This window comes from Trypanosoma brucei, chromosome 2, assembly GCF_000002445.2.
Source record: "Trypanosoma brucei brucei TREU927 chromosome 2, complete sequence".
Classification (NCBI taxonomy): Eukaryota; Euglenozoa; class Kinetoplastea; order Trypanosomatida; family Trypanosomatidae; genus Trypanosoma; species Trypanosoma brucei.
This window is the reverse complement of record NC_005063.2, coordinates 1-134,459: the sequence shown is the minus strand read 5'-3', so window position 1 is coordinate 134,459 and position 134,459 is coordinate 1. Positions and strand designations below refer to the sequence as shown.

Here is a 134,459-nt window from a genome sequence, read left to right as displayed (position 1 = left end):
AGATACCGAAAGAATCATGTTTATACACGTGGAGGATCACACCGATGCTTCCCACCATCCCGAAAACCGACGGTTTCGCCGCTTTTCCTTCTCCCCCGGGCAGTCCGTTACTGTCCGACTGCCGCAATTCTTAAGACGGGATGCGCGCGAACATTTAATCTCCCCGCCTCTCGCAGATACACCGGATTCCGACATCGCAATGAGGTGTGTTCAACACTCAGCCATGGGAGTTTGCTCATTAAACGAACTGGTCAGAGCGCTTCCCCAATTCACAGACAACTCAGATAAATGCACACTTTCATTAAACGCGTAGCAGAAAAAATGACTAATGCTTGGCATGCTTCCGTCCAGCATGAAAGCTGCGTATCCTCTATCTCTCTTGATCATGCCGAAGGGTCCATCAGTTGGTTTCAAATATTAGCACTGCCATGCCACAGAAGTACGCAACAATAGGCAACTCTTCCGCATCACAATGCAATAACTTGTAGAGGATAAAAGAACCCAAATTCTGAGATTTTCCAATCCCAGGGTTAACAATGGCAGCGTATGATCGTGGAAAATCAGGACATCCCGGTAAAGCACGTTGTGTACGCCATAATTCAATTCCACTCCTTACAACATTCCATACGCGGAACTCTTCTCTACGGATGAATATGTTTTTGTTACTTCCGTTGGTGAACTTGGCCTATTATCACCCCATTTGAGATGTTAGAACCATTGCTTCAACTTCTTCCCTGCACTCTGGTTTCTTAACGGCTTCCTCAATTTCAGGGACAACATTAAGTTCTTCATCCTTCCACATTATATTTCCACTACGCGTTCCATCAACAAACTCCATCCCGAGCAGTTGAGTTTCGTTGTCCATTATAATGTGACTTCACTTTGCATTGCATAGGGAGCCATATAAACTGAAAACATTATCAACTCTTGCTTCACGTCCCCTCAGACGCTTTTTTCCCAGAATAAGTGTTTTTTTGTCCTGAAGCAAAACATTGAATATTGTTCTTGATTAAAATATTTGCTTTGCTTTTATAACTAATTCGGCTTCTTAGTGTTTCTTTGTAAAGGAAATAGAAGCTTTATCGCAAAGGGATTCCTGTACTAAAGCACGCACACAGTTACTCAGGTAGAACAGTTATAAATCTCAAACAAATTTAATAAACTTTCCTCACACATTTTTCTATCCAATGAAAATATTTCCACAGTGCTCCACTGCAGCATTTTGTGGCCATTAAAAAAAAATAGTTTGGCGCTACCTCAGATATTCACTGACATTTCCCCCACTTTCAACGCATGTTGATTAACAGATGCCTCAACACTGTCACACCTTAGCGTTATTGAATCTATTTTCATGCCTCTAAGGACCATACAGCATGAGATTCTATTTTCAAATACATTAATTGATCCACGAGATTTGGTATTTTATTCATTTTATCTGACTGTAGCACACGTGCCATTCTCTGAGTTCGAAAATACCACTGAGCTAATTCCGTGCAAACGTACACATGTAGCTTCAAGGTAATATATGTTTATCACTGTTGTGTTCTTTCGTATTTCTTTTGTTGACTGCTGGTTCCCAGTAAGTTCCTATCATAAAATATGTATCATCTTACAAGACACAGCAATCATGGTCATGATAAAGGTTCTGAATTCCCTGTATTTAATTTTGGACGCTGATGTGAGGAATGGATTCAAAAACAAACAAACAAATAAACAAACTGAAGCCTCCTGTTCGTAAATGAAGGGTTTTGTGTTCACATCGTTGGAGAGTGTCGGCACCAGGAGATATACTTTTCTCGCTTTGCAGTGTATGTTTCACTACAGCTTCCGTTCGTTCTGCCATATGGGAAAATAAATTGTTTTGGATATTTGAGTCTGCACCGCCTTCCCCACTCAAAGCACCTTGCATAATGAGTATTATTGTAGTAAATTTTGAGTTCTCATGAGGATTTCACACTTCACACGCGCAAAAAAAAAATTGTTACAATGACTCGATTACTGTTGCACACATGGAAATGGTGGCTGCGATAGAAGCTTCCCTTAATTTGTGTCATTTTCGTGAGAGTTGAGTTTTAAGCAACATTGTGCCTCCTAAACCTCGATACGCATTTTAAAAAAATGAGATTAGAAAACAGACTCACTATTTGATACAGAAAGTAAGGGAACTTGGCATTTAATTATTATTATTATTATTGAACACACATTCATATGTTAATTTTTTTCCATCACCGTTAGGAACGTAATCATCACAATTTAAAGAACCACCCAATACGCAAATATTTCCATACGCCACTTCACTGCCTTCAAAGCGCTGCCCAATTGGTTTTGAATGTAAGTGCAATACAAAAGAAAAAAAGCATTTGAGAGAAATAATTCAGTAATAAAAAAATATGGTTAAACTTCCCCCATCACCTTTCTGAAACCTTTTGAACTTTGCGCATCTGCACGGTCAAGGCAAATCAAAGTTTCTCTAACCATTGATGTCTACATTATTTCCAATCGACCATGTTGCTTGAAACAGATGTTGGAAAAAAATATCAAAAATAAAATAGTGATGGATGAAAACCTGAATATTAATACTGACAATCATAATGGTAATAAAAATGGTAGTAATAATAAATAAATAAATAAAATTACATTCCTTCAGTGCATTGCATTTATGCAGGGAGTGTTACTCGTGAAAACCTGTCTCATGGTTAATTATGAGTTCATAACAAACAACTCGGTAATGATGCGTCATGAAATGTTTAATCAACGAAACTTACATTCCCCTTATAATACGACGCAAACAGAACAAACATCAGTCACAACCGCGATTTGTTTCAAAATGATATATATATATATATATTTTTTTTTTGTGAGTGTGTAGAAGCAAATAAATACAACAGCGTGCGCAGAGGATTAAGTGTGCAAACAAATGAAACAACGATAAAAACATTATTTACAAGATTAAAAGAAAGTGCCGTTTGAATAAAGAGAAATGAAGCAAGAGGTAGCAATAAATCGTATGTTTTTAATATACTTACTGCAGATATTTAGTTTGTAACGATTGGTATTATATAAACAGAAACACATGTGATGAAACTCAGGAATATATCAACTAAACCTCAGATTGTTCGACAAACAAGCAAAAAAAAGAAAAGAAAAGAAGAATAATATGAAGAAAAAAAATCTGCTGTTAATATCGCGCAACATATTTCAACAGTTGATTCACAATACAAATTTCTCATAAACATGCAATTTAAATCACCACTTGCACATTCCCTTCCGTGTATCGTTGTTTTGACTTCAAACAGCTTACAAGTGTAATCTGCTGATGCCATCTTTACATAATTAAATGAAACTATTAAAGTTTATTACAGTCCGAAAATTACGGGTTTTAGGTTGCAGTCGTCGGTTGTTCTTCCCTCTGCATAATGGTCTCTTATTAACATACGAATATCTCTAAACAAAAATATTCACATTACAGATATTAGGTGATGAATGATTTGAGTCAACTCCTTCCACTTGTAACTTCATCACGGTATGGTTGCGGCTCACAACAGAAGGAAAGGTGCTTTTTCTCTTAGGTTGAATGATACCTGCAGTTCCAACATAATTCGATATATATATATATATATTCTTTATTTTATTTCTACTTTCTGCATTTCTCCACTTTCGTGTTGACCATACAAAAAATATCTCTTTACCCGATGGTGAATGAGATGTGGTGTGCTGTTTGGAAACTGAACTACATTTTTAGCTGAGAGTGGAAAAGCTGAGAAAGTGTTTTGGTTTGAAGAGTGAGTCAGTTGAAGCATTCAGCATTTGATTAACTCATAAAACATCTAATTTATATTTAACCTTCCAATACCATAGCTCGAGCAGAGCAGTTTCTTGTCATAAAGACATTAACCACATGCTAAAATTTTCCACGTCACCAAACCACACTTATATAAACTCGAAAAAATAAATAAATAAGAAATAAGCGGTTGCAAATATCATACCACTTCTTGCAATGTAAACCGAAAATGGTGCGTCGTGGAAGTGCGCTTGAAATTAGTAAACGAAAAAATTCCTGTATCATAACAGTCTTTCACTATTTCCTGAATTATTTCAATCTCCAACTAAACATCATGTAAAACACCTTAAAGCCACTCCACTTTCCAATATATAAAAATCCCACCAATGTTTCTCTCATGTGCCATCGCAGTGCGTCCTCATGCTTTTAATTTCAGTAGTCATTCACTTCCCAAGTTCCGTAAGAATTTACTGCTAATAATGTAAGCGAAACAATTTGGGGATGTGATATTCAAATGACAGTTGTTCTTCGATTTCACATGCATCTTGCTTCAGATGCAGCGCTGCTTTTCGTCTCTTTTTTTTCCTCAAATAAATACATAATATTTGATATTTTACTATTTCGAATCGGTGTGGATTTGTGTAACTTAAATGTGCGGCTTTCTGTAACTTATCAGCTAACAGCAGTGTCTAATTAATTTAAGTGTGTGAGGAGGAAATCCTTTTCTTGTTATTGTCAAATAAAAAGTAAATATGAAGGAATACATAATTCACCTCGGCAGTGTTTGCTGGAAAGTCATAAACATATACGGATACGGTAAGAAAAGGAAAATAAAAAAAATGAAAGGATTTGGTCTCGCCTTCAGTCCTTCTGAGGCATCATGTTGTAAGAAAGAAAATAATATTTCCCAAAACCAGTGAAATGTTTAATACACTTTACCATGCACATGTAGCACAAATGTTAATGAATTAAGGCGGTACACAACCCTTTGCTGCGCAAGGGTATTCGGAATGTATGACATCTTTACAAATATTTGGCACAAATAATTCTGAAAGGAAATGTAGTAAAATAAATTATGTTATTAAAAAACCAAACAAATACAACAAGTTATAATATAATATTTTAATGAAACGAGAATATTCAATCGCACTATTTGAGAATATAGATATACCAGTGGCAAGTGTAAAAAAGAATCACGAGACACGTAATGTGTTGTTTTATCCTCTCCCATGTAAGAACTTGGTGGTCAAGATGGTGCTCTGATATAATTTATTGTAAAGTCACTCTGTCATTTCTTTCAGTAAAACAAATAATAATAAGAATAATGAAATATATTCACTATACTTTAATGGTATATAAACTTCACTTCCTCATATCATTGACAGGTATACAGTACTGTAGAATGTTGAGTGCTTTTACTTTTCGGGTGTGGCTATGAGTAAAAATTAAATGTGAATGTTGTGTTTCATGTAATAACAATAAGAACGATAGAAATAATAGTAATAATAATAACGATAATATTTCATTCGACATTTGGGTGAGAGTATGTGGCTGTAAAGACAGAAAAACATACAGGAAATGAGATATTCATTTGATATGGCTGTAGTATAAATGAGCGTAATATAATAATTACTACGCTTGCAACTAAAATACAAATTACCACTGAGAAAAAAGCCTTGTGCATACACACACACACACACTTTCCTAACTGTTCTTTATTCTTCACAATATATGATTGGTATGACTTAGTGAAATACGAAGCACTTAAATAACTGTAATGAAATCCTCGTATTTCTCGTATTTAAGATAGTGTAACATACAATATCATCCATGTGAATTGTTACTGGTATCTGTTTGAGTAATAGTGCCTACAGTGAGCGAACCACTCGAACTGGCTGTTAAATTTAATAACGTATTCTCAGTAATAAGTGGTTCCAATTATACAAAGTGAAACAATGGATCACATATTAACGGATATATACCCTCCTCTTTCTCAGTTCAACATAAACATCGGACCAGCCACACACGTTGTTTAGGTCAACCCAAGAAAGACATGGCAATTCCAAAAGACTTCTGAATCCTTCTGTAGGCCTTCTGGCATCATGGCTCTGACGGAGATGCAATTTTTTAATTGATTTTATTCTCCCAAGTGGTGTGATATCATTAAGATTTTCACAATAAGAGAGATTGAGCTCCTCAATGGTATGGGGTGGTTGAATTTCCCTGAGATCTTCATCTTTAATGAGAGAACAAATCAAGTTAAGAATGCGCAACCGCGGAAGAGTGAAAAGTGGACTAAACCCCCGCCTTAGCTCTTTGCATCTCCCTATATGCAACTCCTCCAGTGTCTTGATATTAGCAAGACATGAAGCATCGGTCATATCACACGATTCAAGGTTGAGTGTGACGAGGGATTTGCATCTGCTGATATAATATCCATCGTAACGGGTCGTGACACTGGCGGATTCCAAGTTGAGCACACGAAGTCGTGGTAATTCGCTTAGTGCTTCCCAGCCTGAAGTTATGGGGTAACATCTTCTCAGATTCAATTCCTCCAGTGCCGTAAGGTTTGATATATGAGATATGTCTGTTAGTTTCCAACTGGAGGCTAGGTTGAGTGACGTAATGGATCGAGAGAGAAAAATATCATTAAGTGCGCTATTGCTAATGTCAGATAAACCGAGATCCAGCGATTTAAGCCGTGGCAGTTTCCCAAGTGTCCCGACTCCTTCCAGGTTATCACCGCATTCCCGCAATGACAATTCCTCAAGGGACGTGATGTTGGAGAGGGGTGTTATGTCTGTTAACTCCTTGCGCATTTCAATATGAAGCCTCACGAGAGATTTGCTCGTCCCAATAGATTCAACAGATATATCACTACCTCTCACATTTCGCAGAAGCAAAAAACGCAACCGTGGCAGTGTACCAAGGTCATTTAGTCCCTTGAGGCCGTCTGAACAGCTCCTAACTATCAGTTCCTCCAGTGATTGAATTTTATACACCACCGTAACATCTGACAACTTCTCACACCGGAAAAACTTTAGTTTCACCAGCGTTTTGCAACTGCTAAGGCAAGCTATATCTTTAGCGGCGATGTTAGTATCAGATAGAATTGCTACACGTAGTAGAGGCAGCTTTCCGAGCGACTCCCAGCCTTTTCGTATTCCGTTGCAGCAGTTAACATTCAGTTCTTCCAGTGTCGATAAGGAAGATAATACTGATATATCGGTTACCCATTTGCAATGTGATAAGTTGAGTGATCGCAGCGATTTCGATTCGGAAATATTTTTAGTTACATCACCATTAATGTCCGTATATTTCAGATTCAGTACTCGAAGGCGCGGTAGACAGGAAAATGACGGTATGCAACATACTTCCTCTGCATGATCAAGTACCAATTCCTCCAACGTCGCAATGTTAGAGAGAGCTTTCACAGATATGAATCCCATTGACCTCTCAAGATTCAGTTTCACAAGTGACTTACTATTCCCAAGGATGGAACATTGTTGCGCATATCCGTCTCCCATGTAACATTCCTTCATGCTTAGGATACGTGCCTTGGGAAGCTTTCCAAGAGTTTCAATACCTTTTCTGATGTTAGGGCAGCAATCAAGGTTCAACTCCTCAAGCATAGTAATTTTAGAAAGTGCTGTGACGTCTGTTATATCTTTGCAAAACGCAAGGTTGAGTGTATTCAAAGACTTGCACTCGCTAACGTGCCGTATGTTTTCATCATTAATGCGTGTATTCGACAGTGTGGCTACACGCAGTTGGTGAAGTGTACCAAATACATTCCAGCCGGATGTTACATTACAGGAGTTGTCAATGTTGAGTTCCTCCAATGCTGTAAGGGAAGCTATTGCAGAAATAGATGTTATTTTCTTGCAATGCGAAAGATTTAATGACACAAGTGGGATTGAGCTTGTGCAGATATTCTCAAGGGAATTATTATCAACTTGTGTCCGTCCCAAATCCAGTACACGAAGCTGCGGTAGCCTGCCCAGTGTTCCCATTCCAGAGGTTACTTTGTCACAGTAGTGGAGATTCAGTTCCTCAAGTGTAACAAGGTTCGAGAGGGGCTTGACATCACCAAACCCTTTGCAATTCTCAAGACTGAGCCTTACAAGTGATCCACCAGTTCCAACTGAATCGAGAGATGGCTCGCTCAGGTGCACATCCTTCATGTGCAATACACGGAGCTTTGGTAATGCCCACACAACGCCTATCCCTCGTGTTATTCGGCGACAACCGTTAAGGTTCAATTCCTCAATAGCAGTGGCATTGGAGAGTGGATTGATATCTGTCAGCTGAATACAATAAGAAATGTTCAGCCTTTCAAGCGATCCACAGTCACACAAATCCTTCAGACAATTATCTTCCACAGGAACACCACTCAAGTCAAGCATACGCAGTCGCAACAACATGCCAAGTGTTTCTATTCCCTTCGTTATGTGGTAACAGCTGTTTAGATTCAACTCTTCCAGTGCTGCAAGTTGTGAAATTGGGGTTGCATCCGTGATATTGTTGCATTCGGATACACTCAATTTGGACAGTTTAGCACATGCGCTTATTTCCCCTATACAGCTATCATCAATATCTGTGGAATTTAACTCAAGACACTTCAGGTTAGTCAAGCGAGAGATTCCTCTGATATTTGTCAGTTGCATGGTGTCAGTAATAGCCAACTCTTCCAATGTTACAATATTGAATAAGTGACGGGCGTCATTGTTGTCAATATTGTTGCTCCTGAAACAAAGCCTTTTCAACATGTGCAGTCTCTTCAAAGATATCATATTCACAAGTTTGCCCCGCGGATATTCAATGCGTAACTCTTCTAACTGTTTTAGCTTACTGACTCGTTCTAAGTTAAATTTCCAACCCTTTGATAACGTGATGGTTAATTTCTTGGTATGAATGCGGCCACGGAGTGAGGAAAGAGCACCTTCATATAGTCCTTCGTCACTGAAGGCATTATCAGCAGCATTATATAATGTTACTCTATGTATGCATTCGGTGTCATCACACACACCACCTTGCCTTTCGCCACTCATAGCTGTGAGATTACTCATGAGACACCTAAGTGCCTTCACACTGCTTTCCAGCCGTGTCGTTTGTTTAATCAATTTCTCATGCTCATTCAGTAATGATACCACAGTTTCATCATTACTGGCGTCACGCGTCTCTTCGGTGATTGTAACGGTGGTGAGTTTATTTTGTCCAGTAGTTGATGATTCCTTTAAAGCTTCTGACTGCTCAGGTGATGAGATGCACTGTCGCTTTCTTCCTTGGTTTCCTGACATTATAGTTCCCGTTTCCGATTCCTTGAGGTGCTGAGTGTTGAGGAAATGCTTTTTCTTTTTTTAATAATAGAGCTAAGCGATGAATCAAATGGGGGGAGTGTTATAAGGAAGTAATTGAGGTGCATGCCAAAATGTGTTATGGTCAGTAATCCTAACCTTCATTCAGCAGTCTTTGGGGACAAAAGAAATGATAATTGTAATGAGGTTGTTTTGTATATATATAGAAATCAATAAAGTGTGGCAAAAATATACTGTTTATTATTCTCAGTTGCTTGCACGCTTAGCAGCCACAAGGGATTAATTTTATTCTCGTTGTTGTATTTATGAATTACTGACCCAGTGCCTGGAGCACGCAGCAACAGTAGTTTCTGACAGTAGTATCAGGAAGTCTCTGCACTTCCTTAAACCGGAAGCTAACCTTCGCCTTCACGACCTTCCCTTGCAGAGCAACTAGCATATAATTCTTATGCATTGATGTCGCAGCATGGAAAGCAAGGTGACACTTGCCTTCCCTTTCATTGGCTGCAATATTTTCCAAAAGCACAGCACACACAACCACAAAGCTGTTAGAATAATCCCAATCCTCACTCTCTCCACGAGCCACCCATCTATGGTAGTGGCCTAAATTTTCAATTAATGTCACTGCGTGAGCCCAAACGCAGTGACAAAACGGAAAGAGAAGACACATGAAAACACCTCCCGGATATGACACATACGCTTTATTTACCTCGGCCACAGAAACCAATTGAAACATCTACTGTGAAAACTGAAGGGACAACAGTAATTAGGGAGACATATGGGCACTACGGTTTCCGATTAACTGTGGACAGGCGGAAATGTGTTGATTGAATGTCTTAGATGATCACCGTTACGGGCGGGGAAATTCCATTCCCAAACTTTGCGTCCCGGTCCCTTTTTTCAGGTATTGAAATATCTCTATAAGAAGCTTGGCACTCGTGTTTGTGCATGCCGTGATTTGTGTTGTGTTTGCATGTTAAAGAAATACCAGTGGTACATTCGATTCGAAAACACATTTCAAAAGCCTTTTGGTCTTTGCTTAACCTGGTGGCAGTAACCATGGTTCCTTTCATGAGTTCTGCAATGTTGAGGGAATGTTTTAGAATGTATTGCCATTTTTTTCGTTGTTGGTTTTGCCTAATGTAATATTTCCTCCACAAGTGGTGTACACGCGACTTCTGTAAGTGAAACCAGTTGGAGAAATAACAAGCGGAAGTGTGGCAAACAAAACACAGTTACCTTCATAATTGGAAAAGGACGAAGTGAAGCGGGTTCCCACAAGTGTTGTGTAACCCCAACGGAAGGAAAAAGGAAAAGGGAACACGAAAGGGAACATTATGGCGCCATTGAGTATTAATATGCAGCGCCTTTTGCTTGACTTTGTTGGTGTTGGTGAGCGTGCGTGCCTCAGTGGTGAATGCTCATAAGTTTATGTGACGAATTTCTCAGCCTTTTGTTTGTCCGACAGATTTACTGTTTGATATCTCGCACGGTTAGAAATACGCATTCCTCAACAGGGGAAGTGAAACGGATAACTGTAAGAGGGGATGAGGGAACGCAAGTGCAGTGCAGTGCAGGTTTCACGGTGGAAAAAAGAAAAAGCATCAGGGCAAATATCAGGGCCACCGCTTCACTCACATGGACGGAGCCGACGGGTCATTTTCCAATGAAGGGATGGGAATATTGGAGCAACTATGGAGCATGCAATTTTTTTGAGGAAATAAACAAAACAGCTCTTGTCATCCTACAAACAGGAGTCCCCTCTTTTCATACAACCCAAGAGGGAAAGAAAAACAAAGGGAGTATTATTTTCTTCGTTTTGCACACAAATGCACTACTCTAACATTCTGGCCATACTTCGTAGAAGTGACAGCAACAATGTACAGAAAAATTTAAAAAATGACGTTTAAAGAAAAACATATGCCCACGCTTCGTTACCGTATGTAAAATCCCGTACTGATGGCCACGGTGTCGACGATACCGTTGCTTGGCCGTCTTTTACCAACTCCTCGGTTCGAAAAGGTTAAGTGCGGGGAATGACGGGTCCAAGAAGCGGTAAAAACTTATTGACATTAAAATGACCCAATTTCTGGTGGCCCACTCCCCTCTACAAATCACAACGCATGTGACATTATATAAGCTGTGTGCATAAGCAACGCTCCGTAATATTATGCATTTGTCCATTCGGCGCTGTTAGAAATTGTGCAACCCCTTCGGAAGGAATGATGCAAGAAACACAGCTGTAGTTTCTGTGCGAGGTGTACGGCAGCGAAGGGACTCTTGCTCACTATTGTGAACAAATCACCAACAGTTTTCACCTCGTAGCAGTCATACCTCCCAATCAGTGAACGAATCAGACGGTGATGTGTTGCAACGGCATCAGCCATCAGATCAGGGTGTGCAGCCCACAACGCAGTCCTGCTATCAATGTCAGTAAATATTAGTGTCACAGGGTCCGTTGATTCCTTCGGCGCGCTGTCGTCATCACGGGTGCCCCGGAGAGGGAATCACGCAAGTAAGCTTAGACATATTGCGAGAGCCACAACGAATAAAGAGTCATCAACCACACCAGCAACTTGTGCGGGGGTGAGGGCATTACCGTTGGGGACAGCGCACATCAACGACGGCGACATCGGATTCTGTAGTATTGGTGCATCTGACCGTAGCGGACGTCCCACTGATCACACACACACACACACACACACACACACACACACACACACACACACACACACACACACACACACACACACACACAGACTTATATCCGTAGCACCGAAGTTTGACATGCAATCATCAGCGGTAACGACAACGTTGATTATGCAATCATAATGTTTGTACGGCCCATATAACGCATGCCATCAATGATGATTACTGTTTGGTTGAAGAAAAGGTCGACCAGCAGGCCGGACGTTACCCTTTCCATGTTTTGCAGATTCTCTTGTATTAGTCTACCCGTGGCGAAACCCAGCACCGACAGCGGCGTCCACTTTTCCACCTCACGTACCGCCTCGTGGAACCGTTGCACAGTCTACGATGTCGTGTTGATGTCTGGGTAGCAAAGCAAACTTGTTGCGAACAAAAGGTGCTTGGTGCCATCGCTATTGTCGAAGGCTTGCACAAACTCATTTTACAGCAGCGCAATGCCAGAGAACTGGACAAATACGCGCACCTTGTTGCGGATACGTAGATGCTCTTCAATTACCACAATGCCATCAACAGCAAGTCCAATGATAAAAGTGCTACCACTTTTCGAAAGATACTCTCCAACAGAGTCCCCTGCAGTCAACACAACGGTAGAGCTGAGGTTCAAGCCAAATGTGAGCAGTGCCTTTCTTAGCGCATCAATGAAAGCGGACGCCTCACCGCCCCTTACAACGCAATTGGTGGAAGTCAGCACGAATGCTGGAGAGGGAGCTCGCTAACATGTATAGCTGCTGTTCCATTGTTGGGGACAAGTGGATCACATTCCTGCTGAAACTGTTCAGATGGGGGATTGGTGTCATAGGGTCAATGAATGTCAGACCGAGCACCGCTTTTGTTACGATGCCAAACACGGCAGTGACTATCCTTTCCTGCCGCAATGTGTTGAGCTCGTTGGAAACCTTGTGCGTATCTGTGGCAATCCTCTGAAGGAAGGAACTGTTCATCTCGCCAACTTTCCCAGATGCGGTCGTGGTGGACACACCAGTTTCAAACTGTGTGGAACCTCTCTCAGAAGCTCTTCGTGATCTTCCATATCAACGATGAGGCCGATGAGTGGTGTCTATAGGAACGAGGGGTCGATATAACACTGTAAGGAAGTTGTCATAATATGCCTGCCAACAAGCGGTTGCAGGCGGTAATTTTCAGCAATCTCCCTCATGTAGACGTTCTTCCTGCCACGGTTGCAGCGGCAAGTGGCATCATTTGCAGTGGTAAAGCTATCGCACTCACCTCCAAAATCACCGATCACGATGCCATCAATCACATAACGGCGACTCAATGACGGCTGTGCGATTTTTCATCCAGCCATGACTACGCAGTGCCCGCGCCAACACCTCTCCAGTAATCCAGCCATTGATCGTCAGCTCCCCATCCGCGTCACTCTTTAGAAAGTGATCCGCATCATTGAAGTCACTCCACTCCCTGTATTCAGTCAAATAGTTCCTCATTTCAGTCTGAAAGCGTTTTACCGCGTCGATATAATCTTCCTCAGCGAGAGGATTTGACCCCGTCTGAATCACACGATGGGGAACAAACGGAACATTCGCTTCCTCCAATGTCTCTTTCCAGATGCGCACGATTGATTTCTGCAATAAGATCGGAGTTGGCATGAACGTATCTTCCGTACGCGGATCAGACACCAACCTCACGAGAATTTTTTTGGCATCAGGCTTCATGGCGGCAAACATAGTCACAGCCTGTGGATTTCCCCCAGCAAACTCATCCCATACGGCGTCGAATTCCTCAGGTGATCCACCTTGGCCACCCGCTTTGTCCTCCACCGTGAAAACACAACAGAAACTGTACCCCATGCGCCATATGAAATCCACTGCCTGATTATATGCCTCACTACCTCCCGGGAGCCCATCAAGATACATGAAACCCTGCTTTAGCACACGTAAGTGACTCATCGCATAACGTACTGGGGTAATAAGTTCGCCAGTGGCCCCAAGGAGCAGGAAGCAAAAATGCGGCAGGTATCCCTCATGCCCTGTCGATACTCAGTCATGGGACCGAATCCAACAAGTTGGTTCCCTTCTGATGTATTGTACAGCTCGTTCGCGTCATCGCCATTTAGTGCCTTCGGGTAATCATTCAGAAACTGGACCAAATTGATGCCGTATGAGGGGGAGCGGGCAACTTCAACATTCACCCCGAGTGCCACCGTCCAGTTCCGAGCAGCCAGGGAGGCATTGAAACCGGCATTCACGGCATTGATAACTTGTAGGTCCCATTTTCGACTGTATAACAGAGATATTGCCTTCACCGTAACTTTCCCACTGTCATCTGCGTTAAAAATAACACATATTTGATAAAGTTGAAGTAACACTAACAGCAACAGGAAAAGTGTTGGCGTCGTAAAGGTAATTGGGAGAGGTGGTGGAGCTTGCTGTGCTTCGTCAGCCGGCATACGCGTGCGATCATGAATGAAATTCATCAAGAAAGTTATCTTGTTTAGCAATGATGGATGGAAGAGAGTTGCTAGTGATGGCGTAGAAAGGTTGGTTATACTGAAAGACAATGATAGTTCTCATTGATGCACAGATAGTTTGAACAAATGCATGGATAAAAACAAACGACAACACCTTTTGCTGCTTTAATCCAGGTTTCTGGCGGTCGAGCAACCCAGCATATGCATAGACACCACCTGCCATTCAACTTAATTAAGACATATTTGCCGATCACTGCGATGGATGAGAGGTTTCTGCATTTCATTACTGAGATGTGCCACAACCAGACCCAGTCAATGCAGTGCGCAACAGCTAACTACAACAGTACACTCAATGGCTTCCTCGCATCTTACCAAACATACGCATGCATTACAAGCTTTTCGCTGCATTAGAAGACCGGCACCTATTAGATGCCCTTCTATCCAAACATCTTTAAGATAATTCCATGGTCACCTGGTAACGTCTCGAGAGTCACATGACAGGAGCAATCAGTTAACATTTATCACCGTACACGGTTGTAAATGCATCAGCTGGTACAAACCTCTATCGACCGTCATGTCTGCGTAAAATGAGAGTGAAAAAAGAAGGCGTTCTTCCTACTGAATCAACAAAATATTTCTCAATGAAATGCAATGCACAGTTGGCCGGTTTGGACTGCACACGCGCATCTGCTCATTTGTCCTTTAAAGGAAATGATTCATCCTGCCGTTACATCCAATCAACGCTACACCTTGCTCTTCCTTGTTGTGTGACCAGAGAATGGCTAGTGTCATATGTATATATTTGAGACTGATATCTTTGCAACATTGTCTGACCCGTTTCCGCCATTATTTCTTGGCGATACGCTGAGGTGTGTTTATGTGCGGTATTCTCCATATTAAAAGATGCTTCCATTTACTCTCACCACAGTGTTACAAACCAACATATTGCCACACATGTATGCATACAAATACACAATTTCCTCCTTCCATGTGGTTCTGCTCATTGAGTTTGATGACGCTCACTAAGTGGAACACCAAGGCGTGCACAAAGTTCGTGATATTTTATGTACATCACGCTCATGGATTCCTAGAGCCGGTAACATGTTGGTAACGGTAAGACTCATATCAGAAGAGACCAAATACATACACAAACAAGTTTGATACAGTGCATAATGCGCTTCAACATTTTCTCCTTCTCTCCATTGTTGTGATGCAAAAGTGTGTGGAGGAAATGGGACCTCATAAGGAGGAAATTGATAAGCTCGAAGTAACTTATAATTGAGAGGAGTTGATGTCCGCCGGATTTCCATGAGTTGGAGACTATCGTTAACGCTTCTATATCCCGTTGTCGGATGCTCGGGGTTTCTGCATGCACACTGTTTCCGCCAAAGCATATCCGAATAAAAAGAGTCTAAACTAGTTTTCTATCGTTGACATGCATGCGCCCTTTGCTTTCGCATCGGTACAATGCTTTATGTCTTTTACATCCATTCCAAGTTCAGACGTCAGTCGCCACCCTCTCCAGCTTGTACGTGTAACGTATCATTTGCACTCTCCAACGCAGCATTCATACACGGAGAGAATTCATCCCCATTTTGTAAAAATTGGCCAATACAGTCTCACACACGATTACTCTCAACCTTGTATCCACACTTTCACTTCATACATTATCACATCCATAAGACGTGTTTATGACCATTGTGAGCCCTTCCTCCAGTTTCTTTGTGTGCAGTTTCATCAGGGTCTCTTACCGCTACACGAGGAGGTTCATCATTAATCAAATCCAAATTCACCCAGAACACCACAACCGTCACAACTTCTATTGTCTCTGACTGCCTTCTAACACACTCCAGATCCATTCTCTGATCCAATGTTGCGATTCTCTCTGCACGACGGCACTGCTTCCCGCACACAAAGAGAGAAAAGAGAGGCGTCAGTGGATATTAATGAGTATAAGTGAGGGAATATATTACGCAGCGGTCAATGAAATGGTGCGGCTACATATGACCTCCATTTTGACCACAAATACACACGAAACGCGTGTTGGCAAGGGCGGTGGACCTTCAATTTCCTCTCCCAGGTAGCTGTTTCGGAATGCTAACTTCATATGAAAATGACTGCTTTACACCAAAAGTTTGATGCCCTTAATTGATATCTGTGGGTATGCAGCTTCACAATTTGTGGGCATGCATGAGTTTGTGTTCAAATAAAGCAAGTATAAAGCACTCATACATACTAAACCATTAAGCCATCACAAAGGCGATATCGACCTAATAATAAGAATCGTAAATATTGTCATCTTCCGAACAGTTTCTGCTCCTCATCCTTTTTCATGCTCCCTCAAAAAGTAATAAATCCCCATACGCATCATACACAATATTATCTAGGAGCATTGGAAATAATTCCAGGCTAAGTGCAGTTTGGATCAACTTTTTCCTGCTTCTTAAATCATTCTTTAGTGTGTTGGTTCATATCAAAATATCAGCCGGGTTGTGCTCTTACATTCTGCATGAAATGGATTCAGAGCAGCTCAATATATATTTTCCCTGTTTCGCATGCTTACTGTAGACTACCATCCTCACTTGCAAGATCACGCGCATAACTGTATTTTGTTGCATACACCTGGAAGAGTGTCGTACAGCTTAACAAAAGGCTAAGCGAAGCTGTCAGGTTGAACATACACGGATGCAGACGTTTTGGTTTCACATAAGCCAACTGTACTGAATACTGGCTGTTGGTTGCTCAAACCATGTCTCCATGTCCATACACCTTACAATAGGTTAACTCCTCAGTCACTTAATGGAGTTGACAGGTCTGATGTACGGCTGTTCATTGAAGGCATGAAGTATCTGCATTCCTAATCTCTCCTTAGATTAAATCTCGTAAATACAGTTTCCTTGAAAGAAATGTTTCACCTGTATACAGTTTATGCGGACACGGGAATTTAAGAGGGAGATTTGGACTCTCATTATTTGTTCCGCATTTGAAACGATTCCGCCATTCCCCTATGCTGAAGTTGTGAAGCAGCACTGTAATCATCGTGATGTGACATTATTTGATACGCAGTATTGCCGCTAACTCACAATACCTTTTTGCAGACCCGTCTCCGTTATCATTTTTTGGATTCGTGACAACCGCAACATGGATTCAAAACAGCTTTACAGACAATTTTCGAAACTGTGCGTGATGATACCGTAACATTGCCAAACAGAACTGGCATACCATGTTAACGTCAGAAAAGAAACCAGTTACCCCACATCTACTCAGAGTGAGGGGGAAGAGAAACTCTCAAAAGAAATCACTGTAATGTGCCGAATTCACTAGAATGATTGTACATTAACAGATGCTACTATCAAATACCAATCCCAACATAAACGACAAAAAATACACAGCGGTCCTATCAGTCTAACGTAATCAAGGCCCTCTGTCCCATGGCTATGATCCATGAGCTTTCATGCTTCAAACAATAAAGGAGACATTGCGTTGTGCTCAGTTTGCATGCACGCGAAGGGATGCAGTAAGGCAGTCCGGCATTTTTTACACAAAAAAAGACCATGTGGGTCACCAGGTCTGTTCAACGTTTTAACTCTTTGGGTTAACCTTCAGACTCCATTGCTACTCAGAAGAATCCACGAAATGATGAGCTTTCCGCACCATCCATAATCCCCGATATTCCAGTTGAGAGCAGCTGTCAAGTGGAGGGTGGGATGCCGGCCAGCTCTCCATTTTCGTACGTTTGCCGGCTGCACATGGTCGTGAGGTTCCTTCGGTCCAATAGCTTTAAGAGTCTTAGTACGAATTGTCTGGACATTGCAAAGGAACAGAGTCACTTTGCTGGCGCGTTTGTTGGCTCCATTTCTCATTTATATTTTGTATACGGAGCACGCGAGTATATGAGAAATAAAGTACAGGCACCCTACTTTCAACTATTCGCAGGATCCACCACCCTTCTAACCATGTGCCCATCTCAGGCTTTTAGTCACCACAGACCTCGCTGATATAATGCCTTCAGACTTCTGCACACGTCAGCATCACTCTGTCGCAATGCGCTCTTTCCTTTCGTTTGGAAAAGTCTCTGAAGGCAGTGACGGGCCCATAACAGTCATGTCCGATTCGTTGCAACAGTTCCTCCTGCGCTGCAATGGCCGTATCAAACATGTCATATGCCGTAGGTTTTAGCGGATGTCTGCTCGGGAGTCTTGGCACCGCCCCCCTGCCTTTTTTACTTTGCCACTCCTCCCGCTGTGCCTTTCCTCCCTTTTCCGACACTCACCGTGTTCATATGCAAGCCGCCACTCCACACTTGAAGCTGTCCAGTTTCTGAGGAGTCGTTGCGGTGGTGACATGCTTCCAAGCGCCGGATAATATTCCTTCCGCCGTGTCACCTGCTGCGTATCCAACATTTGAGCGTTTGAGCTGCGAGTATTTGGTTACTTTTACATGGACTTTCTGATTTGGGGTGGCTGTGGCCTATTGTTGGTTTTTTTTGGTTGGCATCCCGCAGCCCTCTGTCCTTAATTCGTCGGCGATGCCAGTTGTTGTTTTACGGACAGAAATTCCGGACAGGGTTTCTAAACGGAATTGGACGCTGCTCATATTCGTTGCTCTAACACCGTTATCATATTTAGTGGTCTCTTTTCTTACATTTCCCCACATTCCACAAACATATCGCGATGCCTCCCTTGCTCGCTCACATGTCGCGGTCCATCCACCTTGCCAGTTGGTAATTGCGGTTTCAGCGCCACAACCTACGCATTGTTTCGCTTTTTCTCTCCAACGTTTTTGCTCTGGGGGTGACGGTAGTGCTTGGCGTTTCAACGCATTTCGGGAGGTTTCTAAAAAAAAGGTTCTTGACACCTTCTGCCGCCACTGCTCTGTGAGAGGCATCACTTACTCTAAACTCAACTGGTGGTTTCTCCGCATTCCACAAACTCAATGCGGCCGATGCGCAGCTATTCGGTTTAACAGCGCCGCGCCGCTCCTCCTTTGCCGCTTCGTTTCCACCATTCTGTGGAATTGGCGGGGAGGGTGCGTGACGAGTGCCTTTCACATTTGGAGTCGGGCATCATGTTTGTTAAATACGTATTAAATGATGCCTAAAATTAGTGTGACAATGATTGCTGTTGTGTATTTGTATGCACTTAAAGGACACTAGCAGCTGGGCTGTAAGTGGTTACGTGTTGTTTCCTCTTTGTGAGTTTGGAGTCAGCTGGGCAGCAAATATTCGACGCGTAGTTATCACCTGTGTGTGTTGATACTCTTAGTTCTAGGCTAGCAGTTTGTTCAAACTGCACGTGAAGGAATACGTTTTTTTCTTTTTCTTTAAATAACCAATACATTGCTTTGCAAAGGTTTCGTATGCTGAGTGTTTCGTCAAGTGGCTTTAACTGTGGGATTGAAGCCGCTGATATCGTTTCTAGTGTTGTGTGCAGTTGAAGAGCCTTTGTTTTTCTTGCACATTGACAGACGCTCATTTGTAAGAAGGGTTGTGTGGTTAACTTCTTTGTTCGTTCTTTTTTGAGGAACGTCTGGCCCCTGTTGGTGAAGTCTTGAGTATTTTCATCCTGCTTTCTTCTACGAGAGTAACTCTTCAATAAAATAGGAAACGATAATGATATTTTGCCGTGGCATCATTACGAAAATTCAGAACTGTGAAACTAATGACTAAAACTACGAGTTAGTTTCTTGTTATAACTTTCACAAAAAGTATCATTTATAAACATGGACGAAAGTTAATGAAATCAGAGGAAGTCAAAAAAATAAAAAAAATACTGAGTAGACTGTGGTACATGCTTCATAATATATTGCTACTATCCAAAGAGGCAGTTATCCGCTACAACCCCTGAATTCTTCTTTTTATTTTTTATTTCCTGCAAAAAGGAAGAAAAGGCAAATGACTTCCCTTGTAGAACAAGAACGCTTAACATCTGAGACATGTTAATACCGCATTCCGAGTCAAGGGACTGTCGATTACATATCATCATCACTACACACACACACACTGAGTAAATATTAGAATGATTATGTTAAGAAGGTGGCACATATGTATATTCGAGTTGTATTAGTTTTACCACATATGTGTGTTATGTACTCTTTGTAATTCAAGTGTGAGGGTGGCGAATTATAATATGTGGTAAATATTTGTGTCATATATATTTGTGTTTTTATAAGTTTCAATTTTATTTATGTTTCTATTTTTGATTAATTTGTGCTTACATCACCAGTAACGTCCTTTACTGTTTTACTGTTTGAACATTTTGTGTTTGCATCTGAAATTCACAAACAAGTTATATTCTGTATTAAAAAACTATTTTCTTTACATTACCTTTTGTTTGATTCTTTTTTTTTCCTTTTCCAAAGCTTCATGTAATGATGCAAAATAGAAATAATTTGATTCTTATTCTTAGGAGGAGTGTAAAGTCATAGGTTTGTGATAATTTATATGTTAAGCAATATTATGTGCAACTTATGTAAGAGGATATATATATATATATATATATAATTTGTATTGTGACATATGGAATCCTGAAAGCATATGAAAGAAATTGCAGTAATTCTCTGTGAATTATATAAGGATGTAAAGGCATGAAAAGAGACCGTATGAGGAAAATTGGGAACTTATGGATTATAAGTACCATCACATTTCTTTGCAATTCCACCATGTGTTGAATTATACAGAAAAGTGTATTTTAATTACTACTGAACTGCAAATATAGTGAAGGAAATTCCTCAAAGATATTGTCCCAATGATTTGTTTGTTTGTGTATGTGTGTGTATGAAAATAGTTTCTTAATGATGTATTTGGCAAATTAAAAACTTTATGGATGATTAGTGTACACACTGCTACACGAGAAACTGAATGCAGAAGGAAATGAAATTATTTTTATTTTGTGAACGATATTGAGGAATCTCATATGTGGAATACTTCCAGTATGAGGGAATAAGGAAATATGTAAAAATGCAAAATGACTTACAGTTGTATTGTAAAGAATAATGAATGATACTCATGAGTTACAGTAACACAAGAAATAAAATAAGGCAGACACTTTTGATAGTAAATTGCAACATGCGTAGTGACACTTTACCAATATGGCTTCATATACCTCATGTAGTTTATGTATATATTTCAATAATGGAAACCCGTTGCTATCATTTTCAGATACTCAATATTTATGCGGGATTATTTCCTATTGGCAGCAGCGAGTTTATATTTGCAGCTATGAAGTTTGAATGAATGGATTGCACTCATCTGTCAGTAAATAAATTCGGATGTTATTTATATTTATATTTTTTATTGCATGCAGCTGCTGCTTTGTGTTATGGATTCTCGAGCATGTCAAAGTTATCATCAGTAACTTCCTTCATGCATATAAAAGTGTAATCAGGCGTTGGAAATGTAATTGATGGTAGCAAACAACTATTCAATACCTATTTTTGAAAATGTTATATGAGTTGCACTTCCTTTAAATTGTACTGCATGCAATACCCATCATAACATATGTATGGAATTATGTGAATTATTATTTGAAACCATTTGAAAACTTAATGGAGAAGGAAGGGAATTTTGATAGAATAATATTTTTGATATTTTGAATTATGTTATCTTCCATAACTATCGTGTTTAGGCAATTCATCTCTACTATGACTCACTGTTACATATCCACATGCAGGTGTATAATGTAATTATATTCCTTCCTTTCTATAATGTGTAATTGTTTTGTAATCCGCCAACTATTGAATATTTAGAAGGAAAATGCGAGACGTGTTTCATTTTATTATCTGTCAGTTCACGCTTATTCTCTTTATTACCTTTATTTGTTATACATTTTCAAGTTCTTTAGATGTGTTGTTTTGTGTTTTTGTTATTCCAATAACTTTGTGTATGTGAGCAATAGGAAACTTACAATGATGATACAATAAGTGTGGACACGTACTGAAAGGGAATTGTCTCATTACATATTTAATCTGTGTAAATGAAAGGAGGGAAAATAAAAGATATGTTATGATAATCTTTTACGGTTTCCTCAATTAATTGTATTAATTTTATTCCAATTATTTTCCATATGTTGTATAATCACCATCATAAAAGGTGTGTGAATGGATTCAACAACGATGGCACATCAGATACATGTGAATTTGTGTCGCTGAATTAGTTGTTGATAGTTGTGAACAATGAGGAGGCAAGTAATTAAATTTTATTTTAACTGAAGGTGAAAGAATGTTTTTATTTATTATGAAAGTAAACAGAAATACTCTCTGGTTATCTGATGCAAAAAGACTATCAGTTTTTTTTTACCTGTCCTACAGACATTATTTAATATTCTCCTTTGGAAGTAAGTGAATACACGGGGGAGGGGATAAGTGATTTATATTTTCAATGAGTTTATTCAATGCAAGTGAATGTTACGTATTGACAGAAGTGAGGAAACTCCAGTGGAACAGTTGTGTAGTGTAGTGCGTATTCGTGTGTGTGTATATCTATGTGTTGTGCCGATACTCTATTTCTTCGTTTCATTAATATCCATATATTTTTATTGTTTATTGTTTTACTTGATTTTAATTAATAGAATTTGACTCTCTTTAAATATTGATTATATATACGAAGTGTTTACGCAGGTATATGAGGCAGTAATATTTTTTGTTTCCATATTATATATGGTTTAGAAAGAAATGATACAGGAAATTAATTATATTTAGCACATGATAATGAAGCAAGGGAAATATTTATTTACAGCTGCTATATTTTGAAATTGTTCCCCTCAATACCAAATACATTATGATATCATATTATACAAACTATAGTGAATAAACATTAACGCGCTTTATTACATTTGATATTATGTTACACTGTTCACCCGCTATTGTTTTCTTATCTATTATTTTACTTCAGTTTTTTATAATTTCAGAGAAAAAAGAAAAGGAAAGGAAGTTAAGTTAATAATATTAAGAGAGTTATGTCAAGAGCAAATAGTCCCGCAGCTCCACAAGGAAATAATGAAAATCAACAAGTGGCAGATAATATTGAAGCAGCCATGAGGAGGCCACGGGATGAAAATGTACCGCCTCCTGCTGCTGCTGCTGCTCAGCCTCCACAAATACGGCAGAGAACTGAAGAGGGGCCCAATTGGACAATGAACAGTTCTATTGAAGATGTATTGCTGCAACGCTATGAGGGTTTGAGGGATATGACACTGCATGACTTTTTGCTGAAAAAGTTTTTTAACACGTATGACACAGAGAATGTGGCCATGGATGTGTTTGTCCAGAGCCCGGAGGATTATATTTTGGATGCCGGGATTCTAGGAAGGATACGGCGGCTTTATCAGTTTGAGGAATATAAAGAATTATATAACCAATTCTCTGAAATGAAGCGGAAAGCAAGGTACCTTGACGAAAAAGAAATTTACTACCTCAGTCAGTGGGAGGAGAAGGGAAGAGGGGAAATAAGAGAATTTGTTGGTCCCATGGCGAGGGGAAGGTTGGATGGAGCACTGGAGGTCGCCAAGAGAGCGGAAAAGCGAGCTGCCCAAACAGCTGGTGGTGCTGTCGAACTTGAAGGAGTGTATGAATCCATATATAATGCGAAATGGAGTTATGTAATGTCGGGTTATAATGAAGAGCCACTTGGCATGAAAGTGTTTGATGGAAAACCACAGTGCATATGGACCGAAGCGGAGGTGGATATAACTCCTGACCCTGCGAATGTTGATGCAGAGATTGAGGAGAGGCCTGATGGTTTGGAGATTTTTGTTCTCACTTCGGAGAAGGGTTGGCCATACAACGGGTTTGCATTGGATGACGCTGAGATATGCTTGGAAAATTTTAAGCATGTATATATCCGTCGTGAAATTATGCGCGTGTGGTATATAATCCAACGAGGGCTGCAAGGAAGGTGGGTGGAAAAAGCTGAGATAACACCGAGACATATTGTTATTGGTACACCTGGTATTGGTAAATCATATGGTGTTGGATCATTTTTGCTTCATTCATTGCTTCACTTCAATGATGGAATGCTTGATGTTGTTGCATATTTCGTGGGTAAAATAGCCTATTTAATATATAACAAGAAACCCGGAGAAGGGGGGAAGGTTGAGCAATATGAAGACGTGAAAGCTGCTGTTAGGGTCATAGCTGCGTTAGTATTCAAGAAAAAAAAAGGGCACATCATTGTTGACATATGCAAGAATGCGCAGACGCCACCCGATGGTCTGCCGGTTCACGCTTGGGGTGTAACTCTCCTCACTTCTCCGGATGAGGCCCATTTTCATCACTGGTCAAAAGACAAGAGAGACGTAGGAATTATTATAAACTGTGATGATGTGCGTGACATGAAGGCATTTGTGGCATGGACTAAGCTGTCTGTAGCATCAGGCTATGCGGCACTTGATGAAGAAGCTCAGGCGAGGATTGTAGAAGAACTTAAAAATGAGTGGGAAACAATAAAGAGCCGTATTAATGTGGTTGGGCCAGTGCCTCGTTGCGTTTACAACAGCGCGGGGTACACAAAACGTGTGTCTCAGGCAAAAAAGATGATAACGTCCATCAATGGTGACAACAAAAGTCACTACGAGGACATAATGGGGAAAATTGCCGATTGGCGAAATGATAAGGTAACGCACAGGTTAGTGAAAATCGTCCGTGTGCGAGATGCCGGAGAGAGCGTCGATGAATACCGCTGCCGGCCACTTTCGGTTTGCATTGGGAATGCTATATTTTTCAAACTGCTTGCCATTGATGTGGAGAAAATGGCTATCCGTCAAGTTACGATGTCAGACGAGAGTGCCGCAGCCAACGTGTTTGAATCAAGGGCGTTGCTTTCGCTTCTTTTTCCTCGAGTTTTTAAAGTTATCGCAGACAACTTGAAATACCTGCGACGAGGCGGAGAAATAGCTGACCGTCGAAGCATACTGAACGACATGGCTCCTCAGCAGTTGAAACTCACTGGGCAGAAGGCCTTACCTGCGGCCCACCAGCGACCAATTGATAATTGTGAATACATGGTTCTCTACCGCCCTGCCACAGGCAATGAACCCGTGGTGGATGGCTTTTTTTTCGTTGAGGGGCGGCTCAGGAGAGCCCCTGACGGAGCAGCGCCACCGACCACTCCAAATATAGCTGTGCTTTTACAAGTAACCAAGTCGGACAGGCACCCCACCACTACGGATAAGGTGCAGAAGTTCCGAGAAAACATGGCAAGATATTTTTCTGATTGGGGTGCGTTTTCCCGCGACATGGTTTGGGAGATGATATACATTAATTCGGTTAACGGTGGCACGATAACCATCAGGCAACTTTGTGATGGCGACGACCCCGCCGAAGCGGCAGATATGTGGAGAAACATGGCTCAATACCAAGTAACGTTAAGGGAAGAAATGCAGGGGCAGCTAATGCGAGCATATAGAGATGAATGTTGGTATCGGGATGCTCCACTTCTGGCCATGGAGCCTGCGCCGCAGCCACGCAACGAGCAAGCGGGAGCGCAAGGAGGGTGAGACGATTTCATAGCATTAGGTGTGGTGGAAGCTGGGTAAAAATATCCGGCCTGGTATGTTATGGTGAACGCAAGCAGTCAACAGTGTACGGTGCTAATGTGGGGCTAGTCGGCGTTTTTTCATTTAATGTAAAATTGAGTTATCGTATCATAGGGAGGCCAGCAGTCCTAACTGCCAAAACAGGGTAAGTGGCTTTGTCTTAATGCTTAGGATGACAAGATGCGCTGCAAGGGAGTAATATTCAGCAAATAGCGGCTGTAGTAATCATCTTATTCTTTTCAACAAGCAGTCGAATGCGGCGGTTAGTGCAGGAAAGGGACGTGGTAATTCACTTGAGTGCCGGAGGTGAGGGAAGGGAAGTGGAAATGAAGACGACTAAGGAATAGTAAAAGTAGTATTTTATCGGCTACCGCGTAACTGGAGTTAAGCCACATCGTAATCTTAAGGGGCACAGAGAAAGACAGAAATAATGTTATCGACGGACGTAAGAAAACATTGTGACGTTTTGTTTTCATTTGTGCTATTACAAACTATAGGATTGGATTATACTACACTAACTCTTCACATCTTCTTTTCATTTATACAGTCTAAATTTTCCATCCGTGTAGAGATAGGGATCTATAGGCCAATGATAAAAGGAACAAAAATGTAATAGTACTTTTTGCTTCTTTGCCATCCGTGGTGGAGAGAGCGTATTGGAAACATGCCTCAAATATAGCCCCTCTGAGTTGTATTTCCAGTAGGTGTCATGGGAGAGAGATTGTGACGGAGTGAAATATGCAAACATTAGAAGCAGTTACTGGATGTGCTGTTTTATATACGAGCTGTTATAATTATATTATACATGTTAGTTATGATTAGAGTTATGGAGTAGCTCTTGATGGTGTTCTTCGCAGACACGCAGCTGGTGACGTGATTGTGTCCATTTTCCTCTCTCTCTCTCTCTCCCTCTCTTTCTTTCTTCAATTATTTGTCGGTGTGCAAACATGCTATGATATGTTGTCTTCTCTTTCCTTATAATCACTTCTGTTATCCTGGTTGAGGGTTGGCAGTTGGGCCTCTCTCCACACGTGGGAACCTTAAACTTGTGTTGTTGGTTGCCTCCAGCAGCAAATCCCACATCATCATCAACATTGATACGAAAATCATGCAGTGATCATATGTAACGGCAGCAGTGGAGTGACCATGGCCTCGTCTATTGACCCACATGTGCGGATCATTATGTCTCTATTCAAGTCAATGGGGAATGGTGTATATCCCTCTTTGCGATACCCCAGAGGGTGAAAGTTGTTGCTGTTTGGTTAATAATTTTGCTATTCTTAGTCAGGTAACACTCGACATGGATAATTTGTTTACATGCGGATGCGTACAATATTGGAGTGGAGGAAATAGATTATATCAGCCTTAACGAATTTCTTAAATACTACACAGTTTTCCTCAATGAAGTGCTGATGTGCGTTTATCGATACATGAGCCGTTTGTGTCGGGATGTATTACGAACCCTGAGGAACACAGGCCGCTTGCATCCTTACGTTTCAATTGCGATAAATGACCGTCAGAAGAGTGTTCAAATTGTTTGTGTTGGCAGAAGGATCGTGAGGTTGTATGTTTTTGTTCGCGATGGGAAACACGCTGTAATTTCTCAACACCTGGATAACTTGAGTTCAGGCAAGTGCTCGATTAACGATATTTTAGCTGAAGGTTTGTTGTGGAATTCATTGACTTATATGACGAAGCGAATGTCTGTCTTTTAGCAGTTCACCATAGAGACATTGAGCAGTACACGAGACTCACTTGGAGTTGCCGCTAGCATTATTCTCCTTTACACATCACAATCAATTTGCACGAAACACATTACAGTCAGCCATGGGCAAGCAAGCTGTTGGAACCATTGCGTATATTCAGTACATTAGAAATGGGCACAGTACTTATGTTGAGTGCTTACTCTCAACGATCCCTTTGCTGGACGAAGGCTATGAACCTAAGCAACTACAAAATATTAGGCGCAGGAATTAATACGATGGTATGCATTATGAGCTATAGAGGTTACAATATTGAAGACTCAAAGGTGTACACAACCGCAGTTCGCTCAATTGTGGCTATGGGTGGCGTGTTGTTTTTTGTAAGCATGAGATGGAACTGGAAAGACTTCCCAACGGTGAGTATGTATGATATAATTCTTCCAACAGATTGAAATGTTGCGAGACACAATGCCTTTAGTAGTGATGGTATTGCCAGTAGTAAAGGTGCGGCTGTTTGTCAGTTTGATATTTTTGTAAACAAATACACTCCCGTGCCTTCCATGAAACCAAGACCTAATTTTCTTGAATATAATAAATACCCTCAGCCTGCTGTTGTGAACCAAATGTGGTCATCTCTCACCTTCCAGTGACTCGGATATATCGATGAATGTATAACAATAAAGTTAAAGTTGCTACGAGAGAAGTTCGCGGTCCCGAGGTCTGAAATAAGTTTTCCTCACGGCACGGGCTGGAGGGAGTAGTGGATCTCATCACTGATGGTGTGTTAACATGCCCTTCAATGAGTAAAGGCATTTGCACAGATATGATCATAAATTCTCATGGATTCCCGAGCCGTATGACAGATGGAAAGTTGCTGGAACTCGTTAGCTTAAAGGCGTGAGTGCATTCACGGAAAAGTTAGGCGATGGCAATGCCTTTGGGTACCGATAAGGATGAAGAGCTGAATGAGGAATTGATACAACATGGATACAATTATATTCAAGGAGATGATGTATATTTTCCACTCGGGCATAACGGGGGAGATGATACGCACTTATGTTTTATTTGACCCCATTTATTACCAACACCTCAAACACATGTTTACTGATAAGATTAATGTTCATGCCACTTGGCGGGCCCCGTTTCATGCTGACGAGGTCAACTCATTCAAAGTCGATTCCGCAGTTGAGGTTTGCGTATTGTTGAAATGGAAAGGGATTACATGATTATATATATATGACGCATCCAACCTTCTCAATGAGAGCGAGCTCCTTGTGATCTCATACCTCTTCACAATTTATATTTGATGCTGCTCGTGTGGGTTATAAATGGTGAGAAGAGGACATGTAAGGGAGTGTGTTGAATAACGAACTAAATAGTGTTGACCAATCAGTGCAAATGAGTGAAAGTGATCTCACCAAGGTGCACATGTGCTAATAGAAAAAATGAAGAAAAGGGGAAAATTAATTATTATATTACTTTGATTGACAGGACGAATCAACAACCACATATATAATTTTTGTGCGGATCATAACAAAATGAAAGGGTTGTAGAAAACACATGCATTATTATAGAACCAAATTATTCCTGTTAGTACTCGGAATGGTTGGGGAAATGTGTAATAAAACTGAAAACGTAATATGAAGAAATTTAGAATTGCATTTGGATTGTTTTTGGTCACTGCCTCGTCATAACGTTGAGTCAACTATTTGAATGGAGACGGGAGTTAACACAGCATGGGATCTCATTTATCAATTAACGGAAAGCAGAGATGAATGTTTTATTTTCTTCTTGAGGCAATACTGCGTGACAAGCTGTCAAGATATTGTATTGGCTGATGCAGCTTTTGGACCACACGTGTGAAACTGTTTTATTTTTCTTTTTTTTTTTTTTTAAAGGAGAAACTGAAACATTTACTGCTGAGGATGTGCGGTTATATTCCTTGTTTGTCATGTGTTATTTAACTGTGTCATCTGTTGTTCCGTCTTCTGGAGGACATTATACAAAAAAAAATTACAATTTGTTGAGATGATGTCGTGTATTTTGAAAGCCTGCATTACGAATGGTTGTTTTGGACTTAGGAGTGCAGAGTATTATTTTGTACGGTTATCTTTTTATAAACACACCTGTACTCCCCGTTTATTTACGCAGCTGTCTGCAAGGGAGTGAAATTTTTAGAAAGTCCACACAACACAACCCTCTTCGCCCCGCACAGGAGATGAGTTAAAGACGCTTTCAGACACTTCCGCTTCGTTACTAAATTATCGTTTCAATTCATATTTTGTGTAGGATAATGAGGAACGCCTACTGTTTATTCAGTATGATAATTATTTCGTATATCTTTCTTGTCGGTAGTAAAAAAGGGAAGGTAAGAACTAAACTATTCATTATTTGTTATTATTGCTGTTGAGAGCTAATGACTATGAGAGATGGCTTAGGGAGGATGTGTGAAATGTGTCACTATATACTTTATTGAAGGTGTGACGGTACAGAGCGATTCAAAATAAGAATTGAAGGAAATAACGATTAAGTGATATAAGTTTTCTCAGTTATTTTACTATTGTTTGTGAAGTACGCCTATTTGAATTGAATCCTCCGCTTGAAGGAAGATATTAACATTATGATACCTTCACTTCATCCTAAACTTACCTTATTGTATAGTCTTACTTTAAATGGATGGAAAGATGTTCATGCCTGATGTTTAAACGCTTTTGCGTGTCACATCTGATTATATATGTATAAATATATTTATATATGTGTATGTATTCATGAACTGGAAGAAATAAATAGTAGCGCCGTCACTTTTGCTCTCTCAAATTATAAACATCGAGAGACATTCATAGTGCAGAGTTTATAATCTGAATTGAACACCAACATTTGAATATTTTACTCCCGCACTAATTTATTACACACTTCATAGCATCAGAAATTGAATAATACTCGAAGTATTTATTATTGCTTGCTGGAGGCACATAACCGGTAAAGCAGTAAATATTATGCCTTGCAGTATTTTTATGAAACTGGAGTTAAATGAGTGTAGTGCCTAACAAATCCTTTAGTTATATCACACGCAATTCTTTTACCATTTAATTCTTCTTTTTTTATTTTTCTTTGTTCCTCCTACTTGGCACTCAAACTTTGTACAAATGGTTTATCCATGAGGAAGTTTATTTAAGCTTTCAAAACATGCTTTGATGTTGTTATTTCTGTTGTTTTTTGATAGAGGCATCCGCTGCTAATTATCACTTCAGGTGTCAGATATTATGGAATTGAGAGTTTAATGTTGTCAGCTGTCGTGTTATGTATATATATATATACAGAAACAAAATTACTTGTGAGAAAAGTTGCGTAATATTTCTTGATTTTTATTCTTCTACTTTTTAGAGAATAATATAATTCATATTTTTTGTTTGTGTTGTGCCTGATTTGTTACAATTACATTTCATCATTTCTACACACACAGATACACAGACATACACACATACTGAGTAAATATTAGAATGATTATGTTAAGAAGATGTCACATATGTATATTCGAGTTGTATTAGTTTTACCACATATGTGTGTTATGTCCTCTTTGTATTTCAAGTGTGAGGGTGGCGAATTATAATATGTGGTAAATATTTGTATCATATATATTTGTGTTTTTATAAGTTTTAAATTTTATTTATGTTTCTATTTTTGGTTAATTTGTGCTTACATTATCAGTACCGTCCTTTACTGTTTTCCTGTTTGAACATTTTGTGTTCGCATCTGACACTCACAAACAAGTTTTAACCTGTATTAAAAAACTGTGTTCTTTACATTACCTTTTGTTTGATTCTTTTTTTTCCTTTTCCAAAGCTTCATGTAATGATGCAAAATAGAAATAATTTGATTCTTATTCTTAGGAGGAGTGTAATATCATAGGTTTGTGATAATTTATATGTTAAGCAATATTATGTCCAAATTTGTAAATATATATAATTTGTATTGTGACATATGGAATCCTGAAAGCATATGAAAGAAATTGCAGTAATTCTCTGTGAATTATATATGGATGTAAAGGCATGAAAGGAGACCATGTGAGGAAAATTGGGAACTTATTGATTATAAGTACCATCACATTTCTTTGCAATTCCACCATGTGTTGAATTATACAAAAAGTGTATTTTAATTACTACTGAACTGTAAATATAGTGAAGGAAATATCTCAAAGATATTGTCCCAATGATTTGTTTGTTTATTTGTGGAAAATAGTTTCGTAATGATGTATTTGGCAAATTAAAAACTTTATGGATGATTAGTGTACACACTGCTACACAAGAAACTGAATGCAGAAGGAAATGAAATTATTTTTATTGTGTGAACGATATTGAGGAATCTCATATGTGGAACACTTCCAGCATGAGGGAATAAGAAAATATAAAAAAATGCAAAATGACTTACAGTTGTATTGTAAAGAATAATGAATAATACTCATGAGTTACATTAACACAAGAAATAAAATAAGGCAGACACTTTTGATAGTAAATTGCAACATGCGTAGTGACACTTTACCAATATGGCTTCATATACCTCATGTATTTTATGCATATATTTCAAAAATGGAAACCCGTTGCTATCATTTTCAGATACTCAATATTTATGCGGGATTTTTTCCTATTGGCAGCATCGAGTTTATGTTTACAGCTATGAAGTTTGGGTGAATGAATTGCACTCATCTGTCAGTAAATGAATTCGGATGTTATTTATATTTTTATTTTTTATTGCATGCAGCTGCTGCTTTGTGTTATGAATTCTCGAGTATGTCAAAGTTATGATCAGTAACTTCCTTCATGCATATAAAAGTGTAATTAGGCATTGGAAATGTAATTGATGGTAGCAAACAACCATTCAATACCTTTTTTTGAAAATGTTATATGAGTTACACTTCCTTTAAATTGTACTGCATGCAATGCCCGTCATAACATATGTATGGAATTATGTGAATTATTATTTGAAACCATTTGGAAACTTAATGGAGAAGGAAGGGAATGTTGATAGAATAATATTATTGATGTTTTGAATTATGTTATCTTCCATAACTATTGTGTTTAGGCAATTTATTTCTACTATGACTCACTGTTACATATCCACATGCAGGTGTATAATGTAATTATATCCCTTCCTTTCTATAATGTGTAATTGTTTTGTAATCCGCCAACTATTGAATATTTATAAGGAAAATGCGAGACGTGTTTCATTTTATTATCTGTCTGTTCACGCTCATTCTCTCTATTACCTTTATTTATTTATTATATATTGTTTCAAGTTGTTTAGATGTGTTGTTTCATTTTTTGTTATTCCAATAACTTTGTGTATGTGAGCAATAGGAAACTTACAATGATGATACAATAAGTGTGGACACGTACTGAAAGGGAATTGTATCATTACATATTTAATCTGTGTAAATGAAAGGAGGGAAAATAAAAGATATGTTATGATAATCTTTTACGGTTTCCTCAAATAATTGTGTTAATTTTATTCCAATTTTTTACAATAAGTTGTATAATCACCATCATAAAAGGTGTGTGAATGAATCAAACAACGAAGGCACATAAAATACATGTGAATTTGTGTCGCTGAATTAGTTGTTGATAGTTGTGAACAGTGAGGAGGCAAGTAATTCAATTTTATTTTAACTGAAGGCAAAATGATGTTTTTGTTTATTATGAAAGTAAACGGAAATACTCTCTGGTTATCTGATGCAAAAAGACTATCAGTTTCTTTTTTACCTGTCCTACAGACATTATTTAATATTCTCCTTTGGAAGTAAGTGAATACACGGGGGAGGGGATAAGTGATTTATATTTTCAATGAGTTTATTCAATGCAAGTAAATGTTACGTATTGTAAAAATGGGGAGGATATATAATTGTGTAGTGCGTATTCATGTGTGTGTATATGTATGTGTTGTGCCGATACTCTTTTTCTTCGCTTCATTAATATCCGTATATATATTTTTATTGTTTATTGTTTTACTTGATTTTAATTGATAGAATTTGACTCTCTTTAAATATTGATTATATATACGAAGTGTTTATGCAGGTATATGAGGCAGTAATATTTTTTGTCTGCATGTTATTCATAGTTAAAGAAATGATGTATGAAGTTCATTATATTTAGCACATGATAATGAAGCAAGGGAAATATTTATTTACAGCTGCTATATTTTGAAATTGTTCCTCTCAATACCAAATGCATTATGATATCATATTATACAAACAATAGTGAGTAAACATTATCTTGCTCTATCACATTTGATATTGTGTTACACTGTTCACACACTATTATTTCCTTATCTATTATTTTACTTCAGTTATTTATAATTTCAGAGAAAAAAGAAAAGGAAAGGAAGTTAAGTTAATAATATTAAGAGAGTTATGTCAAGAGCAAATAGTCCCGCAGCTCCACAAGGAAATAATGAAAACCAACAAGTGGCAGGTAATATTGAAGGGCCCATGAGGAGACCGCGAGATGAAAATGTACCGCCTCCTGCTGCTGCTGCTGCTGCTGCTGCTCAGCCTCCACAAATACGGCAGAGAACTGAAGAGAGGCCCAACTGGACGATGGATAGTAAGGTGAGGAATGTGCTGCTGGAAGATGCGCTGCTGCAACGGTATGAGGTTCTGCGTAATATGAAATTGCATGACCTTTTGAATCAATACTTCTCAAACACGTATAACACAGAGAATGTGGCCATGTTTTTGTTTGTTAAGAATCCCAGAAGATATATTGTTGATGCTGAGATTCTTGAGGATATACAAGGCACTGATGAGTTTAAAACAGTGAAGACAGCTATTGATCTGTCTGAGAAGGTAGAGTACCTTGATGAAAAGGAAATTTACTACCTCAGTCAGTGGGAGGAGAAGGGGACAGTGGAAATAAGAGAATTTGTTGGTCCCATGGCGAGGGGAAGGTTGGATGGAGCGTTGGCGGCCGCCAAGAGAGCGGAAAAGCGAGCTGTCCTAGCAGCTGGTGGTGCTGTCGAACTGAAAGGATTATATGATTCCATTTATAATGCGAAATGGAGTTATGTAATGTCGGGTTATCGTAGAGAGCCACTTGGAATGAAAGTGTTCGATGGAAGACCACAGAGCATTTGGACCGAAGCGGAGGTGGATATAACTCCTGATCCTACCAATGTTGATGCAGAGATTGAGGAGAGACCCGATGGTTTGGAGATTTTCGTTCTCACTTCGGAGGAAGGTTGGCCATACAACAGGTTTAAAACAAGTGACACTGAGAGGTGCGAGGAAATTTATAAACATGTGTATATCCGTCGTGAAATTATGCGCGTGTGGTATATAATTCAACGAGGGCTGCAAACATGGTGGGTGGAAAGGACAGCTCGGATAACACCGAGACATATTGTTATTGGTACACCTGGTATTGGTAAATCATACGGTGTTGGATCATTTTTGCTTTATTCACTGCTTCACTTCCATGATGGAATGTTTAATGTCATTGCGTATTTCGTGGGTAAAATCGCTTACCTAATATATAACAAGAAACCCGGAGAAGAGGGAAGGGTTGAGAGGTATAAAGTCCCGGAAGATGCCGTTGACGCCATAGCTGCGTTAGTATTCGAGAAAAAAAGAGGTCACATCATTGTTGACATCGGTAACGAACTACTTATACCGCCTGGTGAGCTGCGCCATTTGGATTGGGGTATAACTGTCCTCACTTCCCCCGATACGGCACATTATGAGGAGTGGGAAAAGGACACGGGAAGCCGCCATATTATTATAAACTGCGATGATGTGCGTGACATGAAGGCGTTTGTGGCATGGAAGAATTTATCAGTAGCATTAGGTGAAAAGGTATCCAACACGGCGAAACAAGAGTTAAGAGGAAGACTAAAGGACGAATGGGAAACTGTAAAGCAGCGTATTGCAGTGGCCGGCCCGGTGCCTCGTGCCGTTTACGACGCTGTGGGGCACGGCGTGCGAATGGAGGCTATGGCAAAAAAAATAAGAGGCCTCGATGCTAATGATAAAAGTGGTTACGAGGATCTTTTTAGGTCATCAGTGAACTGGCAAACTGAAAAGGTGTCGCACAAGTTGGTACAGATAGTCCGTGCACGTGGAAATGGAGTTTCCGGAGATTCATATCGCTGCAAAGAGCTGTCCGGACACATAAGGATCTTGCTACTTTGGGCGCTGCTTGGCATTACTGCGCGAAAAACAGCAGAGTCCCAGCTCATGATGGGAAACAGAAGTGCCGCTTCCATTTCATTTGAAAGCCATGCGTTGTTTGCGATAGTCAATCCTCAAGTTCTCGAGGTGATGGCAAAGAACTTGAGACACCTCCGTCCACCTGAGAAGCTGAGGGGAAAGCAAAGTATACTGAGTAGCATGACTCCTCAGCAGTTGTGCCTCACTGGATCGGAGTTCTTACCAACGGCCGGCCAGCAACCAATTGAGAAGTGTGAATACATGGTGCTCTACACTCCCTCTACTGCCAACGAGCCCGTGGTGGATGGCTTTTTTTTCGTTGAGGGGCGCTTCACGATGTCGCCTGGAAGGCAAGCGAAAAAAGCGCCAAAACCGAAGACAATTGTCCTTTTACAAATAACCAAGTTAGACAGGCACCCCACCACCACGGCGAAGGTGAAGAAATTCCGAGAAAACATAGCAAGTTATTTTTCCGACTGGAACACGTTTTCGGGTAACATGGCTTGGGAAATGATATACATAAACTCAGTGGATGGCGCCGTAATTACCAATTGGCAAAAATGTGAGGCGAACGACGACGAAGTTATCCCTGCCAGGCAGGCGGAACAACTGCAAACATTTTGGGAAACGATTGAACAATTCCAGGTAACGTTGAGGGACGAAATGAATGCACAGCTGATGATTGCCTTTCAGAAGGCAGAAAAGGCACAGGGGAGGTGAGCGATGAAAGCAAAGCGAAGGTGAACCCAATAGCTGGAGTAAGGCCAGTCGCTGTTGTTTGACACGCAACGGACGCTGTGGAAGGAGGTGAATATATGCGGTTCAATCTCCTCAGCAGTGGGCAGCGCTTGGGGTGTGGCAGTTTGAAAGGAAACCAAGTTCAGCGGACTGCAGTCAAAACAAGAGTAACACAGAGGTGCACATAATCAGTGACGTCCGAAGTATATTCAGTAACCTCACAGCGGGCAAGGAGGTGTGGCTGCTTTTTCTTTTGGGTGCAGCAAGGACGCCATGGTATGAATGTAATGAAGGTTCCAAGGAAACGTGGCGAGACGACAAAGTAGTGGAGGAAGTAGAAGGAGTGCAGTATTTTATAGGCTAACGTGTAACTGGAGTTAAGCCACATCGTAATCTTAAGGGTCACAAAGAAAGACAGATATAATGTTATCGACGGACGTAAGAAAACATTATAACGTTTTGTTTTCATTTGTGCTATTACCAACTAAAGGATTGAATTATACTACGCTAACTCTTCACATCTTCTTTTCATTTATACAATCTAAATTTTCCATCAGTGTAGAGATAGGGATCTATAGGCCAATGATAAAAGGAACAAAAATGTAATAGTACTTTTTGCTTCTTTGCCATCCGTGGTAGAGAGAGCGTATTGGAAACATGCCTCAACTAAAACTCCTCTGAGTTGTATTTCCAGTAGGTGTCATGGGAGAGAGATTGTGACGGAGCGAAATATGCAAACATTAGAAGCAATTACTGGATTTGCTGTTTCATATACGAGCTGTTATAATTATATTATACATGTTAGTTATGGTTGCAGTTATGGAGCAGCTCTTGATGGTGTTCTTCGCAGACACGCAGCTGGTGACGTGATTGTGTCCATTTTCCTCTCTCTCTCTCTCTCTTTTACTCTCTTTCTTCAATTATTTGTCGGTGTGCAAACATGCTATGATATGTTGTCTTCTCTTTCCTTATAATCACTTCTGTTATCCTGGTTGAGGGTTGGCAGTTAGGCCTCTCTCCACACGTGGGAACCTTAAACTTATGTTGTTGGTTGCCTCCAGCAGCAAATCCCATATCATCATCAACATTGATACGAAAACCATGCAGTGATCATATGTAACGGCAGCAGTGGAGTGGTCATGACCTCGTCTATTGACCCACATGTGCGGATCATTATTTCTCTATTCAAGTCAATGGGGAATGGTGTATATCCCTCCTTGCGATACCCCAGAGGGTAAAAGTTGTTGCTGTTTGGTTAATAATTTTGCTATTCTTAGTCAGGTAACACTCAACATGGATAATTTGTTTGTTTACATGCGGATGCGTGCAATATTGGAGTGGAGGAAATAGATTATATCAGCCTTAACGAATTTCTTAAATACTACACAGTTTTCCTCAATGAAGTGCTGATGTGCGTTTATCGATACATGAGCCGTTTGTGTTGGGATGTATTACGAACCCTGAGGAACACAGGCCGCTTGCATCAGCATGTTTCTATTGCGATAAATGACCGCCAGAATATTGTTCAAATTGTTTGTGTTGGCGGAAGGATCGTGAGGTTGTATGTTTTCGTTAGCGATGGGAAACACGCCGTAATTTCTTAACACCTGGATAACTTGAGTCCAGGCAAGTGCTCGATTAACGATATTTTAGCTGAAGGTTTGTTGTGGAATTCATTGACTTATATGATGAAGCGAATGACTATCTTATAGCAGTTCACCACAAAGACATTGAGCAGTACACGAGACTCACTTGGAGTTGTCGCTAGCATTATTCTCCTTTCCACATCACAATCAATTTGCACGAAACACATTACAGTCAGCCATGGGCAAGCAAACTGTTGGAACCATTGCGTATATTCAGTACATTAGAAATGGACACAGTACTTATGTTGAGTGCTTACTCTCAACTATCCCTTTGCTGGACGAAGGCTATGAACCTAAGCAACTACAAAATATTAGATGCGGGAATTAATACAATGGTATGCATTATGAGCTATAGAGGTTACAATATTGAAGACGCAAAGGTGTACACAACCGCAGTTCGCTCAATTGTGGCTATGGGTGGCGTGTTGTTTTTTGTAAGCATGAGATGGAACTGGAAAGACTTCCCAACGGTGAGTATGTATGATATAATTCTTCCAACAGATTGAAATGTTGCGAGACACAATGCCTTTAATATTGATGGTATTGCCAGTAGTAAAGGTGCGGTTATTCGTCAGTTTGATATTTTGGTAAACAAATAAACTCCCGTGCCTTTCAAGGAACCAAGACCTAATTTTCTTGAATATAATAAATACCCTCAGCCTGCTGTTGTGAACCAAATGTGGTCATCTCTCACCTTCCAGTGACTCGGATATATCGATGAATGTATAACAATAAAGTTAAAGTTGCTACGAGAGAAGTTCGCGGTCCCGAGGTCTGAAATAAGTTTTCCTCACGGCACGGGCTGGAGGGAGTAGTGGATCTCATCACTGATGGTGTGTTAACATGCCCTTCAATGAGTAAAGGCATTTGCACAGATATGATCATAAATTCTCATGGATTCCCGAGCCGTATGACAGATGGAAAGTTGCTGGAACTCGTTAGCTTAAAGGCGTGAGTGCATTCACGGAAAAGTTAGGCGATGGCAATGCCTTTGGGTACCGATAAGGATGAAGAGCTGAATGAGGAATTGATACAACATGGATACAATTATATTCAAGGAGATGATGTATATTTTCCACTCGGGCATAACGGGGGAGATGATACGCACTTATGTTTTATTTGACCCCATTTATTACCAACACCTCAAACACATGTTTACTGATAAGATTAATGTTCATGCCACTTGGCGGGCCCCGTTTCATGCTGACGAGGTCAACTCATTCAAAGTCGATTCCGCAGTTGAGGTTTGCGTATTGTTGAAATGGAAAGGGATTACATGATTATATATATATGACGCATCCAACCTTCTCAATGAGAGCGAGCTCCTTGTGATCTCATACCTCTTCACAATTTATATTTGATGCTGCTCGTGTGGGTTATAAATGGTGAGAAGAGGACATGTAAGGGAGTGTGTTGAATAACGAACTAAATAGTGTTGACCAATCAGTGCAAATGAGTGAAAGTGATCTCACCAAGGTGCACATGTGCTAATAGAAAAAATGAAGAAAAGGGGAAAATTAATTATTATATTACTTTGATTGACAGGACGAATCAACAACCACATATATAATTTTTGTGCGGATCATAACAAAATGAAAGAGCTGTAGAAAACACATGCATTATTATAGAACCAAATTATTCCTGTTAGTACTTGGAATGGTTGGGGAAATGTGTAATAAAACTGAAAACGTAATATGAAGAAATTTGGAATTGCATTTGGATTGTTTTTTGTCACTGCCTCGTCACAACGTTGAGTCAACTTTTTGAATGGAGACGTGAGTTAACACAGCATGGGATCTCATTTATCAATTAAGTAAACAAGTGATGAATGTTTTATTTTCTTCTTGAGGCAAGACTGCGTGACAAGTTGTCAAGATATTGTATTGGCTGATGCAGCTTTTGGACCACACGTGTGAAACTGTTTTTTTTTTCATGGCAATGCCACATTTATTTATTTGTTTTGCTTTTCAATACATAAATATATGTGTAAGTATATTATTGTTTTTGAAATCATGGTGTGAAGTAACCGGGAATTGTTGTTTGAGTTTTCCTCTCAACAGAAATGTTTATTAATACTGTCATACCTTATTTGTGCTTAAGTTGCCGTGACGCCCCAACACATGATAAGATTTGTATTGAATCCTAATTTAAATAAATAGTTTCCATCTGCCATATTAATTCCTAATATTCATTAATTGTATATTTGATTTGGTTTATAAGTGTATCCATTTTAAATTCCCTCATCTTAATTCTTTTCTTAATTTATATTACAAAGAAAGGAAATAACACAACACACTCAGTTAGGATTATTATTCGGAGAGTGAAATGAATCAACAGGTTCCTATTGAAGGAAGGGGTGACATTGAGGGAAGGAGACGAGAGCGTGAGGAGGCTGCGCGTAACGATGCGGAACCTCCAGCAGTGCAGCAACGAGTGGAGAATAATAACCAACCACAATGGAGACTTTTCAGCTGCATTGAAGCAGTTTTGCTGAATGGTCTGCCACATCCTCAAAATGTGATGTTGAATGATTTTTTGAAGCTTAATTTTGGCACAAGATACAATGTGAACGAAGAAAATAATGTATCAATATCTGGGGTTTACAACGATGTGAAGAGTATATTAATGACGTTAATGCGCTCAATCGAATATTCGCGACAATACCGTATAAAGTGTACAAACGTTTTGTCAGCGTCTATGGTTTTTATGAGAATGAGGGAATATTGAATCTCGTGCGCTGGAAACAAGCAAATGAGGAAGTAAAGGCCAGGTTACAGGTGAATATTCGTGGACTGAGAAATGGAGAGCAGACTTGGATTATTGTCACTAACATGTTGAATAATGCACTCAAGGAAGCGGAAAAGCGAGCTGCTCAAAGAGCTGATGGTGTCGAACTGAAAGGAGTATATGAATCCATATACAATGCGACGTGGGGTTATGTGGAGTCGGGTCACAATGACTTACCTCTTGGCATGAAGGTGGTGGGTAATAGTGACGGCGAGCCCGAGTTGTGGACAGAAGAGGAGGTGAATGTCAGTCACACGCCTTACGATTTGTGCGACCCACTGCCTCGACGTGGTAATTTAGAGATTGCTGTGCTCACCTCGCAGAAGGGTTGGCCGTATAATCGTTTCCGCATTCCGCGAAGAGCAATTCAAGAGGGTGAGGAAAAGCCAAAGGTCCATGTGTTTGACGGGGATGTGTACATTCGTCGAGAGGTAATGAGAGTGTGGTATCTTGTGAAGCAGAGGCTGGATTTGTGGTTAGGGCCAGGCGTGAATAAAAAACAAATACCTTGCGTCCTCGTTGGCACTCCAGGTATTGGGAAATCATTTGGTGTTGGCTCGTTTCTGCTCCAAAGGTTGCTGCATTACGATTCGGAGCTGTTGCGGAATATCGCTTATTTTGTGAAGGGTAGGGCATATATTTTCTTCAGGGCGACAAATGATCATCCGAGAAAGGTTGTATTTTATGAAAAAGAAGTAGATGGATTGGATGCTGTCAATGACTTGGCTGATGAAGAAGGTCTTGGTTACATTATATACGACTTTGCGAAAGAGAGAGATGAACCCATACCGACAAAATTGCCGGAAACGTGGCCCGTAATTGTGTTGACATCTCCAGATCCAAATAACTACAGACGCTGGAAGCGGCCACGGGCTTGCGAGCGCTTTTGCATCAATTGCTATGAAGAGGTGGAACTGAAGGCTGCGGTTGCGTGAAGGCGGCTGTCGAAGTTGGACGAAAGTAAAATCACCGAAGCTCACATCATAAACCTTGAGAATGAATGGCAGAAAACATTGGGATGGATTAAGAAGGTGGGCCCACTGGCCCGCCAAGTACTGGAAGGTGAAAAACGCTACAAGGGCCGCGTTAGAGAAATAAATGGGGCACTGGAGGAGATCAGTAGAGGCGATGCTGAACACTACATGAAGGTGCTGAATAGTCGAGTTCAATGGCGCGAGGACGGGACTACATACAGGTTGGCTAAGTTGGTCCGGGTTGTAACTGAGAATGGAGAAGAATGCAGAAACAGAGCTGTTTCCATTGATATTGAGCAGAAATTGAGAGTGTGGGCGGACACAGCATGTATGCGAGACAATTACCTTCGAAAGGGTTTTCGTGGGAAAAAAGAGCAGGCCGCTGATGAATTTGAAAATGTGGGCATATATGCCTTCACGATGGGAAATGTTGTGCAGACGATTGTGACGCACCTGCGGTATCTCCCTCGCGTTGGAGAAGAAATGGATTCAAATGTATCCGCTCTGGCAAGTGGTAATGCCGTGGGACGTGTTCCAACTTCACTTCGTCATATTTACCCCGAAACGACAGGCCAAGACATCAAGGTTGGGTGCCTTTACCGACCTGTACAGGGAAATTTCCCCGTTGTGGACGCCTTTTTCTTTGTAACTGAGCCAGCTGTTGATAGAGAAGGAAGAGCGATCACCGCAACAACAATTGTTCTGCTCCAGCCGACAGTGGCACCAACGCATCACACGACACGAGAGAAGGTAGATAAGTTTATCAAGGCAATGAAACAATTGTTTGGTGAATGGGATAAGCTCGCAAGAAACTTGAAATGGGAGCTGATTTACATACAGTACAGTGACAGCAAGCCAATCGATGTGAGGCAGAAGTGCGAACCAGTTGGGGGCAGAGGCGATTATACTACAAAGTTGTGGAATAAAATCAGCCAGTTTCAAGTGAAGATGGAAGGGAATATTGTTAAGGAGATCACCCAGGATGAACCAAACGCTATTGCTGGTGGCCCCGCTGCCTGATGCAACACCTTTGCATGTTATGTTGCAACGAATTGAAAAACAAGAAATAATTATAAAGGGAATACTTTTAATATCACCTCTCCTATCACTGACTAGAGAGTGGTATTCTCTAAAAGGGGGCAAGTGGGTTTGTAGGCTTTATAAGTGTGCTTTTGTGCGTGTAGTACATGTTACTTCTTATTTGATTGACTGCACGAATGATCGATACATTTGAAGGCTTTTTGATTAGCATTACGAAGTTGACGAACACTCCCTATACCTCTGTGTAGGGAATATTTATATTTTGTTATTTATTAAGTTTCCTTAATGTAAAAGTATGTGTTTTTTTTTCTATGATCCTCACGGTTCGTCATTGTTTCCGTTAGCATTCTCATCGTTATCATTGTTTATTCATGCATCCTCACGTATAAAGTGAAGGTTTATGAAAAACGTCTTTTCAACCGTCATAGCGTTTTTTTTTCTTTTAATCGGGCCTCTCGGAGGGTGTGTTTTTAGAAGGTGGGTAAATCATGCGATCCACCTTAAGTAACTGAGAGGTGAAAATCATATGTGCCATACGCTTTTCGTGGCTTCCTGTTCTTGATTTCCTGCTGAGGAGTTGGGTTTATTAATGCATTTGTACCTTTATTTCTTTTTTGTTTTCTTTTTAAATTTCTTTTTTCTTTTTTTCTTTTTTGTTTTTTTTTACACAAAAAGTAAGTTGATGATGCTGGTGAAAAGCCATTGAGGAATATCCAAAGAGGCATTCATGGTGCCCATTACGTGTGCGCCCCACAATTTTCCGTGATTCAATTTTCGTTTCACAACAACATTTAAAAGTGTTTGGTTGTTTATTTGTTTGTTTATTTGTGGAAAATAGTTTCGTAATGATGTATTTGGCAAATTAAAAACTTTATGGATGATTAGTGTACACACTGCTACACGAGAAACTGAATGCAGAAGTAAATAAAATTATTTTTATTTTTTGAACGATATTGAGGAATCTCATATGTGGAATACTTCCAGTATGAGAGAATAAGGAAATATGTAAAAATGCAAAATGACTTACAGTTGTATTGTAAAGAATAATGAATGATACTCATGAGTTACAGTAACACAAGAAATAAAATAAGGCATACACTTCTGATAGTAAATTGCAACATGCGTAATGACACTTCACCAATATGGCTTCATATACCTCATGTAGTTTATGCATATATTTCAAAAATGGAAACCCGTTGCTATCATTTTCAGATACTCAATATTTATGCGGGATTTTTTCCTTTTGGCAGAAGCAAGTTTATGTTTACAGCTATGAAGTTTGGGTGAATGAATTGCACTCATCTGTCAGTAAATGAATTCGGATGTTATTTATATTTATATTTTTTTATTTGCATGCAGCTGTCGCTTTGTGTTATGGATTCTCGAGCATGTCAAAGTTATCATCTGTAACTTCCTTCATGCATATAAAAGTGTAATTAGGCATTGGAAATGTAATTGATGGTAGCAAACAACCATTCATTACTTTTTTTTTTGAAAATGTTATATGAGTTACACTTCCTTTAAATTGTACTGCATGCAATGCCCATCATAACATATGTATGAGATTATGTGAATTATTTTCTCTTGCTTAATACGTGTCTGGTTTGATTTGTGAAGATAATGTTTTATATTTATTTTTACTTTTGGTATATTTTTAATTTTGTAAGGTAAGTAAGGCACTTTTCTGTATGCAACCGAGTTTTCTACGTTTTGCATGATTTATCATTAAAACTATTGTTTCCCATTTTTCGTGGTAATGCCACATTTATTTATTTTTTTTGCTTTTCCATACATAAATATATCTAAGTATATATATTTTTTCTGAAATGATGGTGTGCAGTAACTGGGAATTGTTGTTTGAGTTTTTCATCCCAAGAGAAATGTTTATTCATACTGTCATACCTTATTTGTGCTTAAGTTGCCGTGACGCCCCAACACATGATAAGATTTGTATTGAATCCTAATTTAAATAAATAGTTTCCATCTGCCATATTAATTCCTAATATTCATTAATTGTATATTTGATTTGGTTTATAAGTGTATCCATTTTAAATTCCCTCATCTTAATTCTTTTCTTAATTTATATTACAAAGAAAGGAAATAACACAACACACTCAGTTAGGATTATTATTCGGAGAGTGAAATGAATCAACAGGTTCCTATTGAAGGAAGGGGTGACATTGAGGGAAGGAGACGAGAGCGTGAGGAGGCTGCGCGTAACGATGCGGAACCTCCAGCAGTCCAGCAACGAGTGGAGAATAATAACCAACCACAATGGAGACTTTTCAGCTGCATTGAAGCAGTTTTGCTGAATGGTCGGGCTCATCCTGAAAATGTGAGTGTAAATGATTATTTGAGGCGTAATTTACTCGATGATATCGACTTGGATCAACGTCTCCTGAGAGCATCAATGTTTGCCTTTGTACAACGATGCGAAGAGTATATTAATGACGTTAATGCGCTCAATCGAATATTCGCGACAACAGAGTATCAAGTGTACAAAGTTTTTGCTACTGCTTACCCCCTGTTGTTCAGAGAGGGAATATTGAATCTTCAGCGCTGGCAACAAGCAGATGAGGTAGTAAAGGCCGGGTTACAGGTGAATATTCGTGGACAGAGAGATGGAGGGCGGCTTTGGATTATTGTCACTAACATGTTGAATGATGCACTCGATGTAGCATTGGAACGAGCTGCCCAAACAGCTGCTAGTGCTGTCGAAATTAAAGGAGTGTATGATTCCATTTATGATGCGAAATGGAGTTATGTAATGTCGGGTTATCGTAGAGAGCCACTTGGAATGAAAGTGTTTAATGGAAAACCACAGCGCATATGGACCGAAGCGGAGGTGGATATAACTCCTGATCCTGCGAATCTTGATGCACGAGTGCCGGAGAGACCCAATGGTTTGGAGATTTTTGTTCTCACTTCGGAGAAGGGTTGGCCATACGACAGGTTTGCATCGAGGGACGTTAATATACGCAAGAACAATTTTAAACATGTATACATCCGTCGTGAAATTATGCGCGTGTGGTATATAATCCAACGAGGGCTGCAAACATGGTGGGTGGAAAAGACAGCTCGGAGAACACCGATACATATTGTTATTGGTACACCTGGTATTGGAAAGTCGTATGGAGTTGGATCATTTTTGCTTCATTCATTGCTTCACTTCAATGATGGAATGCTTGATGTTGTTGCATATTTCGTGGGTAAAATCGCTTACTTAATATATAACAAGAAACCCGGAGAAGAGGGGAGGGTTGAGAGGTATAAAGTCCCGGAAGATGCCGTTGACGCAATAGCTGCGTTAGTATCCAAGAAAAAAAAAGGGCACATCATTGTTGACATCGGTAAGCGCTTACTTACACCGCCTGATGAGCTGTGCCATTTGAGTTGGGGTATAACTGTTCTCACTTCCCCGGATACGGCACATTACGAGGAGTGGGCAAAGGACACGGGAGGCCGCCGAATTATTATAAACTGCGATGATGTGCGTGACATGAAGGCATTTGTGGCATGGAAAAAGCTGTGTGTGCTTTCGGAGGAGGTGCCGCGCGACAAAACGAGGCAGCAGTTAAAGGAGGAGCTTGAAAGCGAGTGGAAAATTGTGGAAGAGCGCATTGACATGGTTGGTCCACTGCCTCGTTTTGTTTTCTCAGCCCCTGACTATGACGAACGACTGGAAAGTGTGCGTAAAGAAGCTAGGCAGCTCGATAGCGATAACGGAAAGAAATATGATAAGATTATTAGTAAATCTAAGGGCTGGCAAAATGATAAGGTAACGCACAAATTGGTGAAGATAGTGCGGGTAAGCTCTGGGACTGTCAATGTCGAATCATATCGTTGCAGATCGCTTTCTGTCAACATTTGGAATATGTTGATTTGCACATTATTTGGCATTCTTATTGTGGAGATGACGTCAAAGGAGATTATAATGTCAGACGAGAGTGTCGGGGCCAACGCTTTTGAAAGGCTTGCGTTGCTTTCGCTTCTTTTCCCTCGAGTTTTTAAAGTTATCGCAAACAACTTGAAATACCTGCGACGAGGCAGAGAAATAGCTGACCGTCGAAGCATACTGAACGACATGGCTCCTCAGCAGTTGAGACTCATTGGGCAGAAGGCCTTACCTGCGGCCCAACAGCGACCAATTGAACGCTGTGAACACATGGTTCTCTACCTCCCTGCCACAGGCAATGAACCCGTGGTGGATGGCTTTTTTTTCGTTGAGGGGCGGCTCAGGAGAAACCGTGACGGAACAGCGCCACCGACCACTCCAAATATAGCTGTGCTTTTACAAGTAACCAAGTCGGAGAGGCACCCCACCACTACGGATAAGGTGCAGAAGTTCCGAGAAAACATAGCAAGTTATTTTTCCGACTGGAACACGTTTTCGGGTAACATGGCTTGGGAAATGATATACATTAATTCGGTTAACGGTGGCACGATAACCCACAGGCAACTTTGCGGAGGACCCCCCGATAGAGATAGAGGTGAGGACGGAGGTCCTCTGGGACCGCAAACATTTTGGGAATCCATCGACCAATTCCAAGTGACACTCAAGGAAACGATGCAAGCGGAATTAATTCAGGCATATCGCCGAGAATCTGGCATGCGAGATGCACCAGCATTGATGGGACTGGCGGGAAGGCGGCGCGCTCGTGAAGAGGTTGTGGAGGGGCGAGGTGACGTAGCAATGGACGACGTGGAAGGAGGTGAAGACGCGTAATTGTTTTTTTTTAGCAGTGCACGGCGTTGCTGTTAAGAGTGACAAATGCTTAAAGAGGAGGGAACCAACCATTAGGGGGAGCGGGTTCGTTTTTGTACCTGGTTTGGTTTATGATCACAACTTGAAGTGCCCCGTTGCGCCTTTCCAAGTGTGTTGTTTGTCCACCAGTAATGAGCTTCCGCAGCTGCTGCAAGGAAAGGGACGTGATAATTCACTTGAGTGCCGGAGGTGAGGGAAGGGAAGTGGAAATGAAGACGACTAAGGAATAGCGAAAGTAGTATTTTATCGGCTAACGCGTAACTGGAGTTAAGCCACATCGTAATCTTAAGGGGCACAGATGAAGACAGAAATAATGTTATCGACGGACGTAAGAAAACATTGTAACGTTTTGTTTTCATTTGTGCTGTTACTAACTATAGGATTGGATTATATTACACTAACTCTTCACATCTTCTTTTCATTTATACAATCTAAATTTTCCATCTGTGTAGAGATAGGAATCTATAGGCCAATGATAAAAGGAACAAAAATGCTATAGTACTTTTTGCTTCTTCGCCATCCGTGGTGGAGAGGGCGTATTGGAAACATGCCTGAACTAAAACTCCTCTGAGTTGTATTTCCAGTAGGTGTCATGGGAGAGAGATTGTGACGGAGCGAAATATGCAAACATTAGAAGCAGTTACTGGATGTGCTGTTTCATATACGAGCTGCTATAATTATATTATACATGTTAGTTATGGTTGCAGTTATGGAGCAGCTCTTGATGGTGTTCTTCGCAGACACGCAGCTGGTGACCTGATTGTTTCTATTTTCCTCTCTCTCTCTTTCTTTCTTCAATTATGTGTCGGTGTGTAAACATGCTATGATATGTTGTCTTTTTCCTTATAATCACTTCTGTTATCCTGGTTGAGGGTTGGCAGTTGGGCCTCTCTCCACACGTGGGAACCTTAAACTTATGTTTCTGGTTGCCTCCAGCAGCAAATCCCACATCATCATCAACATTGATATAAAAACCATGCAGTGATCATATGTAACGGCAGCAGTGGAGTGACCATGGCCTCGTCTATTGACCCACATGTGCGGACTTATTTCTCTATTCAAGTCAATGGGGAATGGTGTATGTCCCTCCTTGCAATACCCCAGAGGGTAAAAGTTGTTGCTGTTTGGTTAATAATTTTGCTATTCTTAGTCAGGTAACACTAGACATGGATAATTTGTTTTTTTTTTACATGCGGATGCGTACAATATTGGAGTGTACGAAATGGATTGTATCAGCCTTAACGAATTTCTTAAATACTACACAGTTTTTCTCAATGAAGCGCTGATGTGCGTTTATCGATACATGAGCCGTTTGTGTCGGGATGTATTACGAACCCTGAGGAACACAGGCCGCTTGCATCCTTGCGTTTCAATTGCGATAAATGACCGTCAGAAGAGTGTTCAAATTGTTTGTGTTGGCAGAAGGATCATGCGGTTGTGTGTTGTCGTTCGCGATGGGAAACACGCTGTAATTTCTCAACACCTGGATAACTTGAGTTCAGGCAAGTGCTCGATTAACGATATTTTAGCTGAAGGTTTGTTGTGGAATTCATTGACGTATATGACAAGGCAAATGTCTGTCTTATAGCAGTTCACCACAAAGACATTGAGCAGTACACGAGACTCACTTGGAGTTGCCGCTAGCATTATTCTCCTTTACACATCACAATCAATTTGCACGAAACACATTACAGTCAGCCATGGGCAAGCAAGCTGTTGGAACCATTGCGTATATTCAGTACATTATAAATGGACACAGTACTTATGTTGAGTGCTTACTCTCAACTATCCCTTTGCCGGACGAAGGCTATGAACCTAAGCAACTACGAAATATTAGGTGCAGGAATTAATACGATGGTATGCATTATGAGCTATAGAGGTTACAATATTGAAGACGCAAAGGTGTACACAACCGCAGTTCGCTCAATTGTGGCTATGGGTGGCGTGTTGTTTTCTGCAAGCATGAGATGGAACTGGAAAGACTTCCCAACGGTGAGTATGTATGATATAATTCTTCCAACAGATTGAAATGTTGCGAGACACAATGCCTTTAGTAGTGATGGTATTGCCAGTAGTAAAGGTGCGGCTGTTTGTCAGTTTGATATTTTTGTAAACAAATACACTCCCGTGCCTTCCATGAAAACAAGACCTAATTTTCTTGAATATAATAAATACCCTCAGCCTGCTGTTGTGGACCAAATGTGGTCATCTCTCACCTTCCAGTGACTCGGATATATCAATGGATGTAGAACAATAAAGTTAAAGTTGCCACGAGAGAAGTTTGCGGTCCCGAGGTCTGAAATAAGTTTTCCTCACGGCGCTGGCTGGAGGGAGTAGTGGATCTCATCACTGATGGTGTGTTAAAATGCCCTTCAATGAGTAAAGGCATTTGCACAGATATGATCATAAATTCTCATGGATTCCCCAGCCGTATGACAGATGCAAAGTTGCTGAAACTCGTTAGCTCAAAGGCGTGAGTGCATTCATGGAAAAGTTAGGCGATGGCACTTCGTTTGGGTACCGATAGGGATGAAGAGCTGAATGAGGAATTGATACAACATCGATACAATTATCTTCAAGGAGATGATGTATATTTTCCACTCGGGCATAACGGGGAAGATGATACGCACTTATGTTTTCTTTGACCCCATTTATTACCAACACCTCAAACACATGTTTACTGATAAGATTAATGTTCATGCCACTGGGCGGGCCCCGTTTCATGCTGACGAGGTCAACTCATTCAAAGTCGATTCCGCAGTTGAGGTTTGCGTATTGTTGAAATGGAAAAAGATTACATGATTATATATATATGACGCATCCAACCTTCTCAATGAGAGCGAGCTCCTTGTGATCTCATACCTCTTCACAATTTATATTTGATGCTGCTCCTGTGGGTTATAAATGGTGAGAAGAGGACATGTAAGGGAGTGTGTTGAATAACGAACTAAATGGTGTTGACCAATTAGTGCAAATGAGTGAAAGTGATCTCACCAAGGTGCGCATGTGCTAATAGAAAAAATGAAGAAAAGGGGAAAATTAATTATTATGATTATTATTTTGATTGACAGGACGAATCAACAACCACATATATAATTTTTGTGCGGATCATAACAAAATGAAAGAGCTGTAGAAAACACATGCATTATTATAGAACCAAATTATTCCTGTTAGTACTCGGAATGGTTGGGGAAATGTGTAATAAAACTGAAAGCATATGATGAAGAAATTTAGAATTGCATTTGGATTGTTTTTGGTCACTGCCTCGTCACAACGTTGAGTCAACTTTTTGAATGGAGACGTGAGTTAACACAGCATGGGATCTCATTTATCAACTAAGGAAAGCAGAGATGAATGATTTATTTTCTTCTTGAGGCAAGACTGCGTGACAAGGTGTCAAGATATTGTATTGGCTGATGCAGCTTTTGGACCACACGTGTGAAACTGTTTTATTTTTCTTTTTTTTTTTTTAAAGGAGAAACTGAAACATTTACTGCTGAGGATGTGCGGTTATATTCCTTGTTTGTCATGTGTTATTTCACTGTGTCATCTGTTGTTCTGTCTTCTGGAGGACATTATGCAAAAAAAATAATTACAATTTGTTGAGATGATGTCGTGTATTTTGAAAACCTGCATTACGAATGGTTGTTTTGGACTTAGGAGTGCAGAGTATTATTTTGTACGGTTATATTTCTCTAAACCCACCTGTACTCCCCGTTTATTTACGCAGCTGTCTGCAAGAGAGTGAAATTTTTAGAAAGCCCACACAACACAACCCTCTTCGCCCCGCACAGGAGACGGGTTAAAGACGCTTTCAGACACTTCCGCTTCGTTAGTAAATTATCGTTTCAATTCATATTTTGTGTTGGATAATGAGGAAACCTTACTGTTTATTCAGCATGATAATTATTTCGTATATCTTTCTTGTCGATAGTAAAAAAGGGAAGGTAAGAACTAAACTATTCATTATTTTTTATTATTGCTGTTGAGAACTATGACTATGAGAGATGGCTTAGGGAGGATGTATGAAATGCGTCACTATATACTTTATTGAAGGTGTGACGGTACAGAGCGATTCAAAATAAGAATTGAAGGAAATAACGATTAAGTGATATAAGTTTTCTCAGTTATTTTACTATTGTTTGTGAAGTACGCCTATTTGAATTGAATCCTCCGCTTGAAGGAAGATATTAACATTATGATACCTTCACTTCATCCTAAACTTACCTTATTGTATCGTCTTACTTTAAATGGATGGAAAGATGTTCATGCCTGATGTTTAAACGCTTTTGCATGTCATATCTGATTATATATGTATAAATATATTTATATATTCATGAACTGGAAGAAATAAATAGTAGCGCCGTCACTTTTGCTCTCTCAAATTATAAACATCGCGAGACATTCATAGTGCAGAGTTTATAATCTGAAGTGAACACCAACATTTGAATATTTTACTCATGCACTAATTTATTACACACTTCATAGCATCAGAAATCGAATAATACTCGAAGTATTTATTATTGCTTGCTGGAGGCACATAACCGGTAAAGCAGTAAATATTATGCCTTACAGTATTTTTATGAAACTGGAGTTTAATGAGTGTAGTGCCTAACAAATCCTTTAGTTATATCACACGCAATTGTTTTACCATTTAATTCTTCTTTTTTTTATTTTTTCTTTGTTCCTCCTACTTGGCACTCAAACTTCGTACAAATGGTTTATCCATGAGGAAGTTTATTTAAGCTCTCAAAACATGCTTTGATGTTGTTATTTCTGTTGTTTTTTGTTAAAGGCATCCGCTGCTAATTATCACTTCAGGTGTCAGATATTATGGAATTGAGAGTTTAATGTTGTTAGCTGTCGTGTTATATATATATATATATACAGAAACAAAATTACTTGTGAGAAAAGTTGCGTAATATTTCTTGATTTTTATTCTTCTTTTTAGAGAATAATATAATGCATATATTTTGTTTGTGTTGTGCCTGATTTGTTACAATTACATTTCATCATTTCTACACACAGACATACATACTGAGTAAATATTAGAATGATTATGTTAATAAGATGGCACATACGTATATTCGAGTTGTATTAGTTTTACCACATATGTGTGTTATGTCCTCTTTATAATTCAAGTGTGAGGGTGGCGAATTATAATATGTGGTAAATATTTGTGTCATATATATTTGTGTTTTTATAAGTTTCAAATTTATTTATGTTTCTATTTTTGATTAATTTGTGCTTACATCACCAGTACCGTCCTTTACTGTTTCCCTGTTTGAACATTTTGTGTTTGCATCTGAAATTCACAAACAAGTTATATTCTGTATTAAAAAACTGTGTTCTTTACATTACCTTTTGTTTGATTCTTTTTCTTTCCTTTTCCAAAGCTTCATGTAATGATGCAAAATAGAAATGATTTGATTCTATTATTCTTAGGAAGAGTGTAATATCATAGGTTTGTGATAATTTATATGTTAAGCAATATTATGTGCAAATTATGTAGGAGGATATATATATATATATATTATTTGTATTGTGACATATGGAATCTTGAAAGCATATGAAAGAAATTGCAGTAATTCTCTGTGAATTATATAAGGATGTAAAGGCATGAAAGGAGACCGTGTGAGGAAAATTGAGAACTTATTGATTATAAGTACCATCACATTTCTGTGCAATTCCACCATGTGTTGAATTATACAGAAAAGTTTCTTTTATTCACTACTGAACTGCAAATATAGTAAAGGAAATATCTCAAAGATATTGTCCCAATGATTTGTTTGTTTGTTTATTTGTGGAAAATAGTTTCGTAATGATGTATTTGGCAAATTAAAAACTTTATGGATGATTAGTGTGCACACTGCTACACGAGCAACTGAATGCAGAAGAAAATGAAATTATTTTTATTTTGTGAACGATATTGAGGAATATTATATGTGGAATACTTCCAGTATGAGGGAATAAGGAAATATGTAAAAATGCAAAATGACTTACAGTTGTATTGTAAAGAATAATGAACGATGCTCATGAGTTACAGTAACAAAAGAAATAAAATAAGGAAGACACTTCTGATAGTAAATTGCAACATGCGTAGTGACACTTTACCAATACGGCTTCATATACCTCATGTAGTTTATGCATATATTTCAAAAATGGAAACCCGTTGCTATCATTTTCAGATACTCAATATTTATGCGGGATTATTTCCTTTTGGCAACGGCGAGTTTATGTTTGCAGCTATGAAGTTTGGGTGAATAACTCGCACTCATCTGTCAGTAAATGAATTCGGATGTTGTTTTTATGTTTTATTTTTAATTGCATGCAGCTGTCGCTTTGTGTTATGGATTCTCGAGCATGTCAAAGTTATGATCAGTAACTTCCTTCATGCATATAAAAGTGTAATCAGGCATTGGAAATGTAATTGATGGTAGCAAACAACCATTCAATATCTTTTTTTGAAAATGTTATATGAGTTACACTTCCTTTATATGGTACTGCATGCAATACCCGTCATAACATATGTATGAGATTATATGAATTATTTTCTCTTGCTTAATACGTGTCTGGTTTGAAGTGTGAAGATAATGTTTTATATTTATCGTTACATTCAGTATTTTGTTTTTTTAAATTTCGTAAGGTACGTAAGGCACTTTTCTGTATGCAACCGAGTATTCTACGTTTTGCATGATTTATCGCTAAAACTATTGTTTCCTATTTCTCATGGCAATGCCACATTTATTTTTTTTGCTTTTCAATACATACATATATGTATATTATTTTTTTTTGGAATGATTGTGTGTTCTGAATGGAAATTGTTGTTTGAGTTTTTCCTCCCAAGAGAAAAATTTTTTCATACTGTCATACCTTATTTGTGCTTAAGTTGCTGTGAGTTCTAAACACATGATAAGATTTGTATTGAATCCTAATTTCAATAAATAGTTTCCGCCTGCCATATTAATTCCTAATATTTATTGGTTGTATATTTGCTTTGGTTTATAAGCGTATCCATTTTAAATTTCCTCATCTTTTATCCCTTTTTTAAAATTTATGTTACAAAGAAAGGAAATAACACAACACACTCAATTAAGATTATTATTAGGAGAGCGAAATGAATCAACAGGTTCCTATTGAAGGAAGGGGTGATATTGAGGGAAGGAGACGAGAAAATGAGGAGGCTGCGCGTAACGATGCGGAACCTCCAGCAGTGCAGCAGCGAGTGGAGAATAACAACCAACCACAATGGAGTCTTTTCAGCCGCGTTGACGCAGTTTTGCTGGAAGGTCGGGTCCATCCTGAAAATGTGAGTGTAAATGATTTTTTGAGGCGTAATTTTGGCAGAAGATATAATGTGAATGAAGAAAATAATGTATCAATGTTTGTGTTCGTACTGGAACCTGAAGAGTATATTAATGACGTTAATGCGCTCAATCTAATATTCGCGACGGCAGAGTATAAAGTGTACAAACGTTTTGTCAGCGTCTATGGTTTCTTTGAGGATGAGGGAATATTGGATCTTCAGCAGTGGCAACAAGCAGATGAGGTAGTAAAGGCCGGGTTACAGGTGAATATTCGTGGACTGAGAGATGGAGAGCGGCTTTGGATTGTTGTCAATGCGCTACTGAATAATGCACTCAATGTAGCATTGGAACGGGCTGCCCAAACAGCTGCTAGTGCTGTCGAAATTAAAGGAGTGTATGATTCCATTTATAATGCAAAATGGAGTTATGTAATGTCGGGTTATGATGAAGAGCCACTTGGCATGAAAGTGTTCGATGGCAGACCGCCGCACATGTGGACGAAGGAGGAGGTGGATATAACTCCTCTTCCTGCGAATGTTGATGCACGAGTGCCGGAGAGACCTTATGGTTTGGAGATTTTTGTTCTCACTTCGGAGAAGGGTTGGCCATACAACAGGTTTGCATCGAGGGACGTTAATATACGCAAGAACAATTTTAAACATGTATACATCCGTCGTGAAATTATGCGCGTGTGGTATATAATCCAACGAGGGTTACAAGCATGGTGGGTGGAAAAGACAGCTCAGAGAACACCGATACATATTGTTATTGGTACACCTGGTATTGGAAAGTCGTATGGAGTTGGATCATTTTTGCTTCATTCATTGCTTCACTTCAATGATGGAATGCTTGATGTTGTTGCATATTTCGTGGGAGAAATCGCTTTCTTAATATATAACAAGAAACCCGGAGAAGAGGGGAGGGTTGAAAAGTATGTGGTCTCAAAGAATGCTATTACGGCTATGGATGCGTTAGAAAATAAAAGAGGTCACATCATTGTTGACATCGGTAACGACCTACTTAAACCGCCTGGTGAGCTGCGCCATTTGAGTTGGGGTGTAACTGTCCTTACTTCCCCGGATACGGCACATTACGAGGAGTGGGCAAAGGACACGGGAGACCGCCAAATTATTATAAACTGTGATGATGTGCGTGACATGAAGGCATTTGTGGCATGGAAAAAGCTGTGTGTGCTTTCGGAGGAGGTGCCGCGCGACAAGACGAAGCAGCAGTTAATGGAGGACCTTGAAAGCGAGTGGAAAATTGTGGAAGAGCGCATTGACATGGTTGGTCCACTGCCTCGTTTTGTTTTCTCAGTCTCTGACTATGACGCACGACTGGAAAGTGTGCGTAAAGAAGCTAGGCAGCTCGATAGCGATAACGGAAAGAAATATGATAAGATTATTAGTAAATCTAAGGGCTGGCAAAATGATAAGGTAACGCACAAATTGGTGAAGATAGTGCGGGTAAGCTCTGGGACTGTCAATGTCGATTCATATCGTTGCAGATCGCTTTCTGTCAACATTTGGAATATGTTGATTTGCACATTATTTGGCATTCTTATTGTGGAGATGACGTCAAAGGAGATTACATTATCAGACGAGTGTGTTGGGGCCAACGCTTTTGAAAGGCTTGCGTTGCTTTCGCTTCTTTTCCCTCGAGTTTTTAAAGTTATCGCAGACAACTTGAAATACCTGCGACGAGGCAGAGAAATAGCTGACCGTCGAAACATACTGAACGACATGGCTCCTCAGCAGTTGAGACTCATTGGGCAGAAGGCCTTACCTGCGGCCAGACAGCAACCAATTGATAATTGTGAATACATGGTTCTCTACCTCCCTGCCACAGGCAATGAACCCGTGGTGGATGGCTTTTTTTTCGTTGAGGGGCGGTTCAGGAGAAACCGTGACGGAGCAGCGCCACCGACCACTCCAAATATAGCTGTGCTTTTACAAGTAACCAAGTCGGAGAGGCACCCCACCACTACGGATAAGGTGCAGAAGTTCCGAAAAAACATGGAAAGATATTTTTCTGATTGGGGTGCGTTTTCCCGCAACATGGTTTGGGAGATGATATACATTAATTCGGTTAACGGTGGCACGATAACCATCAGGCAACTTTGCGAAGGACCTCCCGATAGAGATCAAGGTGAGGACGGAGGTCCTCTGGGACCACAAACATTTTGGGAATCCATCGACCAATTCCAAGTGACACTCAAGGAAACGATGCAAGCGGAATTAATTCGGGCATATCGCCGAGAATCTGGCATGCGAGATGCACCGGCATTGATCGGACTGGCGGGAAGGCGGCGCGCTCGTGAAGAGGTTGTGGAGGGGCGAGGTGACGTAGCAATGGACGACGTGGAAGGAGGTGAAGACGCGTAATTGTTTTTTTGTAGCAGTGCACGGCGTTGCTGTTAAGAGTGACAAATGCTTAAAGAGGAGGGAACCAACCATTAGGGGGAGCGGGTTCGTTTTTGTGCCTGGTTTGGTTTATGATCACAACTTGAAGTGCCCCGTTGCGCCTTTCCAAGTGTGTTGTTTGTCCACCAGTAATGAGCTTCCTCAGCTGCTGCAAGGAAAGGGACGTGATAATTCACTTGAGTGCCGGAGGTGAGGGAAGGGAAGTGGAAATGAAGACGACTAAGGAATAGCAAAAGTAGTATTTTATCGGCTAACGCGTAACTGGAGTTAAGCCACATCGTAATCTTAAGGGGCACAGAGAAAGACAGAAATAATGTTATCGACGGACGTAGGAAAACATTGTAACGTTTTGTTTTCATTTGTGCTGTTACTAACTAAAGAATTGGATTATACTACACTAACTTTTCACATCTTCTTTTCATTTATACAATCTAAATTTTACATCCGTGTAGAGATAAGGATCTATAGGCCAATGATAAAAGGAACAAAAATGTAATAGTACTTTTTGCTTCTTTGCCATCCGTGGTGGAGAGGGCGTATTGGAAACATGCCTCAACTATAACTCCTCTGAGTTGTGTTTCCAGTAGGTGTCATGGGAGAGAGATTGTGACGGAGTGAAATATGCAAACATTAGAAGCAGTTACTGGATGTGCTGTTTCATATACGAGCTGTTATAATTATATTATACATGTTAGTTATGGTTGCAGTTATGGAGCAGCTCTTGATGGTGTTCTTCGCAGACACGCAGCTGGTGACGTGATTGTTTCTATTTTCCTCTCTTTCTCTCTCTCTCTCTTTCTTCAGTTATTTGTCGGTGGGTAAACATACTATGATATGTTGTCTTCTCTTTCCTTATAATCACTTCTGTTATCCTGGTTGAGGGTTGGCAGTTGGGCCTCTCTTCACACGTGGCAACCTTAAACTTATGTTGTTGGTTGCCTCCAGCAGCAAATCCCACATCATCATCAACATTGATATAAAAACCATGCAGTGATCATATGTAACGGCAGCAGTGGAGTGACCATGGCCTCGTCTATTGACCCACATGTGCGGATCATTATTTCTCTATTCAAGTCAATGGGGAATGGTGTATATCCCTCCTTGCGATACCCCAGAGGGTGAAAGTTGTTGCTGTTTGGTTAATAATTTTGCCATTCTTAGTCAGGTAACACTAGACATGGATAATTTGTTTGTTTACACGCGGATGCGTACAATATTGGAGTGGAGGAAATAGATTATATCAGTCTTAACGAATTTCTTAAATACTACACAGTTTTCCTCAATGAAGTGCTGATGTGCGTTTATCGATACATGAGCCGTTTGTGTCGGGATGTATTACGAACCCTGAGGAACACAGGCCGCTTGCATCCTTACGTTTCAATTGCGATAAATGACCGTCAGAAGAGTGTTCAAATTGTTTGTGTTGGCGGAAGGATCGTGAGGTTGTATGTTTTCGTTTGCGATGGGAAACACGCTGTAATTTCTTAACATCTGGATAACTTGAGTTCAAGCAAGTGATCGATTAACGATATTTTAGTTGAGGGCTTGTTGTGGAATTCATTGACTTATATGACGAAGCGAATGACTCTCTTATAGCAGTTCACCACAAAGACATTGAGCAGTACACGAGGCTCACTTGGAGTTGTCGCTAGCATTATTTTCCTTTCCACATCACAATCAATTTGCACGAAACACATTACAGTCAGCCATGGGCAAGCAAGCTGTTGGAACCATTGCGTATATTCAGTACATTAGAAATGGACACAGTACTTATGTTGAGTGCTTACTCTCAACTGTCCCTTTGCCGGACGAAGGCTATGAACCTAAGCAACTACGAAATATTAGGTGCAGGAATTAATACGATGGTATGCATTATGAGCTATAGAGGTTACAATATTGAAGACGCAAAGGTGTACACAACCGCAGTTCGCTCAATTGTGGCTATGGGTGCTATGTTGTTTTTTGTAAGCATGAGATGGAACTGGAAAGACTTCCCAACGGTGAGTATGTATGATATAATTCTTCCAACAGATTGGAATGTTGCGAGACACAATGCCTTTAGTAGTGATGGTATTGCCAGTAGTAAAGGTGCGGCTGTTTGTCAGTTTGATATTTTTGTAAACAAATACACTCCCGTGCCTTTCAAGGAACCAAGACCTAATTTTCTTGAATATAATAAATACCCTCAGCCTGCTGTTGTGGACCAAATGTGTTCATCTCTCACCTTCCAGTGACTCGGATATATCAATGGATGTAGAACAATAAAGTTAAAGTTACTACGAGAGAAGTTCGCGGTCCCGAGGTCTGAAATAAGTTTTCCTCACGGCGCTGGCTGGAGGGAGTAGTGGATCTCATGACTGATGGTGTGTTAACATGCCCTTCAATGAGTAAAGGCATTTGCACAGATATGATCATAAATTCTCATGGATTCCCGAGCCGTATGACAGTTGCAAAGTTGCTGGAACTCGTTAGCTCAAAGGTGTGAGTGCATTCACGGAAAAAGTTAGGCGATGGCACTTCGTTTGGGTACTGATAAGGATGAAGAGCTGGATGAGGAATTGATACAACATGGATACAATTATCTTCACGGAGATGATGTATATTTTCCACTCGGGCATAACGGGGAAGATGATACGCACTTATGTTTTCTTTGACCCCATTTATTACCAACACCTCAAACACATGTTTACTGATAAGATTAATGTTCATGCCACTTGGCGGGCCCCGTTTCATGCTGACGAGGTCAACTCATTCAAAGTCGATTCCGCAGTTGAGGTTTGCGTATTGTTGAAATGGAAAGGGATTACATGATTATATATATATGACGCATCCAACCTTCTCAATGAGAGCGAGCTCCTTGTGATCTCATACCTCTTCACAATTTATATTTGATGCTGCTCGTGTGGGTTATAAATGGTGAGAGGAGGACATGTAAGGGAGTGTGTTGAATAACGAACTAAATAGTGTTGACCAATCAGTGCAAATGAGTGAAAGTGATCTCACCAAGGTGCACATGTGCTAATAGAAAAAATGAAGAAAAGGGGAAAATTAATTATTATGATTGTTACTTTGATTGACAGGACGAATCAACAACCACATATATAATTTTTGTGCGGATCATAACAAAATGAAAGAGCTGTAGAAAACACATGCATTATTATAGAACCAAATTATTCCTGTTAGTACTTGGAATGGTTGGGGAAATGTGTAATAAAACTGAAAACGTAATATGAAGAAATTTAGAATTGCATTTGGATTGTTTTTGGTCACTGCCTCGTCATAACGTTGAGTCAACTTTTTGAATGGAGACGGGAGTTAACACAGCATGGGATCTCATTTATCAACTAAGGAAAGCAGAGATGAATGATTTATTTTCTTCTTGAGGCAAGACTGCGTGACAAGCTGTCAAGATATTGTATTGGCTGATGCAGCTTTTGGACCACACGTGTGAAACTGTTTTATTTTTCTTTTTTTTTTTTAAAGGAGAAACTGAAACATTTACTGCTGAGGATGTGCGGTTATATTCCTTGTTTGTCATGTGTTATTTAACTGTGTCATCTGTTGTTCTGTCTTCTGGAGGACATTATGCAAAAAAAAATTACAATTTGTTGAGATGATATCGTGTATTTTGAAAACCTGCATTACGAATGGTTGTTTTGGTCATAGGAGTGCAGAGTATTATTTTGTACGGTTATCTTTCTCTAAACACACCTGTACTCCCCGTTTATTTACACAGCTGTCTGCAAGAGAGTGAAATTTTTAGAAAGCCCACACAACACAACCCTCTTCGCCCCGCACAGGAGACGAGTTAAAGACGCTTTCAGACACTTCCGCTCCGTTAGTAAATTATCGTTTCAATTCATATTTTGTGTAGGATAATGAGGAACGCCTACTGTTTATTCAGTATGATAATTATTTCGTATATCTTTCTTGTTGGTAGTAAAAAAGGGAAGGTAAGAACTAAACTATTCATTATTTGTTATTATTGCTGTTGAGAGCTAATGACTATGAGAGATGGCTTAGGGAGGATGTATGAAATGCGTCACTATATACTTTATTGAAGGTGTGACGGTACAGAGCGATTCAAAATAAGAATTGAAGGAAATAACGATTAAGTGATATAAGTTTTCTCAGTTATTTTACTATTGTTTGTGAAGTACGCCTATTTGAATTGAATCCTCCGCTTGAAGGAAGATATTAACATTATGATACCTTCACTTCATCCTAAACTTACCTTATTGTATCGTCTTACTTTGAATGGAAAGATGTTCATGCCTGATGTTTAAACGCTTTTGCGTGTCACCTCTGATTATATATGTATAAATATGTGTATGTATTCATGAACTGGAAGAAATAAGTAATAGCGCCGTCACTTTTGCTCTCTCAAATTATAAACATCGAGAGACATTCATAGTGCAGAGGTTATAATTTGAAGTGAACACCAACATTTGAATATTTTGCTCCCGCACTAATTTATTACACACTTCATAGCATCAGAAATTGAATAATACTCGAAGTATTTATTATTGCTTGCTGGAGGCACATAACCGGTAAAGCAGTAAATATTATGCCTTGCAGTATTTTTATGAAACTGGAGTTTAATGAGTGTAGTGCCTAACAAATCCTTTAGTTATATCACACGCAATTGTTTTACCATTTAATTCTTCTTTTTTTATTTTTTCTTTGTTCCTCCAACTTGGCACTCAAACTTCGTACAAATGGTTTATCCATGAGGAAGTTTATTTAAGCTTTCAAAACATGCTTTGATGTTGTTATTTCTGTTGTTTTTTGTTAAAGGCATCCGCTGCTAATTATCACTTCAGGTGTCAGATATTATGGAATTGAGAGTTTAATGTTGTCAGCTGTCGTGTTATATATGTATATATATATATACAGAAACAAAATTACTTGTGAGAAAAGCTGCGTAATATTTCTTGATTTTTATTCTTCTACTTTTTAGAGAATAATATAATTCATATATTTTGTTTGTGTTGTGCCTGATTTGTTACAATTACATTTCATCATTTCTACACACACAGACACACACACAGACACACATACTGAGTAAATATTAGAATGATTATGTTATGAAGATGGCACATACGTATACTCGAGTTGTATTAGTTTTACCACATATGTGTGTTATGTACTCTTTCTAATTCAAGTGTGAGGGTGGCGAATTATAATATGTGGTAAATATTTGTATCATATATATTTGTGTTTTTATAAGTTTCAATTTTATTTATGTTTCTATTTTTGATTAATTTGTGCTTACATCACCAGTACTATCCTTTACTGTTTTACTGTTTGAACATTTTGTGTTTGCATCTGAAATTCACAAACAAGTTATAATCTGTATTATGAAACTGTGTTCTTTACATTACCTTTTGTTTGATTCTTTTTTTTTCTTTTCCAAAGCTTCATGTAATGATGCAAAATAGAAATGATTTGATTCTATTATTCTTAGGAGGAGTGTAATATCATAGGTTTGTGATAATTTATATGTTAAGCAATATGCTGTCCAAATTATATATATGTGTAAATGTATATTATTTGTATTGTGACATATGGAATCCTGAAAGCATATGAAGGATATTGCAGTAATTCTCTGTGAATTATATATGTGTGGAAAGGCATGAAAAGAGACCATGTGAGGAAAATTGGGAACTTATTGATTATAAGTACCATCACATTTCTTTGCAATTCCACCATGTGTTGAATTATACAAAAAGTGTATTTTAATTACTACTGAACTGCAAATATAGTGAAGGAAATTCCTCAAAGATATTGTCCCAACGGTTTGTTTGTGCATGTGTATGAAAATAGTTTCGTAATGATGTATTTGGCAAATTAAAAACTTTATGGATGATTAGTACACACACTGCTGCACAAGAAACTGAATGCAGAAGTAAATAAAATTATTTTTATTTGTGAACGATATTGAGGAATCTCATATGTGGAATACTTCCAGCATGAGAGAATAAGGAAATATGTAAAAATGCAAAATGACTTACAGTTGTATTGTAAAGAATAATGAATAATACTCATGAGTTACAGTAACACAAGAAATAAAATAAGGCATACACTTTTGATAGTAAATTGCAACATGCGTAGTGACACTTTACCAATATGACTTCATATACCTCATGTATTTTATGTATATATTTCAAAAATGGAAACCCGTTGCTATCATTTTCAGATACTCAATATTTATGCGGGATTATTTCCTATTGGCAGCAACGAGTTTATGTTTACAGCTATGAAGTTTGGATGAATGAATTGCACTCATCTGTCAGTAAATGAATTCGGATGTTATTTATATTTTTATTTTTTATTGCATGCAGCAGTCGCTTTGTGTTATGGATTCTCGAGCATGTCAAAGTTATCATCAGTAACTTCCTTCATGCATACAAAAGTGTAATTAGGCATTGGAAATGTAATTGATGGTAGCAAACAACCATTCAATGCCTTTTTTTTTTGAAAATGTTATATGAGTTTCACTTCCTTTAAATTGTACTGCATGCAATACCCGTCATAACATATGTATGGGATTATGTGAATTATTATTTAAATCCATTGAAAACTTAATGGAGAAGGAAGGGAATGTTGATAGAATAATATTATTGATATTTTGAATTATTTTATCTTCCATAACTATTGTGTTTAGACAATTTATTTCTACTATGACTCACTGTTACATATCCACATGCAGGTGTATAATGTAATTATATCCTTTCCTTTCTATAATGTGTAATTGTTTTTATTTGTAATCCGCCAACTATTGAATATTTATAAGGAAAGTACGAGACGTGTTTCATTTTATTATCTGTCTGTTCACGCTCATTCTCTTTATTACCTTTATTTATTTATTATATATTTTATCAAGTTGTTTAGATGTGTTGTTTTATGTTTTTGTTGTTCCAATAGCTCTGTGTATGTGAGCAATAGGAAACTTACAATGATGATACAATAAGTGTGGACACGTACTGAAAGGGAATTGTCTCATTACATATTTAATTTTTGTAAATGAAAGGAGGGAAAATAAAAGATATGTTATGATAGTCTTTCATGGGTTCCTCAAATAATTGTATTAATTGTATTTCAATAATTTTTCATATGTTGTATCATCACCATCATGGAAGATGTGTGAATGAATCAAACAACGATGGCACATAAAATACATGTGAATATGTGGGGCTGAATTAGTTGTTGATGGTTGTGAACAGTAAGGAGGCAAGTAAATCAATTTTATTTTAACTGAAGGTGAAAGAATGTTTTTGTTTATTATGAAAGTAAACAGAAATACTCTCTGGTTATCTGATGCAAAAAGACTATCAGTTTTTTTTTTTTACCTGTCCTACAGACATTATTTAATATTCTCCTTTGGAAGTAAGTGAATACACGGGGGAGGGGATAGGTGATTTATATTTTCAATGAGTTTATTCAATGCAAGTGAATATTATGAATTGTAAAAATGGGGAGGATGTATAAAGAAGCAATTGTGTGGTGTGTATTCATGTGTGTATATATCTATGTGTTGTGCCGATACTCTTTTTCTTCGCTTCATTAATATCCATAAATTTTTTTGTTTTTTGTTTTACTTGATTTTAATTGATAGAATTTGACTCTCTTTAAATATTGATTATATATACGTAGTGTTGATGCATGTATATGAGGCAGTAATATTTTTTGTTTCCATATTATATATGGTTTAGAAAGAATGATGCAGGAAATTAATTATTTTTAGAACATGATGATGAAGCAAGGGAAATATTTATTTACAGCTGCTATATTTTGAAATTGTTCCTCTCAATACCAAATACATTATGATATCATATTATACAAACTATAGTGAATAAACATTATCTTGCTCTATTACATTTGATATTATGTTACACTGTTCACACACTATTATTTTCCTCATACGTTACTTTAATTTTGCAGTTGCTAGACAACGAGACAATAGGGCATTAGCAATGTGGAATTCAATGCGGCGTTTCTATACTGATGGCTTACATGCGGCAAGGCGTTTTCTCAAGAGACTGCGCGGGGATGAAGAGGGACCAACATGGACGATGAATAGTTCTATTGAAGATGTATTGCTTCAACGCTTTGCGGGTTTGAGGGATATGAAATTGCATGACCTTTTGAATCATCACTTCGGTGAAACCCTCGGCACTTCTAATGTGTCAGTGGGTGTCTTTGTTCAGAGCCCGGAGGATTATATTGTGAATGCCAAGTTTCTAGGAAGGATACAGCGGCTTGATGAGTTTCAATTACTGAGGGCAGTTATTTATCTGCCTCGTAATAGGATTGAAGACATTCACCAATGGGAAGAAAATGCAACAGCGCAAATAAGGGAATTTGTTGGTCCCGTGGCAGCGACAAAGTTGGACAGTGCACTGCGCATTGCCAAAGAAGCAAGGAAAAGAGCTCACCAAACAGCTGATGGTGTCGAACTGAAAGGAGTATATGAATCCATATACAATGCGACATGGGGTTATGTGGAGTCGGGTCACAATGATTTACCTCTTGGCATGAAGGTGGTGGGTAATAGTGACGGCGAGCCCGAGTTGTGGACAGAAGAGGAGGTGAATGTCAGTCACACGCCTTATGACTTGTGCGACCCACTGCCTCGTCACGGTAATTTAGAGATTGCTGTGCTCACCTCGCAGGAGGGTTGGCCGTATAACTCTTTCAGCACTCCGGAACATGCAATTCAAGAGGAAGCGGAAGAACCAGGAGACTACGTGTTTGACGGGGATGTGTACATTCGTCGAGAGGTAATGAGAGTGTGGTATCTCGTGAAGCACAGGCTGGATTTGTGGTTAGGGCCAGGCGTGAATAAAAAACAGATTCCTTGCGTCCTCGTTGGCACTCCAGGTATTGGGAAATCATTTGGTGTTGGCTCGTTTCTGCTTCAAAGGTTGCTGCATTACGATTCGGAGCTGTTGCGGAATATCGCTTATTTTGTGAAGGGTAGGGCATATATTTTCTTCAGGGCGACAAACGATCATCCGGGAAAGGTTGTATTCTATGAAAAAGAAAAAGATGGATTGGATGCTGTTGAGGCCTTCGTTGTTGAAAAAGTTCTTGGTTACATTATATACGACTTTTGGAAAGACAGGCACCAACCCATACCCGCAGACTTGCCGGGAGCGTGGCCCGTAATTGTGTTGACATCTCCAGATCCAAATAACTACAAAGACTGGAAGGAACCACGGGGTTGCGAGTTCCTTTGCATCAATTGCTATGAAGAGGTGGAACTGAAGGCTGCGGTTGCGTGGAGGCGGCTGTCGAAGTTGGAGGAAAGTAAAATCACCGAAGCTCACATCATAAACCTTGAGAATGAATGGCAGAAAACATTGGGATGGATTAAGAAGGTGGGCCCACTGGCCCGCCAAGTACTGGAAGGTGAAAAACGCTACAAGGGCCGCGTTAGAGAAATAAATGAGGCACTGGCAGAAATCAGTAGAGGCGATGATAGTCACTACATGAAGGTGCTGAATAGTCGAGTTCAATGGCGCCAGGACGGGACTACTTACATGTTAGCTAAGTTGGTCCGGGTTGTAACTGAGAATGGAGAAGAATGCAGAAACAGAGCTGTTTCCATTGATATTGAGCAGAAATTGAGAGTGTGGGCGAACACAGCATGTATGCGAGACAATTACCTTCGAAAGGTTTTTCGTGGGAAAGAAGAGCGGGCCGCTGATGAATTTGAAAATGTGGGCGTATATGCCTTCACGATGGGAAATGTTGTGCAGACGATTGTGACGCACCTGCGGTATCTCCCTCGCGTTGGAGAAGAAATGGATTCAAATGTATCCGTTCTGGCAAGTGGTAATGCCGTGGGACGTGTTCCAACTTCACTTCGTCAGTTTAACCCCGAAACGACAGGCCAAGACATTGAGGTTGGGTGCTTCTACCGACCTGTACAGGGAAATTTCCCCGTTGTGGACGCCTTTTTCTTTGTAACTGAGCCAGCTGTTGATAGAGAAGGAAGAGCGATCATTACAACAACAATTGTTCTGCTCCAGGCGACAGTGGCACCAACGCATCACACGACACGAGAGAAGGTAGATAAGTTTATCAAGGCAATGAAACAATTGTTTGGTGAATGGGATAAGCTCGCAAGAAACTTGAAATGGGAGCTGATTTACATACAGTACAGTGACAGCAAGCCAATCGAGGAGAGGCAGAAGTGCGAACCAGTTGGGGGCAGAGGCGATCATACTACAGAGTTGTGGAATAAAATCAACCAGTTTCAAGTGAAGATGGAAGGGAATATTGTTAAGGAGATCACCCAGGATGAACCAAACGCTATTGCTGGTGGCCCCGCTGCCTGATGCAACATCTTTGCATGTTATGTTATGTTGCAACGAATTGAGGAGTCAGAAATAATTATAAAGGGAATACTTTTAATATCACCTCTCCTATCACTGACTAGAGAGTGGTATTCTCTAAAAGGGGGCAAGTGGGTTTGTAGGCTTTATAAGTGTGCTTTTGTGCGTGTAGTACATGTTACTTCTTATTTGATTGACTACACGAATGATCGATACATTTGAAGGCTTTTTGATTAGCATTACGAAGTTGACGAACACTCCCTATACCTCTGTGTAGGGAATATTTATATTTTGTTATTTATTAAGTTTCCCTACTGCGAAGGTACGTGATGATTTTATTTTATTTTTTTTTCTAGGATCCTCACGGTTCGTCATTGTTTCCGTTAGCATTCTCATCGTTATCATTGTTTATTCATGCATCCTCACGTATAAAGTGAAGGTTTATGAAAAACGTCTTTTCAACCGTCATAGCGTTTTTTTTTCTTTTAATCGGGCCTCTCGGAGGGTGTGTTCTTAGAAGGTGGGTAAATCATGCGATCCACCTTAAGTAACTGAGAGGTGAAAATCATATGTGCCATACGCTTTTCGTGGCTTCCTGTTCTTGATTTCCTGCTGAGGAGTTGGGTTTATTAATGCATTTGTACCTTTATTTCTTTTTTCTGTTCTGTCTTGTTTCTATTATTTTTTTACACAAAAAGTAAGTTGATGATGCTGGTGAAAAGCCATTGAGGAATATTCAAAGAGGCATTCATGGTGCCCATTACGTGTGCGCCACACAATTTTCCGTGATTCAATTTCCGTTTCACAGCAACATTTAAAAATGTTTGGTTGTTTGTGTTTGTGTATGTGTGTGTATGAAAATAGTTTCGTAATGATGTATTTGGCAAATTAAAAACTTTATGAATGATTAGTGCACACTGCTGCACAAGAAACTGAATGCAGAAGTAAATGAAATTATTTTTATTTTGTGAACGATATTGAGGAATCTTATATGTGGAATACTTCCAGCATGAGAGAATAAGGAAATATGTAAAAATGCAAAATGACTTACAGTTGTATTGTAAAGAATAATGAATGATACTCATGAGTTACAGTAACACAAGAAATAAAATAAGGCATACACTTTTGATAGTAAATTGCAACATGCGTAGTGACACTTTACCAATATGACTTCATATACCTCATGTATTTTATGTATATATTTCAAAAATGGAAACCCGTTGCTATCATTTTCAGATACTCAATATTTATGCGGGATTATTTCCTATTGGCAGCAGCGAGTTTATGTTTGCAGCTATGAAGTTTGGGTGAATGAATTGCACTCATCTGTCAGTAAATTAATTCGGATGTTATTTATATTTTTATTTTTTATCGCATGCAGCAGTCGCTTTGTGTTATGAATTCTCGAGCATGTCAAAGTTATCATCTGTAACTTCCTTCATGCATATAAAAGTGTAATTAGGCATTGGAAATGTAATTGATGGTAGCAAACAACCATTCAATGCCTTTTTTTTTGAAAATGTTATATGAGTTACACTTTCTTTCAATTGTACTGCATGCAATACCCATCGTAACATATGTATGAGATTATGTGAATTATTATTTGAAACCATTGGAAACTTAATGGAGAAGGAAGGGAATGTTGATAGAATAATATTATTGATATTTTGAATTATTTTATCTTTCATAACTATTGTGTTTAGGCAATTTATTTCTACTATGACTCACTGTTACATATCCACATGCAGGTGTATAATGTAATTATATTCCTTCCTTTCTATATTATATAATTGTTTTTATTTGTAACATACCAACTATTGAATATTTATAAGGAAAGTGCGAAACGTGTTTCATTTTATTATCTGTCTGTTCACACATTCTCTTTATTACCTTTATTTGTTATATATTTTTTCAAGTTATTTAAATGTGTCGTTTCATTATTTTTGTTATTCCAATAGCTTCGCGTATATGAGCAGTAGGAAACTTACAATGATGATACAATAAGTGAGGACACGTACTGAAAGGGAATTGTATCATTACATATTTAATCTGTGTAAATGAAGGGAGGGAAATTTTAAAATGTGTTATGATAATCTTTTACGGTTTCCTCAATTAATTGTGTTAATTTCATTCCAATTATTTTCCATATGTTGTGCAATCACCATCATGGAAGACATCTGAATGAATCAAACAACGATGGCACATCAGATACATGTGAATTTCTGGGGCTGAATTAGTTGTTGACAGTTGTGAACAACTAATGAGGCAGGTAATTAAATTTTATTTTAACTGAAGGTAAAAGAATGTTTTTGTTTATTATGAAAGTAAACAGAAATACTCTCTGGTTATCTGATGCAAAAAGACTATCAGTTTTTTTTTACCTGTCCTACAGACATTATTTAATATTCTCCTTTGGAAGTAAGCGAATACACGGGGGAGGGGATAAGTGATTTATATTTTCAATGAGTTTATTCAATGCAAGTGAATGTTACGTATTGACAGAAAGGGAAGAAACTCCAGTGGAACAGTTGTTTAGTTGTGTGTGTGTGTATCTATGTGTTGTACCGATACTCTTTTTCTTCGCTTCATTAATATCCTTAAATTTTTTTCTGCTTATTGTTTTACTTGATTTTAATTGATAGAATTTGACTCTCTTTAAATATTGATTATATATACGTAGTGTTGATGCATGTATATGAGGCAGTAATATTTTTTGTTTCCATATTATATATGGTTTAGAAAGAATGATGCAGGAAATTAATTATTTTTAGAACATGATGATGAAGCAAGGGAAATATTTATTTACAGCTGCTATATTTTGAAATTGTTCCTCTCAATACCAAATACATTATGATATCATATTATACAAACAATAGTGAGTAAACATTAAGGCGCTCTATTACTTTTGATATTATTTTACATTATTTACACACTATTATTTTCCTCATACGTTACTTTAATTTTGCAGTTGCTAGACAACGAGACAATAGGGCATTAGCAATGTGGAATTCAATAAGGCGTTTCTATACTGATGGCTTACATGCGGCAAGGCGTTTTCTCAAGAGACTGCGCGGGGATGAAGAGGGACCAACATGGACGATGAATAGTTCTATTGAAGATGTATTGCTTCAACGCTTTGCGGGTTTGAGGGATATGAAATTGCATGACCTTTTGAATCATCACTTCGGTGAAACCCTCGGCACTTCTAATGTGTCAGTGGGTGTCTTTGTTCAGAGCCCGGAGGATTATATTGTGAATGCCAAGTTTCTAGGAAGGATACAGCGGCTTGATGAGTTTCAATTACTGAGGGCAGTTATTTATCTGCCTCGTAATAGGATTGAAGACATTCACCAATGGGAAGAAAATGCAACAGCGCAAATAAGGGAATTTGTTGGTCCCGTGGCAGCGACAAAGTTGGACAGTGCACTGCGCATTGCCAAAGAAGCAAGGAAAAGAGCTCACCAAACAGCTGATGGTGTCGAACTGAAAGGAGTATATGAATCCATATACAATGCGACGTGGGGTTATGTGGAGTCGGGTCACAATGATTTACCTCTTGGCATGAAGGTGGTGGGTAATAGTGACGGCGAGCCCGAGTTGTGGACAGAAGAGGAGGTGAATGTCAGTCACACGCCTTATGACTTGTGCGACCCACTGCCTCGTCACGGTAATTTAGAGATTGCTGTGCTCACATCTCAAATGGGTTGGCCATATAATCGTTTCCGCACTCCGCGAAGAGCGATTCAAGAGGGTGAGGAAAAGCCAAAGGTCCATGTGTTTGACCGGGATGTGTACATTCGTCGAGAGGTAATGAGAGTGTGGTATCTTGTGAAGCAGAGGCTGGATTTGTGGTTAGGGCCAGAGCTGGTCGAAGAACCGTTTCCTTGCGTCCTCGTTGGCACTCCAGGTATTGGGAAATCATTTGGTGTTGGCTCGTTCCTGCTCCAAAGGTTGCTGCATTACGATTCGGAGCGGTTGCGGAATATCGCTTATTTTGTGAAGGGCGAGGCATATATTTTCTTCAGGGCGACAAATGATCATCCGAGAAAGGTTGTATTCTATGAAAAAGAAGTAGATGGATTGGATGCTGTTAAGGCCTTGGTTGAAGAAGAAGGTCTTGGTTACATTATATACGACTTTTGGAAAGACAGGCACCAACCCATACCCGCAGACTTGCCGGGAGCGTGGCCCGTAATTGTGTTGACATCTCCAGATCCAAATAACTACAAAGACTGGAAGGAACCACGGGGTTGCGAGTTCCTTTGCATCAATTGCTATGAAGAGGTGGAACTGAAGGCTGCGGTTGCGTGGAGGCGGCTGTCGAAGTTGGAGGAAAGTAAAATCACCGAAGCTCACATCATAAACCTTGAGAATGAATGGCAGAAAACATTGGGATGGATTAAGAAGGTGGGCCCACTGGCCCGCCAAGTACTGGAAGGTGAAAAACGCTACAAGGGCCGCGTTAGAGAAATAAATGAGGCACTGGCAGAAATCAGTAGAGGCGATGATAGTCACTACATGAAGGTGCTGAATAGTCGAGTTCAATGGCGCCAGGACGGGACTACTTACATGTTAGCTAAGTTGGTCCGGGTTGTAACTGAGAATGGAGAAGAATGCAGAAACAGAGCTGTTTCCATTGATATTGAGCAGAAATTGAGAGTGTGGGCGAACACAGCATGTATGCGAGACAATTACCTTCGAAAGGTTTTTCGTGGGAAAGAAGAGCGGGCCGCTGATGAATTTGAAAATGTGGGCGTATATGCCTTCACGATGGGAAATGTTGTGCAGACGATTGTGACGCACCTGCGGTATCTCCCTCGCGTTGGAGAAGAAATGGATTCAAATGTATCCGTTCTGGCAAGTGGTAATGCCGTGGGACGTGTTCCAACTTCACTTCGTCAGTTTAACCCCGAAACGACAGGCCAAGACATTGAGGTCGGGTGCTTCTACCGACCTGTACAGGGAAATTTCCCCGTTGTGGACGCCTTTTTCTTTGTAACTGAGCCAGCTGTTGATAGAGAAGGAAGAGCGATCATTACAACAACAATTGTTCTGCTCCAGGCGACAGTGGCACCAACGCATCACACGACACGAGAGAAGGTAGATAAGTTTATCAAGGCAATGAAACAATTGTTTGGTGAATGGGATGAGCTCGCAAGAAACTTGAAATGGGAACTGATTTACATACAGTACAGTGACAGCAAGCCAATCGAGGAGAGGCAGAAGTGCGAACCAGTTGGGGGCAGAGGCGATCATACTACAGAGTTGTGGAATAAAATCAACCAGTTTCAAGTGAAGATGGAAGGGAATATTGTTAAGGAGATCACCCAGGATGAACCAAACGCTATTGCTGGTGGCCCCGCTGCCTGATGCAACATCTTTGCATGTTATGTTATGTTGCAACGAATTGAGGAGTCAGAAATAATTATAAAGGGAATACTTTTAATATCACCTCTCCTATCACTGACTAGAGAGTGGTATTCTCTAAAAGGGGGCAAGTGGGTTTGTAGGCTTTATAAGTGTGCTTTTGTGCGTGTAGTACATGTTACTTCTTATTTGATTGACTACACGAATGATCGATACATTTGAAGGCTTTTTGATTAGCATTACGAAGTTGACGAACACTCCCTATACCTCTGTGTAGGGAATATTTATATTTTGTTATTTATTAAGTTTCCCTACTGCGAAGGTACGTGATGATTTTATTTTATTTTTTTTTCTAGGATCCTCACGGTTCGTCATTGTTTCCGTTAGCATTCTCATCGTTATCATTGTTTATTCATGCATCCTCACGTATAAAGTGAAGGTTTATGAAAAACGTCTTTTCAACCGTCATAGCGTTTTTTTTTCTTTTAATCGGGCCTCTCGGAGGGTGTGTTCTTAGAAGGTGGGTAAATCATGCGATCCACCTTAAGTAACTGAGAGGTGAAAATCATATGTGCCATACGCTTTTCGTGGCTTCCTGTTCTTGATTTCCTGCTGAGGAGTTGGGTTTATTAATGCATTTGTACCTTTATTTCTTTTTTGTTTTCTTTTTAAATTTCTTTTTTCTTTTTTTCTTTTTTGTTTTTTTTTACACAAAAAGTAAGTTGATGATGCTGGTGAAAATCCATAGAGGAATATCCAAAGAGGCATTCATGGTGCCCATTACGTGTGCGCCCCACAATTTTCCGTGATTCAATTTCCGTTTCACAACAACATTTAAAAATGTTTGGTTGTTTATTTGTATGTGTTTGTGTTTGTGTATGAAAATAGTTTCGTAATGATGTATTTGGCAAATTAAAAACTTTATGGATGATTAGTGTACACACTGCTACACGAGAAACTGAATGCAGAAGTAAATAAAATTATTTTTATTTTGTGAACGATATTGAGGAATCTCATATGTGGAACACTTCCAGTATGAGGGAATAAGAAAATATAAAAAAATGCAAAATGACTTACAGTTGTATTGTAAAGAATAATGAATAATACTCATGAGTTAAAGTAACACAAGAAATAAAATAAGGCAGACACTTTTGATAGTAAATTGCAACATGTGTAGTGACACTTTACAAATATGGCTTCATATACCTCATGTAGTTTATGTATATATTTAAATAATGGAAACCCGTTGCTATCATTTTCAGATACTCAATATTTATGCGGGATTATTTCCTATTGGCAGCAGCGAGTTTATATTTGCAGCTATGAAGTTTGGGTGAATGAATTGCACTCATCTGTCAGTAAATGAATTCGGATGTTATTTTTATTTTTATTTTTTATTGCATGCAGCAGTCGCTTTGTGTTATGAATTCTCGAGCATGTCAAAGTTATCATCAGTAACTTCCTTCATGCATATAAAAGTGTAATCAGGCATTGGAAATGTAATTGATGGTAGCAAACAGTCATTCAATACCTATTTTTGAAAATGTTATATGAGTTTTACTTCCTTTAAATTGTACTGCATGCAATACCCATCATAACATATGTATAAGATTATGTGAATTATTATTTGAAACCATTTGAAAACTTAATGGAGAAGGAAGGGAATGTTGATAGAATAATATTTTTAATATTTTGAATTATTTTATCTTCCATAACTATTGTGTTTAGACAATTTATTTCTACTATGACTCACTGTTACATATCCACATACAGGTGTATAATGTAATTATATCTCTTCTTTTCTATAATGTGTAATTGTTTTTATTTGTAATCCGCCAACTATTGAATATTTATAAGGAAAGTGCGAGACGTGTTTCATTTTATTATCTGTCTGTTCACGCTTATTTTCTTTATTACCTTTATTTGTTATATATTTTTTCAAGTTATTTAGATGTGTTGTTTTATTTTTTTGTTATTCCAATAACTTTATGTATGTGAGCAATAGGAAACTTACAATGATGATACAATAAGTGTGGACACGTACTGAAAAGGAATTGTCTCATTACATAATTAATCAGTGTAAATGAAAGGAGGGAAAATAAAAGATATGTTATGATAATCTTTTACGGTTTCCTCAATTAATTGTATTAATTTTATTCCAATTATTTTCCATATGTTGTATTATCGCTATCATAAAAGGTGTGTGAATGAATCAAACAACGATGGCACATAAAATACATGTGAATGTGTGGGGCTGAATTAGTTGTTGATAGTTGTGAACAATGAGGAGGCAAGTAATTAAATTTTATTTTAACTGAAGGTGAAAGAATGTTTTTATTTATTATGAAAGTAAACAGAAATACTCTCTGGTTATCTGATGCAAAAAGACTATCAGTTTTTTTTTACCTGTCCTACAGACATTATTTAATATTCTCCTTTGGAAGTAAGTGAATACACGGGGGAGGGGATAAGTGATTTATATTTCAATGAGTTTATTCAATGCAAGTGAATGTTACGTATTGACAGAAGTGAGGAAACTCCAGTGGAACAGTTGTGTAGTTGTGTGGTGTGTATTCATGTGTGTGTATATCTATGTGTTGTGCCGATACTCTTTTTCTTCGCTTCATTAATATCCATAAATTTTTTGTTTATTGTTTTACTTGATTTTAATCAATAGAATTTGACTCTCTTTAAATATTGATTATATATACGAAGTGTTTATGCAGGTATATGAGGCAGTAATATTTTTTGTCTGCATGTTATTCATAGTTAAAGAAATGATGTATGAAGTTCATTATATTTAGCACATGATAATGAAGCAAGGGAAATATTTATTTACAGCTGCTATATTTTGAAATTGTTCCTCTCAATACCAAATACATTATGATATCATATTCTGCAAACTATAGTGAATAAACATTAACGCGCTCTATTACATTTGATATTATGTTACACTGTTCACCCGCTATTGTTTTCTTATCTATTATTTTACTTCAGTTATTTATAATTTCAGAGAAAAAAGAAAAGGAAAGGAAGTTAAGTTAATAATATTAAGAGAGTTATGTCAAGAGCAAATAGTCCCGCAGCTCCACAAGGAAATAATGAAAATCAACAAGTGGCAGATAATTTTGAAGGGCCCATGAGGAGGCCACGGGATGAAAATGTACCGCCGCCTCCTCCTCCTGCTGCTGCTGCTGCTGCTCAGCCTCCACAAATACGGCAGAGAACTGAAGGGGGGCCCAACTGGACTATGGATAGTAAGGTGAGGGATGTGCTGCTGGATGATTATGCGGGTTTGCGTAATTTGACACTGCATGACTTTTTGCTGAAAAAGTTTTTAAACACGTATAACACAGAGAATGTGGCCATGGATGTGTTTGTTCAAAGCCCAGGGGATTATATTTTGGATGCCGGGATTCTAGAAAGGATACAGCGGCTTTATCAGTTTGAGGAATATAAAGAATTATATGACCAATTCTCTGAAATGAAGCGGAAAGCAAGGTACCTTGATGAAAAAGAAATTTACTACCTCAGTCAGTGGGAGGAGAAGGGGACAGTGGAAATAAGAGAATTTGTTGGTCCCGTGGCGAGGGGAAGGTTGGATGGAGCGGTGACGGCCGCCAAGAGAGCGGAAAAGCGAGCTGCCCAAACAGCTGATGGTAGCGAACTTAAAGGAGTATATGATTCTATATACAATGCGACGTGGAGTTATGTGGAGTCGGGTCATGATACAGAGCCACTTGGAATGAAAGTGTTCAATGGAAGACCGCCACACATGTGGACGAAGGAGGAGGTTGATGTCAGTCACACTCCGGAAACTATGAACGAACCACTTCCCCGTCACGGTAACTTGGAGATTGCTGTGCTTACATCTCAAATGGGTTGGCCATACACGTCTTTCGAAAAGAACCCAAATGATTATGATATTAATCATGAGAAGGGAGTGGAGTATGTTTTTAAAAGTGATGTTTATATCCGCAGGGAAGCACTGAGGGTGTGGTACAAGGTGGAGAATGTGCTTAACCGGTGGCTTATGGATGAAGTGATTGTTGACGATGCGTCTAATGTTCTTATTGGTACACCTGGTATTGGTAAATCGTTTTCCGTGGGATCCCTACTGTTATACAAACTACTGCATTATGAAGCGAGTCAGCTTCAGATTATCATATACGTTGTGAGGGGTAAGGCGTATGTGTTTCACAAACCCATAGGTGGTCGAGCAGGATATGTTACGTTTTACAATGATTATGGGAATGCATTTACAGTTGTTGAGCAAATAATCGGAGGATCACGTAGCGGTGAGGATATCAAGGGATACGTTATATTCGATGTGGACAAGGACCATCCTGCTCCGACGAAACCACCTGCTGGTTGTGCCGGTATTGCTTTGAGCTCTCCAAACGTCAAGCAATTCCATGAATGGTCCAAGCAAAACACCGCCTCAGATATTTACATGAACTGTGATACATTGAAGGATTTGGAAGCCATACACATATCGAGATGGGGGAAAATTGCTCCTGCTTACAAGTGGAGTCCTCCAGTTGCAAAGGAGAAAATTGAAAGTGAATGGCAAGAAATTCAAGCTCGCATTCGTATCGTTGGTCCACTGCTTCGTCATATTGGTCGTCTTAGTTCGTATAATAGGCAGGAGGGAAAGGTTCAGGAAGCCATTGGCAAAATGAAAGATGATGATATGAATGATTACGCTAAATATTTCCAAAACGCAGCTATGTGGCAAACAGATGAAGTATCACACAAGTTAGTAGGGGTTGTTCGAGTGAAGGAGGAGAAGCTCCTGTGTGAAATGTATCGCTGCAGACCGCTTTCATCTTACACGGGACAAGCTATTTTAGACTTTCTGATACCTTGGCTAACGGATAAATATGCTGCAATGTCTGCTCTGCTGTCTAACCGCGCTATCGCCGCCTACATGTTTGAGAAGAGTGGCATTGAAGCATTGTCGCATGAGAATACACTAACTGAGTTGGCAAGGGAGTTACAGGGCCTTTCATTTGCTAGGAATCAAATTCCACAAAGTGTGCTGCAGGTGCTGCAAGAACCAAGACTCATTGGTCCTTCGATTGTGGTTCCTGAGGATGTTCCAATTGTAGCTGGAGCTGAAATTCAATACATGAAATTGTACAAGCCGCAATCAAGGAGCTTCCCAGTTGTTGATGCGTTCTTTTTCGTTGAGAGCCCGAAGACTTTTGTGGGACTGCAGTACACAGTTTCCGGTAGACATCCCTGCAGCACCGGTGGGTTATTTAAGATGAAGAGGTATTTGCGAAGTTACTTCCAAGGTTGGGACAATTTTTCCAATGATATGGTATGGGAAATAATTTATGTCCAAAGGGTTGACAGCGAAAAAATTACGAAGCCGCAGTGCTGTGAAAGGACTGACAGAGATGAAGGGCAAAATAATGAGGTTGAGGAAAGATTTTGGAAAAGGGAAGTGCGTCAGTTCGCGGTCTCACTTTATAAACACATTATTGCACTATACGTTGAATTGAAAACAAGAGGTGAAAATAACAACGGAGTTAACAATAGAGGTGGTAACAATGCATAGGGTGCGGAAGGAAAGTTGCCAGGTAACTTGAGCGCACAGAGAAGTATTTCCTAGGATTAAGTAACATACGGGTAAGTTCATTAGGATGGTGATCATTTCAAACACAAATTTGCGATACGTATCATTCCACGTAGCTGAGTGTCGATAATCCTCAAGCTATTTGATGCTTTTTTACTCTATTCTTACATTTCCCTTTCCTATTAGTATTTTTTTTTTTATGCAGAGCGATACGACAGAACATTGTAAAACGAGTGTGAAGGGTCTGGCTTTATTTGTATGACTTTAGTCAAGGCATGTAACTTCCTCTCCCTCTTGTTGGGTCATTTCATTATGTCTCACCAATTACATCATATACTTCTTGCTTTTTCTCTGTTTTTTTCTTTACTCCATTCAAGAGAACCTTCATTGAAAGATACAAATAGGGACACGTGTACTGAGCATTTGTTCTCTCCTTTCCTTACGAGAGAATTATTTGATGCATCATAAGCATTAAAGGAGTCGTTTCCTCACATCTGCAGGTATCTTCATTTTACAATGGGAAACAACAATATCAGAACATGCACGCATTTACAGTTCTACAAGGCCACAGCTCACTCTTGACTTTTAGCTGAATATATATATATCAATATAAAAAAAATATTTTTCCGGTGATAATGCAAAATAATATTGTGTTATACATTCATGGAAGATCAAATACATTTATGTTTTTGTGCTCATAATATTTTACACATGATGAGTCACAGCAGTCTTTATTTGTTTGTGCAGGTGCAACTTATATGTGTCTGCGATATGTATGCTGGTGTTATTTGTTTGAGTTGTTTATTGGGTGTGAATAATACCTTTGCTAGGGATTATCCTGCATGTGTTCACTGAACCATCTTAATGTGTTTGTTTTTATTGAAAGCTTGCGTTGAGAATATTTGGGCTTATGTTTTCTCATGATACTCAACTATTCTTTTACTCTCGAAATGAAGCTCTATGCAAGAAGGAAGGTGTAAGTTTAAAAAACTTAGTTTTTGAAGTGCCAAACATTCCCACTTCAGTACGCCCATCACTAACGGAAATTACAAATCTTCACAGAGTGGTGAGTTTGTGTGGGAGTTTCCGAACTGACGGGAAGAGATGTGAATGTACGAAGTAAGAACAGAAGAATATCACCTGATGTGTTCTTTTTGAGTTTTTACAAAGCAACGAGACACGATGTTACACATATGGTCAAGTGAAGTATTGCACTACAACTTGTCAAATGAATAAATTTGCAGCAACTAAAGGGGAATAAATGCAACAGCAGGTCCCGGAAGCATGGAGTTGAGTGGTCTTTAATTATAGCATAACCAAAGCTTCACAAAGGAAACACCTTGAGGAACATTCTACAATGGGAAAGTATCAACCGTGCAGGAGAAATTCACCTGAAAGGGGTGGGGAATAAAACGGTGCATCACTCTTTTTAAAAAATACAACAGGTCTTCAGCAGCTGGGGACTCAAGAAAAGAAAAATGGAGTGGCACCAAGAGCACTTTTACAACCAATAGTAAACTCATTGGTGAAAGGAGTTATTATTATTATTATTCTTATTTTTATTGCAGTTCCCACACAAAGCCATCCGTACATCATGACATTGGTTTCAGGAGCCAATAGAATAGCAAAGTGAATGTGGCTGAGGACTAAAACATTTGAGCGATAGGGAATTCATCATGCGGTGTTTTTATGCATTGGCGGAAAATCATTACCGCATTCCAGCATAGGATGCAACTGCACTTCTATTTGTTGTTGTAAGTTTACGACTCGCAAAAAGCATTGCTATTTCAGTACAGGAGAACTCTTCCATCATCTCTATTGGACACACCGACGCGGATTTTGTTTTTGGGTCCATCTTTACAATACGGTAACAGGTAAACCCATCAAACAAACACAACACATGTTGTAATGGGGATTCGATAATATCTTGCAGGAAGTTCCGTCCAGAGTGGTATCCAGTCGCAATATGAGTAGTGACCTGAATTACACCCAGCCATGCGATGGCAAAAAGAAATTACACAGCTCCAAAAAAAAAGAGAAAAATGTTATACCACACTCACACGGCAGGCAAGCCTCAATAGTGGATTTTTTTTCGAGGGAACCTTCCAAAGAAATTCAAAAGCGATACCCACAGAGTCACACGATGCGTAAATATCAACTGGGAAAAGGATATTGCCAGTGTGAGAAAAGTCATAGGGAGGAACCTCTGGAGGAAAGAGGAAGAAGTTCATAGCCATTACCACAAAGGGGAAAAGTGACACCATACTGAAAAGACCATACGTAATGATAGAACATCCCATAAAGAGAAGAGCACTGCTGACACGCGCAGCGGAAGTAGTTGCAATGGAACACGACATTGACAACATATTATTAATACAATTGGGAAAGCATATCTACACAATAGAACTTCCACGAGGCACAGTGTGGTATCTCAGATGTGTGACAGCTTCCGTAAGCAAGCCGGTTCTTTTAATGTTTTTGATGTAAGATACAATTGAAAGAAATGTGCGGCCTCAGTGTGAGGGAAGCCGGGACTTATAACGGTGAATATCTTCCCAAATTATCGATTGCACAGCATTCCTTGACACTCACAAGGGGAAATGAAGGTGACCTCACGGGAAGAGAAAAAAAAAAGACTTCACCTCTCCAATAGGAAATGAATGTGGGAATGATTTCCCTTCCGTGGATTTGACAGAGGATGATGTAAGCAGCGAGTAAACGATTTGATGAGGTTTGGAGCATCATGAATAGCACAGATGATGCAGAAAGAAAGAAAGAGAGAAAGTATCAAAGAAGGAGTCAGAATTGCGCATTGTAGAAAAGTATGCCCAAATAATGAAGCAGCCGCGTATCATTGGCCCAGTTTCAGAGAGACATACGACAGGATGGGTTGTGTGCCATTATTTGTGATGGAGGAAACACAGATTTGGAAGAAGGTGTTGGTTTATTGCATGACCAAAGGCTAAAAAGAGCAGGGATGATTATGAGGCATATGCCCCATTGGGTCACTTTTCCCAGTATTTAAATACTCTCCATGACCAGTCGGTGGCATTGTTTGATCTAAAGTCATTCCTCTCTCAAGTGAAGTTGCCTGAAGATATTCGGCTGGGGTTCCGATACGTTAGCAAAAATGAGGAATTAGTGAATTTGAATCGACTCCCCATCAGTTAATAAAATGGACTCCTGGAATTTTACACACCATCACAAGAGTTTTTTCAGGACATGCACTTCTCGTGAGGCTGCAGCAGGCGACCCCTGAAAGATTGAGGACTCAAACATGGATATGCAACATATTTATCAGTGTGAGGCACATGACGTGGTTAAATGTCGTGGAAACAAAATAGTTACGAACATGGAGGAATGTGGGGCACAACCATTATTGGTGACTCGCAAAAGATGACACAACAATGTGATTTCATTGGAGTTTTAGTTTAACCATGAAAAGCAGACAGTATGGCTGGGACAACGAAAGTGATACAGCAATTCCGAGTATCCCTTGCTATGTGAAAAAATCTACCATAGAATAAATGGAAACTGTTGTATTACGCATGATGTACGTGGCAGCAGGAGTGAGAAAAAACAATAGCTTTCTCCTTACTACTACTACTGCTACTTATTTTTTTAATGAAAACCTGCATTATGAATGGTTTTGGACTTAGGAGTGCAGAGTATTATTTTGTACGGTTATATTTCTCTAAACACACCTGTACTCCCCGTTTATTTACGCAGCTGTCTGCAAGAGAGTGAAATTTTTAGAAAGCCCACACAACACAACCCTCTTCGCCCCGCACAGGAGACGAGTTAAAGACGCTTTCAGACACTTCCGCTTCGTTAGTAAATTATCGTTTCAATTCATATTTTGTGTAGGATGATGAGGAAACCTTACTGTTTATTCAGTATGATAATTATTTCGTATATCTTTCTTGTCGGTAGTAAAAAAGGGAAGGTAAGAACTAAACTATTCATTATTTTTTATTATTGCTGTGGAGAGCTATGACTATGAGAGATGGCTTAGGGAGGATGTGTGAAATGCGTCACTATATACTTTATTGAAGGTGTGACGGTACAGAGCGATTCAAAATAAGAATTGAAGGAAATAACGATTAAGTGACATAAGTTTTCTCAGTTATTTTACTATTGTTTGTGAAGTACGCCTATTTAAATTGAATCCTCCGCTTGAAGGAAGATGTTAACATTATGATACCTTCACTTCATCCTAAACTTACCTTATTGTATCGTCTTACTTTAAATGGATGGAAAGATGTTCATGCCTGATGTTTAAACGCTTTTGCATGTCACCTCTGATTATATATATGTATAAATATATTTATATATTCATGAACTGGAAGAAATAAATAGTAGCGCCGTCACTTTTGCTCTCTCAAATTATAAACATCGAGAGACATTCATAGTGCAGAGTCTATAATTTGAAGTGAACACCAACATTTGAATATTTTACTCATGCACTACTTTATTACACACTTCATAGCATCAGAAATTGAATAATACTCGAAGTATTTATTATTGCTTGCTGGAGGCACATAACCGGTAAAGCAGTAAATATTATGCCTTACAGTATTTTTATGAAATTGGAGTTTAATGAGTGTAGTGCCTAACAAATCCTTTAGTTATATCACACGCAATTCTTTTACCATTTAATTCTTCTTTTTTATTTTTTCTTTGTTCCTCCAAGTTGGCACTCAAACTTCGTACAAATGGTTTATCCATGAGGAAGTTTATTTAAGCTCTCAAAACATGCTTTGATGTTGTTATTCCTATTGTTTTTTGTTAAAGGCATCCGCTGCTAATTATCACTTCAGGCGTCAGATATTATGGAATTGAGAGTTTAATGTTGTCAGCTGTCGTGTTATATATGTATATATATATGTATAGAAACAAAATTACTTGTGAGAAAAGCTGCGTAATATTTCTTGATTTTTATTCTTCTACTTTTTAGAGAATAATATAATGCATATATTTTGTTTGTGTTGTGCCTGGTTTGTTACAATTACATTTCATCATTTCTACACACACATACATACATACATATGTATATTCGAGTTGTATTAGTTTTACCACATATTTGTGTTATGTACTCTTTATAATTCAAGTGTGAGGGTGGCGAATTATAATATGTGGTAAATATTTGTATCATATATATTTGTGTTTTTATAAGTTTCAATTTTATTTATGTTTCTATTTTTGGTTAATTTGTGCTTACATCACCAGTAACGTCCTTTACTGTTTCCCTGTTTGAACATTTTGTGTTTGCATCTGAAATTCACAAACAAGTTATAATCTGTATTAAAAAACTGTGTTCTTTACCTTTTGTTTTATTCTTTTTTTCCTTTTCCAAAGCTTCATGTAATGATGCAAAATAGAAATAATTTGATTCTATTATTCTTAGGAGGAGTGTAAAGTCATAGGTTTGTGATAATTTATATGTTAAGCAATATTATGTCCAAATTATATATATGTGTAAATGTATATATTATTTGTGTTGTGACATATGGAATCCTGAAAGCATATGAAAGAAATTGCAGTAATTCTCTGTGAATTATATAAGGATGTAAAGGCATAAAAAGGAGACCATGTGAGGAAAATTGGGAACTTATGGATTATAAGTACCATCACATTTCTGTGCAATTCCACCATGTGTTGAATTATACAGAAAAGTTTCTTTTAATCACTACTGAACTGCGAATATGGTGAAGGAAATATCTCAAAGATATTGTCCCAATGGAATGTTTGTTTGTTTATTTGTGGAAAATAGTTTCGTAATGATGTATTTGGCAAATTAAAAACTTTATGGATGATTAGTGTACACACTGCTACACGAGAAACTGAATGCAGAAGTAAATAAAATTATTTTTATTTTGTGAACGATATTGAGGAATCTCATATGTGGAATACTTCCAGTATGAGGGAATAAGAAAATATAAAAAAATGCAAAATGACTTACAGTTGTATTGTAAAGAATAATGAATGATACTCATGAGTTACAGTAACACAAGAAATAAAATAAGGCAGACACTTCTGATAGTAAATTGCAACATGCGTAGTGACACTTTACCAATATGACTTCATATACCTCATGTAGTTTATGCATATATTTCAAAAATGGAAACCCGTTGCTATCATTTTCAGATACTCAATATTTATGCGGGATTATTTCTTATTGGCAGCAGCGAGTTTATATTTGCAGCTATGAAGTTTGGGTGAATGAATTGCACTCATCTGTCAGTAAATGAATTCGGATGTTATTTATATTTATATTTTTTTATTTGCATGCAGCAGTCGCTTTGTGTTATGAATTCTCGAGCATGTCAAAGTTATCATCTGTAACTTCCTTCATGCATATAAAAGTGTAATTAGGCATTGGAAATGTAATTGATGGTAGCAAACAACCATTCAATACCTTTTTTTGAAAATGTTATATGAGTTACACTTCCTTTAAATTGTACTGCATGCAATGCCCATCATAACATATGTATGAGATTATATGAATTATTTTCTCTTGCTTAATACGTGTCTGGTTTGATTTGTGAAGATAATGTTTTATATTTATTTTTACTTTTGGTATATTTTTAATTTTGTAAGGTAAGTAAGGCACTTTTCTGTATGCACCCGAGGATTCTACGTTTTGCATGATTTATCACTAAACCTATTATATGCTGTTTTTTATGGCAATGCCACATTTATTTTTTTTGCTTTTTCATAAATAAATATATCTAAGTATATTTTTTTTTTCTGGAATGATTGTGTGCTCTGAATGGGAATTGTTGTTTGAGCTTTCCTCCAAACAGAAATGTCTATTCGTACTGTCATACCTTATTTGTGCTTAAGTTGCTGTGAGTTCTTAACACATGATAAGATTTGTATTGAATTCTAATTTCAATAAATAGTTTCCACCTGCCATATTAATTCCTGATATTCATTGATTGTATATTTGCTTTGGTTTAGAAATGTATCTATTTTAAATTCTCTCATCTTTTATCCCTTTTTTAAAATTTATGTTACAAAGAAAGGAAATAACACAACGCACTCAATTAAGATTATTATTCAGAGAGTGAAATGAATCAACAGGTTCCTATTGAAGGAAGGGGTGACATTGAGGGAAGGAGACGAGAAAATGAGGAGGCTGCGCGTAACGATGCGGAACCTCCAGCAGTCCAGCAACGAGTGGAGAATAATAACCAACCACGATGGGGTCTTTTCAGCAGCGTTGAAGCAGTTTTGCTGAATGGTCGGGCTCATCCTGAAAATGTGACGTTGAATGATTTTTTGAGGCGTAATTTTGGCAGAAGATATAATGTGAATGAAGAAAATAATGTATCAATGTTTGTGTTCGTACTGGAACCTGAAGAGTATATTAATGACGTTAATGCGCTCAATCGAATATTCGCGACAACAGAGTATCAAGTGTACCAAGTTTTTGCTACTGCTTACCCCCTGTTGTTCAGAGAGGGAATATTGAATCTTCAGCGCTGGCAACAAGCAGATGAGGTAGTAAAGGCCGGGTTACAGGTGAATATTCGTGGACTGAGAGATGGAGAGCGGCTTTGGATTATTGTCACTAACATGTTGAATGATGCACTCAATGTAGCATTGGAACGAGCTGCTCAAACAGCTGCTAGTGCTGTCGAACTGAAAGGAGTGTATGATTCCATTTATAATGCAAAATGGAGTTATGTAATGTCGGGTTATGATGAAGAGCCACTTGGCATGAAAGTGTTTGATGGAAAACCACAGCACATATGGACCGAAGCGGAGGTGGATATAACTCCTGACCCTGCGAATGTTGATGCAGAGATTGAGGAGAGACCCAATGGTTTGGAGATTTTCGTTCTCACTTCGGAGAAGGGTTGGCCATACAACGGGTTTTCACTGTGCTTAAGGAAGAAATGCAGAGCAATTTGCAACCACGTATACATCCGTCGTGAAATCATGCGCGTGTGGTATATAATCCAACGAGGGCTGCAAACATGGTGGCTGAATGACACAGCCCACAGACCACCGATACATATTGTTATTGGTACACCTGGTATTGGAAAGTCGTATGGAGTTGGATCATTTTTGCTTCATTCATTGCTTCACTTCAATGATGGAATGCTTGATGTTGTTGCATATTTCACAGACGGGAACGCCTTCCTCATATATAACAAGAAACCCGGAGAAGAGGAAAGGGTTGTGCAGTATGAACACGTGAAAGCTGCTGTTAAGGCCATAGATGCAGTAAAGTACGAAAAGAAGGGGCACGTAATTGTTGATATCAGTGAAAAGAATGAAACTCCACCGCAGAATCTTCCTTCACCTTTTTGGGGTGTAACTATCCTCACTTCTCCGGATACGGCACATTACGAGCACTGGGCAAAGAATAGGGGAGACCGCCATATTATTATAAACTGTGATGATGTGCGCGACATGAAGGCATTTGTGGCATGGAAAAAGCTGTGTGTGCTTTCGGAGGAGGCGCCGCGCGACAAAACGAGGCAGCAGTTAATGGAGGAGCTTGAAAGCGAGTGGAAAATTGTGGAAGAGCGCATTGACATGGTTGGTCCATTGCCTCGTTTTGTTTTCTCAGCCCCTGACTATGACGCACGACTGGAATGTGTGCGTAAAGAAGCTAGGCAGCTCGATAGCGAAAACGGAAAGAAATATGATAAGATTATTGGAAAATCTTCGGACTGGCAAAATGATGTGGTAACGCACAAATTGGTGAAGATAGTGCGGGTAAGCTCTGGGACTGTCAATGTCGAATCATATCGTTGCAGATCGCTTTCTGTCAACATTTGGAATATGTTGATTTGCACATTATTTGGCATTCTTATTGTGGAGATGACGTCAAAGGAGATTATAATGTCAGACGAGAGTGTCGGGGCCAACGCTTTTGAAAGGCTTGCGTTGCTTTCGCTTCTTTTCCCTCGAGTTTTTAAAGTTATCGCAAACAACTTGAAATACCTGCGACGAGGCAGAGAAATAGCTGACCGTCGAAGCATACTGAACGACATGGCTCCTCAGCAGTTGAGACTCATTGGGCAGAAGGCCTTACCTGCGGCCCAACAGCGACCAATTGAACGCTGTGAACACATGGTTCTCTACCTCCCTGCCACAGGCAATGAACCCGTGGTGGATGGCTTTTTTTTCGTTGAGGGGCGGCTCAGGAGAAACCGTGACGGAACAGCGCCACCGACCACTCCAAATATAGCTGTGCTTTTACAAGTAACCAAGTCGGAGAGGCACCCCACCACTACGGATAAGGTGCAGAAGTTCCGAGAAAACATAGCAAGTTATTTTTCCGACTGGAACACGTTTTCGGGTAACATGGCTTGGGAAATGATATACATTAATTCGGTTAACGGTGGCACGATAACCCGCAGGCAACTTTGCGAAGGACCTCCCGATAGAGCTGGAGGTGAGGACGGAGGTCCTCTGGGACCGCAAACATTTTGGGAATCCATCGACCAATTCCAAGTGACACTCAAGGAAACGATGCAAGCGGAATTAATTCAGGCATATCGCCGAGAATCTGGCATGCGAGATGCACCAGCATTGATGGGACTGGCGGGAAGGCGGCGCGCTCGTGAAGAGGTTGTGGAGGGGCGAGGTGACGTAGCAATGGACGACGTGGAAGGAGGTGAAGACGCGTAATTGTTTTTTTTTAGCAGTGCACGGCGTTGCTGTTAAGAGTGACAAATGCTTAAAGAGGAGGGAACCAACCATTAGGAGGAGCGGGTTCGTTTTTGTACCTGGTTTGGTTTATGATCACAACTTGAAGTGCCCCGTTGCGCCATTCCAAGTGTGTTGTTTGTCCACCAGTAATGAGCTTCCGCAGCTGCTGCAAGGAAAGGGACGTGATAATTCACTTGAGTGCCGGAGGTGAGGGAAGGGAAGTGGAAATGAAGACGACTAAGGAATAGCAAAAGTAGTATTTTATCGGCTAACGCGTAACTGGAGTTAAGCCACATCGTAATCTTAAGGGGCACAGAGAAAGACAGAAATAATGTTATCGACGGACGTAAGAAAACATTGTAACGTTTTGTTTTCATTTGTGCTGTTACTAACTAAAGAATTGGATTATACTACACTAACTCTTCACATCTTCTTTTCATTTATACAATCTAAATTTTCCATCCGTGTAGAGATAGGGATCTATAGACCAATGATAAAAGGAACAAAAATGTAATGGTACTTTTTGCTTCTTTGCCATCCGTGGTGGAGAGGGCGTATTGGAAACATGCCTCAACTATAACTCCTCTGAGTTGTGTTTCCAGTAGGTGTCATGGGAGAGAGATTGTGACGGAGTGAAATATGCAAACATTAGAAGCAGTTACTGGATGTGCTGTTTCATATACGAGCTGTTATAATTATATTATACATGTTAGTTATGGTTGCAGTTATGGAGCAGCTCTTGATGGTGTTCTTCGCAGACGCGCAGCAGGTGACGTGATTGTTTCTATTTTCCTCTCTTTCTCTCTCTCTCTCTTTCTTCAGTTATTTGTCGGTGGGTAAACATACTATGATATGTTGTCTTCTCTTTCCTTATAATCACTTCTGTTATCCTGGTTGAGGGTTGGCAGTTGGGCCTCTCTTCACACGTGGCAACCTTAAACTTATGTTGTTGGTTGCCTCCAGCAGCAAATCCCACATCATCATCAACATTGATATAAAAACCATGCAGTGATCATATGTAACGGCAGCAGTGGAGTGACCATGGCCTCGTCTATTGACCCACATGTGCGGATCATTATTTCTCTATTCAAGTCAATGGGGAATGGTGTATATCCCTCCTTGCGATACCCCAGAGGGTGAAAGTTGTTGCTGTTTGGTTAATAATTTTGCCATTCTTAGTCAGGTAACACTAGACATGGATAATTTGTTTGTTTACACGCGGATGCGTACAATATTGGAGTGGAGGAAATAGATTATATCAGTCTTAACGAATTTCTTAAATACTACACAGTTTTCCTCAATGAAGTGCTGATGTGCGTTTATCGATACATGAGCCGTTTGTGTCGGGATGTATTACGAACCCTGAGGAACACAGGCCGCTTGCATCCTTACGTTTCAATTGCGATAAATGACCGTCAGAAGAGTGTTCAAATTGTTTGTGTTGGCGGAAGGATCGTGAGGTTGTATGTTTTCGTTTGCGATGGGAAACACGCTGTAATTTCTTAACATCTGGATAACTTGAGTTCAAGCAAGTGATCGATTAACGATATTTTAGTTGAGGGCTTGTTGTGGAATTCATTGACTTATATGACGAAGCGAATGACTCTCTTATAGCAGTTCACCACAAAGACATTGAGCAGTACACGAGGCTCACTTGGAGTTGTCGCTAGCATTATTTTCCTTTCCACATCACAATCAATTTGCACGAAACACATTACAGTCAGCCATGGGCAAGCAAGCTGTTGGAACCATTGCGTATAATCAGTACATTAGAAATGGACACAGTACTTATGTTGAGTGCTTACTCTCAACTGTCCCTTTGCCGGACGAAGGCTATGAACCTAAGCAACTACGAAATATTAGGTGCAGGAATTAATACGATGGTATGCATTATGAGCTATAGAGGTTACAATATTGAAGACGCAAAGGTGTACACAACCGCAGTTCGCTCAATTGTGGCTATGGGTGCTATGTTGTTTTTTGTAAGCATGAGATGGAACTGGAAAGACTTCCCAACGGTGAGTATGTATGATATAATTCTTCCAACAGATTGGAATGTTGCGAGACACAATGCCTTTAGTAGTGATGGTATTGCCAGTAGTAAAGGTGCGGCTGTTTGTCAGTTTGATATTTTTGTAAACAAATACACTCCCGTGCCTTTCAAGGAACCAAGACCTAATTTTCTTGAATATAATAAATACCCTCAGCCTGCTGTTGTGGACCAAATGTGTTCATCTCTCACCTTCCAGTGACTCGGATATATCAATGGATGTAGAACAATAAAGTTAAAGTTACTACGAGAGAAGTTCGCGGTCCCGAGGTCTGAAATAAGTTTTCCTCACGGCGCTGGCTGGAGGGAGTAGTGGATCTCATGACTGATGGTGTGTTAACATGCCCTTCAATGAGTAAAGGCATTTGCACAGATATGATCATAAATTCTCATGGATTCCCGAGCCGTATGACAGTTGCAAAGTTGCTGGAACTCGTTAGCTCAAAGGTGTGAGTGCATTCACGGAAAAAGTTAGGCGATGGCACTTCGTTTGGGTACTGATAAGGATGAAGAGCTGGATGAGGAATTGATACAACATGGATACAATTATCTTCACGGAGATGATGTATATTTTCCACTCGGGCATAACGGGGAAGATGATACGCACTTATGTTTTCTTTGACCCCATTTATTACCAACACCTCAAACACATGTTTACTGATAAGATTAATGTTCATGCCACTTGGCGGGCCCCGTTTCATGCTGACGAGGTCAACTCATTCAAAGTCGATTCCGCAGTTGAGGTTTGCGTATTGTTGAAATGGAAAGGGATTACATGATTATATATATATGACGCATCCAACCTTCTCAATGAGAGCGAGCTCCTTGTGATCTCATACCTCTTCACAATTTATATTTGATGCTGCTCGTGTGGGTTATAAATGGTGAGAGGAGGACATGTAAGGGAGTGTGTTGAATAACGAACTAAATAGTGTTGACCAATCAGTGCAAATGAGTGAAAGTGATCTCACCAAGGTGCACATGTGCTAATAGAAAAAATGAAGAAAAGGGGAAAATTAATTATTATGATTGTTACTTTGATTGACAGGACGAATCAACAACCACATATATAATTTTTGTGCGGATCATAACAAAATGAAAGAGCTGTAGAAAACACATGCATTATTATAGAACCAAATTATTCCTGTTAGTACTTGGAATGGTTGGGGAAATGTGTAATAAAACTGAAAACGTAATATGAAGAAATTTAGAATTGCATTTGGATTGTTTTTGGTCACTGCCTCGTCATAACGTTGAGTCAACTTTTTGAATGGAGACGGGAGTTAACACAGCATGGGATCTCATTTATCAACTAAGGAAAGCAGAGATGAATGATTTATTTTCTTCTTGAGGCAAGACTGCGTGACAAGCTGTCAAGATATTGTATTGGCTGATGCAGCTTTTGGACCACACGTGTGAAACTGTTTTATTTTTCTTTTTTTTTTTTAAAGGAGAAACTGAAACATTTACTGCTGAGGATGTGCGGTTATATTCCTTGTTTGTCATGTGTTATTTAACTGTGTCATCTGTTGTTCTGTCTTCTGGAGGACATTATGCAAAAAAAAATTACAATTTGTTGAGATGATATCGTGTATTTTGAAAGCCTGCATTATGAATGGTTGTTTTGGTCATAGGAGTGCAGAGTATTATTTTGTACGGTTATCTTTCTCTAAACACACCTGTACTCCCCGTTTATTTACACAGCTGTCTGCAAGAGAGTGAAATTTTTAGAAAGCCCACACAACACAACCCTCTTCGCCCCGCACAGGAGACGAGTTAAAGACGCTTTCAGACACTTCCGCTCCGTTAGTAAATTATCGTTTCAATTCATATTTTGTGTAGGATAATGAGGAACGCCTACTGTTTATTCAGTATGATAATTATTTCGTATATCTTTCTTGTGGGTAGTAAAAAAGGGAAGGTAAGAACTAAACTATTCATTATTTGTTATTATTGCTGTTGAGAGCTAATGACTATGAGAGATGGCTTAGGGAGGATGTATGAAATGCGTCACTATATACTTTATTGAAGGTGTGACGGTACAGAGCGATTCAAAATAAGAATTGAAGGAAATAACGATTAAGTGATATAAGTTTTCTCAGTTATTTTACTATTGTTTGTGAAGTACGCCTATTTGAATTGAATCCTCCGCTTGAAGGAAGATATTAACATTATGATACCTTCACTTCATCCTAAACTTACCTTATTGTATCGTCTTACTTTGAATGGAAAGATGTTCATGCCTGATGTTTAAACGCTTTTGCGTGTCACCTCTGATTATATATGTATAAATATGTGTATGTATTCATGAACTGGAAGAAATAAGTAATAGCGCCGTCACTTTTGCTCTCTCAAATTATAAACATCGAGAGACATTCATAGTGCAGAGGTTATAATTTGAAGTGAACACCAACATTTGAATATTTTGCTCCCGCACTAATTTATTACACACTTCATAGCATCAGAAATTGAATAATACTCGAAGTATTTATTATTGCTTGCTGGAGGCACATAACCGGTAAAGCAGTAAATATTATGCCTTGCAGTATTTTTATGAAACTGGAGTTTAATGAGTGTAGTGCCTAACAAATCCTTTAGTTATATCACACGCAATTGTTTTACCATTTAATTCTTCTTTTTTTATTTTTTCTTTGTTCCTCCAACTTGGCACTCAAACTTCGTACAAATGGTTTATCCATGAGGAAGTTTATTTAAGCTTTCAAAACATGCTTTGATGTTGTTATTTCTGTTGTTTTTTGTTAAAGGCATCCGCTGCTAATTATCACTTCAGGTGTCAGATATTATGGAATTGAGAGTTTAATGTTGTCAGCTGTCGTGTTATATACAGAAACAAAATTACTTGTGAGAAAAGCTGCGTAATATTTCTTGATTTTTATTCTTCTACTTTTTAGAGAATAATATAATTCATATATTTTGTTTGTGTTGTGCCTGATTTGTTACAATTACATTTCATCATTTCTACACACACAGACACACACACAGACACACATACTGAGTAAATATTAGAATGATTATGTTATGAAGATGGCACATACGTATACTCGAGTTGTATTAGTTTTACCACATATGTGTGTTATGTACTCTTTCTAATTCAAGTGTGAGGGTGGCGAATTATAATATGTGGTAAATATTTGTATCATATATATTTGTGTTTTTATAAGTTTCAATTTTATTTATGTTTCTATTTTTGATTAATTTGTGCTTACATCACCAGTACTATCCTTTACTGTTTTACTGTTTGAACATTTTGTGTTTGCATCTGAAATTCACAAACAAGTTATAATCTGTATTATGAAACTGTGTTCTTTACATTACCTTTTGTTTGATTCTTTTTTTTTCTTTTCCAAAGCTTCATGTAATGATGCAAAATAGAAATGATTTGATTCTATTATTCTTAGGAGGAGTGTAATATCATAGGTTTGTGATAATTTATATGTTAAGCAATATGCTGTCCAAATTATATATATGTGTAAATGTATATTATTTGTATTGTGACATATGGAATCCTGAAAGCATATGAAGGATATTGCAGTAATTCTCTGTGAATTATATATGTGTGGAAAGGCATGAAAAGAGACCATGTGAGGAAAATTGGGAACTTATTGATTATAAGTACCATCACATTTCTTTGCAATTCCACCATGTGTTGAATTATACAAAAAGTGTATTTTAATTACTACTGAACTGCAAATATAGTGAAGGAAATTCCTCAAAGATATTGTCCCAACGGTTTGTTTGTGCATGTGTATGAAAATAGTTTCGTAATGATGTATTTGGCAAATTAAAAACTTTATGGATGATTAGTACACACACTGCTGCACAAGAAACTGAATGCAGAAGTAAATAAAATTATTTTTATTTGTGAACGATATTGAGGAATCTCATATGTGGAATACTTCCAGTATGAGAGAATAAGGAAATATAAAAAAATGCAAAATGACTTACAGTTGTATTGTAAAGAATAATGAATAATACTCATGAGTTACAGTAACACAAGAAATAAAATAAGGCAGACACTTCTGATAGTAAATTGCAACATGTGTAGTGACACTTTACCAATATGGCTTCATATACCTCATGTAGTTTATGCATATATTTCAAAAATGGAAACCCGTTGCTATCATTTTCAGATACTCAATATTTATGCGGGATTATTTCCTATTGGCAGCAACGAGTTTATGTTTACAGCTATGAAGTTTGGATGAATGAATTGCACTCATCTGTCAGTAAATGAATTCGGATGTTATTTATATTTTTATTTTTTATTGCATGCAGCAGTCGCTTTGTGTTATGGATTCTCGAGCATGTCAAAGTTATCATCAGTAACTTCCTTCATGCATACAAAAGTGTAATTAGGCATTGGAAATGTAATTGATGGTAGCAAACAACCATTCAATGCCTTTTTTTTTTGAAAATGTTATATGAGTTTCACTTCCTTTAAATTGTACTGCATGCAATACCCGTCATAACATATGTATGGGATTATGTGAATTATTATTTAAATCCATTGAAAACTTAATGGAGAAGGAAGGGAATGTTGATAGAATAATATTATTGATATTTTGAATTATTTTATCTTCCATAACTATTGTGTTTAGACAATTTATTTCTACTATGACTCACTGTTACATATCCACATGCAGGTGTATAATGTAATTATATCCTTTCCTTTCTATAATGTGTAATTGTTTTTATTTGTAATCCGCCAACTATTGAATATTTATAAGGAAAGTACGAGACGTGTTTCATTTTATTATCTGTCTGTTCACGCTCATTCTCTTTATTACCTTTATTTATTTATTATATATTTTATCAAGTTGTTTAGATGTGTTGTTTTATGTTTTTGTTGTTCCAATAGCTCTGTGTATGTGAGCAATAGGAAACTTACAATGATGATACAATAAGTGTGGACACGTACTGAAAGGGAATTGTCTCATTACATATTTAATTTTTGTAAATGAAAGGAGGGAAAATAAAAGATATGTTATGATAGTCTTTCATGGGTTCCTCAAATAATTGTATTAATTGTATTTCAATAATTTTTCATATGTTGTATCATCACCATCATGGAAGATGTGTGAATAAATCAAACAACGATGGCACATAAAATACATGTGAATATGTGGGGCTGAATTAGTTGTTGATGGTTGTGAACAGTAAGGAGGCAAGTAAATCAATTTTATTTTAACTGAAGGTGAAAGAATGTTTTTGTTTATTATGAAAGTAAACAGAAATACTCTCTGGTTATCTGATGCAAAAAGACTATCAGTTTTTTTTTTTTACCTGTCCTACAGACATTATTTAATATTCTCCTTTGGAAGTAAGTGAATACACGGGGGAGGGGATAGGTGATTTATATTTTCAATGAGTTTATTCAATGCAAGTGAATATTATGAATTGTAAAAATGGGGAGGATAAATAAAGAAGCAATTGTGTGGTGTGTATTCATGTGTGTATATATCTATGTGTTGTGCCGATACTCTTTTTCTTCGCTTCATTAATATCCATAAATTTTTTTGTTTTTTGTTTTACTTGATTTTAATTGATAGAATTTGACTCTCTTTAAATATTGATTATATATACGTAGTGTTGATGCATGTATATGAGGCAGTAATATTTTTTGTTTCCATATTATATATGGTTTAGAAAGAATGATGCAGGAAATTAATTATTTTTAGAACATGATGATGAAGCAAGGGAAATATTTATTTACAGCTGCTATATTTTGAAATTGTTCCTCTCAATACCAAATACATTATGATATCATATTATACAAACTATAGTGAATAAACATTATCTTGCTCTATTACATTTGATATTGTGTTACATTATTTACACACTATTATTTTCCTCATACGTTACTTTAATTTTGCAGTTGCTAGACAACGAGACAATAGGGCATTAGCAATGTGGAATTCAATGCGGCGTTTCTATACTGATGGCTTACATGCGGCAAGGCGTTTTCTCAAGAGACTGCGCGGGGATGAAGAGGGACCAACATGGACGATGAATAGTTCTATTGAAGATGTATTGCTTCAACGCTTTGCGGGTTTGAGGGATATGAAATTGCATGACCTTTTGAATCATCACTTCGGTGAAACCCTCGGCACTTCTAATGTGTCAGTGGGTGTCTTTGTTCAGAGCCCGGAGGATTATATTGTGAATGCCGGGTTTCTAGGAAGGATACAGCGGCTTGATGAGTTTCAATTACTGAGGGCAGTTATTTATCTGCCTCGTAATAGGATTGAAGACATTCACCAATGGGAAGAAAATGCAACAGCGCAAATAAGGGAATTTGTTGGTCCCGTGGCAGCGACAAAGTTGGACAGTGCACTGCGCATTGCCAAAGAAGCAAGGGAACGAGCTCACCAAACAGCTGATGGTGTCGAACTGAAAGGAGTATATGAATCCATATACAATGCGACATGGGGTTATGTGGAGTCGGGTCACAATGATTTACCTCTTGGCATGAAGGTGGTGGGTAATAGTGACGGCGAGCCCGAGTTGTGGACAGAAGAGGAGGTGAATGTCAGTCACACGCCTTATGACTTGTGCGACCCACTGCCTCGTCACGGTAATTTAGAGATTGCTGTGCTCACCTCGCAGGAGGGTTGGCCGTATAACTCTTTCAGCATTCCGGAACATGCAATTCAAGAGGAAGCGGAAGAACCAGGAGACTACGTGTTTGACGGGGATGTGTACATTCGTCGAGAGGTAATGAGAGTGTGGTATCTCGTGAAGCACAGGCTGGATTTGTGGTTAGGGCCAGGCGTGAATAAAAAACAGATTCCTTGCGTCCTCGTTGGCACTCCAGGTATTGGGAAATCATTTGGTGTTGGCTCGTTTCTGCTTCAAAGGTTGCTGCATTACGATTCGGAGCTGTTGCGGAATATCGCTTATTTTGTGAAGGGTAGGGCATATATTTTCTTCAGGGCGACAAACGATCATCCGGGAAAGGTTGTATTCTATGAAAAAGAAAAAGATGGATTGGATGCTGTTGAGGCCTTCGTTGTTGAAAAAGTTCTTGGTTACATTATATACGACTTTTGGAAAGACAGGCACCAACCCATACCCGCAGACTTGCCGGGAGCGTGGCCCGTAATTGTGTTGACATCTCCAGATCCAAATAACTACAAAGACTGGAAGGAACCACGGGGTTGCGAGTTCCTTTGCATCAATTGCTATGAAGAGGTGGAACTGAAGGCTGCGGTTGCGTGGAGGCGGCTGTCGAAGTTGGAGGAAAGTAAAATCACCGAAGCTCACATCATAAACCTTGAGAATGAATGGCAGAAAACATTGGGATGGATTAAGAAGGTGGGCCCACTGGCCCGCCAAGTACTGGAAGGTGAAAAACGCTACAAGGGCCGCGTTAGAGAAATAAATGAGGCACTGGCAGAAATCAGTAGAGGCGATGATAGTCACTACATGAAGGTGCTGAATAGTCGAGTTCAATGGCGCCAGGACGGGACTACTTACATGTTAGCTAAGTTGGTCCGGGTTGTAACTGAGAATGGAGAAGAATGCAGAAACAGAGCTGTTTCCATTGATATTGAGCAGAAATTGAGAGTGTGGGCGAACACAGCATGTATGCGAGACAATTACCTTCGAAAGGTTTTTCGTGGGAAAGAAGAGCGGGCCGCTGATGAATTTGAAAATGTGGGCGTATATGCCTTCACGATGGGAAATGTTGTGCAGACGATTGTGACGCACCTGCGGTATCTCCCTCGCGTTGGAGAAGAAATGGATTCAAATGTATCCGTTCTGGCAAGTGGTAATGCCGTGGGACGTGTTCCAACTTCACTTCGTCAGTTTAACCCCGAAACGACAGGCCAAGACATTGAGGTCGGGTGCTTCTACCGACCTGTACAGGGAAATTTCCCCGTTGTGGACGCCTTTTTCTTTGTAACTGAGCCAGCTGTTGATAGAGAAGGAAGGGCGATCACCGCAACAACAATTGTTCTGCTCCAGGCGACAGTGGCACCAACGCATCACACGACACGAGCGAAGGTAGATAAGTTTATCAAGGCAATGAAAAAATTGTTTGGTGAATGGGATGAGCTCGCAAGAAACTTGAAATGGGAACTGATTTACATACAGTACAGTGACAGCAAGCCAATCGAGGAGAGGCAGAAGTGCGAACCAGTTGGGGGCAGAGGCGATTATACTACAGAGTTGTGGAATAGAATCAACCAGTTTCAAGTGAAGATGGAAGGGAATATTGTTAAGGAGATCACCCAGGATGAACCAAACGCTATTGCTGGTGGCCCCGCTGCCTGATGCAACATCTTTGCATGTTATGTTATGTTGCAACGAATTGATGAGTCAGAAATAATTATAAAGGGAATACTTTTAATATCACCTCTCCTATCACTGACTAGAGAGTGGTATTCTCTAAAAGGGGGCAAGTGGGTTTGTAGGCTTTATAAGTGTGCTTTTGTGCGTGTAGTACATGTTACTTCTTATTTGATTGACTACACGAATGATCGATACATTTGAAGGCTTTTTGATTAGCATTACGAAGTTGACGAACACTCCCTATACCTCTGTGTAGGGAATATTTATATTTTGTTATTTATTAAGTTTCCCTACTGCGAAGGTACGTGATGATTTTATTTTATTTTTTTTTCTAGGATCCTCACGGTTCGTCATTGTTTCCGTTAGCATTCTCATCGTTATCATTGTTTATTCATGCATCCTCACGTATAAAGTGAAGGTTTATGAAAAACGTCTTTTCAACCGTCATAGCGTTTTTTTTTCTTTTAATCGGGCCTCTCGGAGGGTGTGTTCTTAGAAGGTGGGTAAATCATGCGATCCACCTTAAGTAACTGAGAGGTGAAAATCATATGTGCCATACGCTTTTCGTGGCTTCCTGTTCTTGATTTCCTGCTGAGGAGTTGGGTTTATTAATGCATTTGTACCTTTATTTCTTTTTTCTGTTCTGTCTTGTTTCTATTATTTTTTTACACAAAAAGTAAGTTGATGATGCTGGTGAAAATCCATAGAGGAATATCCAAAGAGGCATTCATGGTGCCCATTACGTGTGCGCCCCACAATTTTCCGTGATTCAATTTTCGTTTCACAACAACATTTAAAAATGTTTGGTTGTTTATTTGTATGTGTTTGTGTTTGTGTATGAAAATAGTTTCGTAATGATGTATTTGGCAAATTAAAAACTTTATGGATGATTAGTGTACACACTGCTACACGAGAAACTGAATGCAGAAGTAAATAAAATTATTTTTATTTTGTGAACGATATTGAGGAATCTCATATGTGGAATACTTCCAGTATGAGAGAATAAGAAAATATAAAAAAATGCAAAATGACTTACAGTTGTATTGTAAAGAATAATGAATAATACTCATGAGTTAAAGTAACACAAGAAATAAAATAAGGCAGACACTTTTGATAGTAAATTGCAACATGCGTAGTGACACTTTACCAATATGGCTTCATATACCTCATGTAGTTTATGTATATATTTCAATAATGGAAACCCGTTGCTATCATTTTCAGATACTCAATATTTATGCGGGATTATTTCCTATTGGCAGCAGCGAGTTTATATTTGCAGCTATGAAGTTTGGGTGAATGACTTGCACTCATCTGTCAGTAAATGAATTCGGATGTTATTTATATTTTTATTTTTAATTGCATGCAGCTGTCGCTTTGTGTTATGGATTCTCGAGCATGTCAAAGTTATGATCAGTAACTTCCTTCATGCATATAAAAGTGTAATTAGGCATTGGAAATGTAATTGATGGTAGCAAACAGTCATTCAATACCTATTTTTGAAAATGTTATATGAGCTACACTTCCTTTAAATTGTACTGCATGCAAAACCCATCATAACATATGTATGAGATTATGTGAATTATTATTTGAAACCATTTGAAAACTTAATGGAGAAGGAAGGGAATGTTGATAGAATAATATTTTTAATATTTTGAATTATGTTATCTTCCATAACTATTGTGTTTAGCCAATTTATTTCTACTATGACTCGCTGTTACATATCCACATGCAGGTGTATAATGTAATTATATCTCTTCTTTTCTATATTATGTAATTGTTTTTATTTGTAATCCGCCAACTATTGAATATTTATAAGGGAAGTGCGAGACGTGTTTCATTTTATTATCTGTCAGTTCACGCTCATTCTCTTTTTTACCTTTATTTGTTATATATTATTTCAAGTTGTTTAGATGTGTTGTTTTATTTTTTGTTATTCCAATAGCTTTGTGTATATGAGCAATAGGAAACTTACAATGATGATACAATAAGTGAGGACACACACTGAAAGGGAATTGTATCATTACATATTTAATTTGTGTAAATGAAAGGAGGGAAAATAAAAGATATGTTATGATAATCTTTTACGGTTTCCTCAATTAATTGTATTAATTTTATTTCAATTATTTACAATATGTTGTATAATCACCATCATAAAAGGTGTGTGAATGAATCCAACAACGATGGCACATCAGATTCATGTGAATTTGTGGGGCTGAATTAGTTGTTGATGGTTGTGAACAGTGAGTAGGCAAGTAATTAAATTTTATTTCTACTGAGAGCAAAATGATGTTTTTGTTTATAATCAAAGTAAACAGAAATACCTTTTGGTTATCTGATGCAAAATAGAGTATCAGTTTCTTTTTTACCTGTCCTACAGACATTATTTAATATTCTTCTTTGGAAGTAAGTGAATACACGGGGGAGGGGATAAGTGATTTATATTTCAATGAGTTTATTCAATGCAAGTGAATATTACGTATTGACAGAAGTGAGGAAACTCCAGTGGAACAGTTGTGTAGTGCGTATTCATGTGTGTATATATCCCTATGTGTTGTGCCGATACTCTATTTCTTCGCTTCATTAATATCCATAAATTTTTTGTTTTTTGTTTTACTTGATTTTAATTGATAGAATTTGACTCTCTTTAAATATTGATTATATATACGAAGTGCTTATGCAGGTATATGAGGCAGTAATATTTTTTTTTCCGTATTATATATGGTTTAGAAAGAATGATACAGGAAATTAATTATATTTAGCACATAATGATGAAGCAAGGGAAATAATTTATTTACAGCTGCTATATTTTGAAATTGTTCCTCTCAATACCAAATGCGCTATGATATCATATTATACAAATGATAGTGAATAAACATTATCTTGCTCTATTACATTTGATATTATGTTACACTGTGCACACGCTATTTTTTTTTCCTCATATGTTACTTTACTTCAGTTATTTATAATTTCAGAGAAAAAAGGAAAGGAAAGGAAGTTAAGTTAATAATATTAAAAGAGTTATGTCAAGACGTCGAAGAGGTGGGGGTCGACGAAGAAATAATGCAAACCAACAAGTGGCAGGTAATTTTGGAGCAGCAGTGAGGAGGCCACGGGATGAAAATGTACCGCCGCCTCCTGCTGCTGCTGCTGCTCAGCCTCCACAAATACGGCAGAGAACTGAAGGGGGACTAACATGGACGATGAATAGTAAGGTGAGGGATGTGTTGCTGCAACGCTATGCGGGTTTGCGTAAAATGACAGTGAACGACTTTATTCAGGAGTTCGTTGGCGGGACTTTTGCGGTGGCTGAAGCAGAAAATGTTAGGATGCCCATTTTTGTTCAGAGCCCGGAGGATTATATTGTGAATGCCAGGCTTCTAGGAAGGGTACGGGGGCTTGATGAGTTTCAATTACTGAGGGCAGTTATTTATCTGCCTCGTAATAGGATTGAAGACATTCACCAATGGGAAGAAAATGCAACAGCGCAAATAAGGGAATTTGTTGGTCCCGTGGCAGCGACAAAGTTGGACAGGGCACTGCGCATTGCCAAAGAAGCAAGGAAACGAGCTGCCCAAACAGCTGATGGTGCTGTTGAAGTTGAAGGCGCTTATGATTCCATTTATAATGCAAAATGGAGTTATGTGATGTCGGGTTATGATGAAGAGCCATTTGGAATGAAGATATTCGATGGAAAACCACAGCGGATTTGGACCGAAGCGGAGGTGGATGTAAGTCCTGAACCTGCGGATGTAGATGCAGAGATTGAGGAGAGACCCAATGGTTTAGAGATTTTTGTTCTCACTTCGGAGAAGGGTTGGCCATACAACAGGTTTGCATTGGATTACACTACGGGGCACAAAGCAGTATTTAAACATGTATATATCCGTCGTGAAATTATGCGCGTGTGGTATATAATCCAACGAGGTCTGAAAGCATGGTGGGTGGAAGCAACAGCTGAGGGCCCACCGATACATATTATTATTGGTACACCTGGTATTGGTAAATCATGTGGCCTTGGATCATTTTTACTTCATTCATTGCTTCACTTCCATGAAGGAATGCTTGATGTTGTTGCATATTTCACAGACACGATCGCCTACTTAATATATAACAGAAAGGGTGATGAAAGAGGGAGGGTTGTGCGGTACGAATATTTGAGAGCTGCGGTCAACGCCATAAATAAAATGAAATTTGAAAACAGAGGACACATTATTATGGACATAAGGTACGCAATGCAGCACCTTTACACTCAACTTCCCTCTGATGTTTGGAGTGTAACTATTTTCACTTCCCCGAATAGTTCCCACTTTGATGACTGGACTACAAATACGGGAGGCCGCCAAATTATTATAAACTGCGATGATGTGCGTGACATGAAGGCATTTGTGGCATGGAAAAAACTGTCAATACATACAAGGGAAAAGGTATCCAACAGAAGAAGATACGAATTGAGGAAGGAAATGGAAGATGAGTGGAGAATAGTGGAGGGACGTATTAATCCAATTGGGCTTTTGCCTCGTTATATATATTTTGTTTAAGCTGTTATGAATGGCGTCTGAAAAGAGTGCATGATGCGCTGGAAACTATGAAGAAGTCGGATGAATATTCCTATAATGATATTATTGAGCATACGGCTGCCTGGAAGAACAATGAAGTTACGGACAAGTTAGTGAAGGTTGTAAGAGTGAAGGCAAATGTTGGAGTTATCGAATCATACAGTTGCCAAGCTCTTTCACTGATGATTCGAAATATGATGATGAGTTAAATTGTGCTCTTGTGTGTTAATGAAATGCAACTTTGTAACATATGATGGATTCGATACCAAAAACTGTATTTATACTTTACTAATGGCTTATGCATTGTATACGTTTCCTTTTTCGTCGAGTATTTCATGTGGTCACAGAATTGTTTGAATTACTTACCACACGATGGGAACATGTGTTTAACAATTTAATTATTATTTTAGTGGCATGAGTCAGTGAATGTTTCAGTTTATTCATTGCAGATGATTGTCTTTGATATCACAGGGTTCCATTATTCAAAATAAATACATTGCGATCTACAGCATCTTGGACTTCAGTTACTTTATTTTGATGGATTTCTTTTGTATCTTTTATGATGGGAACTGCAAGAATATTGAAGGGATTACGGAAGTGCGGAGCGGTATGTTAAAAAAAATAAAATAAAAAAAAAAGAGCACAACACTGTCAACAGCTACATCGCAACAAAACGAATAAGTTTTTTTTTTTGAGTGAGCATCAGACAATGCCAAATGACATTGTAGAATATTATACAAACATATCTGGTTCCTTTACATTAATTTGAAGGAACACATTGAGATGTGACAGTTTTTGTTTGTGAAGGAAAACATTGATAACATTAAATTGTGAGTAACATTTTGTTATTTTTACATTCCTCACATTACAGTTAGTTAAGCATAATTATGTTATATTTCCTTAATTTTTATTTTTATTTTTTTAACTTGAAATTTTACTTTTACTTTTATTATTTAATTCTTTCTTTCTTGAGGGTTGTGAAGTTAACTATGTTTGACAGTAGCGAATAACTCACAGGGGTACCCTTATGGTTTCATGCGAAGTTTTTCTTTTTTTCATGTTTATTTAAAATAAATTTTTGTTTTTTTTTGAGTCCCACATGTAGCCGACAAACACTGGGCAGAATCATTGGAAGTTTGAATTTAATTATTTTCTTCCAATGCGTAAAGGTATTCATCTGTTGGCAAATGTTTATATATAGCAATAGAATATATTCTGCACTGCTTGCTGTATTTTAATTTATTTTTATTATTTATTTTATTGCATATCATTATTTTACAGATGCTATAATGAAATCATTGTTATTGTGTCGTTTCAGGATATTGGGTCACTTATCATTTAAAGTAATTTCAAATTATGATTGTATTGAAACAAGTGCATGTTAGTGAATAATATGCCTCTTTTGATAATTCATATCTTTCTCTCTTCTAATTTTTCATTTTCAATTTAGTGCTATAGTTTTAATTCGATGTATATATTTAACAATGTGGTATTGTTCCATATGGAATGTATCACCATGGGTTACCATTCACATATTAGTTACTGTATTTATGGTTAAAATGTTTATAGCTGAATGCTGCATTACATTGCTATCAAAATATTATGATTTGGAATAAAGTTGGAAAAGAAAGCTTATATGTAAGTGAAATTATATCAAGTGTTGTATTTCTGCTACTCGTCAACTTGATACATTTTGCATTTACTCTCACCCTCCAAAGAAAACACAAGGAGGCGAATAAATATGTTTGATGTATCCAAATGCAACCAATTGTGAAGGTGCGAGTCTCTGTTAATTTTTTTTTACTGTTTTATATTATTTGAACTGTGACTCTTTATTTCAAGACTCCGGTGTTACGCTGCTGAGTGATCCAAGAAAATGGAAGCAATATATCTGGAGGAAGTTATTAGTAATTAATTAATTAATTAGTTTGACTCTGAGATAAAATAAAAGGAAACACAACCACTGCTTCTTGAGGAACATAATTATGTTGTATAGCTTCTGGTGTTGTGATGATATATAACACATTTATGGTTATTATATATTTGTATATTCCACAAGATATATTATTATGTTGAAGAAAAAAACAAGGAAGGACTTTTGAGGGGGTTTTGTATGTTCTGCTGAATAAAATGAATGGGAATAAAAATATTAGTAGCATAACATAACACAGAAGGAGTTTAGAAATATTATGATATGTAATACTAAAGTTTCTTACTTACACTTTTCTTTTTGGAAATAGTTACATTGACAAAAAGAAATTTACAGTATTTAGAAGGAATGGAAATAGGCGGGTGAAACATTAGCGGGAAGGGAAGAGAAGGGAAGAGAAAAAAGTAAATTATTATTTCTCCAATGGATATTTACACTAATTTATTCAGGGAGAAACAAGCGATTAGCATACGCAAAGTAAAATGAAATGTGTAAAATATTTAGTGATATATAAAGCAGAGAACACATACAAAGACACGCACAAGCACATCCGGCACTTCAGAATATATCATATATTTCCTTATACTTCATATATTCCCTATGTTTCTTGTTCCTTATATATTCCATATATTCCATATTTTCAGATAGAGAGAAAACATTGTAAAGCATCTGTCCATGTGGCATAAATTTTCAATACTTCTTTTTCACCATTATTCCACTCAGCCCTCTGCTCAAAAGAGGCCTAATGTTGAATTATTATTCCCACAAATATATTTGTTCCCTTCCGTGAGCCTTTGGTTTCTTTGAGTTTCACCAAGGCACAAAAGCAGACGCATGGCAAGATGCTCCAATACCAAAGCAAAACAAATATCATTCGTGCCTTCATATATATATTTCTTAGATTCATGGTTCCATGGTTGCAAGAAAAAGAAAAAAAAACAGGATCACTTAAATAAAGAATAAAGAAAGTGAGCAGCATTTGTGCGTCAGGTGAGAGAGGTTCCTCTTTGATGTATAAGATTTTATTTTTATTGGTTTTACTTTTTACGACGACTATTATTGTATATGTTTTTAAATCTCGTACTCTTATTTGCACACTGTGTACTGATTCGGAGCGTGAGAGTTGGCATTAGAAATAGTTTTTCCACATTAGGAAGTTATGACAAAATGTCATTCCGAGTGACGGGTCATGTGAGATTATGCGCAAATTCTGATAGTTGTTTGTATTATTTCTTAATGTGAAGCGCCTTCATTATGCACATGAGTACTTTTAACCGAGTATTCTACGTTTTGCATAGCTTATCAGTAAAACTATTATTTCCTGTTTTTCATAGCAATGCCACATTTATTTTTTTTGCTTTTCAATACATACATATATATATCTAAGTATATTATTTTTTCTGAAATGATTGTGTTTTATGAATGGGAATTGTTGTTTGAGCTTTCCTCCAAACAGAAATGTTTATTCATACTGTCATACCTCATTTGTGCTTAAGTTGCTGTGAGTTCTTAACACATGATAAGATTTGTATTGAATCTCAATTTTAGTAAATAGTTTCCATCTGCCATATTAATTCCTAATATTCATTGATTGTATATTTGCTTTAGTTTATAAGCGTATCCATTTTAAATTTCCTCATCTTAATTTTTTTCATTATTTATGTTACAAAGAAAGGAAATAACACAACACACTCAGTTAAGATTATTATTCGGAGAGTGAAATGAATCAGAACGGCGGTAGTGTGGGAGATACTCGGAATATTTTAAATGGATGGTTGAATGGTGCGTACCGCCCGATGAAGAGACAAGCCGGCCGAGAAAACGAGAACCCATTAGAAACCGGAGAGGGCAAGTCTCTCGAAGAGAAATTATACGATACCATTTATGATGCGAAATTGAGTCATATTATTATCGACGATGGAACTCAAACATTGGGAATGAGGTTGGTTGATGGAATGCCCAATGAGGGTTTGATGTGGAAGGATGAGGAAGTTGATGTCGTGCCTGAAATTGAGGAAGCTCTTGAACAGAAGCCGGAACGCACTAAAGGAGTGGAGCTGTTGGTTCTTACGTCTGAAATGGGTTGGCCATATACAGGCTTTGCCCGGGGAAGTAACAGTGACATATTCATTCGCAGAGAAGAGCTCCGTGTATGGAATGTTGTAAGGAATGGAATTGAATTATGGCGTACACAACGTGTTATGCCAAGATGTCTTTATTTTCCACGATCATACCTTGCCATTGGTAACCCGGGGATTGGAAAATCTCAGAATTTGGGTTCTTTTATCCTCTACAAGTTACTGCATTATGATGCGGAAGAGTTGCCTATTGTTGCGTATTTCTGCGGTGTAGCCGCATATATATTTGAGAAATCTGGTGGTGGTGGCGTTGGCAGAGTTAGGGAGTACAGTAAAGAAGCGGCTATAACGTTTATGAAGAATATATCATCTAATACACGTGGTTATATTATTTATGACTTCGTCAACAAAGGTGAGCAGCCACCGGCAGATGTGGCTCCAAAATGGGGAAGCATTTTGATCAGTTCACCTAATGAAAGAAATTTTGACAGCTGGTTCCAGCAGAGGGAAAGATGTGCACGTATTGTTGTTAACTGCTGGGAAATGAGTGAAATGCGGGCTTTCTTCTCACGTGTGGGACCCAAGCTTTTTCCTCAAGCCACGCCTGTTGAGTTGAGGGAAAAGTGGAACATGTATGAGAACCGTGTGGAGCATGTTGGACCTTCACTTCGTTATGTGTTCGATGAAGCAAAGCATGCCACGCGTGAGGACGACATAGACAATGAAATAAATTCCATCAAGTCCCATAAGCGGCGTGAACTCTATATTGGCGTGGTGGGTAACAAAGGCGAATGGAGAGAAAGTGACGCGTCTCACAAACTCGTGAAGATTGTTCGTGCCTGTGGGAGAAACAATAGTGAGATATACATATGCGTACCTCACTCTGAATCTATAAAGAAAAGAATTTTGAATGTAGTGTTTTCCGGCATTGCTGAGGAGTGGGCACTGGTGTCTGGTATGACGCGGGACGCATCTGTCACCGGGCATTATTTTGAGAAGAATGCAATTAAATATTTGTGTTCCCCCAGAGTGTTAACTTGCTTCGTAAGCCTAATAACGAAACTTCCAGCAAATGAAAGGGCCAGGCGCACGAGGACACGCAAAAGCATTTTGCAACACGTAAGGGATGACCTCCTCAATGCTTGTCGACCAAACACAGTGTCAGGTGACATCAACTGGGCTGAGTCGAAGGGGGCTCCGGTGGAATTATATGTGCCATGCATTCCCAACTACCCCGTAGCGGATGCATTCTTTATTGTTGATGAAAAGCAGGCTGCACAGGCTTCAGGAACCATAGGGAAGAAAACTATTGTGTTGTTGCAGTTTACTGTTGCCAGCAGCCATGACACAGCAACCGACGAATTCATTCATTTGTTACAATCCCTCTTGCCAACTGCGGAGGGGGGTGGTCACCAGAATGAGGCTACCGTTGAGCAGTTGAAGGAAATTACTGAGATGTTTCACTGGGAAATCATTTACGTTCAGCACTTCGAATCCACAGCGATGAGGTCTGAGCAGAAGTGTGAAATTACACAGGGTAAGGCAAAGCACCGCAGTCACCAGTTTGTGGAGGGATTCTGGAAGAACAATGTGCAGCAGTACCATGTGCAGTATGAGGATAACATAGTTACCAAAATGCTTGCGGTGGCTGCTGTGGGCCGAAGGTAATTGACGAACCTCAGGCAAGCCAACAACGAGGTAAACACTGTGAAGAACGAATGAAAGGGCAAGAGGAGGCGTCACATTTTTTGTCTGGGTAATGGAGTTCACTCATCATATATCCTGGACAGGTTCCTGGCAGCATAACGAACTTGCAGTTGCGTTGGTGTAATCCTTTCGCAACTGTTTACATCCACTCTGCGATTCACCGCACGACGGAAGGCGTACGAAATCCGTGGTATCGATTGTATTTTGCATGTGTTGTCACAATGAAATGGATAGTAACAATGGTATTACATACATCCATTAATGGCAATGTGGCAGCTTGTTGCGTCGTGTCTTATCATTTACATTTTTTTTATTCCTTGAATCGATACGATTATCAAATCATTTTGTGAAAAACTAATTAAACACTGATATACAAGAGGATTGTGAGCACTGTTGTGGTATGGGTGTTAGCATTCTCATCTAGAAGGTTTCCTTTAAGTTCCCATTAAAATCCTTATGTGTTGTGATGGGTTTCTTTATTTTCCCCCTTTCCTTCTGCTGTCCGCTGTGTTATTTTGTGACAGGCAGAATATTGATTCCCGCGTAGGGGTGCGATTGAGTAGGGATCCTCAGAGGCAAATGTGCGGAACCGTTTTGGGTTCTTAGCGCATTGCATGCAATTGTGATTCGCGCTGTCTTGTTTAGGTTAGCATGGAGGGGTCATAAGTCTTGTGATCTTCCACTGTGTTTGTTGGGGAATGTTGTGTCTTTACTGGCAGGGAAGGGGCACAACTCCTTATTAGTAGTAAGTAGGTTCTGCTTTATGGCGCTGAGCTGTCTTTTTGAGGGTGTTCGCTTTTGTGATTATCTTCCTAGAATGAGTGACTCACTGTGGTGTCCTTTTCTACAGTGTAAACTGTCTCTGTCTCTGTTTCTGATTCTATTTTTGTTTATGCTTTTATCGCAAGCTTGTGAAGAATCAGGGGGCAAGTTTTCAGAAGTGTGGAATTCAATAAGGCGTTTCCATAGTAATAGGTTGCATGCGGCAATATATTTTTTGAATTGACTGCGTGGAGGCGAAAAAGGGCCAACTTGATCAATTAACAACTCTATTGAAAATGTGCTGCTGGAAGATTATGCGGGTTTGGATGAAATAAAACTGCATGACTTTTTGAATCAGTTTTCCTCAAACACGTATGACACAGTTAATGTGTCCATGGATGTGTTTGTTAATAATCTCAGAAGATATATTAATGTTGATGCCGAGATTCTTGAGGATATACAGGATACTGACGAGTTTCAATTACTGAGGGCAGTTATTTACCTTCCTAGTAATAGAATTTAAGACATGCAGCAATGGGAGGAGATGGCAAAAGCGCAAATAAGGGAATTTGTTGGTCCCAGGGCGAGAGCAATGCTGGATGCGGCATTGGATACTGCCAAAGAGGCAAGGGAACGAGCTGACCAAACAGCTGGTGGTGCAGAACTGAAAGGAGTATATGAATCCATATACAATGCGACATGGGGTTATGTGGAGTCGGGTCACAATGATTTACCTCTTGGCATGAAGGTAGTGGGTAATTGTGACGGCAAACCCGAGTTGTGGACAGAAGAGGAGGTGAATGTCAGTCACACGCCTTTTGACTTGTGCGACCCACTGCCTCGTCACGGTAATTTAGAGATTGCTGTGCTCACCTCGCAGAAGGGTTGGCCATATAACTCTTTCAGTATTCCGCAGTATGCAATTCAAGAGGGTGCGGAAGATCAACCCTAGTGTGCCTCCACAGTGCCGATGGTGTAACCCGAAACATGCAGCGATAGGACCAACAATACAAACAGCCCCAACTGTTGCGACACGCACTCTTCAGAGAACCTCCGAACCGACCAAATGTACGGAGTGTGATGCCACATACCAATGCCGCTCGAGTGCTGTAACGCATATGGTAAACAAACACGGCTTTGTGCGAGCTGATGCCCTCCGGAGGATCAAATACGGCGATGCAACACCTGCAGTGGACATCCCCCCGGAGCCCCCTCCAGTGGTGGCGATCGTTCCCCTACCATCGAGCACACGAGTCCCGATGAGACCGCAGGTGCTTCATTGTACCTTCTGTGCCTCCAAATTCGCAGTGCCAGGCCGAGTATTTCACCACCTTAGAACAATACATGGCATAGGCAGCGGTAGTTGCCGCGTGAAAAGGGGGCGAGAGAACGAAGACTCATTGCAAGGAGATGGTAGAGCCCCAGCAGCGCCAGCCTCTCAGGATACACGGAAGCTGCCGTTTCAATGTGACCTGTGCGAGGCGAGCTTCGGTACACGTTCTTCCCTGTCACTACACAAGAAATTCAAACATAAAAGCATAGTGAAGGAGGACGGTACCGTGGTGTTGGTGCAATTCCCTCGTAAGCGTGCCCGTGAGGAAAACGTTGACGTCCCGGGGAAGGGCGAGGTGCAGTGTGGTGTGTGCCAAAAAGTGCTCAGTTGCAGGGACTCCCTCATCCGACACTGTAAGGCTTTCCACAAAGGTGAGGGAGTCGAGCTTAAATGCAGCAAAAGCACAAAATTGCGTGCCACTGATTCCCCGCATACAAACACATCCATGTTGGTGTGCCCGACATGCGGAAGGCAGTGTGCTAGCAAAACTGGCCTCACCCTACATCAAAAGAAGATGAACGGTATGAAGGTAGAGCACACTGTTACCAGCCAACGCGGCGACTGTGAAGAAATGTCGCTGCACTTGATGAGCTGTCCCGGTTTGAAGGAGTTACGTGTCAGGTTTGCGGTAGAGGGTGTGTGTGTGCAGCATGTATGTTTCTCTTAAATGCTGGCGCAATTTCTCATTGCGGTTGAACGGAGCCGGCCGCAGGTGAAGTCCTCACCTAAGGTAACAGTCATACAACCCACTCTCCCTTCTGCAACTTCCCCCCTCATTGCCGAATGTGGAGCTAGCAGGAAAAGCACCGGACGCAGGAATAGTCCAGACACCCTCAGAGACAGAGGAGGTATGCTGTCAACAAGCAACAGAAACAGAAAGAGGGGAAGAGAATAATAAACGAATAACAAAAATCAAAACAAAAGGATTGCTAATTGACATCTTTTGGAGAGTCCGGGGTGAGGGACATCTCGCCCCATCTGCTGTGTTCCGTTCAACTGCGGAGCTACAACAAAAAGTTATAGAGAGTGTGTTAGGATGAATAAAAAAATGGAGACTCTGCCACAGTCGCCAGAACGATAGCATCTCAGGGCTCTACGGTGATGGCTGATGGCCGCGCCAGTGGGGGGAAATTCTCACGAAAGCACGAAGAAAATTCCAAAAAAAAAATGCCATTACAGCGATGTGCTGGTCTATAACGTTTCTAAAAGCCAGCGTCCTGTCAGCTAGATATGCTGCTTCGTCGCACTTAATTGTTATCTGCCCTTTTAGGTTGGTGTCAGGCAATGTGTCGCTCGCAGCGTTAGCTGTTGTGCTGCTTACGAGCGCTGCGGCCAAAAGGGCTGTATCGTCTTTTATCTGCGCCTCTCTGCTGAGGTAGGTTAACTCATCGCTGTTCCTGTTAATCATATTCCCGCTTTGTTTTTACCTTGTAATTTTCAACGAACATTGGGTGTAGAAGTCTTCTACAAGTTTTGAGTGCGCCAGTCTGCTGTTGGATTTTTGCTTGGCAGTGCTGCTTCTTTCCTAGTCACTTTGGGAAATTCCAATGAATTTTAATGTCCTTATTTTTACTGTCTTCATAATTTTTTAGCCTTAGATGAGTCCCCTTCTTTAAATGCATCACCACAAATACTTTCATAACCAAAATGCAACCTTTTTCCTGATACTACATAAGTTTGAAGCTTGTTAGGTTTTGATTTATAAATTCCTTACTCGCAAACTTGTAGAACCAAGTTAAGTTTGTCATTATTTCCTTTGCCCTTTCCTTCCATAAGGCGTTGCCCACAAGATGAAGGAACGCAGCTTCTGTAATAGGGCCACTGACTGGGATGGAGAATAAATGTTCTTCATAATCTAATCCAATCATTCCTCGCTTCAAAACAAATTCCTGGCCAACAGCTTCCTCCTGAATCGCACTACAAATAAGTAAAGGATTGTAATTACTCTGGTCCGACCACCACCCGCTGCTCATTTTAAGCATTTCATTAAACGCTTTCTAAAACTTTCTGAATTTCCACACTAGCTATTATACCACAACTGCTCAACTAAGGTTTTTTAGTTATCCACCATTTTAGCAAATGAGTTAGGTTGAGTTTTTCCTTCCCTGAGTAAAGAGCCTTTAAAAACCAATAACATCTCTCCATATTCTCCTTGTGATGTGAGTTCATAAGCAAATCCAACTGAGGTTAATAATACTCAGCTGTCGACATAAATAGAATTGGAGAAATCCGCTTTTCTTTGACTATATCCTCTCCACTAAAATTCTCTTCATTTTCTGCAGTATTTTGTATAAAATATTCCACAGCATTTTCATACTTCTGTCCATCAGTAACAATAACATCAGATCCGTCTGAATGAATTAAAATATCCTCATCACTTGCATTCTGTTTCTTTAAAATTCCATAACCCATGTCGGTCTCGTAACATGGATATACAAAACTCCCATCGCAATTGTAATAATTTCAATGTTACTTAGTTTGGCACTCAATATGAGCCTACACCATCCCTTGTGTTGCATGAGTTTGAACTACAACCACAAAGACCCTTGGTTTCTTAGTATAATTCACTGACACATTGTTTATGTTATTTATTTTCACTTTCAAGAGATACTGTACTTAAATACACAATGTAATAACAACGGTAGTAGTAAATTTCTCAATATACGAAACTTTATTGCCTAATATACCTTTATAATTTTAGGCTGTTATTAGCAAAAAATGTAGAAAACTCAAGGAAGATAAGTCAGATGTACTACTAAGCTGTTTAGTTAAGAAACAGTTTTATATACAGGCATCGACTTGATATTATTATGATGTATCTGCTGCTACATGTTTGCTTAGTGTGTGCAGCTTATCTTTGAGCGTGCATCTACAGTTTTTTGTTTTAGAAGTCAGTTTTAGCAACAGCTGGTGCAGAGCACACTAGAGGAATTCTACTCCTTTATTGCATTCTTTACATTTCACCTCTACGCATAGTTATGTTGATGGAAGTAGCTGGTTGCACTGATTAGTTCAGATATACTAGAAATTTTACCAGTTGCGTGTGCTAGCTATTCCAATTACACGGTTTCCATCATAAGACCCCCATCAGCGTAGCGTTTAAAGCTGCTGCTACTGCAATCATCTCTGAAAAGACTGTATCCATTTTCAGTATAATACCGCAAATTTGTGGGTTATCCTCTTTATCGTCAAGTATCATTTTGTTTTTCGCCGTGCACTCGCATATATTTTCACTTCACTCCGTACTTTCTTTAATTTCTTTTCGTCTTCTCTCTCTCTTTTCCTATCGGTAATGATCACGTACCAACTCCATTTAGACTCTAAACTGGACTGTTTCTCTCCTTCGTTTCCTCTTTAGTCATTTCGTTGTGTGTATAATACCAATCTTCATATTTGCAGGTGAAGCTACACATATTACAGCTACATTTTTTTCTTCCTCCCTCTTACTTTCCTCCATCAATATTTCTCATTCACCTTTGCGTTCTATCTCATACTCGCTTACTCCCATTGCATCATTTTTCATATAGTATTCTTAGAATTGTTTTAAGCGCTTCTATTTTTGGTTTCCAGTTGTTCCATACAACTACTCTTATTATATTCGTATATACACAGTCACAACATACTCCTATCATTATCATTATCCTTACTATGATACGCATAACGAGTATCAATAAAATAAACAAAATAAAAATAGCACTCATTTTTTAATACCCTATCACTATACTACTTTACATCCGTAGTCCACTATTATACAATTTTTAGTAGAAGTTTTATATTTTCGAGTTTTTCAACAATATTCACATTTTCATCAAAAAGTGTTAAAACATATCAAACTTTAGTAAGCGGTAGAAAATTTCCCAAAATGGCAAATATTTCCATACGCCACCTGACTGTCTTCAAAGTGCTGCCCAATTGGTTTTGAATGTAAGTGCAACACAAAAGAAAAAAAGCATTTTAGAGAAATAATTCAGTAATAAAAAAATATGGTTAAACTTCCCCATCACCTTTCTGAAACCTTTTGAACTTTGCGCATCTGCACGCTCAAGGCAAATCAAAGTTTCTCTAACCATTGATGTTTACATTATTTCCAATCGACCATGTTGCTTGAAACAGATGTTGGAAAGAAAATATAAATAATAAAATAGTGATGGATGAAAACCTGAATATTAATACTGACAATAAAAATGGTAGTAATAAAAAATAAATAAAATTACATTCCTTCAGTGCATTGCATTTATGCAGGGAGTATGACTCGTAAAAACCTGTCTCATGGTTAATTATGAATTCATGACAAACAACTCGGTAATGATGCGCCATGAAATGTTTAATCAACGAATCTTACATTCCCCTTATAATACGACGCAAACAGAACAAACATCAGTCGCAACCTGTATTTGTTTCAAAATAATTTATATTTTCTTTTTTTTTTTGCGAGCGTGTAGAAGCAAATAAATACAGCAGCGTGCGCAGAGGATGAAGGGTACAAACAAATGAAACAACGATAAAAAAATTATTTACAAGATTAAAAGAAAGTGCCGTTTGAATAAAGAGAAATGAAGCAAGAGGTGGTGACAAATCGTATGTTTTTAATATACTTACTGCAGATATTTAGTTTGTAACGATTAGTATTATATAAACAGAAACACATGTGATGAAACTCAGGAATATATCAACTAAACCTCAGATTGTTCGACAGACAAGTAAAAAAAAAAAAAAAAGAATAATATGAAAAAAACAACATCTGCTGTTAATATCGCGCAACATATTTCAACAGTTGATTCACACTACAAATTTCTCATAAACATACGATTTAAATCACCACTTGCACATTCCCTTCCGTGTATCGTTGTTTTGACTTCAAACAGCTTACAAGTGTAATCTGCTGATGCCATCTTTACATAATAAAATGAAACTGTTAAAGTTTATCACAGTCCGCAAATTACGGGTTTTAGGTTGCAGTCGTCGGTTGTTCTTCCCTCTGCATAATGGTCTCTCATTAACATACGAATATCTCTCAACAAACATATTCACATTACAGATATTAGGTGATGAATGATTTGAGTCAACTCCTTCCACTTGTAACTTCGTCACGGCATGGTTGCGGCTCACAACAGAAGGAAAGGTGCTTTTGCTCTTAGGTTGAATGATACCTCCAGTTCCAACATAATTCGATATATATATATATATTTCTTTATTTCTACTTTCTGCACTTCTCCACTTTCGTGTTGCCCATACAACAAATATCTCTTTACCCGATAATGAATGAGATGTGGTGTGCTGTTTGGAAACTGAACTACATTTTTAGCTCAGAGTGGAAAAGCTGAGAAAGTGTTTTGGTTTGAAGAGTGAGTCAGTTGAAGCATTCAGCATTTGATAACTCATAAAACATATAATTTATATTTAACCTTCCAATACCATAGCTCGAGCAGAGCAGTTGCTTGTCACAAAGACATTAACCATATGCTAAAATTTTCCACGTCACCAAACCACACTTATATAAACTCACAAAAAATAAATAAGAAATAAGCGGTTGCATATATCATACCACTTCTTGCAATGTAAACCGAAAATAGTGCGTCGTGGAAGTCCGCTTGAAATTAGTAAACGAAAAGATTCCTGTATCATAACACTCTTTCACTATTTTCTGAAGTATTTCAATCTCCAACTAAACATCATGTAAAATACCTTAAAGCCACTCCACTTTCCAATATATAAAAATCCCACCCATGTTTCTCTCATGTGTCATCGCAATGCGTCCTCATGCTTTTAATTTCAGTAGTCATTCACTTCCCAAGTTCCGTAAGCATTTACTGCTAATAATGTAATCAAAACAATTTGGGGATATGATATTCAAATGACAGTTGTTCTTCGATTTCACATGCATCTTGCTTCAGATGCAGCGCTTCTTTTCGTCTCTTTTTTTTTCCTCAAATAAATACATAATATTTGATATTTTACTATTTCGAATCGGTGTGGATTTGTGTAACTTAAATGTGCGGCTGTCCATAACTTATCAGCTAACAGCAGTGTCTAATTAATTTAAGTGTGTGAGGAGGAAATCCTTTTCTTGTTATTGTCAAATAAAAAGTAAATATGAAGAAATACATAATTTACCTCAGCAGTATTTTCTGGAAAGTAATAAACATATACGGATACGGTAAGAAAAGGAAAATAAAATGAATGAAAGGATTTGCTCTCGCCTTCAGTTCTTCTGAGGCATCATGTTGTAAGAAAATAATAGTTCCCAAAGCCAGTGAAATGGTTACTACATTCTCCCATGCACAAGTAGCACAAATGTTAATGGGTTAAGGCGGTACACAACCCTTTGCTGTGCAAGGGAATTCGGAATGTATGACATCTTTACAAAAGTTTGGCCCAAATAATTCTGAAAGGAAATGTAGTAAAATAAATTATGTTATTACAAAAATAAATAAAATAATTTAAAATATTTTAATGAAACAAGGGGATTCGATTACACTGTTTGAGAATATGTATCTGCCAGCAGCAAATGTAAAAAAGAATCACGAGACACGTAATGTGTTTTATTATCGTTTCCCATGTAAGAACTTGGTGCACAACATGCTGCTCTGATATAATTTATTGTAAAGTCACTCTGTCATTTCTTTCAGTAAAACAAATAATAATAATAATAATGAAATATATTCACCATACTTTAATGGTATATAAACTTCACCTCCTCATATCATTGACAGGTATACAGTACTGCAGAATGTTGAGTGCTTTTACTTTTCGGGTGTCGTTATGAGTAAAAATTAAATGTGAATGTTGTGTTTCACGTAATAACAATAAGAACGATAGAAATAATAATAATAATAACGATAATATTTCATTCGACATTTGGGTGAGAGTATGTAGCTGTAAAGACAGAAAAACATACAAGAAATGAGATATTCAATTGACATGGTTGTAGCATAAATGAGCGTAATACAATAATTACTACGCTTGCAACTAAAATACAAATTTCCACTGAGAAAAAAGCCTTGTGCATACACACACACACACACTTTCCTAACTGTTCTTTATTCTTCACAACATATGATTGGTATGACTTAGTAAAATACGAAGCACTTAAATAACCGTAATGAAATCCTCGTATTTCTCGTATTTAATATAGTGTAACATACAATATCATCCATGTGAATTGTTACTGGTATCTGTTTGAGTAATAGTGCCTACAGTGAGCGAACCACTCGAACTGGCTGTTAAATTTAGTAACGTGTTCTCAGCAATAAGTTGTTACAATAATACAAAGTGAAACAATGGATCAAATATTATTAGGTATGTACCCTCCTTTTTCTCAGTTCACAAGAAACATCAAACCAGCCGTACACGTTGTTTAGGTCAACCCAAGAAAGACACGGCAACTCCAAAAGACTTCTGAATCCTTCTGTAGGCCTTCTGGCATCATGGCTCTGACGGAGATGCAATTTTTTAATTGATTTTATTCTCCCAAGTGGTGTAATATCATTGAGCTCCTCACAATAAGAGAGATTGAGCTCCTCAATGGTATGGGGTGGTTGAATTTCCCTGAGGTCTTCATCTGTAATGAGAGAACAAATCAAGTTAAGAATGCGCAACCGCGGAAGAGTGAAAAGTGGACTAAACCCCCACCTTAGCTCTTTGCATCTCCCTATATGCAACTCCTCCAGTGTCTTGATATTAGCAAGACATGAAGCATCGGTCATATCACACGATTCAAGGCTGAGTGTGACGAGGGATTTGCATCTTCTGATATAATATCCACCGTAACGGGTCGTAACTCTGGTGGATTCCAAGTTGAGCACACGAAGTCGTGGTAATTCGCTTAGTGCTTCCCAGCCTGAAGTTATGGGGTAACATCCTCTCAGATTCAATTCCTCCAGTGCCGTAAGCTTTGATATATGAGATATATCTGTTAGTTTCCAACTGGAGGCTAGGTTAAGTGACGTAATTGATCGAGACAGACAAATATAATAAAGTGTGCTATCGTTAATGCGAGATAAACCCAGATACAGCGATCTAAGCCGTGGCAGTTTCCCAAGTGTTCCGACTCCTTCCAGATTATTACCGCATTTCCGCAATGACAATTCCTCAAGGGATGTGATGTTGGAGAGGGGTGTTGTGTCTGTTAACTCCTCGCGCGTTTCAATATTAAGCCTCACGAGAGATTTGCTCGTCCCAATAGATTCAACAGATATATCACTACCACTCACATTTCGCAGATGGAGAAAACGCAACCGTGGAAGTGTACCAAGGGCATTCAGTCCCTTGAGGCCGCCTGAGCAGTTCTTAACTATCAGCTCCTCCAGTGATTGAATTTTATACACCACCGTAACATCTGACAACTTCTTACACCGAAAAAACTTTAGTTTCACCAGCTTTTTGCAACTGCTAAGGCAAGCTATATCTTTAGCGGTGATGTTAGTATCAGATAGAATTGCTACACGTAGTAGAGGCAGCTTCCCGAGCGACTCCCAGCCTTTTCGTATTGCATTGCAGCAGTTAACATTCAGCTCCTCCAGTGTCGATAAGGAAGATAATACTGATATATCAGTTACCCATTTACAATGTGATAAGTTGAGTGATCGCAGCGATTTTGATTCGGAAATATTTTTAGTTGCATCACCATTGATATCCGTATATTTCAGATTCAGTACTCGAAGGCGCGGTAGACAGGAAAATGACGGTATGCAACATACTTCCCGTGCATGATCAAGTACCAACTCCTCCAACGTCGCAATGTCAGAGAGAGCTTTCACAGATATGCGCCCTCTTGACCTCTCAAGATTCAGTTTCACAAGTGACTTACTATTCCCAAGGATGGAACATTGTTGCGCATATCCGTCTCCCATGTAACATTCCTTCATGCTTAGGATACGTGCCTTGGGAAGCGTTCCAAGAGTTTCAATACCTTTTCTGATGTTAGGGCAGCAATCAAGGTTCAACTCCTCAAGCATAGTAATTTTAGAAAGTGCTGTGACGTCTGTTATATCTTTGCAAAACGCAAGGTTGAGTGTATTCAAAGACTTGCACTCGCTAACGTGCCGTATTTTTTCATCATTAATGCGTGTGTTTGACAGTGTGGCTACACGCAGTTGGTGAAGTGTACCAAATACATTCCAACCGGATGTTACATTACAGCAGTTGTCAATGTTGAGTTCCTCCAATGCTGTAAGGGAAGCTATTGCAGAAATAGATGTTATTTTCTTGCAATGCGAAAAATTTAATGACACAAGTGGGATTGAGCTTGTGCAGATATTCTCAAGGGAATTATCATCAACTTGTGTCCGTCCCAAATCCAGTACACGAAGCTGCGGTAGCCTGCCCAGTGTTCCCATTCCAGAGGTTACTTTGTCACAGTAGTGGAGATTCAGTTCCTCAAGTGTAACAAGGTTCGAGAGAGGCGTGACATCACCAAACCCTTTGCAATTCTCAAGACTGAGCCTTACAAGTGATTTACCATTCCCTAGTGAACCAATAACTGAGTCTTCCAACTGTACACCCTTTATGTTCAACACACAAAGCCGTGGCAACTCTCCAAGAACGCTCAGCCCTTTTCTGATGTTTGAACAACTATCAAGATTCAACTCCTCAAGCGTAGTGATGTTGGAGAGAGTTGTAACATCAAGTAACTTATTGCAGAAAGAAAGATCAAGCGTAACAAGGTTTTTGCACTTGCTAAAATAGGATATGCCTCTATCAGTAATATGTGTATTCGAGAGGATTGCCACATGTAGCTGCTGAAGTTTTTCAAGTGCTTCCCATCCTGCATTTATCCTAATACAGTTGCTCAGATTCAGTTCATTCAATGCTTCAAGGCTTGAAATATGGGACACATTTGTCATTTTCCAACAATGGGAAAGGTTGAGGGACACCATTGTCTGCGATAGGCATAAACTTCTGAGAGACTCATTGTCGGTATTTGTGCCAGACAGATCCAACACTTTAAGCTGTGGCAGGTTTCCGAGACATCCAATTCCAGCGTCAATATCCGTGCAGCCGTGAAGGCTTAGTTTTTCCAGAGTCAAAATGTTGGCGAGTGCTTCCACATTACTCAGTCCCGTGATACTCTCCATATTGAGCTGTAAAAGGGATTTTGAGGCACCAATACCAGTAAAGTCAAGGGACGAGATGTGTACCTCCTTTATGTTAAGCACACGCAGGTACGGTAGTGTACCAAGGCAACCCACACCACTAATGATGTCAGCACATTTTTGAATATTCAGCTCCTCGAGTGTAACAATGCTGGATAAGAGTGACATATCACCAAAGCCTGCGCAGTTATCAAGACTGACCTTTACAAGTGATCCACCAGTCCCAACTGAATCGAGAGATGGCTCGCTCAGGTGCACATCCTTCATGTGAAATACACGGAGCTTTGGTAATGCCCACACAACGTCTATCCCCCTTGTTATTCGGCGACAACCGTTAAGGTTCAATTCCTCAATAGCAGTGGCATTGGAGAGTGGATTGATATCTGTCAGCTGAATACAATAAGAAATGTTCAGCCTTTCAAGCGATCCACAGTCACACAAATCCTTCAGACAATTATCTTCCACAGGAACACCACTCAAGTCAAGCATACGCAATCGTAACAACATGCCAAGTGTTCCTATTCCCTTCGTTATGTGGTAACAGCTGTTTAGATTCAACTCTTCAAGCGCTGCAAGCTGTGAAATTGGGGTTGCATCCGTGATATTGTTGCATTCGGATACACTCAATTTGGACAGTTTAGCACATGCACTTATTTCCCCTATACAGGTATCATCAATATCTGTGGAATTTAACTCAAGACACATCAGGTTAGTCAAGCGAGAGATTCCTCTGATATTTGTCAGTTGCATGGTGTCAGTAATAGCCAACTCTTCCAATGTTCCAACACTGAATAAATGGCAAACGTCATTGTTGTCAACATTGTTGCTCCTGAGACAAAGCCTTTTCAACATATCAAGGTTATTCAAAGATATGATATTCACAAGTTTTCCACGCGGATATTCAATGCGTAACTCTTCTAACTGCTTTAGCTTACTGACTCGTTTTAAGTTAAGTTTCCCACCCTTTGATAACGTGATGGTTAATTTCTTAGCTTGAATGCGGCCACAGAGTGAGGAAAGAGCACCTTCATATAGTCCTTCGTCACTGAAGGCATTATCAGCAGCATTATATAACGTTACTCTATGTATGCATTCGGTGTCATCACACACACCACCTTGCCTTTCGCCACTCATAGCTGTGAGATTACTCATGAAACACCTAAGTGCCTTCACACTGCTTTCCAGCCGTGTCGTTTGTTTAATCAATTTCTCATGCTCATTCAGTAATGATACCACAGTTTCATCATTACTGGCGTCACGCGTCTCTTCGGTGATTGTAACGGTGGTGAGTTTATTTTGTTCAGTAGTTGATGGTTCCTTTAAAGCTTCTGACTGCTCAGGTGATGAGATGCGCTGTCGCTTTCTTCCTTGGTTTCCTGACATTGTAGTTCCCGTTTCCGATTCCTTGAGGTGCTGAGTGTTGAGGAAATGCTTTTTCTTTTTTAATAATAGAGCTAAGCGATGAATCAAACGAGGGGGGGGGGGGAAGTGTTATAAGGAAGTAATTGAGGTGCATGCCAAAATGTGTTATGGTCAGTAATCCTAACCTTCATTCAGCAGCCTTTGGGCACAAAAGAAATGATAATTGTAATGAGGTTGTTTTGTATATATATATAGAAATCAATAAGGTGTGGCAAAAATATACTGTTTATTATTCTCAGTTGCTTACACGCTTAGCAGCCACAAGGGATTAATTTTATTCTCGTTGTTGTATTTATGAATTACTGACCCAGTGCCTGGAGCACGCAGCAACAGTAGTTTCTGACAGTAGTATCAGGAAGTCTCTACATTTCCTTAAACCGGAAGCTAACCTTCGCCTTCACGGCCTTCCCTCGCAGGGCAACTAGCATAAAATCGTGATGCATTGATGTCGCAGCATGGAAAGCAAGGTGACACTTGCCTTCCCTTTCATTGGCTGCAATATTTTCCAAAGGCACGGGACACACAACCACAAAGCCGTTAGAATAATCCCAATCCTCACTCTCTCCGCGAGCCACCCATCTATGGTAGTGGCCTGAATTTTCAATTAATGTCACTGCGTGAGCCCAAACGCAGTGACAAAACGGAAAGCGAAGACACATGGAAACACCTCCACGATATGACACACACGCTTTATTTAGCTCGGCCGTAGAAACCAATTGAAACATCTACTGTGAAAACTGAAGGGACAACAGTAATTAGGGAGACATATGGGCACTACGGTTTCCGATTAACTGTGGACAGGCGGAAATGTGTTGATTGATCGTCTTATGTAATCAGCGTTACGGGCGGGGAAATTCCATTCCCAAACTTTGCGTCCCGGTCCCTTTTTCAGGTATTGAAATATCTCTATAAGAAGCTTGGCAATGGGCATTTGTTCATGCATCAGTTTGTGTTCAAATAAAACGAGTGTAAAGCACTCATACATACTAAACCGTTAAGGCATCACAAAAAGGATGTCAACCTAATAATAAGAATCGTAAATATTGTCATCTTCCGAACAGTTTCTGCTCCTCATCCTTCTTCATACTCCCTCAAAAAGTAATGAACCCCCATACGGATCATACACAATATTATCTAGGAGCATTGGAAATAACTCCAGGCTAAATGCAGTTTGGATCAACTTTTTCCTGCTTCTTAAATCATTCTTTAGTATGTCGGTTAATACGAAAATATCAGCCGGGTTAACGCTCTTACATTCTGCATCAAATGGATTCAGATCAGCTCAATATATATTTTCCCTGTTTCGCATGCTTCCTGTAGACTACCATCCTCATTCTCAAGGTCATGCATATAACTGTATTTTGTTGTATACACCTGGAAGAGTGTCGTACAGCTTAACAAAAGGGTACGCGAAGCTGTCAGGTTGAACATACACGGATGCATATGTTTTGGTTTCACATAAGCCAACTGTACTGAATACTGGCTGTTGGTTGCTCCAACCATGTCTCCATGTCCATACACCTTACAATAGGTTAACTCCTCAGTCACTTAATGGAGTTGACAGGTCTGATGTACGACTGTTCATTGAAGGCATGAAGTATCTGCATTCCTAATCTCTCCTTGGATTAAGTCTCGTAAATACAGTTTCCTTGAAAGAAATGTTTCACCTGCATACAGTTTATGCGGACACGGGAATTTAAGAGGGAGATTTGGACTCTCATTATTTGTTCCGCATTTGAAACGATTCCGCCATTCCCCTATGCTGAAGTTGTGAAGCAGCACTGTAATCATCGTGATGTGACATTATTTGATACGCAGTATTGTCGCTTACTCACAATGCCTTTTTGCAGACCCGTCTCCGTTATCATTTTTCTGATTCGTGACAACCGCAACATGGATTCAAAGCAGCTTTACAGACAATTTTCGAAACTGTGCGTGATGATACCGTAACATTTCCAAACAGAGCTGGCAAACCATGTTAACGTCAGAAAAGAAACCAGTTACCCCACATTTACTCAGAGTGAGGGGGAAGAGAAACTCTCAAAAGAAATCACTGTAATGTGCCAAATTCACTAGAATGATTGTACACTAGCAGATGCTACTATCAAATGCACATCCCAACATAAACGACAAAAATACACAGCGGTCCTATCAGTCTAACGTAATCAAGGCGTTATGTCACATGGCTATGATCCATGAGCTTTCATGCTTCAAATAATAAAGGAGACATTGGGTTGTGCTCAGTTTGCATGCACGCGAAGGGATGCAGTAACGCAGCCCGGCATTTTTCACACAAAAAAAGACCATGTGGGTCACCAGGCCTGTTCAATGTTTTAACTCTTTGGGTTAACCTTCAGATTCCATTGCTATTCAGAAGAATCCACAAAATGGTGAGCTTTCTGCACCATCCATAATCCCGATATTCCAGTTGAGAGCAACTGCTGAGTGGAGGGTGAAATGCCGGCCAGCTCTCCATTTTCGTGCGTTTGCCGGCTGCACATGGTCGTGAGGTTCCTTCGGTCCAGTAGCTTTAAGAGTCTTAGTACGAATTGTCTGGACATTGCAAAGGAACACATCCACTTTGCTGGCGCGTTTGTTGGCTCCATTTCTCACTTATATTTTGTATACGGAGCACACGAGTATATGAGAAATAAAGTACAGGCACCCTACTTTCAACTATTCGCAAGATCCACCACCCTTCCAACCATGCATCCAACTCAGGCTTTTAGTCACCACAGACCTCGCTGATATAATGCCTTCAGACTTCTGCACACGTCAGCATCACTCTCTTTCCTTTCGTTTGAAAAAGTCTCCGAAGGCAGTGACGGGGCTATAACAGTCATGTCTGATCCGTTGCAACAGTTCCTACTGCGCTGTGCCGCCATACCAAACATGTCATATGCCGTAGGTTTTAGCGGATAGCTGCTCGGGAGTCTTGGCACCGCCTCCCTGCCTTTTTTACTTTGCCGTTCCTCCCGCTGTGCCTTTCACCCCTTTTCTGACACTCACCGCGTTCATATGCAAACCGCCACTCCAAACTTGAAGCTGTCCAGTTTCTGAGGAGTCGTTGCGGTGGTGACATGCTTCCAAGCGCCGGATAATATTCCTTCCGCCGTGTCACCTGCTGCGTATCCGGCATTTGAGCGTTTGAGCTGCGTGTATTTGGTTACTTTTATGTAGACTTTCTGATTTGGGGTCGCTGTGGCCTGTTGTTGGTTTTTTTTTTTTTGGCTGGCATCCCGCAGCCCTCTGTCCTTAATTCGTCGGCGCTGCCGGTTGTTGTTTTACGGACAGAGTTTCCAGACAGTGTTTCTAAACGGAATTGTACGCCATTCATATTCGTTGCTCTGACATCGTTATCATATTTAGTGGTCTCTTTTCTTACATTTCCCCACATTCCACAAACATATCGCGATGCCTCCCCTTTCACGCTCACATGTCGCGGTCCATCCACCTTGCCAGTTGGTAATTGCGGTTTCAGCGCCACAACCCACGCATTGTTTCGCTTTTTCTCCCCAACGTTTTTGCTCTGGGGGTGACGGTAGCGCTTGGCGTTTCAACGCATTTCGGGAGGGTGCAGCAAAAAGAAAAAAGATTCGTGACGTCTTCATCATATTCTGCCGCCACGACTCTATGGGAGGCATCCCTCACTCTCGAAGCTCAACTGGTGGTTTCTCCGCATTCCACAAACTCAATGCAACTGATGCGCAGCTGCTCTATTTTAACAGCGCCGCGCCGCTTCTTTGCCGCTCCGTTTCCACCATCCTGTAGAATTGGAGGGAGGCGGGCGTGACAAGTGCCTTTCACATTTGGAGTCGGGCATCATGTTTGTTAAATGTGCATTAAATGATGCCTAAAATTAGTAGTGTGACAATGATTGCTGTTGTGTATTTGTATGCACTTAAAGGACACTAGCGGCTGATCTGTAAGTGGTTACGTCTGGTTTCCTCTTTGTGAGTTTGGAGTCAGCTGGACAGCAAATATTCGACGCGTGGATATCACATGCATGTGTGTTGATACTCTTAGTTCTAGGCTAGCAGTTTGTTGAAACAGCACCTGAAGGAATACGTTTTCTTTTTCTTTCAATAACCAATACATTGCTTTGCAAGGGTCTCGTATTCCAAGTGTCTCGTCAAGTGGCTTTAACTGTGGGATTGGAGGCGCTGATACCGTTTCCTGTGTTGCGTGCAGTTGAAGAGTCGTGTTGTTTTGTATATATATTGGCACTCTCATTTGTAAGAAGGGTTGCGTGGTTAACTTCTTTGTTCGTTCTTTTTTGAAGGATGTCTGGCCCCTGTTGGTGAAGTCTTGAGTATTTTCATCCTGCTTTCTTCTACGAGAGTAACTCTTCAATAAAATAAGAAGCAAGAATGATATTTTGCCATGGTACAATTGCGAAATTTAGAACTGTGAAGCTAGTGACTAAAAATACGAGTTAGTTTCTTGTTATAACTTTCAAAAGTATCATTTATAAACATGGACGAAAGATAATGAAATCAGAGGAAGTCAAAAAAAATAATAATAAAAAAAATACTGAGTAGACTGTGGTACATGCTTCATAATATATTGCTACGATTCAAAAAGCTAGTTATCCGCTACAACCCCTGAATTCTTCTTTTTATTTTTTGTTTCCGCAAAAAGGAAAAAATAGGCGAATGACTTCCCTTGTAGAACAAGAATGCTTAAAATCTGAGACATGTTAATACCGCATTCCGAGTCAAGGGACTGCCGATTACATTTCATCATTTCTACACACACACAGACATACATACTGAGTAAATATTGGAATGATTATGTTAAGAAGATGTCACATATGTATATTCGAGTTGTATTAGTTTTACCACATATGTGTGTTATGTACTCTTTATAATTCAAGTGTGAGGGTGGCGAATTATAATATGTGGTAAATATTTGTATCATATATATTTGTGTTTTTACAAGTTTTAAATTTTATTTATGTTTCTATTTTTGGTTAATTTGTGCTTACATCACCAGTAACATCCTTTACTGTTTCCCTGTTTGAACATTTTGTGTTTGCATCTGACACTCACAAACAAGTTATAATCTGTATTATGAAACTGTGTTCTTTACATTACCTTTTGTTTGATTCTTTTTTTTTCCATTTTCCAAAGCTTCATGTAATGATGCAAAATAGAAATAATTTGATTCTATTATTCTTAGGAAGAGTGTAATATCATAGGTTTGTGATAATTTATATGTTAAGCAATATTATGTCCAAATTATATATATGTGTAAATATATATATATATATATATTATTTGTGTTGTGACATATGGAATCCTGAAAGCATATGAAAGAAATTGAAGTAATTCTCTGTGAATTATATAAGGATGTAAAGGCATAAAAAGGAGACCATGTGAGGAAAATTGGGAACTTATTGATTATAAGTACCATCACATTTCTTTGCAATTCCACCATGTGTTGAATTATACAGAAAGTTTCTTTTAATCACTACTGAACTGCGAATATGGTGAAGGAAATATCTCAAAGATATTGTCCCAATGATTTGTTTGTTTGTTTATTTGTGGAAAATAGTTTCGTAATGATGTATTTGGCAAATTAAAAACTTTATGGATGATTAGTGCACACTGCTACACGAGAAACTGAATGCAGAAGTAAATGAAATTATTTTTATTTTGTGAACGATATTGAGGAATATTATATGTGGAATACTTCCAGTATGAGGGAATAAGGAAATATGTAAAAAAATGCAAAATGACTTACAGTTGTATTGTAAAGAATAATGAATAATACTCATGAGTTACAGTAACACAAGAAATAAAATAAGGCAGACACTTTTGATAGTAAATTGCAACATGCGTAGTGACACTTTACCAATATGGCTTCATATACCTCATGTAGTTTATGTATATATTTCAAAGATGGAAACCCGTTGCTATCATTTTCAGATACTCAATATTTATGCGCTATTATTTCCTATTGGCAACAACGAGTTTATGTTTGCAGCTATGAAGTTTGGATGAATGACTTGCACTCATCTGTCAGTAAATGAATTCGGATGTTATTTATATTTATATTTTTTTAATTGCATGCAGCGGTCGCTTTGTGTTATGGATTCTCGAGCATGTTAAAGTTATGATCAGTAACTTCCTTCATGCATATAAAAGTGTAATCAGGCATTGGAAATGTAATTGATGGTAGCAAACAACCATTCAATACCTTTTTTTTTTGAAAATGTTATATGAGTTGCACTTTCTTTCAATTGTACTGCATGCAATGCCCGTCATAACATATGTATGGAATTATGTGAATTATTATTTGAAACCATTGGAAACTTAATGGAGAAGGAAGGGAATGTTGATAGAATAATATTTTTGATATTTTGAATTATGTTATCTTCCATAACTATTGTGTTTAGTCAATTTATTTCTACTATGACTCACTGTTACATATCCACATGCAGGTGTATAATGTAATTATATCCCTTCCTTTCTATAATGTGTAATTGTTTTTATTTGTAATCCACCAACTATTGAATATTTATAAGGAAAGTGCGAAACGTGTTTCATTTTATTATCTGTCAGTTCACGCTTATTCTCTTTATTACCTTTATTTGTTATATATTTTTAAGTTGTTTCAATGTGTTGTTTTATGTTTTTGTTATTCCAATAGCTTCGTGTATGTGAGCAATAGGAAACTTACAATGATGATACAATAGGTGTGGACACGTACTGAAAGGGAATTGTATCATTACATATTTAATTTGCGTAAATGAAAGGAGGGAAAATAAAAGATATGTTATGATAATCTTTTACGGTTTCCTCAATTAATTGTGTTAATTTTATTCCAATTTTTTACAATATGTTTTACAATCACCATTATAAAAGGTGTGTGAATTCATCAAACAACGATGGCACATAAGATTCATGTGAATGTGTGGGGCTGAATTAGTTGTTGATAGTTGTGAGCAATGAGGAGGCAAGTAATTCAATTTTATTTCTACTGAGGGCAAAATGATGTTTTTGTTTATTATGAAAGTAAACAGAAATACCTTCTGGTTATCTGATGCAAAAAGACTATCAGTTTTTTTTTACCTGTCCTACAGACATTATTTAATATTCTCCTTTAGAAGTAAGTGAATACACGGCGGAGGGGATAAGTGATTTCAACTTCAATGAGTTTATCAGTGAAACTGAATGTTACGTATTGTAAAAATGGGGAGGATATACAAAGAAGCAATTGTGTAGTGCGTATTCATGTGTGTGTATATCTATATGTTGTGCCGATACTCTTTTTCTTCGCTTCATTAATATCCATATATTTTTTTGTTTATTGTTTTACTTGATTTTAATTGATAGAATTTGACTCTCTTTAAATATTGATTATATATACGTAGTGTTGATGCAGGTGTATGAGGCAGTAATATTTTTTGTTTCCATATTATTCATGGTTTAAAAAGAAATGATGTATGAAGTTCATTATATTTAGCACATAATAATGAAGCAAGGGAAATATTTATACAGCTGCTATATTTTGAAATTGTTCCTCTCAATACCAAATGCACTATGATATCATATTATACAAACTATAGTGAGTAAACATTATCCTCCTCTATTACATTTGATATTGTGTTACACTGTTCACCCGCTATTGTTTTCTTATCTATTATTTTACTTCAGTTATTTATAATTTCAGAGAAAAAAGGAAAGGAAAGGAAGTTAAGTTAATAATATTAAGAGAGTTATGTCAAGGGCAAATAGTCCCGCAGCTCCACAAGGAAATAATGCAAACCAACAAGTGGCAGATAATTTTGGAGCAGCCGTGAGGAGACCGCGGGATGAAAATGTACCGCCACCGCCTGCTGCTGCTCAGCCTCCACAAATACGGCAGAGAACTGAAGAGAGGCCCAACTGGACAATGGATAGTAAGGTGAGGAATGTGCTGCTGGAAGATTATGCGGGTTTGCGTAATATGACGCTGCATGACTTTTTGCTGAAAAAGTTTTTAAACACGTATAACACAGAGAATGTGGCCATGGATGTGTTTGTTCAAAGCCCACGGGATTATATTTTGGATGCCAGGATTCTAGAAAGGATACAGCGGCTTGATGAGTTTGAGGAATATAAAGAATTATATAACCAATTCTCTGAAATGAAGCGGAAAGCAAGGTATCTTGACGAAAAGGAAATTAGCACCCTCAGTCAGTGGGAGGAGAAGGGGACAGTGGAAATAAGGGAATTTGTTGGTCCCGTGGCGAGGGGAAGGTTGGATGCTGCAGTGATAGCCGCCAAGAGAGCGGAAAAGCGAGCTGTCCTAGCAGCTGATGGTAGCGAACTGAGAGGATTGTATGATTCCATTTGCAATGCGAAATGGAGCTATGTGATGTCGGGCTATGATGAAGAGCCACTTGGATTGAAAGTGTTCGATGGAAGACCGCCGCGCATGTGGACGAAGGAGGAAGTTGATGTAAGTCACGTTCCGAAAACTATGAACGAACCACTTCCTCGTCACGGTAACTTGGAGATTGCGGTACTCACATCTCAAGTGGGTTGGCCATACACGTCTTTCGAAAAGAACCCAAATGATTATGATATTAATCACAAGAAGGGAGTGGGGTACGTTTTTAATAGTGATGTTTATATCCGCAGGGAAACACTGAGGGTGTGGCATAAGGTTAAGGAACGGCTTAACCAGTGGCTTATGGGTGAAGTGGCTATCAATCCGATGTTTCATGTTGTTATTGGTACGCCTGGTATTGGTAAATCCTTTTCCGTGGGATCCCTACTGTTATACAAACTACTGCATTATGAAGCGAGTCAACTTCAGATTATCATATACGTTGTGAGGGGTAAGGCGTACGTGTTTCACAAACCCATAGGTGGTCGAGCAGGATATGTTACGTTTTACAGTAATTATGAGAATGCATTTACAGTTGTTGAGCAAATAGTCAGAGATTCGAGTAGCGGTGAGGATATCAAGGGATACCTCATATTCGACGTGGACAAGGACCATCATGCTCCAGTGAAACCACCTGTTGGTTGTGCCGGTATTGCTTTGAGTTCTCCAAACGTTAGACAATTCCATGAATGGTCCAAGCAAAACACCGCCTCACATATTTACATAAACTGTGATACATTGAAGGATTTGGAAGCCATACACATATCGAGGTGGGGGAAAATTGCTCCTGCTTACGGTTGGAGTCCTCCAGTTGCGAAAGAGAAAATTGAAAGAGAATGGCAAGAAATTCAAGGTCGAATTCTTTTCGTTGGTCCACTGCTTCGTCATATAGGTAATTTGGTTTCGTATGACAGTCAGTGGACACTAATTCGGGGATACATTAACAAATTGAATGATACATATATGAATGATTACGCAGAAATTTTCCAAAACGCAGCTATGTGGCAAACAGACAAAGCATCACACAAGTTGGTGAGGGTTGTTCGAGTGAAGGAGGAGGAGCTTCTGAGTGATACGTATCGCTGCAGACCGCTTTCATCTTACACGGGACAAGCTATTTTAGACTTTCTGAGACCTTGGTTACTGAATAAATATGCTGCAATGTCTGCTTTGCTGTCTAACCGCGCTCTCACTGCCCACCTGTTTGAGAAGAGTGGCATTGAAGCACTGTCGCATGAGGATACGCTAATTGAGTTGGCAAGGGAGTTGCAGGGCCTCTCATTTGCTAGGAATCAAATTCCACAAAGTGTGCTGCAGGTGCTGCAAGAACCAAGACTCATTGGTCCTTCGATTGAGGTTCCTGAGGATGTTCCAATTGTAGCTGGAGCTGAAATTCAATACATGAAATTGTACAAGCCGCAATCAAGGAGTTTCCCAGTTGTTGATGCGTTCTTTTTTGTTGAGAACCAGAAGACTTTTGTGGGACTACAATTCACAATTTCCGATAAACATCCCTGCAGCGTCGGAGGGTTATTGAAGATGAAAAGGTATTTGCGAAGTTACTTCCAAGGTTGGGACAATTTTTCCAATGATATGGTATGGGAAATAATATATGTTCAAAGGGTTGATAGCGAAAAAATTACGAAACCACAACCTTGCAGCATGACCAACAGAGAAGATGGACAAGATAATGAAGGTGAAAAAAGGTTTTGGGAACAGGAGGTGCGTCAATTCTCAGTTTCTCTTAGTAACCACATTACTGCACTATACGTTGAATTGAAAGCAAGAGGTAACAATAACAACGGAGTTAACAATAGAGGTGGTAACAATGCATAGGGTGCGGAAGGAAAGTTGTCAGGTAACTTGAGCGAACAGAGAAGTATTTCCTAGGATTAAGTAACATACGAGTAAGTTCATTAGGATGGTGAGCATTTCAAACACAAATTTGCGATGCGTATCATTCCACGTAGCTGAGTGTCGATAATCCTCAAGCTACTTGATACTTTTTTACTCTCTTCTTACATTTCCATTTCCTATTAGTAATTTTTTGTTTATACAGAGCGATACGACAGAACATTGTAAAACGAGTGTGAAGGGTCTGGCTTTATTTGTATGACTGTAGTGAAGGCATGTAACTTCCTTTCCCTCTTGTTGGGTCATTTCATTATGTATTATCTCTTACATCATATACTTCTTGCTTTTTATTTGTTTTTTTCTTTACTCCACTCAAGAGAACCTTCATTGAAAGATACAAATAGGGACACGTGTACTGAGCATTTGCTCGCTCCTTTCTTTGCGAGAGAATTATTTGGTGCATCATAAGCATTAAGGGAGACGTTTCTCCACATCTGCAAGTATCTTTATTTTAAAATGGGAAACAATAATATCAGAACATGCACGCATTTACAGTTCTACAAGGCCAGAGCTCACTCTTGACTTTTAGCTGAATATATATATCAATATACATTTTTTTTCCGATGATAATGCAAAATAATATTGTGTTATACATTCATGGAAGATCAAGGACATTTATGTTTTTGTGCTCATAATATTTTACACATGATGAGTTACAGCAGCCTTTATTTATTTGTGCAGGTGCAACTTATATGTCTGCGATATGTATGGTGGTGTTATTTGTTTGAGTTGTTTATTGGGTGTGAATAATACCTTTGCTAGGGATTATACTGCATGTGTTCAATAAACCATCTTAATGCGTTTGCTTTTATTGAAAACTTGCATTGAGAATGTTTTGGGCTTATGTTTTCTCATAATACTCAACTATTCTTTTACTCTCGCACTGAAGCTGTATGCAAGAAGGAAGGTGTAAGTTTAAAAAACTTAGTTTTTGAAGTGCCAAACATTCCCACTTCAGTACGCCCATCACTAACAGAAATTACAAATCTTCACAGAGTGGTGAGTTTGTGTGGGAGTTTCCGAACTGACGGGAAGAGATGTGAATGTACGAAGTAAGAACAGAAGAATATCACCTGATGTGTTCTTTTTGAATTTTTATAAAGCAACGAGACACGATGTTACACATATGGTCAAGTGAAGTATTGCACTACAACTTGTCAAGTGAACAAATTTGCAGCAACTAAAGGGAAATAAATGCAACAACAGGTCCCTGAAGCAGGGAGTTGAGTGTTCTTTAATTATAGCATAACCAAAGCTTCACAAAGGAAACACCTTGAGAAACATTCTACGATGGGAAAGTATCAACCGTGCAGGAGAAATTCACCTGAAAGGGGTGGAGAATAAAACGGTGCATCACTCTTTAAATAAAAAATACAGCGGCTCTCAACAGCTGGGGACTCAAAAAGAATAATGGAGTGACACCAAGAGCACTTTCACAACCAATAGTAAACTCATTGGTGAAAGGAATTATTATTATTGTTCTTATTTTTATTGCAGTTCCCACACACAAAGCCATCCGTACATCATGGCATTGGTTTCAGGAGCCAATAGAATAGCAAAGTGAATGTTACTGAGGACTAAAACATTTGAGCGATAGGGAATTC

The 134,459-nt window shown here is 38.9% G+C and overlaps 17 protein-coding genes and 11 pseudogenes across 17 annotated transcripts, besides 70 other annotated features; 19 read left to right on the top strand and 9 right to left on the bottom strand.

The window, feature by feature from the left end:
• Nucleotides 1–134,459: part of a sequence feature (sequence corresponds to BAC RPCI93-3B10) that runs on past the window's edge.
• On the bottom strand, nucleotides 401–838 carry Tb927.2.720 (annotated as a pseudogene).
• Nucleotides 1,696–1,719: a microsatellite.
• Nucleotides 2,172–2,194: a sequence feature (AT_rich).
• Nucleotides 2,531–2,619: a microsatellite.
• Nucleotides 2,831–2,857: a sequence feature (AT_rich).
• Nucleotides 3,126–3,171: a sequence feature (T-rich).
• Nucleotides 3,603–3,634: a sequence feature (AT_rich).
• Nucleotides 5,252–5,301: a microsatellite.
• On the bottom strand, nucleotides 5,749–9,081 carry Tb927.2.690 (leucine-rich repeat protein (LRRP), putative; the record flags this gene model as incomplete). Its single annotated transcript, XM_946396.1, has 1 exon — nucleotides 5,749–9,081. One exon carries the CDS (start codon nucleotides 9,079–9,081, stop codon nucleotides 5,749–5,751), a length of 3,333 nt encoding a protein of 1,110 aa, XP_951489.1.
• On the bottom strand, nucleotides 9,410–9,835 carry Tb927.2.680 (hypothetical protein; the record flags this gene model as incomplete). The annotated part of the gene is made up of 1 exon (XM_946395.1): nucleotides 9,410–9,835. One exon carries the CDS (start codon nucleotides 9,833–9,835, stop codon nucleotides 9,410–9,412), a length of 426 nt encoding a protein of 141 aa, XP_951488.1.
• Tb927.2.660 lies at nucleotides 11,282–14,229 on the bottom strand (annotated as a pseudogene).
• Nucleotides 11,782–11,857: a microsatellite.
• On the bottom strand, nucleotides 15,259–15,630 carry Tb927.2.650 (hypothetical protein; the record flags this gene model as incomplete). The annotated part of the gene is made up of 1 exon (XM_946394.1): nucleotides 15,259–15,630. One exon carries the CDS (start codon nucleotides 15,628–15,630, stop codon nucleotides 15,259–15,261), a length of 372 nt encoding a protein of 123 aa, XP_951487.1.
• Nucleotides 20,715–20,737: a microsatellite.
• Nucleotides 21,509–21,532: a sequence feature (AT_rich).
• Nucleotides 23,191–25,728, top strand: Tb927.2.560 (retrotransposon hot spot (RHS) protein, putative; the record flags this gene model as incomplete). The annotated part of the gene is made up of 1 exon (XM_946393.1): nucleotides 23,191–25,728. One exon carries the CDS (start codon nucleotides 23,191–23,193, stop codon nucleotides 25,726–25,728), a length of 2,538 nt encoding a protein of 845 aa, XP_951486.1.
• Nucleotides 26,659–26,690: a microsatellite.
• On the top strand, nucleotides 26,931–28,787 carry Tb927.2.540 (annotated as a pseudogene).
• Nucleotides 29,339–29,364: a microsatellite.
• Nucleotides 29,517–29,856: a mobile genetic element.
• Nucleotides 30,198–30,226: a sequence feature (AT_rich).
• Nucleotides 32,197–32,220: a sequence feature (AT_rich).
• Nucleotides 32,735–32,755: a sequence feature (AT_rich).
• Tb927.2.510 (retrotransposon hot spot (RHS) protein, putative) lies at nucleotides 33,874–36,387 on the top strand (the record flags this gene model as incomplete). The annotated part of the gene is made up of 1 exon (XM_946392.1): nucleotides 33,874–36,387. The coding sequence occupies one exon, from the start codon at nucleotides 33,874–33,876 to the stop codon at nucleotides 36,385–36,387; it is 2,514 nt and encodes an 837-aa protein (XP_951485.1).
• Nucleotides 33,986–34,011: a microsatellite.
• Nucleotides 37,290–37,321: a microsatellite.
• Nucleotides 37,571–39,459, top strand: Tb927.2.490 (annotated as a pseudogene).
• Tb927.2.480 lies at nucleotides 40,377–42,830 on the top strand (annotated as a pseudogene).
• Nucleotides 43,456–43,518: a microsatellite.
• Nucleotides 43,652–43,682: a microsatellite.
• Nucleotides 43,775–43,798: a sequence feature (AT_rich).
• Nucleotides 44,179–44,204: a sequence feature (AT_rich).
• Nucleotides 44,997–47,579, top strand: Tb927.2.470 (retrotransposon hot spot (RHS) protein, putative; the record flags this gene model as incomplete). Its single annotated transcript, XM_946391.1, has 1 exon — nucleotides 44,997–47,579. One exon carries the CDS (start codon nucleotides 44,997–44,999, stop codon nucleotides 47,577–47,579), a length of 2,583 nt encoding a protein of 860 aa, XP_951484.1.
• Tb927.2.460 lies at nucleotides 48,685–50,662 on the top strand (annotated as a pseudogene).
• Nucleotides 51,244–51,583: a mobile genetic element.
• Nucleotides 51,924–51,953: a sequence feature (AT_rich).
• Nucleotides 53,135–53,157: a sequence feature (AT_rich).
• On the top strand, nucleotides 54,736–57,309 carry Tb927.2.450 (retrotransposon hot spot (RHS) protein, putative; the record flags this gene model as incomplete). Its single annotated transcript, XM_946390.1, has 1 exon — nucleotides 54,736–57,309. One exon carries the CDS (start codon nucleotides 54,736–54,738, stop codon nucleotides 57,307–57,309), a length of 2,574 nt encoding a protein of 857 aa, XP_951483.1.
• Nucleotides 58,123–58,148: a microsatellite.
• Tb927.2.420 lies at nucleotides 58,417–60,401 on the top strand (annotated as a pseudogene).
• Nucleotides 60,980–61,319: a mobile genetic element.
• Nucleotides 62,378–62,409: a microsatellite.
• Nucleotides 63,258–63,278: a sequence feature (AT_rich).
• Nucleotides 63,661–63,684: a sequence feature (AT_rich).
• Nucleotides 64,206–64,230: a sequence feature (AT_rich).
• On the top strand, nucleotides 65,325–67,694 carry Tb927.2.400 (retrotransposon hot spot (RHS) protein, putative; the record flags this gene model as incomplete). The annotated part of the gene is made up of 1 exon (XM_946389.1): nucleotides 65,325–67,694. One exon carries the CDS (start codon nucleotides 65,325–65,327, stop codon nucleotides 67,692–67,694), a length of 2,370 nt encoding a protein of 789 aa, XP_951482.1.
• Nucleotides 69,041–69,063: a sequence feature (AT_rich).
• Nucleotides 70,692–73,061, top strand: Tb927.2.380 (retrotransposon hot spot (RHS) protein, putative; the record flags this gene model as incomplete). Its single annotated transcript, XM_946388.1, has 1 exon — nucleotides 70,692–73,061. The coding sequence occupies one exon, from the start codon at nucleotides 70,692–70,694 to the stop codon at nucleotides 73,059–73,061; it is 2,370 nt and encodes a 789-aa protein (XP_951481.1).
• Nucleotides 73,704–73,766: a microsatellite.
• Nucleotides 74,030–74,051: a sequence feature (AT_rich).
• Nucleotides 74,434–74,453: a microsatellite.
• Nucleotides 74,733–74,764: a sequence feature (AT_rich).
• Nucleotides 76,120–78,624, top strand: Tb927.2.370 (retrotransposon hot spot (RHS) protein, putative; the record flags this gene model as incomplete). The annotated part of the gene is made up of 1 exon (XM_946387.1): nucleotides 76,120–78,624. The coding sequence occupies one exon, from the start codon at nucleotides 76,120–76,122 to the stop codon at nucleotides 78,622–78,624; it is 2,505 nt and encodes an 834-aa protein (XP_951480.1).
• Nucleotides 76,241–76,260: a microsatellite.
• Nucleotides 79,235–79,268: a sequence feature (AT_rich).
• Nucleotides 80,178–80,206: a microsatellite.
• Nucleotides 80,202–82,606: a mobile genetic element.
• Nucleotides 81,406–81,440: a microsatellite.
• Nucleotides 82,270–82,606: a mobile genetic element.
• Nucleotides 82,947–82,978: a sequence feature (AT_rich).
• Nucleotides 84,499–84,520: a sequence feature (AT_rich).
• Nucleotides 84,903–84,928: a sequence feature (AT_rich).
• Nucleotides 85,717–88,293, top strand: Tb927.2.340 (retrotransposon hot spot (RHS) protein, putative; the record flags this gene model as incomplete). The annotated part of the gene is made up of 1 exon (XM_946386.1): nucleotides 85,717–88,293. One exon carries the CDS (start codon nucleotides 85,717–85,719, stop codon nucleotides 88,291–88,293), a length of 2,577 nt encoding a protein of 858 aa, XP_951479.1.
• Nucleotides 89,107–89,132: a microsatellite.
• On the top strand, nucleotides 89,401–91,385 carry Tb927.2.300 (annotated as a pseudogene).
• Nucleotides 91,964–92,303: a mobile genetic element.
• Nucleotides 93,346–93,377: a microsatellite.
• Nucleotides 94,226–94,246: a sequence feature (AT_rich).
• Nucleotides 94,629–94,652: a sequence feature (AT_rich).
• Nucleotides 95,174–95,198: a sequence feature (AT_rich).
• Nucleotides 96,293–98,662, top strand: Tb927.2.280 (retrotransposon hot spot (RHS) protein, putative; the record flags this gene model as incomplete). Its single annotated transcript, XM_946385.1, has 1 exon — nucleotides 96,293–98,662. One exon carries the CDS (start codon nucleotides 96,293–96,295, stop codon nucleotides 98,660–98,662), a length of 2,370 nt encoding a protein of 789 aa, XP_951478.1.
• Nucleotides 99,611–99,632: a sequence feature (AT_rich).
• Nucleotides 100,015–100,038: a sequence feature (AT_rich).
• Tb927.2.270 lies at nucleotides 101,701–103,443 on the top strand (annotated as a pseudogene).
• Nucleotides 103,849–103,874: a sequence feature (AT_rich).
• Nucleotides 104,137–104,206: a sequence feature (A-rich).
• Nucleotides 104,297–104,326: a sequence feature (AT_rich).
• Nucleotides 104,467–104,498: a sequence feature (AT_rich).
• Nucleotides 105,542–105,566: a microsatellite.
• Nucleotides 106,888–108,912, top strand: Tb927.2.240 (retrotransposon hot spot (RHS) protein, putative; the record flags this gene model as incomplete). Its single annotated transcript, XM_946384.1, has 1 exon — nucleotides 106,888–108,912. The coding sequence occupies one exon, from the start codon at nucleotides 106,888–106,890 to the stop codon at nucleotides 108,910–108,912; it is 2,025 nt and encodes a 674-aa protein (XP_951477.1).
• Nucleotides 109,808–109,854: a microsatellite.
• Nucleotides 109,844–110,625, top strand: Tb927.2.220 (annotated as a pseudogene).
• Nucleotides 110,642–112,214: a mobile genetic element.
• Nucleotides 111,966–112,214: a mobile genetic element.
• On the bottom strand, nucleotides 112,628–113,721 carry Tb927.2.200 (annotated as a pseudogene).
• Nucleotides 115,238–115,259: a sequence feature (AT_rich).
• Nucleotides 115,448–115,476: a sequence feature (AT_rich).
• Nucleotides 117,448–117,501: a sequence feature (AT_rich).
• Nucleotides 117,682–117,710: a sequence feature (AT_rich).
• Nucleotides 117,845–117,891: a microsatellite.
• Tb927.2.170 (leucine-rich repeat protein (LRRP), putative) lies at nucleotides 118,342–122,523 on the bottom strand (the record flags this gene model as incomplete). Its single annotated transcript, XM_946383.1, has 1 exon — nucleotides 118,342–122,523. One exon carries the CDS (start codon nucleotides 122,521–122,523, stop codon nucleotides 118,342–118,344), a length of 4,182 nt encoding a protein of 1,393 aa, XP_951476.1.
• On the bottom strand, nucleotides 122,925–123,287 carry Tb927.2.160 (hypothetical protein, conserved; the record flags this gene model as incomplete). The annotated part of the gene is made up of 1 exon (XM_946382.1): nucleotides 122,925–123,287. The coding sequence occupies one exon, from the start codon at nucleotides 123,285–123,287 to the stop codon at nucleotides 122,925–122,927; it is 363 nt and encodes a 120-aa protein (XP_951475.1).
• Nucleotides 124,929–125,168, bottom strand: Tb927.2.150 (hypothetical protein; the record flags this gene model as incomplete). Its single annotated transcript, XM_946381.1, has 1 exon — nucleotides 124,929–125,168. One exon carries the CDS (start codon nucleotides 125,166–125,168, stop codon nucleotides 124,929–124,931), a length of 240 nt encoding a protein of 79 aa, XP_951474.1.
• Nucleotides 127,071–127,095: a sequence feature (AT_rich).
• Nucleotides 127,804–127,838: a microsatellite.
• Nucleotides 128,606–128,631: a sequence feature (AT_rich).
• Tb927.2.100 (retrotransposon hot spot (RHS) protein, putative) lies at nucleotides 130,288–132,777 on the top strand (the record flags this gene model as incomplete). The annotated part of the gene is made up of 1 exon (XM_946380.1): nucleotides 130,288–132,777. One exon carries the CDS (start codon nucleotides 130,288–130,290, stop codon nucleotides 132,775–132,777), a length of 2,490 nt encoding a protein of 829 aa, XP_951473.1.